General features: G+C 42.9%; 3 protein-coding genes across 12 annotated transcripts in view; 1 reads left to right on the forward strand and 2 right to left on the reverse strand.

Annotated features, from left to right (window-relative positions):
* Nucleotides 1-5,839: 5,839 nt before the first annotated feature.
* Gpam (glycerol-3-phosphate acyltransferase, mitochondrial) lies at nt 5,840-71,869 on the reverse strand. Of its 10 annotated transcripts, none has more exons than XM_005005972.4 (22): nt 71,552-71,869; nt 38,451-38,546; nt 37,448-37,578; nt 35,444-35,566; nt 32,598-32,671; nt 30,030-30,143; nt 27,484-27,630; nt 26,902-26,998; nt 26,165-26,301; nt 23,343-23,442; nt 22,817-23,029; nt 20,962-21,075; nt 19,857-19,942; nt 19,035-19,150; nt 17,068-17,138; nt 16,089-16,353; nt 15,391-15,533; nt 14,226-14,303; nt 13,468-13,608; nt 12,334-12,523; nt 11,162-11,220; nt 5,840-9,762 (listed from the first exon to the last, which is right to left on the reverse strand). In XM_005005972.4, the coding sequence occupies exons 3-22, from the start codon at nt 37,547-37,549 to the stop codon at nt 9,646-9,648; spliced, it is 2,487 nt and encodes an 828-aa protein (XP_005006029.1). In that variant the 5' UTR covers nt 37,550-37,578; nt 38,451-38,546; nt 71,552-71,869; the 3' UTR covers nt 5,840-9,645. The 10 variants fall into 10 exon arrangements, with proteins under 10 accessions (XP_005006029.1, XP_063100769.1, XP_013013773.1 ...); XM_063244699.1 differs by having other exon boundaries at nt 37,448-37,594; XM_013158319.3 differs by lacking the exon at nt 71,552-71,869 and adding an exon at nt 39,249-39,389.
* Nucleotides 71,870-94,523: 22,654 nt separating this feature from the next.
* Tectb (tectorin beta) lies at nt 94,524-127,733 on the forward strand. The gene is made up of 11 exons (XM_023567356.2): nt 94,524-94,784; nt 114,735-114,893; nt 115,695-115,885; nt 117,239-117,381; nt 117,486-117,558; nt 120,963-121,066; nt 121,202-121,285; nt 122,535-122,697; nt 123,736-123,808; nt 124,944-124,976; nt 126,081-127,733. Exons 2-11 carry the CDS (start codon nt 114,818-114,820, stop codon nt 126,128-126,130), a joined length of 990 nt encoding a protein of 329 aa, XP_023423124.2. The 5' UTR covers nt 94,524-94,784; nt 114,735-114,817; the 3' UTR covers nt 126,131-127,733.
* Nucleotides 127,734-130,266: 2,533 nt separating this feature from the next.
* Nucleotides 130,267-144,179, reverse strand: part of LOC100716565 (guanylate cyclase 2G-like) — a 30,910-nt gene continuing 16,997 nt past the window's right edge. Inside the window, 12 exon segments of the mRNA XM_063236051.1 lie at nt 130,267-130,301; nt 130,426-130,531; nt 131,694-131,776; nt 132,837-132,935; nt 133,710-133,885; nt 135,427-135,475; nt 135,478-135,572; nt 136,390-136,539; nt 140,397-140,426; nt 140,428-140,462; nt 141,082-141,186; nt 141,785-141,895. Coding sequence (XP_063092121.1) covers nt 130,267-130,301; nt 130,426-130,531; nt 131,694-131,776; nt 132,837-132,935; nt 133,710-133,885; nt 135,427-135,475; nt 135,478-135,572; nt 136,390-136,539; nt 140,397-140,426; nt 140,428-140,462; nt 141,082-141,186; nt 141,785-141,895 — 1,074 coding nt within the window.

Raw genomic sequence — 144,179 nt, forward strand, 5'->3', positions numbered from 1 at the left:
CTCCTGGGCTCCAGCACAAGGAAGGCTTTGGCTGATTTGTGTCTGGACAGAGCTCACAGCTGAATGTGCAAGTTAGTCTGCCGCCCTGGATCCTCCAGAGAACTTTTCGCTTTTCTCCGCACAGCTCCCCGCCCAAAGCAGCCTAAAGAAAAGGCTCTGGACATCAAAGCCAGGCCAGCTCCAGGGGCGGGTTTCTGGGGCCTGGAACACCAGGCCTGGGAGACTTCGGGAGTTCCAGGTGGGTGCTGGGCTGGGAGGATTCTGAGTGTGCTGAGAAAAGGACAGATATGCCAAAGGTATGCTGCTCCTTCCAAAGCTCACCCTCCTGGGAGGAGGTCAACTTGTCAGGTGGACTCCGGGCAGGCATTCGGGTTACACACGCAGGGCCAGCGGGGAGCCCCTCCAGCAAGCCCCACACAGCACCTTGAGCCTCCAGCACCTGCATGAGGCCCCCACCAAGGGTTCCGGCAGGCAATGGTTCAACCAGAGCCAGACTGTGGGATGCCTAAGGAAAGAGCAAGCAGTCCTGGCCTAGGGTATTTCAGAGGTCCCTGAGACCCCAAACCTCTCACCATCTGAATCCGATGCTTTCTACTCTCAGCCGCTCTGAAGGGTGCTGGCGCCCTCCAGTGGATAAAAAGGCCATCACCCGGCTCCACCTAGGCCTCGGTTTGGGGTCTCCCTCCTCTGGGCCTAGCACAGAACCGTGGGGTGCGAAGCACTCTGCTGCTTCACCCCACTCCCCTCCACTACCCCTCCTCCTTGGACTTCCGCCTCTAAACTCCGGATACAAAGTGACACGCGCTCCTCACTTCCCTCGCCAGCTTGCTCTGCTGATCCCACCTTAACAAGCAGGCGACATTTACCCTGTAAGCACCAAGGCCAGGAGGAAGTCGGATCCCCTCTGGCAAAGTCCTCCTTCCTTGGGAGTGAAGTCCCCATATAGTGATTGGCCTCGAGGAGGCATTTCGGGGTGTGACGGGAGGCACCCGCTCTCCCCTCCTGCTAGAAAGCAAGTCTGCACCCTACTTGACTACCTGAGGTCATTAGCACCTCTTTCTCAAAGGCCAGCAGCTATCTAGGTACCAGCGCCTAAAACAGCAGGTGGCACACAGCCTGTCCCCCTGGACCTCGGGCCGCCTAAAGCACTTTCTGTTGACCCCCACACCCAGCGCCCCTCATCCCCATTTCTGTCCCTTTCCTTCCCTTCTGTTCCCTGGAGGATCACCCTGAGGTCCAGTTAGGGGTTACATGCCACGCCAAATCTCAGGGGCGGGGTGGCAGAGTTCATAAACGCCTGGGTCTAGAAACTCTGGACAAAGTCCCAGCGCCACCTAGTGGAAAGATCTGGGAAATGCGATGCGACCACACCCTGCATTTTGGTACAGATGCTAAGATTCCAGCAAATCAGCATCTCAAAATTCATAGCCTTTTGGAAGGCTGCAGAGGTACAAGGAAACTAACCTTGTACTCAGATGTCCCGATTTATAGGGTGGCTGGACTAGCGTAGGGAAAACGCTGGGCAAGGAAAGACAGGACTCAGAAGTAGAAAATCTCCCATCCAAAGTTGGCCGGGCGGCCCACATAGAAGCAGAACCCTGAGCAGAGCTAACATCTGCGAGGCATTTACGATGTGCCAGGCTGGCGCCAAGTGCTCCATGCATATTCATGCCTTCATTTTGGCCCCTGTGAGGGGAACAGAAAAACAGATCCAAGGTTGCGTGGTGCAAGTCTCGAGCCAGCGCTTGATCCCAGGCTGCCTTTAGCCAGATCCTGGATACTGAATAGCAAAGCAATAAATGGATAGGTAGCAGTTCCACCCGGGCATGCCAAAGGCCACTTAGACAGGCTGCTGTCCCTAGATCTCTGAGCCAAACCCTACCAGTTCAGAACTCTGCGTGTTGGCAGAAGCAAGTATGAAAATGGACTCGCCCATGACTTTCTTTGCTTCATCCTGAGGTCCCATCCTGGGCCATCTATGTGCAACAGCAGGATGGGCTTCACCCCCTGCCACAGTCACAACCCCTTCATCTTGGTCAGGTGGGTTTAACTCCAGAGACTGGCGCCTGGGCCTGGGGCCTGGGTTTACATATTTTTGGTAATAAAGTCCTGTGTCCTCACAGTCCTCCCACCCCCACCTCCACATCGTGATGTGCAAACATCTGGAAAGAAGACCAAAGTCAAGGAACCAGGGTTCATGAGAAGAACTCAGGTTTGGGCACCCAGCTGCCTTCCTTGGAGACCTTGAAGAGTTCCTGCCTCCTGCTCTTGATCTGAAAAATGGGGAGCACTGCACCTGCTGCTAAAGCTGTAAGCTCTGTGCTGTGATTAGTTTGTGCACAGGAGTATTTTACTTCTTCATTGAAAACACCAATTGCCCATCTCCACACTCCAATGGCTTTCTTTTTCCCATCATAAGCAGACATGCATTTAGAGACGTTCCTCTCTACGTGAAAAGACAAAACATAACTGTGCAAGGCTGATGAACTCTGGCCCATGGCCTTTGTGCCAGGAGACAGTAGGTCAGGGGCAAGCACAGGAAATGGAAAAGACCCACTCCATCCAAAGGGTCTGCATTTGTTAGCAGCCCCTGAGTCCATGTAGAAATGCAGACCTGGTGCTGCCAGATCTGTTAGTGACTTTAACAAGAGCTAGACTTTCACAGAAAAATATACTGGCTGTGTGAGCACTGGCTGCATTTTTTTTGAAAATTCCAGTTACCAAGGCAGGCAGGAATGCCTGGTCACCAGTATGTGTGGCCACACACACATGAGACACCCAGGCTGGCGTGGGTAATTTTGTCAGACTGAATTAGTAATTTTGTCAGACTGAATTTTCAGAGGAGAGTTTGGAAGAATTCCTCTTCCCACTGTTTTTACCTTTCCTTCAAGACTCAGTCACAGACCACCTGCTATGAGGTCCCCTCTGTCCGAACCTGGTCTTCCACAGCTGGCTCTGCCTCAACTAACTGTAGTAGTGTGAAGGAACCTTCCCTGCATGTGGTCCTGTCCCCTGGAAGGAAGAACCTTGCTCCAGGGTGCGGCCCCTGCTTACCCTCTGATTCTTCTCTCCTGCCTAACACTAGACTGCCTATGCTGGGTATTGACAGTAATATTACTCCCTGTACATTGAGTACCTTGAATTCTAGTTCCTCTGGCCACAGAGTGGATCCCTCTCACCAGCAAAGGAGTTGGGGGAGAGTTTATTGATCATTCCTCATCCTCACCTTCTCACTGGGACCTCAAAGTGGTCATTAGAAAGGTAGAGATCTCTATTGATGTAGGTATAGATGTAGATGTACACGCATACATAAAAATATAGCCATACAGGTCTAATTGTTCTGCAACTTATGGGTCAGTGCATTGCACCACAGAGTCCAACTGAGTGTCTGGAAACTCTCTTAACCTAGTTTTGCAGTGTAGCTCAGCATCTAATCTAACACGTAGCTATGAAGACTATAAAAAAGCACCATAAAGGACTGGCAACGGGAGGCAGAGCAGGGGAACCCAGGAAGGATGAGGGGTAATGCGTGGGTCACTGCTGAGGACAACGGAAGCTTAGTCCTTCCAGACCCTACTAAAGCCCCACTCCCTCACTGCTTGTTAAGAACTGTTGGCTCCCTCAACTTCGGGCAGTCTGAGTCCATCGGCATCGGGGCCACACGTGGGGAGAAGGGGTACAGGGGCATCCAGGGCTGAGCTCAAGTGGACCGAGCAGAAGCTGACTGAGCCCTTCAGAATCCCTTGCAGGAAAACAGCACAGAAGCCCATCTTTACACTTAGAGAATAAATTACCGAAAGTTGACCCAGATGCCCGAGGCCTGGTGAAGTAGCCCCCAGGGCTCCTCACTGAAAGCTCAGCTCCTGGCTGCTTTGCTGCTCAGCTCAGATGACAGAAGTGAATTTCCTCTCCACTCCTTCCTTCCCTTCAGGTTCCGGGAAGTGTCTTTATAAGCCATGACCAAAGTACGGTGCAGAGCGCCATCCAACAGAAAAGCAGGCTCGTTAAAACTAGTGTCTTCACCTTATTCGCTGAATCGGCTCTCATTACACACAGCTGAGTCAAGTAGAAATTGATAGGCAGTTGGACGGGGCCAGACCCTCAAGAGAGTCCGTACAGAAGATGAAAACACACTGCAGCTGCGGCTGGAGGCCAGGCTTCAGGACGAAGACAGAATGACCAGGCCTGTGTGCCTCCCGGGGGATAGGTGGTAACACCTGGTCCAGTAAAGTCTAGCTATCAGTCACCTCGGTGGGGGACCACGGCCTCTGGAATCAACCTTTCCTGCAAGTTCCATTCTTTCCATGCACACGTGCTGCCTGACCTGCATCTCCACTGGATCAATGACAGCTAAGTGGCTTCACTGCTGTCTTATTAGCTGACCACGGCTTTAACCACATTATGCCACCCCATGATTTTGCTCTGAAACCCCTCCTGTGAAGGGGTCTTCTTGGCACCCGCTCAGGACCCCTGCTGCCTCTCAGGACCTGTATCTTTCCCTCTCAGTAACTGTTCCCTCCTCTTAACTCCCATTGTTCCTGAGAACTAATTCTTCCATCTGGGGAGATGAACTCGGCCTGTCTGACCTCTGACAGGCTGGGGGTTACAGTTCCCTTACATCACTTGGAGGTGCGTCATCATCCCTTATCAGTGTGACTTCTGGCTCCTCCCCGGAGTCAAAATGACCCTGCAAGGCAAACTAGTGACTCAGCCCGGGACAGAGGCACAGGCTCAGTGAGGACAGAGGAGAGCACTTCCGGACTGCTCCAGAAGTAGCCGAAACCGCGGGGCGCGAGTTTGAAGCAAGGGGAGGGGAGTATTGGAGGGTGACTCCCGGCAGTGTGTCTCTTACTGTCACAAACTGCTAATCCAAACATTTACCGCATTTCTTATCGCCCCTGATCTGATCCAGCCTGCTGAAACAGCATGTAAAACAGAGGTGCTTTTCTTCAAACACATTCCAGATAAAACTGAAACTATTTATTTAAAAACACCAGAGGATCTGGCGGCGGCAGCAGCACTGCCTGGAAGGGAGAGAAGGGGGAAGAGCTGGAAGAGGGGGAAGAGGGGCAGACAGAGGAGGAGATGAGGGTGCAGGCAGGGAAAGAGCAGCAGCGTCCCAGAAGAGGAGCGGCTGGTGGAGGAGACCGAGACGCTGCGTGGGGAGGGGTGAAGCGCCCTTGCTCAGGCAGAGCTTCCATAGCTGGGCATCAGAGGCCAACGGGATTAAAAAGGAGGATAAGGACTGAAATCAGTGGGGTGGCCGGACGTTCAGATGAGCCCTCAAAACCAAAGTCCACTGAAGAAATCAACTGGCTGGGAAGGTTAAAATCCCACTGTGGCAAAGGGACAGTAACGTCGGGCAGCAGGGCAGAGTTACAGATGCCAAGGAGAAAGTGAATGTGCCCAAGGGCCAGGGCCAGGGCCAGGGCCAGGGCCAGGGACAGGCTGGAGAGGAAGCACGCCAGGCAGCACCCAGGCAGGGCAGTGGACACTTTCAGAGGCTGCGTGCGGAAGGCAGGCTGCGTGGCCGGAGGAGCCACAAGATGCCTATGTGCTACCAAGCACATACTTCTCTTATTTAGCCAAAACTAACTATTCTTTAGTAACTCATAAGCTAGCAGGGAAACAGCGTGTTGGTGTACTTTTTATCAGCTTAAACATATAAAAGTGACAGAGAAACATCAAGTGTAAGGGAATCGTGACAGGAACCGAGAATCTCTCTAGGATGCTGACTGACTAAAAGAAATAGCTGAGGTGTACACATTTCTAATCCAAATGTTTGATCTGATTTGAGGCCGATGTGGGTCGATAAAATCACAAGCCACAGTCTCAGGAATTTAGGTCAGGTTGTATGTTAGCATTTTAATGAAGTCCTAAGTAAAAGTAAATAGGAACAACAGATGGAATGACGAATTACATGAGAAACTGTTAACTACAAATCCAAGACATACAAAATAGGTTACTTTTTCGGTTTATTAAAACAAAACTACATTTCTGTGCTTTTCACAATACAGTATCAGGCATAAAAATCAACCATTTCCAGGTAAATTTCACTCACAAAACTCAACACAGTATTATCTTACAATACTTTTGAAGTAATTCTTTTTACAACACTAACATTTCTTTGTACAACAAAACTTTTAACACCTTCCATCAAGACATTTAGCCCTTTAACTAGAAATAAGGTCAAGAGAGTCTTTCAAAGCAATCATCAGTTTATATTAAACTAAAATGCCAGGTGGTGACTCTCAGGTTCCTAAAAAGTGTTTTAAAAAACTGATTTGTGTACCGTAGTCTTAGAAACATCAATGATAAGTACTACCATTTCTAAACACCAGATCTAAGGATAAAAATCTCCATTCTATTATGCAATGTTTTCTTCTAGATCCGAAAGCAACATTATTTACCCCAATTCATCTTTATATTAATTCTACTATATTCAGTAAAAAAGCCAGGGTTAGTGACGGCTGATCTTTCCGCCAAAGGAAAGTGCTAGGACCACCTGTGTACAATTCTCTGTGCTGATTCTTTCCAGGGGAGAAAAAATACATCCACTGAATGTGACATTTCATTGTGCAAAATGCAAGCAAATTCTACATCAGTGCCACCTAGAGCTACCGTCTTGTCTCCTTAAAGAACTTACCTAGTATAATGTTCTCCAAAATTTCCCACAGGATCCTAGTGAGAGGTACAGAAGTGTCCCAAAAGGGAGAAAGGTCCTGAGGTCAAGGCAGTCCGGGCCATGCTGGCTCCGAAGCTTCTGGCCGCCAAGGCCAAGGCCGTGCAGACTGTAGGTGCTGCGGCAAGCCTCCGCTCCCAGCGGCTGGGACAAAGCCCCTCTCACAGAGCACTCACGCTGCCTGCAGCGCTACGGGAACTGCTTCCTCCTCGGGCTTCAGGGACTCTTCGCCGGAGCCTCCACGCAGGGCCACTCCGGACATTTTCTCTACTCAGCCTGGGGATTCCACAGGACTTGACAGATCTGAGAAGGAAGACGCAGCGCTTTCTCGGTTCCTGGTTCTCCACGCTTCACTCTGCCTTTGTTTTTCTTAGAATTTTAGAAGAGAAAAGTCCACCTTTTCTTCTGAATTACTTCAGACATTCTCGTTTTAAAAAACAGTACAGCTTCATATTGCTTCTTATTGGGTTTTGTTTTTTTTTTTCAAACTCGACTCACAGTTTTCCCCTAAAGGGCATGCATTTCGGCTGGACAGAAATGCAAGAGTAAACTGTAATAAATTATTTACAAGCACCTAGTTTGGTCAACATGGAAGCCATCCACTGTCATAAAACAAAGAAAATTTAACCTATGAGCGAAACAGTGCTACCTGGAAGCTTTACCGCGATGACTTTTCCCAGTAATGAGGCACTGAAGAATGAGTTGTGCTAAAATTAACTCAAGGTCAGCTTGTCTGGATGAGCATAACTTTGGTTGAGATTTTTCTTCCTTAAAAAAAGTTTCAAAGCACCAGTTAATTACCAAAAAGCATGCGTGTTTATCCTCACAGTGAGTTGAGTGGTGAGAGCTAGCAAATTGCAGTCCCCGAAGCATATGACTAAATTTTTTAAAAGAACCCAAAGGGAAAGTAAAGCAAGAGAAGCCACAGCTTCCCCTTTCAGGCTGGCACAGCAGCAGCTCTCTGCAGAAGTGACGGGCAGAGCAGATGCCCACTGGGAGTCAGTCCCGGCTTCGACTTCCCAGCTGAGAGTCTGGGCGATCCTGGATGTGCAATTTAGAGGACAGAAGAAGAGAGGGCAAGAAGGAAGGAGGGAAGGAGAGAAGAAAAGATGGAAGGAAAGAAGGACTAGAAGGAGGGAGGGAAGAAAAGAGCAGGCAGAGACAGACAAGCAGACAGGCAGGTAGACAGGCAGGTAGACAGGCAGACAGGTGAAACATTTGAGTCTCCTGTTAAACACCCAAGGGAGTAAACAAGGCTCCCGGGTAACCCCAAGAACAGCCAAAGGAAATGTCCCTCTACCCTGGTTTATAAGATGAAAAGTTCAAAGGTGATCAACCCACTCTACATCACAGTGGCTACGACTCACGGTGACTTAGGAGTTCCTACAAAGATGAAGAGAAAACGCATTTTACACACAGTTTGAGAAGAGCAGAAGGCGATCACATTACTGCTAGGAGTTTCAAACAAGACTACTTCATAGGAGTTAAAGCATCCATCAGTGCCCCTCTCTCCCCCAGCTACACATCAGTCACAAGGTATTATCACCGTTTAAAATGCAAACTTTGGAAAGTATAAACTGATTCTCAATACCTGTATACTAAATGCAACAGTCATCAGAAATTATTTCTAGTTCCATGATACTTTAGAGATAAGGGATTGTGAATTGTTAGAAAAAAATTTTAAGATTATACGATCATTATCACCATAATTACCACAATTACCTAACAATTCTGCTCCCTCCTCACAAAAAGACTCCTGTCCATTAAAAGCAGACAACTTCTATATTTGCCTCTACATGGCACTGGGTCTTACGCAGACAAATGACAAAATATTTCTTAAGAAACATGATTTCTTCTCCAAGCTAAAAATCCATCAATGCCTCCACCATTCACGAAGCAGTAGGCTCGCTGTACATGTCACACAGGCTGTTCACTGCACAATTCAAGTGCATTCTTGTCACCCAGCATCGAGTGCAGGGCGCGACCTGTGTGCAGGACATGACAGCCCAGGTACTGGACATGGTTAGAGTCCCACAGACTTAGCCAACCCCACTAGGGCACCTGCTGTTAGGTTGCAGGATTTCTAAGCAACAGCGGTCCCTGACAGAGGCAGTGGCTGCCCCCCAACCCCTGCCGAGGGGTGAGAAGGGTACTGACATGAAACAGGAAGGAGCATTTTTAAATACTTGCTGGTCATTTAAAACTCCATGGCACTTTTTTCAATAAGCAACAGTTTTCAGTGCCAATTTTTTGGATAACTTTATCTTGAATTCTGCCAGCCAAATTTATCTGCCAGTGTTGGCTATTTAATCACAATAGCTCGATTCCTGACCTAAACTCATAGTTTTTGTTTTCATGTAGCTCTTAAAAGACTTTCCAAATCTGACTGCGAAGTGCGGCACGGTGATACCTGGGTACGATGTCTCCCAGCCCACTCATCTGCAAAGCACTTGGAAGTGAGCAGGGCTCCCACTCAGAATTTAGTTACTACTGACCAAGATAAAATGGAAAGAGTGAATGGATGAGTTGATTACTTTTAAAGGCAATATTAACCATTAATCAGAAAATAAACCAATGAATTACCCCATGGCATTATGAATCCTATCCAAGATTCAGTTCTCACATACAACTTCTGTGTCCATCACAGCAATTCGTCCTTAAAAGTTGCACTTCAAATGTAAATCTTTAATAAACTTCAAAATAATTTATTGAGATTTCATCTAGGAACCTATTGATTATGGGCTGCAGACAGAGGCTGAAGGCCTCCCGAGTGTCATCCGCAGGTCGCTGCCTCTCGGGGCTGGGAAGAACACAGTCCAGAAGGAGAAGGCACTTGTCTTCCGGAGGTCACCTCGGGCCCGGGCAGGCCTGGTCATGCGGTGATGCCTGCCGCTCTGAGGCCAGAGGGTGAGCATGCGAGGGACTCGTCTCCAGCCTCCACTTGCCAGAGGTGCCACAGTCACCTACAGCACCACAAAACTCAGAATGTATTCTAGCAGTTTCTGCCGGTTGCATTGAGGTAGGAAGGTGCTGCTCAGTTCTAAAATAGGTACTCTCTTTTGCTTGGTCTCTTTGAAAACCTAGAGAGAAAACTTAGAGTAAATGAAAAGCAAAAAATAAATGGGGAGTACACTTTCCTGTGTCCAGTCCTGTCTGCCCTGTGTTCTAGACCCCTAAGGCAGTCCAGGTGCACAGAACTGAGAACTGTGCGGGGCCCATGGCCGGGGAGCTGTGCGAGCGTGAGGCAGGAGGCTGCCCCAAGTCCAGCCAGAGCACCGTGCTTCAGACTTTACCAGGATAAAGTCAGAAGCAGCCTCCTAAAGAGGCAGCTGAGACCTCTGCAGTGTCCATGCTCCTCACGGTACACAATAGTACAGGACACTTAGGACACTCCTAACAACACTAGTAAAAGTGTAGGGCTAGGGCTAACAACGGAAAATCATACAGAGTAAGCAAAAGCCAACAATAACAAACCTGGTGGCCTGTGGGGAAAAAGGATCCCTTCTCCACTGTGGGTGGGAGTGTAGACTGGTGCAACCACTGTGGAAATCAGTGTGGAGATTCCTCAGAAAACTAGGACAGAGATTCCATTTGACTGGGCTATTACCCTTTTGGGCACCTCCCCAGAATTAAACACCTTGCACCACAGCAATAAATGTGCACCCACATTTATTACCAGCACAGCTGGTAATAGCTTAATCTCAGAAACAGCCCAAATGCCCAGTAACTGGTGACTGGATAAAGGTGGGGTTTTCTTATACAGTGGAGTACTACTCTGCTATAAAGAAGGACACACTTGAGACACTTCTAGGAAAATAGACATACACTGAGTCCATACTCTGAAGTGAAATAAATCAGACACACATGTGTAAATACATTATTGTTTCTCTGATGTGAGAAACCGAAAGTGTAAATAAGAACTACAATGTACAACAGGCATTGTAAAACAGAAAGAAAATGTTCAAATGTGGAGGGGACCAAGGGAGAGGGGAAACGGAAAGAAGGGGAAAATTTTTTTAAAAAGTGAGAGAAAAGATGAAAGCAAAGCTTTTGTAAATGGGGAGGGGAGGAGGAGTTGAAGGGCGGGTAAGGAAATGGGAAAAAAAAACCAGGTACATCATGTACAGGTGCAGATTCTCTGTGATGAATGTGATTATTATGTATATCTAAAATGTACCAATTTAAAAAAAGAATTAAAACCAAACTTGCAGAAGCAACTTGAACATATCAATATCGATTATAAACACACAGTTGGGAATAAATGCAAAACCAGCAAAATGTTGGGATAGTCAAAGAGAGTCATGCTGAAGGGTGTCGGCTCCAACCCGTCCTCTGCACCCTAACCCCCAGAAACATGCTTCCACCTCAACTAGTAGACAGGGCTTCTCTGGGGTCCACCCCAGCACAGAGGCAGGCAGGCAGACCATCTCCAGAGAGCAAGAGTTAGCACACTTTTATCCATGAGCAGCGGACACCTACCCCGATATCCTTCAACATCTTCACAGCGTTCTTCACGAGACAGTACGTGGCACTCTCCGCTGCAGAGAAACAAGAGGGCCCGTCAGTGTGTAGGCCCAGCGCACGTGACAGCCCTAATGTCCCCACCGGCAAGCCGCACACGCTGCCAGGGAGAGGAGTACAGCAGGTCAGCAGGATGGGCAAGGTCGGTCTCAGCCACCAGAAACCACTGAGGTCTCTCCCACATGGTCACTGTTTCTTTGAACCTACTCTGTCATCTATTAAGGATTTGTTAAAAAAGACATAGACGTTAAAGAGAAGGAAGGAAGGAAGTGGAGCCAGCTAAAGCACCTGTCCTGCAGTTCTGTGAGAACAAGGAGTGAATGCTCTTTCAGCTTCACAGTGATACACAGATGATCCCCACACTCGTGAAGCCAGAACCAGCCCAAGTCCAGTGGTCAGGAAAGAACAGTTCTGAACCCCAGCTTGCCATTAGCTAGGTATGTGAACTTGGACGGTTTCCTCACCCCAAACGGAAAGTAGCTAAATTAAATGATCTCTAAATACCTCCTGCTCTAAAACTTGATTCAACATAACTTTAGTTCCAAACCATATCTAAAATGCTATTTCCACACACCAACCACCACTCTTAGAAAAAGATGATAAAACAGGCAACACTGTCAGAACTGACCAGGGTGCGGAGCTACTGAAACGCACCCTTTGTGGGAACGCATGCTGGCACAGACCCGCAGTGCCTACTGAAGCTAATATGCCACACAACGTGCCCGGCCCTTCCAGCCCTGTACCTGCACAGAGGCACATATGCGACCACAGACATTCTCCCAAAGACACACAGCAACACTACACAAAACAGCTCTAACCTACACCACCCATCCATCGACAGCAGAATGAATGCAATGTAGTAAACACTTACACACTGGAACACTGCACAGCAACAAGGACACGGAAAACTGCATGCAACATGGATGAATCTCACAGACATGGTAAGTGGAGAGAGCCAGACAGAAGCGTCTGGAACTGGTCAGTTAATTTATGACATATTAAAGCACATAAAGGTAATGATCTACAGAGAGGTCAGGATAAGTTTTTTCTAATTTACTATAATTGGATTTCTGTAACAAACTTTTTTTAACACAGTTTTAAAAAGAGGTCAAAATGGTGCCTTAACATACCATAAACTGCAACCTTTCTCTCTGTCCTGGTCAGCAGGTATTTGTGCAGCTTCTGCAGATACTCAGGCTCAGGAATGGGACCGCTGAAGTTGTGAGCAAAGATGGCAGCAGAGCTGTAGGCTTCCAGCAAGGGCCCGAGGAGCCGCTGCAGAAAGGCGATGAACTGCTGGTGCTCCTTGGACTGGCTCACCTGAGGATGCGATGGCAGGAGATGAAGTCACGAGGAAGGGACAAGAGAAGCGAAGCAAGCTGATGAGGATTTGCTCTGGAGAAAGCTCCTTTCTCGGGAGCGCAAAGATGGCCACTCACACAGGAGCAGCCACTGCTCCTCCTGCAGAGAATCTGCTGGAAGTAACTGCTGATACTGAAAACTGCAATTTTGCTGAAGAAAATTGCTGATACTGCTCTTTACTGCAATCACTCACTTTTATAATGTTTGAAGCTTGACTTCCTTGAACCATCATCTGGGAGAAATTTTCATAATTGAATGGCACCATGACACACCATCGTCACTGTGCATAGCAGCTGCTTAGGCGGAGCGCTGCAGTTGGAAGCCCGAGTTCAACAGCCACTCATACATGCGCAGGCACAGACAAACCACCAAGAACCCCTCGGCCCCTCCGCAGCTCCCACTTGCTGCCTCTCCCCAGACCCTACCATGTCTAGCCTGCGGAAGGGGAAGGCCACAGAGAAGGGGTGCCTCACACTGTCCTACTCAAAACACGCAGGCCCATGTAAGCCTCTGAGGAGTGTGGAAGCAAGATCACTGCCCAACCCTGAGACTGTTAATACTCAGACAGAAAGAGAGAATTTCTAAATGTCATTCAAAAATAAAAGTACTCCCCCCTATAGGGAGCACGAGCACGGGTAAGTAAGCAGGCACCTGTGCATTTCATGAGTGATGAAAGAGACCTCCTGCGGCCTCCTCTTCCTGACTTCTCAACTTCCGTTTCCTTTCCCACTTAGCAATCCCCACACTGCAGTGGTTTGATAGTCTCTACTTGCCAGAAGGTACCAGAGCTGGTGAGTGGGTGCATCAGATACAAATGAATGACCAGAATGCAAGTTCATCTCGCTGTGACATGACCCTTAACTCATCACTGTGAAGCACCCCGAAATTTTTCACCAAAGTACCTTCAGGTAGCAATCGCGCTGCTCCTCACCAAAATCACTGTCTTCATCTTCTTCGTCACTTCGCCAAGACAGTGGTTCAGGAAGCTTCTTGTCCCACTGCTGCTCTGCAAGACCAGGACTGATATCTTCCTGTTCTTCTTGCTATGCCAAGGAGATGGCCAACAGTAAAAGAGCATGCATGGACACAGAGGAGCTGCCACGCTGGATCCCAGACAAAGCAGTCTCCTCCCTTCTCAGCCTCCCACTCCCTCGTGTTTGGCCATCCCACCACCAATCACCTCCCTGTCCAGACCACAACCACCCAGCAGGCAGCAGGGAAGAAAGAAAAACAGGGCCTCAGGGAGACAGCTACAAGACAGATGGAATAAAAACACTCTCACATTGTCTAAACTAATGCCTGCCTACCTCCTGAGGCCCTCCTCTCTACACTAAATCTACCGAGGTTAAAAAGTCTTGGAAGAGAAATACGCATTTGTGCAAGCTATGAGCACAGCAATGTGTACATCTCATCTTAGGATGCAACTTCTGAAGCCTTCGAATCAGGCTGAGGTGATGCCACTCACACAAAAGAAAGCAAATAGTAATCCCAAAGAGCATTCACTACCCTCATTGTCATTTCTCTTCTCTCACTTGGGCATAGCTACAGAAAATATAATTATTAGCTAAAATAACTGGTAAAAATATGGTTTAAATATTGGTAGAAAAGATAAGAAAATGAAGAGCAAAAAGCTAAATGACAAAAGACAGTGTCCTCTTACCTCCGCCACTGTGAGAATGCCATACTGAATAAACCTTCCTACTGTTTCATGGCAAACTTGATAAAAAGTCTGGCAGGGCTGAAAAGAAAAAGCATTGCAATGTAAGTGTCACTGTTCTATATTCTTTCTTAAAGATAAAAAGTGTATAAAATGACTGCCAAATCTGGTCACTCAATCACCTTTCCCAGGCAAGTCCCATGACTGCCAGCCCTCACTTTTGATAAATGCCTGGCGGCTGAGGCCTCAAACAGGGAGACCTCTTCCCCTGACTGGTGCACCCTAACACAGCACTAACTGCAGGGGGCGCTCTCAAGCCCAGGTTCTCCCCTGAAGGAAGGAGCATGTTCTATGAAGGCAGCTTTGCAGGGCCCCACCACTGGTTCCCTTTTCTTTACAAAGCCCATCTTACAACAAAGATAGTTCACAAAAGTAGTGAAGAAGAAAACAGCATTCCAGCAACTAAAAAAGGACCCAACAAAGGACAAGGCCAATCACACCATCCTACTACCCACAGTTCATACAAAACAGGTTCCCCAGAAAGGTCCACCCACCAGCCACACCCAGCAGGATGCAAAGAAGGCTGTACCCAAACTCAGGTGCTCATGAGTGGCCCCAGACACAGTCATATAGGGAAAGAGAATGTTAGAATGCAAATAAAACATGGTTCTACTTGATGATTTTGAGGGGGAAAATATATTGCTTAAAATACGTGCCTTGTTTCAAATGTTTAAATGCGCACTTGTACTGCTGGGCCTCAGTTTCCCCATTCATAAACTGATGGGGGCTGAACAGCTAATTATTAAGATAGCTTCTGACTCTCATCACCTATGGTTTTATCAGCCAAAGGAGGGTGCGTTCATTATTGACAAACACTGACCCAGTGCGTCACGCACAATCAAGGCTGAGTGACTTTGGATCTGACCATCTGAGACGGCTGGGCAAGCTATCTTTTCACACCTCAGCCCCACGAAGGCCCCATGGGGCAGTGAGCCAGATACAATCAAGACAGTTGACCCAGTGCTGCTTTAGCAGGCACTGAAACCCAGGACTAGAATAAAAGCTCCAAGAGTGGGCTAGACGTTCTGTAAGCAACGAAGATGGTTTGTGGTTCCACGGAAATGCTCGAGTGAGAGAGAACAGGAGACTCGGAGGAGCCTTCACTCACAAGAGAAATGGTGCCTTCGTTGGAGAGCAGATAGCACAGGCCGGCAGCCTTCCGCACCAGCTGCTCCTGGCTCACCATGCCACCAGAGGCGCCAGCGGGACCTCCAGAGCCCCTCTTACTCACAACTGCGTACAGGCTGCAGGCTAAGGAAATACAAAGCAATAATAAAAAGTCACTGCCAAAGTGTCTCCTCAGAAACTTCAACTGCTGTGATAACTTGGGTTTACCCTGAAGAGAGTGCTATATATCAAAAGCAATGGCCTGCACTGGCTGGAGAATTTTACATAAAACCCCACAGGACTTCACTCTCATGTTTCCATGAGAGCTCAGCTCCATTGAAGAACTTCCTGAGGGCTCCGTTCCCTCAGCTCTGCTTCCTATGCGCGCTCTAATTGCTGAGTCTTCCTCTCTCTTCACCGCCCTGTGTGTCATCTCAATCAGATTTTCAGCTCCTGGCCAGCAGGCCATCCTACCTCACCTCCACAGTAATCAATGTGCTACTAGGCATTATGGTGATTGGTCACCACTGTCATTGTCATAAACAGTGACATGGCAGCAGATTACACTTTCATTGGAAACTAAAACTGCAGCAACGCAGTCCCCTAGACAAGGGGCCATCCCCCAGAGTACACACCACTGTGTTTTAGGCCTCTCCACTTCCCAAGAAAATAGCTGGCTCTGCTGCAGGCCTGACATACCTATGATGGCCTCCATGATAAAGACGTGAAGTACCCCATTGCTGTAGAAGTTGAGTTCAAAGACTGATGGGACAGTTGTGCTGGGAGTAATAAAAAACTCGTCATTCCTGCTGGTGTGTGTGATGGTGACACAATTTCCCAGCAGCTGTATAGCATGCATGACAACATCTTCTGAGTTTCCTGAGAACCCCAGATCAAAATCACGAGCCAAAACTTCTTCCTTCATCACAAAGAAGTCTTCTACCAATGTGGAGAGATCGATTCCCTAAAGAGACAGAAATGGTGTCATAACAGTGAAAAGACCCAGAAGTCAATATGCCAGGATTTCCTGCCTGAGCTTTCCCATGGCTTGTCACTCTGGCACCTATAGAAATAGGCCCAGATTACCAATGCAGAGCAAAGCAAAATCACTCACAAAGCTGCTCCCCCAAGATTTCATGATACCCCACCTGCCAGAGACCACTGTAGCCACATCACATGCTATGAGAATGGTAAGACCACAAAAAGAAGGGAACACTATCTAATAATGAGAAGTGCTTATTTTTTAGCAAGTATTCTCTACTTTTTAAACATTACTTGACAAATCTTTATTTGGTAAGCACATACTGGCCCTATCTGGTGCTGGGAATGTGACTGTAAGACAGACATCATTTATCCCATGTGCTTAGATGAGCACATTGTGGGCAGGCACCCTGTATCTAAAATACAAATCACGGCCTCTCCGCCCCTGGACACCTGGTATGCATCAGTGAAGTGCCCCTCATTTACTTTAATTATGTTAATACCTGTATTAATAATCTGATTTTCCCTTACCAAGTCTGCCAGCCCCTGTGGGCAGGGTCCTTGCCTTATTTCATTGCTTATCTCACTAGCACTAGCCAGGAGTAGTCCAGGTCTACCCTGAGTCAGTGTCTGAATGACTGACCTACACTGAGCTTTCCCACTGCATGCGGTGCTGCTAGTGACAGCACAGACCCACCTGCCTGTGTCGGTAGAGCAGCAGGCAGGCCACGAGGTGGGTGGACATGACGGCGCAGGACTTGCTCGCAGCTGGAAGCAAACATAGAGCTTAGTTGCATCATTTTCTAATGTAGCTGAGGCCCTTTTAAAGTGTCTTCATTATCATCGGGAACATTTAAAACTATAAAATCCCTCCAACATATTTCCTCCAAATGAAACTTGCCAAAAGGAAATTAGACCATGCCTCAGATGGAGCCTCATGAGACATCATGATTCAACATGCCAGTCCAGCAGGTCCACCATCAACGCAGGCTGGTGGAATTAGCAAAGTAAATGGCCATGGGACACCTTTACGGAAGCAGCAAGACCTCAGGTGTGAGCCTGTGCTGGAGCTCTACCTGACACCCCTCCTTCATGCTTCTTCACTTATTCTCGTCCGCCACATTAAAATGACAGTGTAGTAAAGAGAATAAAGGAGATCTGAAGTCAGAAAAATCTGGGCTCAAATCTCTATGCTAATTAGTTTCATAACTTGGAAAAAATTACATAAATTTCTGAGCCACAGTTTCAAAACATACTACATAGCTGACTGGGAGAGAAGGAAGTAAGAGCGAGGCAAGGCCTCACTGCCATGGGCGCTCAACACAGCTCCACGATCCTTCCACCAAGGCCCAGAGACGAGGAAGGGAACGAAATGCTTGCTACTGTCCACGGTGCAGGGCCAGACACTACACATTTGTAGACAATTATCATAAAGATGATTATGTGATATGGAATAATTAGAAATAAGGGTATTACTTATGAGTTTTCTGAACAATTACAGTGAATTCATGAATATTTTACTCATTATTGAAGTTTCTAGTGTTTAAAAAAAGCATTCAGTGCATATTTATAGCCATTAAAAGTTCTTTAAAACATTAACAAGTGTGTTATCAGTGAAAAATAGCACAACACACAACTGCTGAAACCTTTTTAGAGACCTGACAGTAACACCACTGGTTCCTGAGGTAGCAGATTTGCTACTTATTTCACCTCTACTTTCCAACATTTCAATAATCAGCAGTATTATTTTTGCATCCAGATCATCGGCAGGGCAGATGGACAATGAGACATCTCCAAGAATGAGGCAGAGAACATGGTGCGGAGGTAGAACACCCACCTAGCATCCCTTGTGGCTCTGGGTTCCATCCCAACCGCCTTCGAAAGAAAAAGAAAAAGTCCTCTGGTGGACTCAAGTCAGAAAAGGCACAGCCAGGGTATAGGGAGGGAGCTGAAGGAAAGAGGCCTCCGTCACAGCATCAGCAGCACCATGGAGTCTGGCACAGGCATGGCGAGGAGGAGATCCCGCAGGCTGAGCGCAACGGCACCAGAGCGCTGGGCCAGGCTTTAAAGCAGCCTCTCTAGCCGTGCACAGGCTGCAGCATGGATCCTACAGCTGGCTCAGAATGCCCTAACTCACGCCACACTCACATGTATGCTGCCGTGAAGGGTTGCTACACAGCTATTCCACCTAGGAAAGCAAAAGCTCTCCGAGTACAGATTCCTTAAGGATTCCATCTGTGTTTCCACAGACACAACAAAAGCTTAGCATAAGAGCTCCTTAATATCTCCTGAATAACAACACCCATGAGGTCAGAGGAGAAAGGGGAACACACATAAACCTGCAGGTTGTTCCTCAATTAATTCAAAAAGCACATGCATAAGCAAAAAAGGCCACAAATAATTTGGACAAACCGTTTTTGGAAAGGACAATAACTACCATCTGAACAAAGATTGCTTAGCAAATGCTGTATGAGACATTTCACTCATATTCCCTCAAATCCACCAACATCACCTTCCTTACAACACTTCATCTCATACCACTTACAGATTAAGTAACTGACCCAAAAGGGCAAACCAATATCAGCAGGTTCAGAAACCCTGAGATTTGCTTGGTACCATGTCAAAGCTGAATTGTGGAACTAAAGACTGTGGAATTGTACTTACTGAACAGAATGTGCTCAGCCAGATTTGCAATCAACCTTCTTCGGAAGGACTCATCGGCTGCATTTCGGGACTCGTTATTGGACATGTCTGTACCTTCAGCAGCAGCATCATTAGGTCTGAAAAGACTTTTAAAGTCAGTCTCCTACTGCCACACTCCTGTATAAGGCAAACTACATGGACTAATCTGTAAGTGTATCAGCTACTTCTGGTTACTATATATTTTAAACTAAAGCCACAAATGAATTACTATGATGGGCTGTTTTCTTCCATAATATATTTTATTATTTTAACATACTCTCTTAGGTAAAATATGTTATTTAGTTATTATGAGAGTCTATCATTATATTATTTTCAAAATTCACTGCAAAAAGAATGCAGAAAGCAAGATGGCATGTTTTAAGACATGTCTGAAAACTCAGTATTTTCACCTATTAAAGAAAGAGCTTCATATCAAAATTCTCTAAGTTATAGTTCAACCTGAAATCTGGAAAATTCAAATAGCAGAATAATGTTTTGTTTATACATAATATACATAACTGAAGCTACGACCAAGAATTCAATGCAAACATTCAAAAAGATAAATCAAATACCTTACACAATTTACAAAATCAAAGATTTTACATGCACATAATCAAAAACTTCCAAACTATTATTAAAACACACTTTAATATTCTTTATCACATCAAGAGAAAACACAGTGCAGTTAGGAAATGAATAAGAAGCAGCATACTCTTAATAAAGTTAATGTCCTTTTCCATGCAATATTAGAATAACAGTTATTCAACAGTTTAGTTAATACAAAAAAATCTCTGCAAATCTTACCTTGAAGGAAGTATAGCTGGCAACAATGCTTGCTCCAGAGTAAGGGGAGCAGACACGGGTTTCTGACTTTGACTTTCTAAATATTCCTGCAAGTGGGAGTGAGGAGATCATGATCACTAATGTTACTATCTTGCCTTCATATCAACACAGAAAATATACTTTGATCTTCAAAGGTTAAAATAAAATTGTTTATAAATAATCCATGCAATAGAGCATGGGCAAAACCTTCTCTATCCTAAAACTGTCTACAGAAACAAAGTAACATTCACAAAACATTATTAAGCATGAAATTTAAGAAATGACACAAAGAACAGAAAGATGCGTAAGTAAAACTGTTTTTTTTTAAGAAGAAATTTACCTTTCTCACATCTTCATGAAAATTACTTGACATCACCAACATTAGTAATAGTGATAATAGTGACAATCTTACTCTGAAGTCAGAGTAGCAATCCAAGAGTCATGTAATATTAAAAGAAGTCCAACCCAAGAGCAAATCATATTAAAATAGAGAAGTTGTGCAACTGTTTAAAAATTAAAAATAAAGAACAAGTGGCAAAAAATGCTCAAGTTCTCCTAAGCTGAAAACATTTAAGACTAGAAAATACCTAGCATAGCAGTTAGAATCTTTTAAAGTTAAGCCAAACAGTAGAACCAAAGTAAGGTGAGACCTCTGCTCCTTATCCTTGGGCCTCTTGCTCATCCTTTTCTTTCTCCCTGTCCTGTTTGAAACACTTAGAATTTAAAGTGGCAAGGACCGAGGGCTGGGAATTTAGCTCAGTAGCCCAAATGCCTGCCGGGCAAGAGCGAGGTTGTGAGTTCAATCCTCGGTACCAAAACATAAATAAATAAACACACAAAGTGGCAAGGACCTCAGCAAACTGAAGTCCCAGACTTTACTGAGGACACTCTCAGGACATCTGGGCACTGGATATCTACTCAGTAGGACACAGCATCATTCTAAACTATCGGTTTTATCACAGTCCTCATTTATAGAAGAGGAAACAGAGACCACAGTCACACAGTACACAGGACAGAGCCAGAACAGAGCCCAGGTTTCTGGCTCCAGGTCAGGGTTTTAGCACAATTTTTTCCAACAGACTCTCACCTTTAAGGAAAATGGTTGTGCAAAATCCACCCTGACGTAGCCATAGTTTTTCCGTAACATTCGAATAACACCTCTTGCTACACTCCAAAGACTCTCATTCTTCTTAGGTTTGCCCTAAGTTTCAACAGCAAAAACAAAAAGAAAAATGAAACTGTGAGAAATAAAGCTAACATATGGATATTCTTTTTCTAAGGAATAATTTGTTTATAGAAACCATAGGTTCATCTTGAAGAAAGCAGATGAACAAAGAAGAAAAATCAAGTTTTCATTAACGTATCTGTCAGAAAATGTTTAGCACTCAAAGATGCTAAAGGATGCAGCAGTGTCATTAGGTGAGCTTAATTCAGTCAATGAAAAACATTTAACACTAGTTCATTTACTACCACGTTCATATAACTCACAAAAACAGCCCTAAGCCAGTGGAGGGCAAAATGACCTTATACCCTGAAAAACTCCTTTAAGTTCTCAGATAAAAATAAGATGCCAAATGAGTCACTTATATAAGGTCTGCTGATCACTGGAGCATAAATACCTAACTTTAAACACGGCCAAAGTCAGCTTTGTAATGTTTTTTGAGCTGATTATTTATTCAGAAAGATTTGCTGGGTATCTATGTAAGGTACAAGAGACAAAGAACAAGCAGGGCAACTATCAGGCACACAGTGACAACACATGAGAAGGATGCCGTCCAGGTAATCACCCAGGTTTGTCGCTTAATATTTTAAGTTGCTGGTTGTCAGGTATCCTTGGATTTCTTGTATGTTTGAAGCCATAATTTTGAAACAAGTATTTTGTCCAAGACTTCCATACTAAATCAGAACAAAACTAAATTCCTGGAATATTCTTACACTGCTGGTAGAAGACGTAAATTGATAAAACAAACTGCTCAAGTGTTTACAGCAGTTACTAAAGTCAGACATACACACATCATCATCATCATCCTCATCTATCTATATATATATATAATTTCTATCAATCTGTTTCTATCAGTTTCTATCAATTCTGTTCTGGAAACCTGATGAGCAAAATGCATGGATTCCAAAGGAAATATATAAGAATGATTATAGTCAAACTTTTTTTAAATAGTACAATAGAAAAAATGTGATTTACCAATATATTAAAATACTACACAGCTGTAAGAACAAAGGAACTATATACAGCAACGTGGACGAATCTCACAAACATCTCAGCTTGAGCAATGGAAACCAGATGCAAAAAAGAGAACCCATTATCCAACTTAGTAAAGCTCAGCATGGACAAAACCGATCGACCCTGTAAGAACACAGTCAAGAAGTTATCTATGAGGGGCTGAGAGCAGGAAGGGTGCCAGGGAAGTGTCGCGGTCCTGATAAAACAATTCCTTCGTTCAGTAGCTGGCTACCTAGGCCCTGTTCACTTTGTCATAACTGAATCTGCACACTTATGATTTGTGCACTCTTTGGTCACTACTAGATTTGGACAAAACAAATGCACCGAAAAAATCACTTCTCAATTTGATATACAATGGCTTTGCTGATACAACCCCACCGGTTCTTCGGGTTTCATTAAAATCATCATAAGTAGTAGGCTGCAGGAAGTAAACCACAAGAGAGAGATGACAACTCAGTGGCAAGTGTTCTTCCAGTTCCCTGTCCCGTGCTGCAGCCAGCACTGACCACTTCCTCTATACACAGAACCTTCCAGAGCTTGTGATGGAGATGAAGGCTGCTCACCATGCCCTCCCACCCACCTGCACTCATTGCTCTAAAATGAGTGCACACCAAGGAAATATTGGTACCTGACTCTGAAAGCGAATCTAAATGCCAACATCAAATCTGAAAAGCAAAGACAACTCTCATGTAGGCAGTCCTCTTACCAGCTGTTCACCATTGTAGTGACCTTCGATTATCCGATCATAGGAGATTCCAACAGGGATTATCAAGATGTCCGGGATAGTATTGGTAGACAGCGTATCCACCACCACTGACAAAAGTCCTGCACGAGCACAGGAGGTCTTCCCACTCCTGGAGCGAGTGCCTTCCAGGAAAATCTCCAAGAACTGCTGTTGCCGAAGTAGTTCAACTATGTGCTAGGATATGGAGAGAGAGGAGAGCATAGATTTAAAATCACCTAGCTTAGAATGAGCTCAGAAAAATTAAATACTAAGAAAAAACTAACTTCGCTACTAATAAAATAGTTCACCAACACCACATATGCCAAACAGCTCTGCCAACCTTATATTTTAGCGAGTAAAAAAAAAAAAAAATTCATACTTAAGCAATAATCACTCAAATTACTCTGAGAACAGGTTTTTTTTTAAAAGTTTCAAGTCAACCAAATCTTTCTCCCTCCACCATGATAATTAATACAATGACTTAAGGGTATTTAGAGATCATACACACCCCATGGAGCAAAGCTCTATAGAGAGTATCTTTCCGCCCATCTGGTGTTTCGTCTAGTCTCCGTCGTATGAAGAAACCCCCAAGCTTATGAATCAAGGTACTGTAAATTCAAGAATACATGGATTATTTTTAAGAAAAATGTAAAAAGAATACTTAATTCCAGGTTACTTCAAAGCATTTGCCGTTTGGATATAAACTCACATGCACTGTTTGAGTGCAGACTCTGGAAATGCAGACCTCCTGTAGTTTCCCGTGTTACTCACGTCTGGCTTATTTACATTACTGAGCAGCCAGGGGAAGACTGCTCTGTAGCGTGAGGGTTACTACACCAGGGCCAAACCAAAAGGAGTTTGCATGCTATACCGCCCCACAAAGGTGACAGCACAGATTTTAAGAGGACCATGGAGCACCTCTAAATTTTAAATTTTAAATCATGTCCAGTCTCATGACAGACCTTTCAGCACGCTAGCATCTGTCCATGGCACATTTACCACCAAATGAACAAAAGCTCCTTTGAAAAAATGTTCTCAACTAACTGCTGCTTAAAGAGGTTCCCTATGAGATAAGAACAATTTTATCAAACTAAAACTGAGCCTAATCATATAATCATCTTTACAAAACATGCAACAAATCTGCTTTGTTTACACATCCATAGAATCACAAGTATGTTCACAACCCTATTTCTCTCTCTGTAACACTAATGAATTCTGACATGAAGTCGAAACTTTGTAAGTCAATATTCCCAAACTCAGTGCCTCTTCCTATTCTACTCAAATAGAATAATGTTAATATAAATAAATATTAAAAGTGATACTATATTAAATATTAATATATATTTTGGCGGCCTCTACAGTCAGGATAAGGAGGCCACAGCATGACACTACCAAAGCTTAATATCACTCCTTGAAATTAAAATTGTGAAAAACAAATTCATTATGAATGAGATGAGCTATTTATAAAAATAATGCTGTGTTTGTGACTTTATAGGCCAAATGACACAAAAGAAAGCTCCATTAAACAAGCTCTTATCTGCAGTCTTAAGTCTGAAGGAATCTACTGTCTGAAGGAAGATAAACTAAGTGTAGATTTAAAAAGATCATGAAAAGGAATTTACCTGTAAGAAATTATGACCTATGGAGGACTTTCAAAAGACCCCAGCTGAGAGCAAACATAAAGGGAGGAGTAAGTGAGTGATGACAGTTGCTGCAGTCAAGGCTTCTCTGCAGGCCGAGGAATGGCCCTTTTCCCTCTGAGACACACTGCTGGCAATGTTCTAGTGACTTTCTAATTTGGCTGCTTGGGTTCCCTGATACTGACAGAGGTGCTCGGGAGCATGTACAGGTATTCTAGGCCCTGGAAAGGCATGCTGCCCTTTAGAGTTCTAGCACAGTACACTACAGCTAGTGTCTATTTCCTGTATTCCCTCCAGGACTATAGAAAATTCGATAGCAAAGACTGCGTGTCTTTTTCACTCTTGCCCACAGCACAGCTGGGTAAGTATCACTGACTGTAAGAATGAATGGGTTCTGTTCTGTGGATCACGTGAGTCTGACTGGCTACAGAACTCTCAAAGCCCAGAGAATACCAAGCCAAGGGACTGAGGAGGAGCTTCCTGGGTTCTAAGGCTGAAGTCCACACTTAACAGCACACAGAGATGATAACACCACTTCATGCAACTCTACCTGCACAACCTGCCAGCCCACTTCCCTTCTAGTCTTTCTGCAAATTTATCCTCTTATTTCTGTTCTCAAAGCTCACCTTAGAGATGTTTCGTGCTTTGAAGTTGAACAGTTCAGTTTACCGGCTTAACCCCCTCCTCACCAACGCTTCACTGATGATCAGGCCCACTAGCTACTCAGCTTCCCAGATGGAAAACACCCAGCAGTCTCATCCGCCACCTCCTTCCCTTCTAACGAGCCCCAAATCTGGACCAGCATTGAGTCTTATTAACTCAACTTACTAAATATATTTCGGGTCTACACAGTCCTCCCAACACTGCCACACTTCTGATTTAACCTTCATCTTTTGTCTAAACTAGGGGTGGCAAACCTTTCAGAGCTTTCAACAATACAAACAGCCCACTGCTGCAGGCACCTAAACTATGTTAAAGGATCAGAATTAATTTAACTCCTCCTAATCCAGGATGACCTTTCAAAATGCAAATATGAACATGTCATAACTCAACTATAGGACAGACCTTAACTCTTGGCTTGGCACTTGCTTTGGTCTAGCTCTCACTACCTACCCAGCTACCAAATGCAGTCTCTACCCAGTCCTCCCACATACTTACTACATTCTAACGTCACCTAAGTATCCACCACTTATCAATCACATCAGGCTTTCAACTCTTTGCCTTTGCAAACACAGTTCCTCTAAATAGAATACACTGCATTATCCAAAAACCAGTATAAATCTCCTTTAAGGTTACATGTACTCCATGCTAGTGTGCTAAGCTGTAAGGTTAAAGCAGCAGTGATGGTTATTCTTATTTACCTTTCTGCTAACACCAACATGTCACTTCCTGCTGACGAGCCTGGTCATTTGCCATCTTGCCCTTCTAATTATCCTTTATTCACTTGATAAATATTGCCCATCAGTTTTAGATTTTCTTAGTTTACCAAATATCCCAAATGAAGTACATAAATAATAATAAAAACCTTAATGTTGTTTTGTGTTATCTAAATTTTACACAATAGATATTACTTTTGTAATGAAAAAGAAAAGACAAATGTCATCTTTAAATAACATGTATCAAAAAGAACAACAAAAATTCAAAACATCATCTTTTCAATATGGTAGATTTGAAAATAAACTAATCTCACCTGAAGATTGGGATGTTGAGATTATTGCCTGAAGCGATGTATGGCGCTTTGATGTTATGGCAGAAGAGAATGAAAGTGAGCAGCAGGTAGTCAATATGAGATCTATGGACTGGTAGAAATATAAGGGGCAAATTCGTCTAGGAGAGAGAAAAATACCAAATGTTAGTTTCAAATATAAAATGGTCACATTTTGAATGCATTTTGGTTGCAGTCATTCAAACAATGGCAAATCAGTACTCACGCTTTTAAAACATTTTCCAACAATACATTCTTTCAATTTAATACTTACTTAGCTAAATGCAAGAACAACTACAAAAGAAATGACTTAAAGAAGAATAATCAAAATTTCAAGATGACTTTGTATTTCTGAGAGGCAGCTCTAATCAGGTAAAAAGAAGATAGAATTTTAAAGCCAGACTTGGCTTTAAAATTGAAATCCTGGACGCATCATTGCCTAGGCCTTGGGATAATTTCTTAATTTATGTGTGCCTCTCTTACCGTAAGGAGGGGCTGTCCACCTGATTTTTAGGGTTTCTGGTAGATACGTTACAAAAGAATTCTACAGATTGGTCCTCCGTCATCCTACTTCTCCCCAAATACAGATATTGCATTTATCACAAAAGTGCAATAGTTTCAAAACAGGTTGAAATATGTAAGACAAGACACCCTTTTTAAAAGCTCTAACATCATTCTACAAACACGGGAAAATAGAGGGGCAGAGCCCCTGAAATTCTTGCCTCAGTTGCAGCTTTAACCATCTCAAGTTGACCTTTGTGAATCTGAATGTTCCAGAAGAAGCTGTTGAACAGTTTTAGCAGCACCCATCCAGTCAGTCTGAAAGGAAAAACATTTCAGTCCATACACATTCATATTTCTGTAGGTGAATATGGGTACAGTTGACTTTTATCTATACCTAAGAGTACTTCTAAGTACTTGGCAGGTATAGTGGAAGTCTGTACATCTAACTTGCAGAATTAGAGAGCTAACATTCAATGCTTGCTCCTTATGGAAGTATCCACTTAGTGTGGACTAAAATCACATTTCACTCTTCAAAGGCAATCACATTTGTACTTCAAAGGCAAATGTCCAAGCTAATATATACTGGGCAGATGATCCCTCTAACCCACACAAACTATGCCCTTTAAGACATGAATGTGTGAGCCCTGACTCACCAGCAGGACAGCAGATGTCAGCAATAAAATAAACAGCTGCTACCAATTAGCAGCATCCAAGGCATCGTGAAGCCTACCACAGTGTTCAGTGCTCTCTGCCCAGATGCATTGGCTCTGGTTGGAAATACCTCCCTTGACTTTTAATACCTGATCATCCCCGGAGAGACAGTGGCAACCATTTCTTGAAGAATCTTTTTGGCTTTCTTTTTCACTTTTTGGACAGCTTTGGACTGCTGCTGGGCAGAACCATCGGGGTTCAATTCGGCAGCCACTTCAGCAATTGCCTCTTGTACTCTGATTTGAAAATGGAAAGACAACGTAACTGGTTATGTTACTTTCTGTTTTTAGTATTTTCTAAATTGCAACTATCAGTCAGTAGACAAAATCTCCCTTTCCTTCATAGGTGGTGACATAAAAGAATAAGCTCTTTACAAATGATCTTCCTGATAGCCTATTAAAAATAAAGGCTATAACATTTGTAAATCAATGAATTCCTGAGGAATCTGAAAAAAGAATTTAATTCTAGCTGGCTGTGGTGGTGCACATCTATAATCTCAGCATTCAGGCTGCTATGCTAAGGCAGGAGGATCGTCACAAGCTCAAGACCAGCCTGGGCTACTTAGACAGTTCGAGGCCAGCCTAAACTACATAGCAAAACCCTCTCTCAAAAATCAAAACAAAAAATTTAATTCTAATTCAGTGGGTGACAACTACATTAATTTGAATGTCCTAGTTATATGTGAAGATAAAGTCTCACCAGCAAAAAACAAAAAAGAGATTACCAAATAATTCAAAGTCACACAAAACCCCCTGCCAAAGTAATGTATGATTCTTCCTTTGAAATCCTAATGTATTCCTGACTTATCCTGTCACTTCATTAGAACTATGTGTGAAAATCTCTGAGAAGTATCAAAGAGGAACATAAATATTTATAAATGTTTTCAAATCAAACTAGAATTTTAAAAAGGTATAGCTAAAGAACAAAACTGCACTGAGCAATAAGAAGTGAGGTAAAAGGAAAAGTTTAATACAGTTTTGTAAATCTTACACTTGACACAGAGACAAAAAGATTAAACCTCCTTAAACCACTGTAACATTCCAGTTACTAGTGAAAAACACATCAATGGAATGAAATATACTTGAAGTTTTCAACTAGATAACAGAACATTAATAATCCAAGAGAATTTCAAGTAGTTGTTTTCTACCACCATTGCTACTGATTTTAATTAATGACGTATAGTGAAATGCCACACAATCCCATAACCATTAACATTAAAGGACCAATTCCAAAGACCATGTGCCCAGTCTTGAATATTATTTACTGTATTTGGCAGGGAATGTTTCACAAGTATTCAGCGTGACTGTTACACCTCCATGATCAGTTAGACACTGGTTCATTCAGGAAATACGCTGCAGCTCTAACAACAGTGCCACAGGGTCTACAGATGGCCCTCGTGAATTCAAAGCAGTTTTTCATCACTGGGTCACATTCCCAAACCCAGCTAGATCGCTACAACATGGCCACACCAAGGAGCCAAACAGAGCCACCTTCACTCAGACTCCTGCATTTATGTATCACAGCCCCGCCCGCCTGCCATGGGGCCCAGCACCTTGTAATTAGATGTACCTGGGTGACCCTGGAGGCTGCCTCAGACTTCAAGACTTTCTAGCCTTCTGCTGTTTCTCTTTTCAAAAGTACAGGAAGGGGCTCTGCAATTCTCTTAGTGGGCTAAGGAAACTCTTCCAAGAGAAACGCAATTATCATAACTTTCCCTCTCTAGAATCACATTCAGACCCAGGAAAAGTTTCCCCCACCAGAGAAGAGGCGACAAAAAGCCATCGCCTCATTTAGAAAGAGGTTTCAGCCTTTCCTCTGAGGGCAGCTGTCATAGATTACATGGACCCCTTTATCTGCACAGGCACTCTGCTCCCAGAACTGTTCTGTCCCTCATCCAACTCTGCCACAGCTCGGGAAGTTTGCTGCAATCTGAGGCCTGTTCTCCTGACTCCTAGTCCCCTAAACACACTACTCTAACACTGCCTCCATTCCCCATCTCTCCCTCCCCTATGAGGAAGGGTATGTAAACTTCTGAATCTCACTGGGTCAGTGGGTAATCACTCTACTGTGACTCTCAGTGCCTGCTGGTAAGTTCCAATGCCTTTTGGGGAAACCTTTGGAGGAGAGAAGAATCTCCTCCTGCCCTCCCACTTCATTCCATGGTGTTCAAGCAGCCTGCTAATTGTAATCAAGCTCCTCTAAGAGAAAACACAGTCTCTTTCTCTCCTACATTTTGTGACACCTTCCTACTGTGGGAATTTGACCTAGGTACTCAATAACTGTTTGACAAAAACATGAAACTCATTTCTTTTTTGGTTATAAAACAGGAAACACTATGACCCCAGTATTCATTTTATAGAGAACTATGTGCCTATCTGAATTCTGACTCACAACTTGTCTTTCATGTTCTAGAAGCTTATTCAGTTATTTATCCATAAACCAGAACTATTCTTCCTACATGGCCCATTCACCAAAACCATCCATCCTCCCCCCCCCCGCCCTCAGTCTCCTTAGGAGCTTAACATTTAATGTTCAAAAATGCAAACACATCTCAAGATGGAGTTCAGGCAAACCCAAGGCTAATGAAAAGACGCACTTCCCCTGCCCACCTTGGCAACAGCATCCTCACCCTCACCTGCTGCTGTTCAGCACGTTTTCCGCCACATTGGTGGCAAACATGCCCTTATGGACATCCCGCTCTTGAATAAAAAGTACATAAGAAAGACGTCTTGCAAGCCATCCTCGGTGCCTGCGAAGCAAAAACAGTTTACCAGATAAGTACTGAAGGTACACCTACAACAAGGTGCTTGAACAAGGCAGCAGCTCCTCCCATAAAATAAAGCCAACTCCCTACACTCAAGGCTCCCTGTCAGCAATTTTCCTGACTGGGCAGAATGCTAAGAAGCCGGTTTTACTCCTAATTGCTAAAACTGATACTCAAAATTTGTGTACTAATACTTAAATAGTTTTATTCTGCTGAATAGTAACCCTAATATAAATACAAAAATAAAAAATCGAATTTATTAATATCACAAAAAAGGCAAATATTTTCAATGCTACACATGTGTAGACATTGACAGATAAACTATGTAACTTACAGCTAGATCTATGGGCTAAGGAAAAAGTGAAACTTGGAAGTCTTTTCCTAGAATGAAATTTATTATTATAGAATTTCAGCTAATACAATCACTGACTCTCAAACTAAATTAGAGCTGACCAGACCAAAGTCAAGCAGAACTGGCCTATGATCCAAAGATCTCAACTCTGGGTTCAGGAATCAGCAGTTCTTTTTTCTTTCAAACACATACTCAACATACATAAGGGTTAGAACACAGTCTTGTCAGTGACAGGAACTGTTCAATCTTTAGTCTGGGGGAATAAGAATACAGACTGCAGAATAAAACACTACAAGTCTTCTCTGTGTCTTGGTTTAACATCAGTTGTAATGATTACATAATACTGTATCCTCATCTCCCTCCATAGTGATACAGAGAGTGGGAGACTCCAAATATAAATTCACTGACTCTGAAAAGATCCAAAAGTAATTTGATAGAGAACAGTGTATGGATCACTGTTTCTTCATCTCTTTATTCGCACTTTTCTTTCTGTTTTCCTGTCTCAATATTCCAAAACGTTAGCCCAAGTTGGGTATGGTGGCATCTGCCCATAATCCCAATGCTCAGGAGGCTGAGACAGAACTATCATTGTGAGTTCGGGGCCAGCTTGGGCCACACAGTGCATTTAAGACCTGCCTGAACTGCACAGGAATAACAAATAACAAACAATAACAAAAAACTTTAAAAATAAAACATATAAAAAATTTAGTACAGTATGTTATGTGTTCATTCTAACTGCTTCCATCAGTGAACACTTCTGTAATTGTTACTAGACTACACGAAGGCCAAGATCTCCATGAAATCTCTTTGGAACTGACTAAAGGTGTGTGAGTGTACATGAGTGCATGAATAGGAGTGTGTAAAATCATGTAAAATCATGCATAAGTGTACGTGATGGAGACTACAAGAAAAAAAGTGCATGCACTAGTGTGTGTAAAAATAATTATGCTTTGCTTTATATCACACGTAAACTAAATAGCTCTATAGGGAGCTTATTTCACTGAACATTTTCACATTCCCAAGTCAATTTGGCCAATGCTATTTTTTTTAACAGCTTCCAATTGTGGACCGCAGGCAACCCTTGGTTTCATATGGAAAAGGTCTATTTACAAAGTATGTAAATACTCTATTCTTTGTGTGAGGATCTTAATCATATCAACTAAGAAAAACAAAAATATTTCAATGTAAGTCCCTCCTCTCTTTTTTTAAGTTTAAAGGGGAAAGAGAGTGAAAAGTGGCCTGAAAGCAAGACAAAAATATGTCTTGACTTCAACTTTAGTTCTATTTTTTAAAAAACCTCAATATATATACAAATATTATCATTCTAATATGTGATCTGATCATCTAATTTTTAATAGTAATTCTGAAGGTCTCAAATCTAAAAATATGATTTCTTGAACCAATCTTTCATAGAATTTCAAGGATGTCTGATCACTTGAACCTACTTCTTATCTGTCTCAGGGATCTACTTCTAGAATTATAAGGACTAGAAATATTTTGGGCTACTATTTCTCTTGCCATATAGACATTCATAGAACTATTCAATTCTTCCTTGTCCTGTAACCTGGATTCATATAAAACAAAAGCCCTTTTCTCTGTCTCTGGCACTTGCAAATTCATCCCTAAGTACCTTGAATTTGAAGAAGTCTTAGATAAGTAACAAATCAAAGAACATTTGTTCTTATCTAAGAATATTTCCTACTACCTTGTAAATGATGTAGATTTTAAACATTCATACATTTTTAAAAATAGCTGCAATAGATCTTAAGACATACTAATCTACACCTCACCTCTGACAAATATTTCCCACATTTTAGCATACATCGTATGCAAAACTCAGTATTTAATGCTCTAAGTAGCAGTGAAAGTAACAGGCTCGTTTCCATGGATGTTTGTAAGCACGGCAGCAATTAGCAGTGACAGGTCTCTCTGTTGGTTGTTCTGCTTCTAATTTTTCGATAAAGCCTCTGTGTCAAAAGCTCGTATTCTAGACATGCTCAAAAACAGATTCACTTTAAAGTATGTTCATTAATACTATGGAGTTTTTCTTTTGAGACTCATGAGAAGCACCAGAAATTTCTTTTTACCTTGTGTGAGTTTCATTGATATAAATAACATTCCGCAAACCCAAAGATGGGATACTGGGGTTGAAAAATTTTTCCTAAATAAAACAAAATAAATGTAGACATAAATACACAATTGGATGAGTGAAAGACTCACATTAATAGTTCCTGACAACTTTTAAAATTCAAGCATAAGATTAGGCATTGCTTCAAAAATCTAGCTGATAAAGAAAAAATGTTTTATTGTGAAAGGTACTCTTTGGCCTACAAAGGTCACAAACTCAAAATAAATTTTTAAAGCCTTAAAACCAAAGGAAATAGTGCCTTTTCCCTTCCAGCTCTACTCCTCACCTCCATTCCAAAACAATGAGTCATTTAAGGAAAGTCAAAATACAAAACACTCTGGAAAGCATCATGCAGTTATTGTTAAATTACTAATTCTCCTAACATATGAGACACATAATAATTATTATCCCCACTGTATAGGTACAGAAACTGAGGCTGGTAGTGTAGGATTCAACCTTGCATCCTGTCCCAAAAAGTATGGTCTTTTTAGTCCCCTAAAATGACTGTCTACTTAATGATAAAATGTCCACCTGCAGATCACTGTCTTTACAAGTGATCTTAAAAGATAACCCAAAGATGGCTCTGTTGAAAAAAGAAAATCTATGATTTTACTAATGTGGACAAATAAATGCTTTTTAAGAAAGCATAACATATCCCCAACGAAAGAAATAAAAATATGTGACATCTCTTTAGAGAAAAAGAAAATTGGATTTCAACAGAAAGACAAGTATCGGAGAGTTACTAAAAAATTTTTAAAGAGAAAAAAATAAAAATAAAACAAGGCTCAAAACAGGCTAATAGGAGAGTAACATAATTAATACATTGCATATGTTATTCAGAGTACCAGATTTAGGCATGAGGGCCAGGCATCCAGCTCTGCAGCACAGTGCCTGCCTGGCAAGTACAAGGTTCTACATTCGAGTCCCCATACCAAAAAAAAAAAGATGTAGGCATGAAATATTGGCCAAACAATATTAGCACAAACCTTTTTCTTCAATGAACTAAGAGAAACTAGCTATATAACTGTCTTAACTATCTTGTGTGTGTTTGTACTCCAAACTGTAACTACCAACAAATAATTTCTTATATTTGTACTCCCTCGTGATTTAAGAATATACTGTAACATTATACATAAGGTAATGTATTGGTCTAATATTAAAGCTCAGGCATTGTTTTGGGGGGTCAGGGGGGGATGAAACGGTACCAGGAATTGAACTCAGGACCTTGCCGCTTGCCAGGCAGGCATTTGTGCCACTGAGCTATATGCCTGGCCCTATGGCATTGTTTTGAATAAACATTCAAAATTAGAATTGAATATGATGCCAAATCTAAAAGAAAAGCCACACGACCTTCTAGTTAAACCTTTATTTCCACTGTCCTAAGAATCTGACTTGATCTCACTCCTAGACTAGAAATTCTCAGGATCCTTTGATCCTACCAATTCTTGCAATGAGGCATCTATGATTTAAAAGAAGCAACACTGTAGTAGATGTGAACTGTTATAGTGAACTGGTTGGCTCTACACAAATTTCCTAGTGTTCGTAAATCCCTTAATACCACACTCACACTCAGAATTCTGCTTCCTGCCAAGTCATCCCTCAGTAGAAAACCCACGCAGCGCAGCGGCTATTAAGCAACCTCTAACATAGCAGGCATTTAAATGGCAGAATTCCTACATCCTAATAATGGGATTATCCCAGGAAAAGCTTCACATTCCAATATATGTTATCTTTTCTTTGTTTCTTTAAATAGAGGTAGCTGAACTCAGGCCCTTCACGATGAACTGGATCCTTAGTCCTTTTTGTTTTTTATTCTGATACAGTCTTGTGACATCACTAAATTACTTACCCTGAACTCAAACTTGTAATCGGCCTGCTTTAGCCCTCTACTAGAGTGCTGGTATTACAGGAATGAGCTATCGTGCCCAGCCAGATACACCTTTTACATGGTACCTCCACTACCTTAGAACAGTTACATGAAATTCTACACTTCCATGCTAAGTTGTCCCTCTCACCAACTGCCAGCAGAAGGACACCCATCACCCGATCTACTCGTTTCAAACATGATACGGATACACAGCTGTGTGTTTTCACCAAAATACAAACAACAGACATTAATACAGTGATGCCTCAGCTTGCAAACTTCACTGGCTCCAACGACTCTGAGCAAGATGGCTATGGCTGTGTTCACCCCCCCAATGCAGAGTTCACCAACAGAAGTGAAATTTTGCCAAACATGACTGTTCACAAACTGAATCATTGATGAACAGAAGCATTCCTAAACTGAGGTCTTAGTGAATACTCTTCCTTAAATCTTCATCTGAACATTTTAGTGACCATATTTCACTATCATAAAACCTACAGACATCCTCCAGGAATGCAGCCAGAGTCAAAAGCAAAGCCACACTTTTAACTTTATTCTGCCCCACTCTCTCTCATTCTCATTTTGCTAGGATTTAATGTTAAGTTCTTAAAGGTCAGCACCTAGAAAGTACATCAAGGTTCCTACCAATTCTCTGCAAGAGGTAATTCAAAGTAAGCTCTAGTCTTCCCTTAAAATCATACTAAAACCATGAAAGAACCAGAATACTACCAGGGTAGATTATGAAACCAATATTTATTGAATAAATGAATGGAAAGAAAAGCCAACCTGTCTACTTAAAATAGTTGGTTTATAAACAAGAGTCTTGGTTCTAAACATGAATTAATTTTATTAAGACCAAATAAAAATTTACACACTGCTGGAAACCCAGCCCACATCTCTCCCTCTGTCTATGAAAAGCCTGCAGGCGGGCACATCCTTACCCAGCTCTGGGGGGTGCAGGAGGAACAACATCGTCCAACAAACGGCCTCTTCCGGCTCATGAGGCTTTCTTTCCATTTTAATGTTGCAGACCTGAAGAAGGTAGGTCTAAAGCCACACTCAACCTAAGAAGCGTGTATGGAAAAAGTGTGTAAGTGGCAAGAGAATTATATCTGTCCACTTGATCTCTAAAATTATATTTCATACCGAAAATTACGGCATGCTTTTCTTTTGGTCATATAATCACATGTGTTACATTGTAGTTTCACTTAAGATAATTCCTTCTACAATCAACACTTAGAAAATAGCTTAATATATAATCAGAACTGATTACAACATAATCAGTAACGATCACTGCACACTTGATGTTGCATTCAGAGGATTGAAAAACTAAGCTGAGCTGCCTGGTGATGCATGGATGAATAAAGACATGCTATATATAAAACATGGAATATTATTTGGCTCTAAAAAAAGAATGAAATCCTTACAGCAACATGGGCGAGGCAAGACATTATGACAAGTACAATAAACTAGGCAGAAAAATGGAAGCTTTCATATAAGGAAGCTAAAAAAGCTGATCGCAAGCCAGGCATGGTGATTCATGTCTGTAATCCCAGCATTCTAGAAGGATGTAAGGGGGATCACAAGTTCAAGTCCTGGACAATTTAGTAGTTTAGGAGGACCTGTTCTCACCATTAAAAAAAAAAGAGTTCAGAATATAATTCAGTAAAAAAGCCCTGAGTTCCAGCCCTAGTATCAGGGAGAAAAAAAAAACCTCTCACTCATAGAAGTAGAGCAGAACAGTGACTCAGGTAGGGAAAATTACAGGATCAGTAAAGAAAGGTTGATTAATACATACAAAATTATAATAAAATGGGAGGATTAAGTTCTAGCATTCTGTTGCACAGTAGGGTGACAACAGTTAACAGTTATGATCTATTCCAATGTAGATAGAAAGAGGATTTTTAACATTTCCAACAAAAACAAATGACAAATGTTTGAGTTAACGGATGTGCTAATTATCTGAAATGATCACTGCGCATTGTATACAAGTGCTGAAATACACAATGTATCCCACAAAGATGTATAACTATTATGCCTGTTAAAATCTAAAAATAAATATAACTGACATCCCTAACAAAAATAAGATCTTCACTTAAAAAAAAAAACAGCCATAGAGAGCAAATTGGACTTCTGACAGAGCGGGATTAATAAAGCAAACTTCTTCATCCATCCAAATGCTAATGGTTAACCTTTAACCCTCAAATCCCACACTCCCACGAATTCTAAGGCCTTACACAGCAAGCAAGCTGCTCTACCACAACATAAAACGTCTTATTTTAAATGGTAACTTAACAACTTTCCTTCGCCTTATCAAGTGTTACAAAGGCAAGAATTTATATAGATATATTGCTCACTTAGGGTCAACCCCTCTTGCTCTAATAATTTTCTTTTAACTTGGAGTTAATTTCTCAAATCTCATTGATATGTCTTTCAGAATTTTTATATAAAGCAGACAGCATTTGAGATATTTAAAGCATGACAAATTATTTGAAATAGATAAAGCAATACAAAAAATGTACAATGTTGGATTGGATGGACATTAAAAGTCTAATTTTTTGATTTTTTAAAATATCCATTACAAAATCCATGCTTATTAAATGTAACTTATAGAAAGTAGATGTTAAAAGGAAGAAAAAAAAATCTCTTTATAATTATACTACCCAAAACAAGTACTAGGGTGTTTTTCCCTAGGCAAAAGTGTTGTGGTTTTTAACTCAATCACTTTACTTACATTTTCTACCCAATTTTTCTTCCTGTTAACATACTATTAAAAATATTAAATATTATTAGACTTCATAAGAATAATTTCTAAAGTCAGAGGCAGCTTCTATACCTGTTAACCTGGTATTACTGTATATAGCTACCAACATCTCTGCCATCATAACAATATTAATATGAACATTTTTTAGGGTGAATGCTTTCAACTTTTCTTTTAAACTTACCCATTCTTCACTTGTGTGTTTACATCGACCAAGACTGTATTCTGATGAATTTGGCAGACAAGAAACATCTATTGTGCTAACCGTCAATCCAGATTCATCCATGTCACAAGATGGAACTCCCAAATCATGTGCTACAAAAAATTCCACCTAAGTTAATGAGGAATCCAGAGAGTAAATACCAGAAATCTGATTTCCACATTATTTTGTTCCATACTAGCATATCAAATGAACTGGCGGGCTTGTATTAAAATTAGTCCCTGACATGTTCCCATGAGCTCAGGCTGCCCTGATTATATAAAGGAACAATATTCTTTGACTTCTTGAGCACGAGTAGTTGTTTAAAATTGTGAATAATCGCTTATTTCAGGTAGTAAAGAATTATTCCGTTTTGGTTAAAAAAATGAATAGCTTCTGGGAAAATGAAGGCATGAGTTTGTTTCATTAAACACATGTGACATGCATGCACATAAGAATTTTTTCTAAACTATGAACTGGAATTTTCACTCATATTTGTATAATGTAAAGTAGATAAAACCAACGACAGTATCTCGTTTTCTATTTAAACTGAAAGGAATTTCTTAATATTTTTATGATGCCCTAAAAGAAATGATACTTGCACTTTTAACACAGCTACAAAGCTCTAAAGGAAAAACACCATTGGGGAATGTCTGATTTGTAAGTTTCACCCTTTTGGATAAGCTTTCTCCTACCCTACAGGAAAATGTTCATGGAGAATGAACCCCTAAAGTTGATATGTATTAATGTAAAATACAAAAAGTTTCTTAACACCAGTCTCATTATTTTAGTTTTGGTTACTTCTCTCCCGTCATCACCTCGAAGCAATAATATTCCTTGAAAGATACATTCTGACTTCTTTGCATTCTCCTATGGATATGCGGCAGCCAGTAACTGTTATCCTCAAAATAACATTTGTCTTTAACAATTTACATAACTAACAATCATACCCATTAGGACTGGGGAAGAGAACAGTAAGGCCATGCACCTGTGATAAGAGTTCTTCTGTACTACTAAATAAAAATTCAGCACTCAGGTATTAGCTTCGGCGCAGAACGTCCACACAACAGGAGTACGCTGCTGCCTGAGAACAAGAAGTGGCGAGATGAGGGGAGGAAAAAAGAGATGTACCAATAAGAGTCCCACGCTTTGCTCCTCCTCCCTCTCAAGGTCAAGGATTAAAAAAAAAAAAAAACAAAGCGTTGAGAGGCGCCAGGCAGCTGGGTTGACCGATACAAACAGTGCAAGCCGAAGAAAAGACAGCGACAGAGGGGTCAACTCTGCGGCTTAAATGCCCCAATGCATACCATCCGTGTCAATCTGAACGCCCTTGTCAACTATGCCCTGCTTTCCTTTTCTGGAAAATGGATTCAATACCATAGACCTTACTCGGGCTGCCAGATACACACACACAGCTCCTAGTACAGTGACATGTTGTGAGGGTTCAGTCTGATTCGTGGTGGCTGCTGTCATGGGATCACCCAAGTTCCAGCCGCTCTCAGAGCACCCCTCTTGCCTCGGTGGCTTCCAGGGATGGGGCAGGCTGGTGGCACCACCTTCAGAAGGTCCTTGGGTACTGGGTCCATAAAGACTCTCCTCCTCCTTTGCGCTGCAGCCTGGTCTCCCAGGGAAAAGAACCACGTGGACCCCTACCGTTGCATGAGCCGGGCCCATTCCCCGGAGGAACCTCGGAGCTCGGGAGAGGGCAACTCCGACCGCACTGGAAACTTTGAGGTGCTGAGCCAGGGCCGATGGAGAAGAGCAAGAAAGAAGAGCGGCCACGCACCTGTCCCCCGTGATCCCGGCCCAAACTGCCTCTTCCAGCCCGCACCCGCCCCGGAGGCTCCACCGACAGTTTCAGCTCCAGCGCTCCGGAGACTGCAGCTGCCCGCACTTCACGCCTGGGTCAGTGCCCGCTGCAGCATCGTCTCACCCTGATGACGTAGGCGGGGGCGCGCAGAAGTGAGGTGGCAGGGCGGGGCCAAACGTGGAGCGCCTTCGTGGCTCAGTGCGCCCGCAGGTCCCCAAGTATAGACTATGCCACGCAGGAGGGGTGTGTGCTGAGCATGGCATGTTAGTGCCTGAACAAGGGGTTACCCTCCCAGGCTTGTGAGTGTGTGACCTGTGTCTCAGTTTCATTGCATGAGCTCAGATGATCTGTGAGCTTCTGTCACCCTCAGGCTGAGGCGGGGTGTTAGTGTGTGTATATGAACTTTTATGAGATTTGGAACACTACAGAGACAGGGGAGGCATTGGTTGCAAAAGACATTGGGTACAAAAGGTCGTATAATTTCAATAAGAATAGCTGAGACTCCTAGGAGGAAAATGAATGAAAAAATAAGCCTTGAAAGGTACAAAGCCTCCATTAGATAGGATTTTTTTCTTTCTTTTGAACTGTATTTTATGGCATCATGAATATTGTTAATAAAAGGGATTTCGAAGTGTACATTTCAACTATTCTCACCAAAAAATGGTGTATGAGGTGATGGTATGTTAATTAGCTTGATTTAATTACTTGTATTTATAAATCATACTATAGACAAGTTAGGTATAAATATTATAAACTGTCAGGGCTAGGGCCTCAAGGGAATCAATACAAACAAACAGCGAAAACACATTGCAACCATGGCTCTAGGCGTATCTATCAAAGGCCAAGTCTCAAGATAAAAGACAAAATGACTAGGCCAACATGATTTGCCAATAAATAAATATTATACTATGACTGATATCACCTGGTCCAATAAAGTCTCAATAGATTTCTGTCACCAAGATGAGTATCAGGACCTCCTGATTCATCTCTTCCTAAAAAGGGCCTTGTTCTTCCTATGTACCCTTGCTGTATGATTTGCTTCCCCATTGGATCCGTATTACCTAAGTGACTTTATTGTGCTCTTACTGGTTGATCATAGTTTTGACCTACATAATACTTGCCTCATGATTTTGTATCCATCTCATGATTTTACTCTATAAAGCTTCCTCTGCAAAGTGAGGTTCATGGCAACTCACTTTTGGGTCCCCTCCTGTCTCTCAGGTGCCCTTATTAAATTTTTCCTATTCTCAACCTCTCATGTTCCTTAGATTTCACTCTTCAGTTTTGGAGAACACAAACTCAGCATATTTGACATCTAGAAAATTGGGAGTTGCATTTATTTTGCCTATGTCAATAACATTTTGTACTGTATACATATAATTTGTCAATTTATGATTTAAAATAATGTTTGAAAAGACTTGAAGACTGAGTGGAATTTGCCACACCCTAGCCATCTGAACAAAACAGGACTGGGTAGAAAGACACTCTTTCACAATATTTGTCATGCCTTGACAAGGCCAGTGGTTATCGTGAGTGTTAGCAGTATAGAAGGAAAATGATAACCTCTTGCATGCACTCAAGCAAGTATTAAGTATGAACTACGACATGAAAGTACAAAGATAATTAAGATCAGCTTCTAGCATTTGCCACAATTGGTCTTTGTTCATCTTGCAAACACTGGCTATAATTTCTGTTCAAAATAAATCATTGTGTACTTCTATCTGGATTATAAACCAACCACAACTTCCTAGTCCAAATGCCTAAGCTTGGTTCATAAGGTTGGCACTTATGGGCCTCTCCTTATCCACTTCTCCAGCAGGAGTTTCTACCTCTGTCCCTAGACAAGCTAAGGGCACACATACTCCTAATTCTGTTCATGCCGCTCTTCCTAATTCTTTACTTCCTGAACTGGTCCTCCTAGCCTTTGCTCATCTCTCCAGCCCTCAACAGTCTCGCTTTCCTGAGAAATTCCACAGATTTACTATGGCAGCATGGCTTGAGTCTTTGTTAGTTGGTGTCACACTTCCATAAAGATACAAACATCACAGCAGTGACTTGTCTCAGTCTCTTTAGTGATAACACAATGCCTTGTTATAGTAACTTTTCAATTCTTGTTGAACCTGAGAAAGAAGAAGAAGATTTCCTTCTCTGAACTTTCTACTTCTGCATGAAAATCAATCCCCAAATACAAATATTCTCTTTTAAAACAACCCAAAAACAGTCAGCATGGATATTCATAGTTTTAGAAAGATCTTGGTCTTCTGTGGTCAAGAGCCCTGTATCTTTATTCAGTATCACATATACCTTGGCAGCATGCTCCAGTCTCAGTACTTGAGGATTACATGTTGACTAGATGAATTCTAATCCCAAAGGGTTATGAAATTTTGTAAGCAAATTACCAGTCTATGACAAAGGAGAAAGGGGGAGGTAGAAATGGAGAAAATTGCCTTAGGGTTTGAATCACTACTAAAGTAAAAGGAGATGAACTAAAGAGGTTACCACAGGAATTTATAAATGTAAGCCAGAGAGAAAAACTGCCTTACTTAAAAATCATTTGTAGACAACTCTTCTGTAACTCCCTATTGCACAAGGGTGACTATACTTGTAAAGGCAGATTCTATGCCAGAGGTTTCAGGTTACTTAATGAAAATTGATTTTGGAAACAGGGACACCCTTAGCAATTTACGGTATCAACAGAACAATAATTTATACTTACACCATCTAATCAGCCAAGATAGAACAACAGAACTGAATTTACTATCTAGTCTAAAACAATCAGAAATAAACAAATAAACCACTGGCGACAGGAACAAGTCAGTCACCTTGGTTGTCAAGCTGCAGTACAGAGCTGGGGACCTCAGGAGACCAAGGCAGACTCTGAGTTTAAGAACTAAAATTCAAGACTAGAAAGGTCAAAGAAACTAGAGCTGGAAGCAGAGTACCAGAGTGAAGAAAACTGCATAAACAAAGAAAGCACCATGGTAAGCTGCAGAAGAGCTTCCTTGAGTCAGCTGGTTAGCATATACTGTGAGGAAATACCCAAGACTAGGGGAAAACAACAGATAAGGAGAAATCACTGAAGCTTGTACAGAGCAGGGATTATGAGTCAGTGATCATACAGGCCCAGAAATAGTCCTTGATCCTACCTAACCCTGCACTGAAAAACCTCACACAAAATCAGGAAGTATCTAGTACCCGATAAGGTAAAATTCAAAATGGCATTGGAGTGAAATTTTTAGGCATGCAAAAAGAAGCACAAAAGAATGGTCCATAGTGCCAGGTGTGGTGGCATAGAACCTGTAATTCCAGCACTCAGGAGAATGAGGCAGAAAGATTGCTGTAAATTCAAGGCCAATCTGGGATACAGAAGTGGATCCAAGGGCAGCCTGACCTGCATAGTGGAAACCCAGTCTCAAAAAATAGGTCCATAGTAAACACAGGGAAAAAAATCAATCAATTATGAGAGTCCTACAAATGACACAGATGATCAGTTAGTAGACACAGAGACTTTGAAAGTAATGTATCTACAGTGACCATGTTCAAGTAAAAGAGAAAGGAGGTTAAACTTGAGACATCAAAAATCTTTTTAGAGGATTCAAGGCAAACACCTAGAGATTGTAAAATCACTATCTGAGGTTTTCTCGCCACACATGAACACACACACACACACACGCCCTTGTATTAACAGCAGATTAGACATCACTAAAAAAAAAAGAGTAAAGAATTTGAAAATATTTTGATAGAAACTATCCAAAGTGAAATACTGAGGGAAAGAAAAGACTGAAAATACAAATGAAGAAAATATACTCCATGAACTTAGTATACATGCAGTTGGTGACCCAGACAGAAATAATTGAATAATGGATCAAAACTTCCGAAATGCACTAAGAGCTCTAAATTCACAAAAGTAAGAAACTCAACAATGTAAGTAGAAACAAAGAAAACTATACCTAGGGATACCAGCATCAAATTGCCAAAGCCAGTAATGAGAGATCCAGTCTAACCAGTCAAGATGGAAAAATAAAGCTATTACTTAAAAGCAATTAGAATAAAAGAGACATTACTGCACAGAGAAACAAATAACAGCAGACTTCTCGTCAGAAATACACAGATCAGAAAATAGAGTTGCATCTTGCAGTACTAGATTTAAAAAGTGTCTATCTAGAATTATTTCATAATGATTCAAGACAAAGGTATGTCTGAACACTGAAAGTATTTATTACTAAGACTCATGCTATAAGAAATGTTAAGCCACATGAAATGTATGCCTGTAAACCTATCACTTTGAAAGGCTGAAGCAGGAAGGTGTCAAATTTAAGCAACTTAGTGACTATTGCAAAATAGTTTAAAAGTGGCTGAGTATGTATGAAGGCCCTTAGTTCATTCCTTAATAGTGTAAAAAGAAGAAGGAGAAGAAAAAGCAGAGAAAAAAAAGAGGAGGAGAGAAGGAGTGAGGAAGGGAGGGGGAAAGGAAGGAGGGCAGTAGGGAAGAGGGGAGAGAGGGGAAGAAGGTCCTCTAGGTAAAAAGAAAGTGTTTCTAGGTAGAAATCAAATCTCTAAAAAGGAATTAAGAAAACACAAATATGAAGGGAAATAATTTTTTATTTTAAAAATCCATTTGAAAGAGTTCAATGCCAAACAATATTTGGTAGTAGTATTTATTGCATAAATATAAATATAACGTATGACAAGAAGACAGAGTTCTAAGGAGCAGAGATCAAAGGTAACAGAGAAGAGATTCGAACCTTGGCCTTTCTCAAACTGAACTCCACACTTTTGCCAATAATAACCCACGGTGCCTTCCTAGAGAGCCCCTTCCATGGACTGCACTCCAGCCTAACCCAGCCTCACTGATCAAAATTTATCCAACTACATTTGTTCAAACTGCTACAGACCTGCTTATAGAAGGTAGAGTTTCTCTACAAAAAATACAGTAAAAATAGGAACTGACTTGCTATAATCCAATCGTTATATCTATCACACTCCTTCACCTAAAATATAACAAGGATTTTTTCAAACACTGTTATCTGAAATAATTCATATGATTTATTCTCACTGTATCTCTGCTATTCTCATTATCCCTTTCTCCGCTCTCTTTGTGTTTGTTTTTAGTCAATAAACGTATAGAAAACACCTACTTTGTGCCAAGTACAGTATACAGTATTGAACTAGACAGCACAAACTCTTCGGTCTTAATACTTATATTCTATGGTACTTACTCTGTTCCTGTTTAACAATTGTTTCCAACAAGATCCAAAAGTTACCAATAAGATCTTTGGCCTGAGGCTTTGAGAATTCACTCAGTTGACTTTGGAGTAGCCACAGAGACTTGCCTGGCCAACATTCATTCTCTCCCTCTGATTTCCTTTAGGATGATCTCTTGCCCAGTGAGAAGGAATCAGTTATGTAAATCTTGTTCTCCACTATTGCAGTGTACCAGCAGCTAGCATAGTCAAATGACCCAGTTCTTGGCACTGGGACATAAGAGAAAGATAATCTGAGGATTTCTGGAGCATTTCTTCTGTAGTAAAAGGGAACAGACACACAGCAGCCACTGACGCATCCTGACTGCCCTTCTACTTGCTATGTAATAATGTTCACACCTAACACCACCAATCACACGCCTCTGGATCTTGGCTAAACTGTATCTATTTAACCAACTGTAATCTTGACTTATGTTATTCTCAGGCAACTGCATTTCTGATTCATAAATCGGAGTGCAGACTTGCTGCTAGAATGACTCAAACTTATAAAAATAAATAAAACAGGAAGAGCTTAGTAATAGTCCTGCAAGTATATCACACTAAGAGGGGCAGTGGAAAGGACCTGCGACTCTATTTGTCTTTTAGACAGGACCTTAGGCCAGAAAAGGATGGGACTTCTATGATTCATTTTTACCACTGAAAGTTGTTGCATCAATAAGTTCATCAGAAGGTTAATCTTCAAATATGTTACATCAAAGGATGACTTGGAATATTAATTATGCTGCTGATAGAAATTGTCTATAATTGTACCTTATACCTGGTTTGCAAATTGCATTACCCACCCAATATATGTTGGTTTATACAAAAATAATACAAATTTGAACAGTTCAGAAAAACAGAATCTCCCAAATGCTGTACCACAAAAAACGTGCCTGGACTGTGGGTCCCAAAACACAGTTACTGTGCCCTAGCTATGGCTCTTAAACTAAAATATCTGTGATACAGTAACATATGTGCACCCATGTTTATAGCAACATAATTTGTAATAGCCAAATCATGGAAATACCCCAATTGCCCAAGAGTGGATAAAAGAAGTGATTTTTTTATATAATGAAGCTATAAAGAAAGATTGCATTGTGACTTTTATAAGTAAATGGACACGACTTGAGACTATACTCAAAAGTGAAATAAATCAAACTCACATGTGAGATACTGTATTGCCTCCCTAGTGTAAGAAACTGAAAAAGTATATATGATCCAAAATTTATAATAAATACTATGAAAGGGTAAGAAACTGCTCAAAGAGGAAAAGTAACTGGGATAGGAGAAAGGAGGAAAGAAGGAAGGAAAAAGGAAAAGACATAAATTCATGTGTATATAAGATATCTAAATGACCATACTGCTAATTGTATTATCTATTAAAAAAGAATAGTTAATACTCACATGATTAGATCAATTTTACATGTCTATATCTGTTATTCTAAGTAACCCTTTTGAAGGTAACAATATGCAATATTATAACCATTGTTAATCAAGATGTTATATCACCTTGTTTTGTAAACCTATACTGTTATTATATTGGGTTTGTTATTGTTGTTTGTCTCTTTTGCTTTTCATTTTTCTTTTCTGTTAAATAAATAAATAATATAATATAATATCTGTGATATGTTCTCTTACATACAGCTTGTTTCCTAGTCTTAAAGACAGAATTGTGGCTTGTAATGGTGTAAGCTTCCTAGGCCGAGGCACAAGGTCTAACAGGAGTTCAGCTGAGGGAAAAGAAAGAAGGACAGAGACAGAAAGGGAGAGGAAGAAATCTGCCTGGATACTGAAGGCAGTTATAGAGAGAGATAATGTCACAAGAATGCACCAAGCCTAGATTCTCCTCGCACACATGCCCAGATGGGAGGGCCCATGTGACCAGGCAGGTTTAGAGCAATAGGCTCCCCAGATGGTTATCATGCCTGAGCCAAACAGCAGGCTTCGCGCTCGTGGGAGACCCAGCCTAGCAGTGCCAACGAGGTAGGGCAGAACTACAGGCTCAGTCCCCAGAAACAAGCAGAGGAGGAATTAGAGGAAATCCAGCATTTGAGCCCTGAACTATGTCTTTGGGCAGAGTGTCAGTTTAGAGGAGACCTGGGCCCTGGAAGACCAGACAAGGGTATAATTAACAATTTAGTTCACACATCTCTAAAAGAAAAGCATTACCAGCTCATTATTAAGGAAAGAAGGATATTTTCTCTTGTGAGTGTAGCCAGCTCCATGGTTTATGTCCTAAGGTTTTCTAACCTTCTGAAAGACTTTTTGTTATAGCCGAAAATGCTTGCATTTGTGGCCAAGAAAAGGAAACTCAAACGGGCTTTTGTTTCTCCCTCAGTGTCAAACTGAATTGAGTGAGGAGAGACTGTGTCCAAAAGGGGTAAGAGGACAAGGTTGAGGGGCCCACTTGCGGTTCAGAGGTGCTATTCCTCATGTCTTGTACCGGGCACTAGAAGCGGCATGTCTTCAAAGGACAGGAAGGTGGGGCGACTGTCACGGGTGAGAGGGAAGGTTTGAGTGGCAGAGTATGTCACAGACAGAAGGAAGCTTTTCATACCACCAGGGCCCAGGCGAGAAGCAAGGATGGAGATCACCTGAGCCAAGTCAGGGCCCCTGCTTGGCTTCCAGGCAAGACACACACCAGGGTACAGAGCAGGGAGCAGCCTCCAGAAAATTATCACTACCAGATGTCAAGGGAAAGTAGACATGAGCTATTTAAAGACAAACTAATTCAACATCCATTCACTCACGACTGAGAGCTTACTTTGTGTGGGCATCTTGATAAGTGCGGAAGATGTCACCCATGCGTCCTGCCTTTGTGGCATTGACAGTTGAGTGGCCTATGCCATGTACAAATGAACAATGGGCAGAAAGGCAATAAACAGGTAAATAAAATAAGAATAGTGCAGTAAGAAATCCCAGCAGCATCTGTCCCAGAGAATAACAGAGGGGACTGGCTTAAGTGGCCTGGAAAGGCAGCTACTCCGAGGCCAGGGGTGGGAAAAGCTTTGGGTAAAAGGTACTGAGAGGAAATGGTGAGAGACCAGAGGAAGATTAAGGCCTAATTAGCCTCCTCTGTCAGCACAAAGGAGAAAGGCAACACACAGGGTGATAGCATATTGCAGGTTCTACAGAAAAGTTTATACCGCTGATTAAAATGTTTACCTGGGTATGTACTAAATGGATATGGAAGGCAGCTGAGACTTACGTTACTTTAATTACTTGTACCTAAGTTTGAGTGACTGAAAGGGGAACGAACCAGACACTTGGGGCTCCTCTGCCCTAGAGGTAAGAGTCCTCTGGTTGCTCGTAAGTTAAATCTTACTCTGTGTCTCCTTGTTATTTATTCTTGTTTGCCCTTGGGTCAGGGACTAGGTACAAGTTGTTCTTGGGCAAGGGAAGCCTGGAAGAGTAGGAGGCCTCCCTACAATGGCACTCAGGCTGGCAGGGACCTGGGACCTGCAGAACAAGCTGATCTCCAACAGGAGACTCTCCAAATGGCAGCCTGATGTGCCAAAGCACCAGAGATAGAGTGACACAGTGAGAGCTGAGGAAAGGCCAGCGAAGCTGGAGAGGACCAAGTAGAAAAATAGCAGAGGGGACCAGACAAAGCAAGGGGTTGCTTTGGGATTTGAGTTTGTTGTTTCATTGCTGTTGTTGTTGTTGTTGTTGCTTATTTTAGTGGCTATTGAGTTTGCAAAACTAGAGATTGAATCCAGGAGCATTTCACTGAGCTGTGTACCCAATCCATTATTTTGTGTCAATACATGGTCTCACTAAGTCATCAAGTTACCAAGACAGGGCTCAAACTTAGGATCCTCCTGCCTCAGCCTCCAGAGCACTGGGATTATTTGTGAGCACCCACCATGCCTGGCTAAGCAGGGCTGTTAAAGCCACAGTAAGAAGCCTAGAATACAAAAAATAAAACTCGAATTGTGTCATACATATCATGAAGGAACTCATGAATTCTCCAGGCCTGGGGACTTAATCAATCTGGAAGAGGGATAGCAGGCTATGTGATTCAGAAGCTATGATGTTCCAGCGGCCTGACTGGAGCACAGGACCTAGGTAGAAACTTATGACTCTTTCTCTAGCAAGGCTCTGGATAAGCAAAAGAGCGGGCAGGACAAGACAGCCCAGAATAGACAGCACAGAAGCACAATATTAAGACAGAGGGCTATTTAGAAAGGTCAGTCTACAAACTGTGATAGTGAATAACTCAGAAATTAGGAAAATAAAAAACAAGACCACTGTGCTCCCTGGCTGGAGGGGCAAAGCCAAGTGGGACAGAGAGGGAGCTGACTGGGAAGCGCCAGGTCACAGCTGCCCTCCAATCCAGGGGGATATGTCACACCTACCAGCTTCCTGCCTTCCCGCTTCCTGCCAGCACTTTTTATTGTATGACACAAGGGAGCCTAAGGTACCAGTTTGCAGATCAGTCCCACCCCAGTATATAGAGTAGAGCAGGAAAGGAAGGGAAATGGCTCTAAAGTCAAAGAACCAAATGGAAAACCTATCCGTCCCACAGTCCCATTGGCCAGGAACTATTAGTATTCCCAATTTTCTGGAGGAGAAACTGAGACAACAGGAAAGGTCCAGTGATTCAAGCAAATGCCAAAACCCCAGTCTGAATGAGGTCTACCTGATTCTAGAGCACAAGCAGCTAAGTGATGTGTCATTCAGAGCCTGGGTGGGACACTGGTTACTTAGGGCTGAGTCCCCAGATCCTAAACCTAGGAAAAACATCTTGCTGTAAAGCCCCAACTCTGGGAAGCCCCAAGGATACAAATGCTCAGACAACGTTGGCAGAAGGCCTGAGGTGGGGGACATCAGAGGACTGATCCTTCCAGCACAATGTCTGAGAGCTCTACAAGACCTATGGTGCCAGGTAACCAGCTGTGGGTTGCTCTCTTGCTACCTGTTTAGGAAGCTACTAAACTTTTCTGTGCTCTATTTTTCTCATTTTCAAAATATATAGAACAATACATAGTAGCAGAGTGCCCTGCCTCGTGATAAGATTAACCAAATGGTAGTTATTTCTACAACTACCGTTGGGATTTGCTCACCTTAGTTCTTTGACAGTCCTTAGCCAGGGCTAGGTAGCTTGTGCTTTAAAAATGAAATTCTTGCAGACACTTTGGGTGAAGGCCTTATTTTTTTCTTAGTATTTGCAGAACATAATGTTTCTATTTCTTGTGTGGAGTTGGTCCATGTGCATAACATATCTTAATTTCTTTCGTTATCCTCTTTCCCTCTTCTCCCTCCATCTTTGGATCCCTTTCCCATTTAAGAAAGATCTCTCCCTATTTCCTATTGTCTGATTTTATTTGACTCTTTATTTATAATGGGTTTCTCATATGAGAACCTATGATTTTTAAGCATGTGTGTTTGATTTATTTCGCTTAACCTTACGGTTTCCAGGTGCATCCCATTTTTCTACAACCCAAATTTATCTTTCTTTAGGACAAACTATTATGGCATTGTTGGGAGATCCACAATCTCTTTACCATTCATTTGTTGATGATATCTAGCCTGCTTCCAAGATTTAGCTACTATGAATTGTGCTGTTATAAACATGGGTATGCATGTATCCTTATAATACGCTGTCTTTAACTCTTTGGGGAAGATAGCTAAAAGGGGAATTGCTAAGTCAAATGAAATTTCTTGTTTTAGTTTTGTGAAGAATCTCCGTTATTGACTTCCACAGTGGTTTCACTAATTTACACTCTATCCAAAAAATGTAGAAATATTCCTATGTCCTTGAAGTTTCACCAGTACTTGTTTGATTTCTTGATGATTGTCATTCTTTCTGGGGTAAATAGAAGTTTTGTGTTGTTTTAATTTGCATTTCTCCGTTGAAAACATACTTAATAGTGAAATAAATATGTCATGCGTGCATAATCATCATATCATTTCATTAGTATGATAAGGAAAAAACATGTATTTTGTCCCAGAGAGAATGACTTCAGCCAAGCAATGACTCAGACCACACTTGCCTTCCCTTTAACCCACTCTGAGCTATTCTGAGTTGACCTTTGGATGTTTTAAGAAATTTTTTGATGTGCTATAAGGCTTGGTGTTTTTGCATGTAGGTATCCAGCTGTTCTAGTGTATTTATGAGGGTATAATCCTTTCTCCACTTAGTGGCTTTTGCATCTTTGCCAGAAATCAAATATCTGTTGTGTGGGCATCTATTTTGGGATTTTATATTGGTAATGGTGTTTTGCCTATCATGGTATATACCATTATATATCAGTACCATTGTATTATGATTGGTGTAACTTTATGGTAAGTCATGGGCTTAAGGAGGATTGGAGCTCTAATTTTGTTCCTTTATCAAAGTTGTTTAGACTATTCTGAGTCTTTTCTATTTTTACAGAAATGTAAGAATAAAAATGTTAATCTGTATGAAAAATGAGGCTGAAAGTTTGTCTGATCTTTATTATTTTCTTCTATTTGTTTTTTGTTCCATTTTGTCTTTTATTTTTAATAAAAAAATTTTAAAAATTTGTATTTCTCTCATGGTCAACAATGTTGAGGATTTCTTCATATATCTATTGGCTACTTGTACTTCAATGAAGTATCTATTCATTTTGGCTGCCTATTTTTTAATTGGGTCTTTTATTTTGGGAAATCTAATTTTATTAGTTTGTATAATCTAAATATTAGTCCTCTGTCTGAGGAAAACCTGGCCAAAAATACTTTCCATTCTATAGGTTTTCTTTTTACTACATTTTTGTTTTTTGTTGGTGACAGAGTCTTGCTATATAGCTCGGACTGGGCTTGAACTCACTATTCAGCCTGGGGTGGCCTCAGCTTGGCAGCAATCCTCCTGCCTTGGTCTCCTGAGAGCTGGGAAACAGGCCTATGCCGCCATGCCTGGCATCTGTGGTTGTTTCCTTTACTGCATGGAAGCCTTTTCACTTAACATGATCCCATTTGTTGATTCTTGGCAGCATTCAGGGTTCTGTTGAGAAAGTCTCTGCCTACCCCGATGACTTCAACAGTTTTAACTATTTTATTTTCTAGCCAGTTAAATAGCGTTTTAACTTTTAATCCTTTGATACATTCTGATTTTAGTTTAGTGCATGATTAAAAATGGATCTACATTCAATTTTCTACATGTGAATGATTATGCTAGTATCACTTATCAAAGTTATTATGTCTTCCCTCTGGTGTATATTTTTAGACCTTTGTCAGAATCAAATAGTTGGATGTGCTTAGGGTTGTTTCTACATCTTCCCTTCTGGTCCACTATTATTTGTATTTGTTTTTGTGTTAGCACCATGTTATTTTTTATTTTATCAATCACTGTAGCTTTGTGATATAATTCAAGTCCAGAACTGTGATACCCTACCCCTTTTGCTCTTGTTACCTGAGATTGTATTTATAATCTATTGTAAAATCTATTCTGGATCTCTTCTGGCTCCAAATGAGTTTTAAGATTGTTTTCTCCAGTTCTGTGAAAAATACTATTAACTCTGTAATACCAGTTTGGGAATTAAGGCCATTTTGACTATACTCATTCTGCTTATGAGGTTCAGGATGTCTTAATTATTTCCTCTTTCCTAATTCGTTTCTGGGTTCGCTATTAGGGTACAGAAATATTATTAATTTTTATGTGTTAATTTTGTATCCTGCTACATTAATGAGTTTGTGAATTCTAAAAGTCTTTCCCTGAAAATAAGATCTGCCCAGAAAATAAGTTTTAACATGATTTTAGAGGAGATACCCCTGAAAATGAATCCTACTTCCCCTTTGGAGAAAAATACAGTAGGGCTTATTTTTCAGAAGACATTTCTTCTAAATTCACACTAGAACTCATTTTCTGGGTAGGTCTTATTCTCAGGAAATCATAATATGTAAAGGATTGTGTCATCTGTGAATAATGATAATCTGACATCTTCCTTTCCTATACCTATCTGTTTTGTTTCCTTTTCTGGCCTAGTTGTTCTTGCTAATGTTTCAGTTACTGTGTTGAACAGAAGTGGTGATAATGGATATCCATATCTTTTTTCTTATTTTAGAGAAAAAACTTTCCATTTTTACCCATTTTATGTGATGTAGGCAGAAGATTTGTCATAAATGGTTTTTATCAGAGTGAGATAAGACTCCTGAAAGATGTTGGATTTTGTCAAAAGCTTTTTATGCACCTATTGATATGATCATTGATTTTTGTCCTTACTTCTATTAATTATTATTTTGCATACGCTGAAATATCCTTGCATATGTGCTGAGAAGGATGTGTATCCTATTATTGGGTGGAATACTCTATAATTTATCCATTAAGCCCATTCGTTTGAAGAATTTTTTTCAACTATGATGCTTCTTTGTTGATTTTTTTTGCCTAGCTTGTCTCTTAGCGACAGTGGGGTATTGAGTTCCCCTACTATAATTGCACTTAGGTTTATCTTGTGTTTTGTGTCCGGTAGTACTTGTTTCATGAAGCTGGTTATGTCAGTGTGGTACACATATGTTTTCTGCTTTTGTTTTTGTTTTATTTTCCTGGTTCTAGAAATTGAATTTGGGGCTTTATACCTGCCAGACAGGCACTTGTGCCACTGAGATATATCCAGAGACCTAAGTGGTGCATATATGTTAATAATGTCTATCTCTTGCCATTGAATTTTTGCCCTTAGCAATATGCAGGTAATTCTTTGCCTCTCTTTATCAGTTTTAGCTTGAAGTCCACTTGGCCTCATATTTCTGTTACTGAGACCCTATCTTTTCCTCCAAGTTTACTGCTCACTCTTTCTGGTATATTCATTCCATTAGCCCTCTTGTACACATTAGCTCTGTTGTCTCTAGGATATATGTGGGAATTTTTTGGAATGCTAGTTTGGTGGTTATGAATTTCTTTAGATGCACTTTATCGTGAAAACATCTCATTTCCCCTTCAGTTTGCAAACACTTTTGCAGGATCTATCAGCCTAGGTTGGAAAATGCTTTCTTTAGGACTTGAAAGACTTCACCCCAAGCTCTCCTGACCTTTAAAGTTTGAGTTAAGAAATCTGATGTAATTATAATGGGTTTATCTTTATTAGGGATTTGTTGCTTTTCTTTCAATACTTTTAAGCTTTTGTTCTTGTGTTGAACTTCCAGAATTTTGACTATGCCATATCATGGACAGGTTATTCACTGATTGGGGATGTTTGGGGTTCTGTGTGCCGCACTTATCTCTTTGTTATGTTGTTTTCTCTTATTTGGAAAGTTTTCTGCAATTACCTCAGTATGCAGTTTTTTAATGTCATTTGTGCTGTCTTCTGATTTTTTTCATTAATTCTAGTTAATCTTAGATAAGTCTTGTGTTATCTAGAAACTGTTACACCCATTTTTTTTTAACATTCTGTTATTTTTTCATTTTCATTTCAGTATCTCCTATTTACTGATCACTTAAAAGGATCCTGTCTTTTAGTTCAGATACTCATATTGGTCACTTCTGTGCCGATAATTTTGATAGTATTTTTCATCTATATTTCTTTTTGAAGCCTTTTTACAAACTTTAATTCTTTCATATCCTGGTCTTCATGTTTTGCATGGTAGCTCCGATAGATTTTTATTAGTGTTTTCTCTCTTCTGCTGATCATTTTGTTTATTTGGCCCATTATCAGTTTACTTGTATCTTACTGTGAGCTGCCAAATACTTCATTGATTCATTTTGTTATCTCCCCTGGTATCACTTCAAACAATATGGGCACGTGGCTTTGGTTTCCTCCAATCTGATGACCCTTGGATCCATTTTGAGGAAGTTTGGAGCTTGTGGAAACATTTTGTAGGCTTGTCTGCTCATGTTTTGTTTGCTTGTTTTTTGCGGCTTGAGCATTGGTTGTAGTGAATGGATTGTTTGCACTGTGGAGACCTCTTTATTTGACATCCACTTGTCAGTGTTTTCCTCTAGGCATGGCTAACTATTGGCCTTTGCCTCTGTCCCAGGGTCCAGCCATCTCCATTTACTCGAGATGGGAGATTGCAGCATAGTTGACCCTATACCCATTTCTCCAGGAATAGACCACAATACTGTTTATGACTCCAAGGAATTCAGATACTGGCACTCAAGGAGAACAAATTCACAGCCACAGTCATGTCACCTTGGCCACAGCAATAAATTCAGCATCAGTTATAATATCAAAGACAAAGCATTAATAAACTCTAAGTACCACCCTTAAAATAGCTCAAAAGGGAAAAAACTAAAAGAAAATAAGAGAGTAAGTCAAAAGTGGGAGAAATAATCAAAACCTACAATTATTGTATGAACAACACTGAGGCAAAGTAAATATTGACCTACACTAAATATCTACTAAATGGAACAATTTTACTGCTACTAACAACAGAAGAGAAATAGCATAAAGTCAAATAGCTATCTAGAGATTCATAAAGGTTAGTAGTTATACTAGTGAAGGTAGAATAGGTGGGGTACTGGAAAAAGAAAATAATTGAGAAATTAATGGGATAGAAGGATGAGGATGGGGAATTGAAATAAAGGTCCTACTGAAGAATAAAAGAAAATTAATAGTGTTAGATAACAGTTGCAGGAAAGAATGAACAGGAAAAAGAAAAAATATATATACAGAGAGTAGAACATAAAAAGTTAAAGAAAGATAAAAGGAAGGGGAAAACAGCTGAAAGGTGAAGAGAGGGAAAAAACTAAAAGACAAAATAAGAGAATAAGTCAAAAGTGGGGAAATAACCAAACCCCCAAAACACCAATGAAAGAAAGATAAAAATAATTTTAAAATAGAAAAAGATTTTTAATTGACATAAAGAAATAATTCTTGTGTTCTTCAATAAGTAATTTATTTCCAAGATGTATAATCTTGGGAACTAGCTAAACACAGTTCTACCTATCTTTAGGTGCATGAGTTTTGAGGTACCTTTCCTATACCACAAGCCCCTCTGTCTGTTCATATCCATACTGCAATTACCCTCCAAACCTAGGGTTGTCACTGTTTCACTTGGTAAATGGGAAACATAACTGGCCCTCTGGTCTCTGCTGAATGTAGACCATGGGGCAGGGGTTCAACAGGACTGTTGGGTAACAGTTTCAAGATCTGGAAGCTCCCGTCTCTCCCCAGGTATTGTCATCACCCAGGATCAGGATTTTTGCTAGTGCTATCCCATGTGAAGGGGCAATAAATTTAGGGTTAGCAAGTAGGCTTGCTCTTGTCCATGGATGGAGGAGTGCCAGCTCCTGGCATGGCCCTGGTTGCCTGTGTTGGGTGAAGGGTGCCACAGATCTGGTGTGGGCCTGCCTGAGCCTGTCCTTGCTTACATGGTGGGAGGGCACCACTGACCTGTCATGGGCCTGCCTTCTCATGTCAAGTGAGGGGCATCACAGGTCTTGTGTAGGCCGCTTGCTTGTGTCAGGAGAGGAGCCAAGAATCATATCTTTTTTGAGTTTGAATTCTGACAAGATTTTGTCCTACAATATTAAGAACTCACATGAACACCCAACAATAGTTTTCTGGGAAGAATTTCTCTGGATTGATCAGAATGGGCTACATTGAGATACAGCAGCAAATGTCTTAGTCTTAAAAGAATACACTTACTTCTTGCAGATACTACAAGTTAATGGTAGATTATTATAAGAGCTTTCCTCATAAAGGTCACTGAGCAACCCAAAATGAAGGAAGAAACACATTGACATGTGCCTCTGTGATTGCCATGACTAGGAGAAGAGTGGTAAACAGTGCATTGGCTTTTAATCCACTTCTATCTCATCTCACTAGCTAAAGTAATCAGGTAAAGCAAGTGGATAAAGAAGTGTAATTCTACCATATGCTCCAAACTGATTTATCAACAGCCCTACTTACAATTAGAGCAACATCAGTGACACTTCAGATGGGACTAAGATCAAGAAAAAGCGCTAATCTGGAACGAATAGAGTTAGGAGTTTCTAATAAACCTATCCACTGTGGACAACATAATGAAAGTTTATTTTCATTATTCTTAGCATTGCATCTCTAAAGATGTCATTTTGGAGAATTGTTAATCTTGTTTTCCTTGAAAAACCTTATGGGGAGATGTTAACTAATGATTAAGGGAGCTAAGATAGAGGCAGGAATAACATGAAAACCAAGTGTCTTGCCTTCTGGAACAGGAATCCTAACATGGGTTAGAGGTTCTAGCCAGACAGATTCCTCCAGAACTTGTCTGCTGTTATATAACCCAGTGTGAGGTTACTGGATGATGCCTAGTTGAACAGGTTCAATCTTTGAGTCAAATGAGTGAAACCTTTCCTTGACTTTCACAGCCCAACCCTCCTGCATTTCCTTCCACCCATCTTGATAGTTTTTCTTGGCAACTTTTTCTGGCTTAAGGTCTTCTTTGCTTTTAGCTTACATGCTCTCCTTAGCTGACAGGAACCCAGAAGTCTTTTGGGGCTTCCTTCAATATCCAATGAGGCATTGAACTCTAGAAATTTCACCTTCAAATTGTCCAAGCCCATCATCCACTTATCTGCCTCTTTACCTCCACTCTCCCAATCCAACTCACCCCATCTTACCTGAAAAGCAAGAGGTCACTGGACTGTTCATGTCTAGGTTTCCACCACCCGCTGCACCTCCAGACCTCCCCTACCAAAGATCAGCTGGAAAGAACACTTGAAAATCCAACACAGACCCTGCCAAACACCCAGTCTTTCCTCCTCATTGACTCTTCAGCTGATTTAGATCCTTTCAATCATTCCTTTAGCTTTTAGGACAAACACTAAAGTAAGCAAGGCCTCTTGGCCATCTCGTCTCCTGCATCTCCTGCTCCTCACCCTCCACCTTTGAGTTAAACCATCCTAGATTTCTTTCAGTTCCTTAAAAATCAGTTCTTCTCTTGCACATGCTGATTCCTCTACTTACAATGGTCTCATCACACCTCTCTTTTTGCCTCCAATTTATACTTCCTAATACACTCAGTTGTTACATCAAGAAAATTTTTATTGACCCTTCAGATTAAGTTGGCTTCTTGTCCTGTGCCTCTCTCAAATTGGACCAATTATAATTATAATATTTAATTGAATAATTCATCATTTACTATCTGTCTTTCCCTCTTACATGTCCTTCTTGCCTTCTGCCACTCCCATCACCAGCATTTCAAGCATGAAACAATGTCTTGCACAGACCTGATGCTTAGCGTCTATTTGTCAAATGTCTAACATGATTAACTGCATAATACAGGAGCATATCGGTAGCTGTCAACATAGCTGGACAAAGACATATTTAAGGATAGAAATACTCAAGGGGTGACTCATGAACCATAGATCTTGGAGGAAGTGTTCCACTGTGAAGCAGAAACCCACAAATGGGAACAAAACCAAGGAGTGGCACACATATCCCAATAGAGTTGAAGGAGAGAACTTGGAAATATCTGAAAAGGAAAGCTAGATATGCTGGAGATAGCCTTATTTTTATCTTTTTCCCCCCGGAATCAAATGCTATGAAGAGGAGGAAGAAACTACTTTGTATTTAAATTATTCTTTTTCTAATGAGTTCAAAGTAAACTACTACCTTACTCATTAAATTTAATTGGGAGAAAGATCAATCTAAACCCACCTAAGGCTCACTTTTGGAATACTTCTAAAGAAACTCATTTTATTATGTTTGAAGGACATGCAAAAGCTCAAATATTTTCTTTTGGAACATATATTCCCTTGGACAATCTTAACGTACTCTGTGTAGTTGTCTTTGGTTTTTAACTCTGAAATTTCACAAAAGAAAAGATTTCCAAAGTAAAGAAAAAAATGTCAACCCAGTTTCCAATTATTTAAATTATCTTATGTAAGCCAAAAACTGAATATAATGTCAAAATACAGTTGACTATGGCTAGCCAAATCTATTCTAGTTGGTAGTCAACATCAGATTACAAAGAAACCTAGAGTAAAAATAAAGAACAAAATAAAATATAGATAACAGGAAGTAAGGAAATAGTTCATTCTCAACAAGGAAGGAGATCAAGAGATGGAGAGAAGTGGGAGGGACAGAAGATATAAGAGATACAGAAAAGGAATTAGTGCTATGTATACATACTAACTCCACACAAGGAATGTAAACATTATAAACAGCAAATGTACTAAAGGGGAGGGATCAAGGCTTGGGGGGAGGGGGAGGGGGGTAGTTAAGATGTGTTATACACATGTACCAACTTCCCACCACAAATGTAAATAGTATTATGTACTACACACAAGTACTAACAAACTCAAAAAGAAGAGTCTACAACATGAAAATAGTGCACATTAGAGAAGTTTTCTATAACTCAGAATGCAGGTGCAGTTTCCTCTTCATCTTGCTGGTGGGATGGATCGTGGATCCCAGGCCTTCACTCAGTATGGGCAAGTAATACTTTAACTCTTCTTCCTGGACTTCCTCCAGCTTATGAAATCACAAGACTGTAAATAACAGTAGCAAAGATACTTTGTCCCGAAGCTCTCAACTCTGGGCCAGTGTACCTACGTCACCTCCAAGGGTCACTGAATATATATAATTTACACTTAAATTGTCCTTGAAGTGGGAGAGAGACCACAGATGAACACACACATGTCCATTACTCTTGCCAAGCAATACCCCGTGCCACCTCAGGACTCTGCCAGCAAGAAGACCTTCACCACATGACTTTCTGCATTTCCAGAATTGTGACCTAAGTACAAACATTTTTTCTTTATAAAGTTAGCCTGCCTTAAGTGTTCATTAGAGTGATGAAAAGCTGACTGATACATACTTCCAATCAAGAGTTCTGAAGGCAGGTATAGTGGCACATACCTGTAATCTCAAAGTTTGAGAGGCTGAAGAAGAAACATAGAGAGTCCAAGGCCAGCCTGGGCAACATAGTCTAAGGTTGGTCCTCACTACAGAATTCAAGATTCTCTCTTTAAAAGGGGGTGGGGTGGGGTGGGGTTAAGTGGAAGGAGGATGATCGAGGGGGAGGATGTGGAAGACAAAAACAAAAAGAACTCATCCAAAATGGATAAAGGTGCGTAAACCCAAGATCCACTTACCTCTAAGTGAACACAGGCATACTACTGGCCATGATTAGCAATTCTGGAGAACATTTGAGTAACTGATATCTACTGTACTCTTTCAAACCTCAGAAAGGTAAAATATCATCACTAAGGCTCTTCACGCCTGTTCAATGGTTCAAACATAAAAGAAATGTTAATTATGGGAACTGAGCTATGAATTCTGAATAACCCAAGGGAAAAAATGCTTATCTGGTGGTCTTATGTTGCTGGAAATTTATTAGTGGTTTTAAGATTACCTTAACTGATTTTTACCTTAAGTGCTCTACCTGGAGAAGCACTAAAAGCCCCTGATAAGGAATGATTTCAAAGAGGTACTGGCCCTGGCCAGAAGACCTGCTGGGTGAATTAGGGGTACTGTAAGGAGAACAGCCCCAGTGAAGTGGCTGAGTCCAGCATGCAGTGTGCTGGGCTTGTCAGAACCAAACCTGCCACTTTGACCAGGGCTCACGAAGGCCTCTGCTCATTCCTGTTGCCAAGGGTGACCAAGGTGAGAAGAACAGTACTACTTCCAACAAAGGTCTTAGAATAAAGCCAAGGACTCAGTTTCGTTCTCCCCTATCAGTGTCTCCAGTTGTCCTGCAATTCTGAGTTGCACAATTTTGTGAGGATCACAAATTCTGACCTCGTTTAACCCTTGCCTACCTTTTTTCTGTCCCTCCTCTACGTTTCTCCCTGCCCTCACTGTCCTCATCCCCAAGGCCATCTTACGCATACTAACTCAAGGACCATCCCAAGCTCATACCAGCTCAAGGTTTCCACATTTATGCTCCCTCCTGCCAGGAACATTCCTTCTCTAGATATCTGCATGGCTGATTCATCCTTATTTTTAGCTCTTGGCTCTATTTACAACTTTCTGTCCACTACCCTGTCACTTTCTTCTATATCATTCTGTTTTATTTATAGTGCTTAGTACTGTGTGAAAAAATCTGTGGATTGCCCTTCCTGAGCATTGTCTATTCTCCCCATTAGAATGCGAGCTCCAGAAGAACAGGAACTTTCTGTCTATCCATGCTACAGAACCCCAGGCCAAACACAGAGAACACCCCAGCCACACAGGTGCAGGAGAAAGGAATGAATAATTGGCATCACACCCACCATTTCTTATTCACTTCGTGTCACACACAGGACTGTGAGTTCTCATGAGTACCAGAGCGCTGAATCCTCATGGTAACCCTCCAAGGTAGGCTTTGCTCTCTGTCTCCCTGCTACGGATTAGGTTTCACAGAGAGGTTTTCCTACCATACCAACTCACAGCTAACAAAGATCTAAGACCTTGCTTGCTCCCAGGCCTGTTTTGACCACAGCACTCCTACTCTAAGTCAGGAGTAGGCATACTTCCTCTGTGAATAGCGAGGTAGTAAGGATTTGGGCTTTGCAGGCCGTTTGGTGTCTGTCACACCTACTTAGCCTTCTTGTGTTGTGAGAGAAGCCATTTTCAATACACAAATTGAAGGGACTTCCCAATAAAATTCACCAAACAGGGAGATGGAGATGACAGCTGTCCAGCCCTTCCTTAGGCCCGCTTCCTGTACACGATGTACTAGGAAAAGGTTCCAATTGTAGGCGAGTTAAGTTAAAGAAAGCATTGAATACGTGCTGTGCATGGTGGGCCTCCTTTGAATAGGGAGATAACACATAGCTGTATAAACTGCTAAGTTAAAAAGGCGAAATGAAAGATAGCACTCTGGTGGAAATCAGCACTATTTACTCAGCACCTCTTGACTAGATTACAGCTAACTTACCACAGTGAAAGTCAAATCATATAACTTATTCTGTTTTTACCAAGATTCCAGTTATATGATCCTCACACACATTTTCACATGCTGACGCACTAGTAAGCTGGCATAAATGTCTATTCCAAGCAGGCCCCAGTTAGTCACTATGGAAAAAAGAAGTTCAGAGTCACTTTATTAAAACTCGACCTCTTTTGATCAGAGGAGCCTGAACACTTCTGTCTTTCCGTCTCCAGAAAACTCGTGAGTTGCAGGCTGGAGGGACAGATGGACACAGGTTACTGGTCCAAGCCAGCCTAGAAAGGCCTCTTGCAATCTCATTGTTTAATTATTCAGAGTGGCTTTTGAGACCAAATATCAGCTTTAAAGTGAAAGATCTCCTCTCAGGTCCCTCAGGTCTGGGTTGGGAGGCAGAATGGAACCTGAGGGACACCAGGGGGGAGCCTAGAGGGATTGTGTGTTGCGTTGGGCTGTGCATAAACAATGGGTGTGTGTGCAAATAGGAACCTTAAAAGACTGGGCCTCCTCTGGGCACTCTGGTCTGAGCAACAGAGAGTGTGAGTGTGTGTGTTTGTGTGTGTGTGTGAAGTGTGTGTTTGTGGTATGTGACAAAGGAGTACAGTTGTGGGAGTTTGCTGGGGGTGGTCATGGTAAGGCGGGGGAAGCAATATGCATGTGGTGTGTTTGTGTGTGTTGTGTGCACATGTGCTGTAAAGTGTGTGGTGTGTGGCATGTGTGTATGGTGGGGGCTGTGAGGAGTGTGTAAGGTATATGTGTGTGGTATGTATGCATGTACATGTGTGTATGATATGTATAGAGCCATGGTGTGTTCATGGTACACATTACCCTCAGTTTCCTCTTCCCAGAAAATCAGAAACTCCCTTCTCTGGAGGAGGTCATAGTTAGAAACAGATCAGAGAAAAATCTCCATTTCTCTCTTACTCTGAGGAAAGAGTCCCACTAGAAGCAGCCCCAAGCAGCATCCCTTCTGCAAACTGCACACCATTCTTAAGCCTTGCTGCTTCAACTCTTGTGCAATTTTTTAAACATGGGCTTTCAGTGTTTAAGGAATCAGTCCCAGCAGAGCAGAACCAGAATCTGGTGGTGACTCTAAAGATGCAGCTCCCATCCCTGCTTAACACTAGCCAACCCTGAGGCCTTGGGGACCCCTCTGCACTTTCCCCTGCCAAGCCTGTTCCTGATCAGTAAAGGAATGAGTCCACTTCATACATTTTCACCCATCAGACTCTCACTCTTGTTATCTGCTTGGCATGTTATACTTCTTATTGTTGATATTTACTGTTTAAGATGATGCATATTACTACCGAGCACTTAGTATCTACCAGGCTGTGGTATCCATTATGTGCTTTCCATGTGTTCTGTTATTTCATTTTCACAAGTGCCCAGTTGGGCAAGGAGCCTCATGACCACAGACTTCTCAGACATGAGAGACGGCTGAGGCTCAGGGAGGAAATGTGAATTTCTTCAGGTCACCCAGTGTGTAGTTGATGGAGCTGGGATCTGAGTTAGAGCCTGTTTCTTCAAGAACTCCATTCTTCAGGCCCCCTGGCCAGACTCTGACCAGAGAGAAAAAAGCAGTTCCAACACTCTCAGCCTGAATTCCTTATCCCTTCTCAGGATGCCTTCCTCATGCCAGACTGCAAAATTCCAAGGTGTCTTCCACAAAGGAGCAGCTGAAGCAGCAGCTGCTCAGCATCCAAGACATGGACACTTGGAACCCAGAGAGCTGATAGGGTTTCTGATCAGGAAGAAGCCTGCTGCTAACGCACAGAGCAGGCGGTCCCTTGCTCTTAGTCACGTTTGTCACGTGATGCTCCCTCAGACAGATGACACAAGCATTCTTATAAAACTCTGGTTCTTGAAGACCCTTTTTCTTTGATAAAGACAGGCAGCCCTTTCAAAGATGGACCAAATCAACCATCTGGTGATATAAGCTACCTGGGAGCTCTCCCCAAAACAAATGGCAGGGCAGCCTTAAGAAGATACACCAGCACTGGCCTGGGGGTTAGGGGAAAGGCAGTTTGGTAGAGATAGCAGAGCATGGCTAGAAAATTCAGATTTTTATGCCCTTTGTCTCCTCTTAGGAGGGGGAGAAAAAAGTATTACAGGATCTCTAGCAATTATCGATCTTGTTGCTCTTCTGTATACCAAGTACCAGGCCTTATCAGGGATGTACAAAGCTGATATTTTACAGATGAAAAGACTGAAGTTCTATGGATGATTAGGACTCCGAAAAGAATCTTCTTATTTTATATCCAACTTCATGACTGTTCAGATAGCACCTTCAGTCTAACTTAGATTTGCATCAGATGCTTGGTACTTTCTCAATAAAAATATATAGATCTGTGGCAAAGTCTAAGACAGTACACAGTACATAACAGAAGCTCAATAAAATGGAACAGGTTTATAGTTCTTAATGTGGTTTCTCAGATTGAGGCAGATATCAGATTGTATAATTCTTGACTAAGGAATAAGGTTGATTCTAGTCTTGGAGACATTTGGAACTGTCTAGAGATATCTTTGGTTGTTACAAATGAGGGGAGGCATTCTACTGGCATCCATCTGATTGTTACACGTCCTATCACACACAAGACAGCCATACAATAAAGAATTAAGGTCCATAGCAGCAGAAGCTAAGAGATTCCGACCCAATCCAACATGTTCTGCAGATAAGGAAATGAGACATGAGATGTGCAGAGGGGCTTTCTCAGGGCTGCACAGCTTGCTGATGGCAAAGCCATGGTGAGAAGTGTGGCCTGAAGCTTGCTATAACATCTTGACATGACCTCAAGGCAGCCTAAGAGCTTCCTGCTATAAGACAGATGCATTCAGCAGAAACGATTGCTGCAACAGAAGCCCAGGCCAAGCCACCACCATTCTGTAAGCAAAAGTGCACCATACCTGCTTGCTGTTGAGTCCAGAGTAGCCCCTGAATAAGCTGCCTGCACAGGTTCGAGAGGACAAAGACACAAAACTCAGAATAGAGAACACCCCTAGAGGCTGCCGCCGCCTCACTTTCCCACCCTGGCCTCTTCTCACAGTTGGTTACAAATCAAACACAATAATCAAGTCAAAAAAAGTTTTAATAACTAATCAAGTTAACAATATAAACAATTACAAGTCATATTAGATCAAAGTACAAACTGATTGGCTAAGATGTACAGTTGTTTGCTTTATCATTGTCACCAACAACCAGTTGTTGGTCTAGTCTGCCCCAGGAGATATGCTGGGTCTCAAGGAAGGAAAGGGCAGAGAGAGAAGACAGGGTCTTCCAGGGTCACACACAAGTCCCATCTTTGACTGCAAGAAGCCCTGGATCTAAGCATGAGTTTTTCCTCTGCAGTTGTCATGGGGCAAAGTTGACCCTGCAGACCTGGGGAAAACAAACACTTCTTGACAGATAAATACCTAAACTTAGCAAGGCTTAACTTATTTTAAACAATTTCAAACAGAGAATTATCCAACTTGGACTTTACCACTTTGACTATCGGGATTTGGCTTGTCTAGTAGATGTGTTTCTCTTGCCCATCAAGTATTTCAAGGGACTTCCAATACTCTGGGCACTATCTAACTTGTCAGGATTGCCACGAGTGTTTTAAGATTTCACATAACCACAGCTGATCCTGTGATTCTGAGGTTCCCTACTGTAAGCATCTGAGTAAAGAGCGCTGTATTTCGACTACCCAAAGATAATCAGTATACAGAGTACATGTATCTTTTTAAGCAGTCTCTAAGCTGTAGCTAATTGGAAGCTGGTGACCTGGGTTAACACAACTCTGAAGATCAACTTTTATCTTGAAATATCAATGAAAAATTAAACATCCTGATAACACTGAGTCCTAATGGCTCTTATTTCCATTGCAATTACTTTCTGAGATGGTTAATTCCCTTTTAGATTTTCATGAGTTTGGCCCAGAAAATGGATACTTGAAGCATTAAACATACAGGAGCCTGAGACACCAAGAAAGCAGTAGATTCTATTTAAGAATTTGGCTGCCAAAACTAGTGAAGCATCCTAGAGAAATGAGTGGAACTTAGATATATCACCCTTGCCACTCTGCTACAGACTGCAAAATCAGAAATGATGGAAGACATCGCGGGCCTCTACTTGGGTTTGGACATGGATGTTAGCGTCAGTGACAAGCAGGTTTCTGAACACAATTTCCCAGACACAGCTGTAGTCAACAAAGGGAGATGAACTTTCTAACTCTGTTCAAGGATTAAACAAAACAAATCTTCAATTGACAAACACCATATTTAATAAAAGAAAGAACACTTTATCATCCAAACAAGTAGGAAGGATAGTCTCTTAGAACAAAAAAGGCAGTCCCTCAAGTTGAACATGTAGAGCTGTATTAAATACTTGCAACTTTATCTTTTGTTCTGATGTCACCCTAGCCTGTAAAAGGTACCCCCACCTTCAGTCTAGACCACGCTAGCATGAGTGTTAAAGAACCACCAGAGCTGGCTGGAATGAGGAGGTATTCCAGGACCAGGGTGTGGTACAGAACTGGGGGGATGATTGGGCTGCCCTGTGGATACAGCATCCTGCTCTGGTCACACTTTCCACTCTGTAATCTTACACTCACTGGTCTGTTTAATTATCCATCCCTTCTCCTGAGCTCTAAGTTCCTTGAGAGCTTCAAATGAGCTTCATTGTCCAGTCACTGGACTATTCAGAAGTGAGTAGGGACAGTAGTGTAGCAAAGTGTAGCAAATTCAAGGAGGATCCCAAGCACAAGGACATAGTGCTGCTTCATAGACCAATGGGATCTGAGTGCATAACTCCTGTCACCTAAGAAAGTATGCTGTTCTCCTGGTGGGGCGGTACCCCGCTTACCCAGCAGGCTCACTCTGAGCAGTATGCACCAGATAATTAACCATACCCCAGGGGCAGCTCACTGGGGTCAGGACTGCCAGCACCCCAGACATGTGCCTGACAAAGTGGGAAACCTCAGCTCCTCTTCTGTGGTCCCTGCAGAGGCCCTGCCAAGGCAGTGTGGGAGGAGGAGCCACCCTCTTGCTGCTCTGCCTGGTCTCTTTGTTTTCCACTGCCTATCTTAGCAGAGCTCTCAGTAGCAAGGTTTTCCATTTTCCCAGGCTCTTGCTCTCCATAGTCACTTTTTGGAATTGATTCAATAAACAAACAAAGCCAAACAGTGTTCCCAGCAGCCCTCAGGGTTAAGTTCCACAGCAACAAGCTCTTCTGTGCAGAGAAAGACCAACCCACAGAGAAATGGGATGGCCTTGCTTTTCAAGACTGTTTCTTTGGCCAACCTGGTTTCTAGCAAGATGTTGAAGCCCAATGCATAGTCACACTTCCCCCAGCCCCACAGGAGGCCAAATGCAAACCTTCCTAGGCACAGGCACTGAGGGGAGGAGGAGGAGGCTGGGTAGGGAGAGCAGCCTGGCAGCTGCTGCTACTGCTGCTGGAGAGACGCAGGAGTGGTGATGGAATGTTTTCATTAGGGCACCTCACATCTCCAATGCTGCAAGCACTTGGAGAACTGGATCTCATCTTTGTGGGATTAGCAAGGCTGCAGGCTCTCGGAATTGAATGGTGATAATGCACTTTCCACAGCAACTACACTGTCATTTCCCTATTCTGAGGTGGCTGAGGGGATTGCCTTGGGATACCATTTGCTATTCAAAGTCTCTGTGGAAATGCTCTTGTGCTGGTGCTTTGTGGCATAACGTCTCCATTCTTTCCACAACACTCAGCCCTTTCCAAGTCCCCCATCCAAAAGAGAGTTTTCAAATCCAAAATTCAAGTGGAGAAGAGTTGTGTGCCCTGAAATCTCCATCCAAGTCCCACATCCCATGATTTGTGCTCCCCTGGAGCATCACATGCTGAAACATGGGGGGGGGGGGTCACTACAGCTGCACTCAGAAAGCAGCAGGAAGACACCAACTAAAAGACAGGTGAAGAGTGGGGACCCAGGTACACAAAGAATTGATTTATCTTTGGAGATTAAGGGCACAGTGACTCCCACAGGCAAGGTGGGACACACAGATGCAGACATCACCATTCTTTCAGGGACCCAAGACTAAATGTTTCCTTTCATCACTATCTGCAGTCTTAGTCTTCCCACAAATACCCAGAGCTGTTGTCTTTGTCTGAAAAAAAAATTGCTAACCAGCTCTAAAGCAGCTGTCATTAATGCCCGACCTCGGCACTTTCAAAAACACTGTGCCCAGCTCCAGGGAACACAGTGCTCCTGGTAGCAGGCCTAGAGGGCAGCCCTGGGAACATACTTGGGCAGCTGGGGATCCCTGGGCCCTCCTCCAGCTCCCCAGATCCCTGTTTATCCCAGCCATCCTCCACTCTGGGCTGCCCCAAATAGGTCAGTCACCAGGCTGCCATCCAGGATTTGAGGAGGAAAGACACAGAGAGCTGCACCAGGAGAAAAGAGTGCTTGCAAAGGGGACTTCTGAGAAGAGTTAGCCCAGGGAAGCAGGGGTCGCTCTCCAGTGGGGGGCTCTCCAGTGGGGGAGGCAGGAAGGAAGTGCGGAGAGCAAAAGGCATCCTGGAGACAGAGTAGGCCAGCACTTCCTCCTGCACCCCCCTCTCCATCTGTGGAGGTGGGAATGGGGGAGTGCCCTGGACAGTGGGGGAGTCTCATGTGCAACCTTTTGCTCTGCTCTTCACTGTGAATCAAGAGGCTCACATGACAATGGGCTTGAAGAATCATTCACTGGACTGTCTGATTTTTTTCTCACAGATTCTGACCCCAGAGAAGGGAGAGAGCCTTGGCCATGTTGGGGGGGTGGGGGGGCGGGGAGTGGGGGGGCTTAGACCTGCTGTATTCTGGGCCATGGCCCAGAGGTACAGGACGCTCAGTGCTATCGGTTCTCCAAAGAACATTTACTGTGCTGGCTCCTGTCCCATCTGAATCAGCTTTTGTGCTTTTTCTCATCACAGAAGGGGGTGGTCTATGTATTCATGTGAGCTGTTTAATGCCTTCTGCGCCGTTTCAGCAGTAACTTCCACCGGGGCAGGTGGTTTCTCTGCCTTCCTCTCCACTCTGTCCCCAGTGCCTGTCACTCACAGTAGGTACAGAATCTCCATTCTCAAAGGCAGCCTAGGAGAAAAGTATTTGGCCCATTTTATAGAAGATTTGTTGCAAGATTCAGCTTCATACTCCACTATATTTCTAACAAAAGATCAAGACATTGATGAAAGTCCCTTATGCTGAGGGTTTTAGTTTAGGCTCTTGTAAATGTGGTGTTCTAGAACTAAGTTCCCTAAGATCATCCCCTGAGAGAGGAGGAGAGGGAAATGGCCTCCTTGGGGACTGAAGACAGCACAGAGAAGAATTCCAGGCAGGTATACAGCCTGAACAAGCCGGGCGCAAGCATGGGCCCACGGGCCCCACCAAGCACAGCAAGTGCCAGCTCTGAGATATAGACTAGAAAAAGATGCCAGAGGCCACTGAGAGCAGGGAATCCCTAGTCAGTGACTAGGGAGGCAGAAGAAGGAGCTGGATATCTTCCAACAGGAACCTTCGAGGGAGCTAGTCACTGGTATACAGTAAGCCCAAAACTAAAGACTAGAGAGAAAACTCATGGCACCTATGTTGTTTATTTTTCTTTTAAGACAAAAGGTGTTAATGTATGAGTTGTTTTTTCCTCAACTAAAACCTCAGTATTCAGATTTAATTTGCAGGGTCGGTGCTTTGTGATAAGTAAGTGGGTTTTAGGTTGCGATTTGACCACTCATCTCTAAAAATTTTGCCACCACTAGTCTAGGAAATATCCTCATCATATGAAAAAGGCCCTGGCTTTGAGACCTGGCCGTGTGACACTCAGTTTCAGCTCTAGCAGTTAGCAGCTTGGGCAAGTGACTTCTGCTCTGTACTCTTTGTATATCTAAAGCAGGAGTGGCAAACCTATGGCACCCTACTGCAGCCAGCTGTTGGTTATAATTTAGAGGTTCGCCACCACTGATCTATAAGGTGGTGCCAACCCCTCTACATCTGAAGGAGGATAAAGGAGATTTGGCAGCACAGCACCCAAGACAATGAGCATCTGGGTACGTTACATGAAGTGGATCCTTTAAGGCCACAGCTGAAGGCCCTCTCAGTCTTCAGGAGAGATTATGAGTGGTGAAACTTGGCTATAAGGGCAAATGGAAGGGGATGAGGAAACCAGAACAGATGGAGAAGAAAATTCAAAACCAAAAGCATGTCAGTTCTGCATCTGTACCCACTTTGCATCACATCCGAGCTCACAGCCGGGTACATGGCTGGTGCTGATGGGCTCAGCTGTATAAACAGGTCAGACAGAGCACACGGGCATGTTACCATGATCCTATCACTAGCCTGCTACCATTCACTCAAGTTTATATTAATTCATTCACCCCAAGCTGCCCCATGGAGCAAAAGCATGGGCTTCATTTACTGTTCTAATATATATATTTTTCTTAACTTGCAGTTTGTTCATACATTACATGGCTGGCACCTGCCTCCCCGGCTAGTTTTGGGGATTACATTGGTTAGTGTAAAGCACTTAGAAAAGTGCTAGCACATAGCAGGCCCTCCATCAGCATTAGCTCATATGATCGGTACAAGCCTACTGCACACCAGACACTGTGGGATCTGGCTAACATGTTGGCTCCACACTTCCCCAGAATTCCCCGTCTAGCACAGGCAGTGAAGCAGAAACTACCAGTCATAAGACAACATGGCAGAGGTCCAGTCAAGGGAGTCTGCTATAAGGTTCTTAACCTTATAGCAAAATGAGATTTACCTGGCCCGACCTAGGTGCTGAGGGCAGGGAAAAGGCGAATACACTAAGAAAAAAGGATAAAATAGATTAGTATTTGATGACAGCGGATACAAAGAACCAGAAGACTATCCATATGGTGAGACAGATGGAGAAAGGTGATGGAAAAGGTCAGAGAGGCCAGCAGGATCCAGGCCATCCAAAGAACGGCAAAGGGAAGCACTGCTTTCAAAAGGGCAGAGAAAACTCAGCTTTCTATCGTGAGAAAACTCAGCAGAGATTTCCCAATGCCCTCTGCATTGCAACGTGTCCCATAAATTATGAAGGGGAGTAGTATTCACTCTGATGAACTTCTCACACCAGGGACTCTGAGCATTCCCAAGAAAGCCAGTGGCTCCGTAGAGAAGCTCCCTGGGAATCTGCAGAGTAGAGAGTAGAGAGAAGAATCTTCTATCTGTGGACAGCCACATAGAATCAAGCTACAGCCCCTGCCACCAGAGCTAACAGAGTAGAGATGACCTGTATCCACATGCCTGAGAACTAAGAAGTTGTGACGGGAGCACTTGGGAGTAAAGGCTGGGGAAGGAAAATGCTGTGGCCTGGTTCTTTACTGACCTATAATGTACAGGAAGAAATACAGTTTAAGATTATGAAAGTAGGAGCTGGGGGTTTAGCTCAGCGGCATAAGCGCCTGCCTTGCAAGTAGGCAGTCATGAGTTCGATCCCTGGTACCGATAAAAACAAAAAAGACAAAAAAAAAAAAGATTATGAAAGTATCCCAAAAGCACTTTTCCCAATGACACAAAATAAAATTGTTTCTCATTTTTATATTGCAACCTTTCTTTCTCAGCCACATCCAGCTGAACTCAACACAAAGTGACTTCTTTTATCTGTCTTTCATCTTTATTCCAGCTGGTTACATACCTGGAGCCCAGCTTGAATCTGTAGGAGGAAGTCCTTGGACACGAAGCTCCCTTCCCAACCCAAATTCAGAAAGCACAACTGAACAGGGGATAGACAGGGAGAAAGCAACCCCTGCACAACGCAGACCTCAGGCACAGTGGAGACCACATTCAGAGGTGCTTGGCTTGACTCTTCCATTGTCTGTAGCCAGCATCACGAGGGCAAGTGCAAGGACTTGTGCGTACCACTCAGCAGAGCTTTTGAAAACCATGTTCCATCGACCAATCATATGTAATGGCATTTCAAGCTAAAGTAATCAGATTTTTAATAAGCACTCTAAACCTTCTCGGGGGTTTAGAGTTGTGAGCCAGGATAAGGGATTATAGGGAGGCCAAAAAAGTAGCTAGATCTCAAGAGGAACTTTATGGGGAGCAAATACAAACAGATGTGAGAACTATATCACAAACATCCTCAGAGATTTCCCAAGCTGCAAACACTTCATGTTAGAGACCCTGGCCCACCTGTGTCTCCCTCTCCCATGTTACATTTGCCTCCAGCCCACCATCCCACCTCCACATCTGATGTCCCATCTATATCAGAGAATATATTCTGAGAAATTGGCTCCTCACCACCCCCTGGTTTTTTAAATACCTGTATCCTTGACTGGCTGGCGTTGGGGGAATTATTCCCAATCAGTGGATTAGCATAGCTGATCAAGATTCTGGAGAAGACAGTGCCAGGCTGTGGCTGAGTAAGAAGCTCTTCTGTGTGCTTGTTTGTAGGCCAGGAGATATAGGACTCGAGGTGCTCTGCAGGAACCTCAGAGACAGCACACCGACAACCACAAAGACTCTCAGCACGGTTTTGAAACACCAAGGCAGGAGGAAGGCTCTTTCATCAAATAATAACCAGCTGGCGATAAGGCCTGCTAGGCTGAGCCTGGTCAGCCAATCGCATGCTTCCTGCCAACTGTGAGGACAGGCAGGCAGGGCTCCTGGAGTGAGTTCCAGGGCTTGTTACAATTTAATGATGCAGGGGGTGGCGTCTTCTTGGCACTGGCTGATGGGGATTTTCTAACTGGAAGGGAACCTCATTGTCTGAGAGGCGTCTGCCTCGGGACTGCAGCGCAGCATCCTGAGTGGTCACGGGTGGCTGCAGGCTCCCAGCTTGGCTTCCTCTAAAGGGGTCAAGAGAGCTTTCTCTCTCTCGGGGCTGCCGGGAAGCAAGGCTTTGGTGCAGCAGACTGGTGCTAGAGTCACCAGGAACGAGCATGTTTGACACCAGAGGTGCGGCTCAGAGTGTGACTCTGAGGGGACCCCAGGGACTTGCCCTCCTGTGGTGGAAACGTTTTCCATTCTGTTTCTTCTTTGTGGAGATCACTGTAGTAACTCTGCACTTTTCTATCTCTCTATCCTTTCTAGCCATCCTTCCTTTCTGAAGTTTTCATTCCTCCTTGATGCCAGAAGAGGTATTGCAAAGAGGGCGGGTTCTGGGACCTGCAGGTGGATAACGGTCCTGCATTTGCTAGCCCCATGACCTGGCTGAGTTGCTCAAAGGGTAAATACAGAAGAACTGCCCCTGCTTTTGAGCAGGCTCATACCGGCCCTGAGAAAATGTCAGAAAACCCTTACATGATCTCACTATATTACAACTCAATATTTAAAGAAACTTAAGGGGGTCCTTTCTATCATGGACTACATAATTCCTTTAACACACACTTTTGTCACATCTCCTACATTACAGAATATGTTCTAGAGGCACGAAAGTGTTCCAAACTTGATACAGCTCCCTGCCCTCATGAAAGATATCACAGTGTGGTAGAGGGGAGTTAATTAAAGAGGTCCTCAGAACCAACAGCAGGGCCATGGAGGGGGCTTGCCCCGAAGGGAGTGAATCTGTCCAAAGAAAATAAGAAAAAGCTCCATAGCAGTGGACAGACAGCGGACCAAGTCAGAGCCCTTCCCTGTTCCAGGGAACGCTCCACAGGGCTAATACTGAGCATAAAAGGGGGTAAAAAATCAATGTGGCTCCATCTTAAAGATTATAATAGCCCCATTGGGATATAACTTTCATACTGGAAAATTCAGTGATTCCTGGTATACTTACAGAGTTGTGTAGCTGTTAGCAGAGTCAATTTTAGAGTACTTCTAGAAAATATTAAGAAAAGTATTCTCCCTACCCACCCCTCAGAAAAGCCTGGTCCAGCCCTAGGCAACCGCCAAGCTATTTGTGTCTCTATTGATTTATCTATTCTGAACATTTAATGCCAGTGACTGGCTTCTTTCACTTAGCATAATATTCTCAAGGTCTATTTCTTCCCTTTTATTGCTGAATAATATTCCATTGTGTGGAGGCACCACAATTGGATTACCCACCCACCAACTGGCAAATATTTGAGTAAGTTAGGCTCTTTTGCTACTGTCAATAATGATGCTAGGACATCCGTGTACAAATCTTTTCTTTCTTTTACAAATCCACAAACCCAGGGCAGGAAAATAAGGAAACAAAATGAGTGAGAAAATTCACCATCACGGGGCTCTTCTAATATCAATGTACAGTAACAGCTGAGCCTGACAGCGGCTAAGAGGGGGTGCTGGCGACTGGAGACAAATGGAGCATCTACCACCTCCAGCCAAAGATTGCCCTGATAGAGCCCTAAAGTGGTAAGATCATTTTAACTTCAAGGGAGGCTGGAACTACGGATTAGTTGTAAAACCATCATTTTGTTTAAATTTGGCAGCTGTTCAAAGAAATTATTGTCAAGTCAAAAACCCCACATGGATTTGCAAGATAAATTCAGCCCACGAGCTATAGTTCATGCCCTCTAATGTGAACAAAATACACATACCCAGATAGGTGCTTACTAACTCACACAGTACAAAGGTTCTGCATGTACTACAAGAGCCAGCCTTCCGTCCAGGGGACTTATTGGTTTGTCCCTCTTGCTCTCCCAGTCTAGAATCATCAGAGCATAATCATAGGGCTCCTGCAACAGAAGTCTCTAAGTGTTTCATAAACACAGGCTCCCAGGGACTCCCCCACAAAAGCCTTAGGGACAGAAACCAGGAACCCACATTTCAGCAGGAGCTTCCCACGCCCCAAGGAATTCAGATGGACATTAAAATTTAAAATCATTTTGACTTTAAGACTTGAAGAGCCCAGGGTGTTAAAACATTAGAGCGTTTCCTCAAATAATTACAGGCCCTAGAACAGATTCTCGGCATGTGATCCAGGCCCTACCTGTATTGGAATCGTTTCAACATCCTGCTGAATTTCAGATTTCCAGGCCCTTCTGATTTAGTTTCTTTCATGTGTTACATCCATAATAGGGAATACACCTACGGCTAGGTACTCATTTTACATAAAATGTAGCTAAGAACCCTAAAGAATACACACCATTGTGAGAATTTTATAGGTAAGAAAATGAGGCTCGGGAAGGAGAAATATGTGAGCATCAGATAGAGAATATCTTAAAAGAAATAGTATCTATTCTTCAAAAACACAATATTCACCGGTGAAATTATATGTCTGAAGATTTGCTTTGACATAATATAAGAGGAGAGACATGGGTGAAGGTAAAGACGAAACAAAATTTGTCATGAAATAATTATTAAAGCTGGAAGATGGACATATTGAGAGTCCATTATATGACTCATTATTCTATATTTTAGTATGGTTTCTACCTGTTTTTTCTATTTTTCCCATAATGAACAGGCATAAAAGCATTCATGCATTGCAGAGCTTAATGGTGGTTGTTTAATGAATGGCTTTATCCATTGTTTGTGCCTCACCTGGATATTAGCAGAATTCTAGTCATTAAGAGTCCTATAAAACCACACACGAATCTCTACAGATTTGTCTTCCTAAAATGAGTCATCAGTGTCTACAAGCCAGGAACTCACTAATACAATCACCTCACTTGGCATGGAGACTTACACTAGGGAGGTAATTAATGAATGACAAATTGGATGGAGCAACTCGTGGGCACTTGAACTACCAAAATGAGGCAGAACACTGCGCACACACACCTACCTGAATGCCAGATGGGAACATCCTAAGCTTTCCCCTCGGAGTCCCTCGTTAAGCCCCCAGCATACAGTGTTCCCAACAATCTCAGACTGCTCTGTCAGCCTCCCCTTCTTTATGGCCCGTGCCATCTGTGAGCACATATTTGTTTATTCAAGTGTGCATATCCAGTCTTCCCAGCTGGACCATGAGTTCCTTGGAGACTGGAACAAGTCCTAAGATCTCTGTAGCCTCCGATCCTATCCACATAGGGGGATCAGAGCCCAAGACCCCTTCAAGAGTGAATGCTGCACAGCAGAGCTGATGACCATCCCTCAGTGCTGGCACTTCAGTCCCACCATGGCACTCCTGCCACTGCCACACTTTGCCACACTGCTCCTGGTCAATGGCTGAGCACAGTGACAGCACGTGGCATCCTCCTCTCAGCCTTGTGGATGTTTTCCGGGAGCTGTCCTGCAGTCTGAATGTCCTCCGACCCAATCCTCCTTTCACTCTGTCTCTTTCCGGGAACCAGACCGCCACCATCGTCCAAGGCCTGCCTCCTTCTGCTCCCTCCCCCAATCCTGCACAAGCATCTTCCCATGAGATCGTTTCTTTATTTTATAAAATATTCATAACAAAATAATAAGACAATATCAACAGTTAAGGCATTGTGTTGTTATCTTCAAAGTAGTTACTCAGCGTACAAGACATACTCCTCCATTCGCATCTGCTTTGCTGCAGACTGAAACCATTGTTCACTTGTTGGACCTGAATGTCACTAAGAACCAGCATCTTCCAAACTCCCCATCCCGGATATAAAAGCTCGCTTTCTTTGATAGCTCCCTAAATTGCATATAGAACAAATTCTGTCAACCTCCCAGTTTACAATCTTAGTGCAAAACTTGGTGCAAAAGTTTTGTCATAAATTAAATAAATTCTTCTGCAGCAAACTTGAATGTTCTATTTGAAGTTATTCATTCAGGGGAGTAAATCAGGGGACTCTGAGTGCCCTGTACAGTTATATCACAAACATTGTGGCCATAAGCCAAGCACCTTTATCGTCTCTCTCTCTCTCTCTCTCTTTCTCTCTCTCTCTCTCTCTGTACCTCTACCTCTATCTTTCTGTGTATATATTTTTAAATATATTTTCTTCATATATATATATATATATATATTTTTTTTAAGTGCCCTAACTTACCCTACAACAGAGTCAACAAACCTACCTACAAAGGGCAAGATAGCAAAAAGTTTAGGCCTTGTGGACTGTATGATCTCTATCACAATTACTCAACTCTACTGTGCAGTTAAAAAAAAAAAAAAAAACTGCCAAAAAGAGTGCAGAAAGGAGTTTCGTATTTCAACAAAACTTAAATAAAAACTTGTTGGAGGGCTACATTTTGCTGACTTTGCCCTAGAGTCAAGGAATCTTGTGGTTAAAAAAGATGATGGACATCATGAGGTTTCAGGTAGGAAGACTGTCCTGCCCACAGCAGCTGTGAGAAACCCATCAGAAAGCACCGCGCTGAGGACTCAGAGGCAGCCTCAAGTCCTCCACACAGGGCTGGGAGCAAAGGCAGCTGACATGTGGGGGGTGCCTATCACTTCCTTAATCTTGAGTTCTCATAATTTCCAACTGAGAATGCTATTCTAAAGCTAAAAAAAAAAAAAAAAAAAAAAAAAAAAAAAAAAAACCAGCCATCTTAAAAATTAAATAATGAGAAAAAATGAAATCCTTTTATACAAAGCAATTATGTATAAAAGGATTTTTAAACATAATTTCTGCAGCAAGACCAGTCAGACCCAAATAATCCTTTTCCCCCTTCTCCTAGAAAATAGGGATTCTTCCCTTTGGTATCTAAACATAAACGTTCGCTCTGTCTGTCCACCGGCAGAAAGCGATCTGGGCTCTGTGGTCGGGCCAGAGTCCAGGAGGCCCTGTCCTTGTTTCCTCCTCCGCAGAACAGCGCAAGCTGTCTTCAGGGCTCTCCAAGCCCACGTGACTGGGACACAATGAGCCTGCATCCTCTCTTCCTTTGGAATGTTCCTCACTGCTTTGTAGAAAGGCAATCTTGGCATGTGCTCTCTCTTCTCAACTTCTTTATCAGAAAGATCAAAGCTTTCTGTAAAATACAAAAACGCTCGCGACTAAAGCATACCCTTCAACTGCCTGGAAGCTAAGTTCCTTACAAATATAAAATAGGAAAATCTGTGCCATTTGGAGATCAACCATCCTTTGTGGATTCTAATGATAACCATGGAGCTTGCCCATGAGAAAAGGATGCATCTCCATCTCCCCAAGTGTTCTAAGCTTCCAGGTCACCGCCATGTTTACAGCTAAATGACAAGTTGGTAGGATAATCATTTCTGCAGAACCAAATATCCTTTCTAGTTATTAAGTAGACTACTTAGCATCTCAGAAGCACCTGTCTTAAGTTTGCCTTAGGCTGGCGATTTAGCTCAGCGGTACAAGCACCTGCTGGGCAAGCGAGAGGCCATGAATTCGATCCCTGGTACCAAAAAAATGGTAAGTTTACCTTGTTACAGAGCAGATCAGGTCATTATCCCGTCCCATAAGTGAATCCTTCCTTGACCTCTGCATGTAAAATGCCGACTCACCCCACACCTCTCATCTTCTACCAGGGCTCTATGTGGTTTCTCTTACCTTTCTTTCATTGGGAGGCAGAGGACTGCAAGGGGTTGAACCATCGCCTCCTGCAGTGGGCAAAGCTCTGTGCCTGAGCCCCTCTCTGGGTCACCTATGCTTGCCCACCACAGGAATCACTGAGTCTCACTTTGTACCATATTGGCGAGTTCATTGTTTGCTATACTGCGCAGAATCTCAGCTTCTTAACCATGATCTTAATTTTTTCTCTCAGCAGTGTTCCTATCATCTTGAAGAATGAATGTCACAGAAAATATTTCTTAAATCCATTTAAAGAATAAGCAAAGAAATCAAGAGCCCATTTTGGAGCATGGCTGAGGCTCCATTTCCTCTGGGGACCTCCTCTGACAGCTCTCAAGACCACACCACTGTCCTGCTGGACTGCACATGCATTTTATTTTAAAAAAACCTGTTTTGAGCCCCTGCTTTGTGCCAGATCCCAAACTGGGCCCTGAGATTACCCAAGGGGCAAAGCAAAGTTCTTGCCCCTAAACCTCAAAATGAAAACATCTGATTTGGGTTTCCAGTTGCTCCCTGGAAAGCAAAGATATGCTGAAGAAGTGATAAGGCTGACACTCCCTGAGCACTTACATGTTCCCAGCACATGACAGGTGTTTTTCTGGAAGCCAGGAGTCCTCCATAGGCAGAGGATAGGGACAGAGCACAGAGAGGCTTACAGAGCACAGAGAGGCTTACAGAGCACAGGACTCAGAGGCTAAAAGGAACTGAGAGCTGTTTTCCACAGGAGCTAGAAAAGGGGTCTTGGAAGGGGTGGGGCAGGACTCTCCAGATCTGACATAAAGAAACCAAGATGTTCCTTGGACGCTATGACCCTGGACATCCTACTGTACCTCTCATGGTGTCTCTGTACCCATAGCAGGCAACTGGCCTAAATGACTTTTCATACAAACATCTGTGACCCTTGTTCACCAATATTTTACTCCCTGATAGCTCCATGGAGAAAATCACTGTGGTGTTTAAAGGAGTCTTTCCTGAAAGAAAGGTCAATCAAAGTTGGACTTTGACTTCTGAGGCAAAGTGGTCTTAGAGGCATAAAAGAGTTCAGTGGTTTCTGTTCTAATTTTTCCCACTAACTCTAGAGACTTCTTTCTGCTCTGCCAATCCCTGCTGGGACCACCTGATCCTGTAGCTTATCAAATCACTGTCCTAACTCTTCTCTTGCTCAAGTGACTTATCTGATTGGTTGTGAGGTCCAAACTCCATTAGTCTTTTCTAGTTACAAAAAGTCCTTGACTTCTGCCCTTTTGCCCACCTATTAGCAGAAGCCACTAAGACTGGCATATCTCTCTTGTGCTGGTCCCCATTACTGAAGCTGGATTGGTCCAGAAAAATCTTGGACATGAGCTTAAGACACACACTGAGCATTTGCTCTGATCTCATAACAGCAACAAGCTTCCCTGCCCCCACCCCCACCATTGCATAACTGCACACAAGGAGAAATGCCTGTTGAGTACCTGGTGGCTTTTGGAACCACAAATAGTCTGGATCAATGTGTTTTAAAGCCTCATTGGGCAACCACACTGCCCTCTTCCTTCTTTGTTGGTCTGCTGAGCTACCACTTACCCCACCAGCCTAAACAAAAACACCGGCACCTTAGTTACAAGGCTCTGGATGCAAAAAGCACAGTTCAACCAACTGACTACATCCCCCTTGAAATTCTAACAAGACAACATGACCTGAACTGTCACCTCCATATTAATCATGTTCAGGTCTTTCTAAATGCAACCTTTCTTTTTAAAATGCCATCTTAGCACCAAACTGAGATATAATGACATGGTGGATAATAGGAAGGTGAAGCTGTTCTGTGCATCAGGGAATGTACCAGCATCATTTTTGCATCTCCGCCTATTTTCAGAAACAAACAACATGCTATGTCTGTGGTTCCATAAAGATATCTAAATCCATAGACTCAGAAATCCTAACACATTGTGCAACCAAGAAATGAGAACATTAAAACCAAACTACTACTGTTTATTGAACATCTGTTATTCACCAGACTGCTGTGAGTTGATACACAGAGGCATCCAGCTCAGTCTTTGATTTGGAGGGGGGGGGGGCGCGTCACTGTTAACAGAGTCCGTCTTCTGTTATTATACCAACATCCTTGATCTGGGTATGGTATGATGATGAGAAGTTTATTTAATTCATAGTTTTGGAGGCTAAAGGGCTAAGATCAGGTGCCTTATCTGTCTGGCCTCTGCTCAGAGCTCCTGGATGCATCACAACATGGCGGAGAAGCAGGTGAGGAATCAAAAGCTTGCAGGAGGGGCGCTGTGCATGGGGTGGCATCACTGTATAACAACAAACTCTCGGCAACTCCTCAAAACCAGCATTAACCCCTTCAGAGCGGGTAATAACAATCACTTCATCACATTACATTACTCTTAAAGGTTTTGTCACCTCAGCACCACCACACAAAGGACCAAGGCTCCAGCACATATATTTGGGGACAAACCATAGCAGTCACTAACAGAAGTTTTGCAGTCTGCATACTAACAGATGAGTCCAGATGCTGTCAGATATTGTAAACTCACACTGAAATGAGTATCTGAAACAGATACCTGCTGGATTGGGCGTACTATTGCAAACACGACTGAAAATGTTCTGATACAGGAGTTGATACAATAATTTAGCATGGAGAAATAAATGACCCAAATGAATCATGCCAGATTTGAAAAAATGTCACGTATCCAGAATTAGTTTAAGAATATTAACTGTAAGTAACAGAAAATCCATAATTAGTGGCTTAGGAAAATATGGGACAGATTTTCATCACTCATCAAGAATTCCTGAGGTAGGTAGGTCCCAACTGGTGAAGCTGCTGTGAGAACCATCAGTAGTTTCTCCTGCCTTTCTTCTATATTCTGCTGGTGGTCTTTTCTAATTGTGTTTTCAAAATGGCTGCAACCATTGTGAATATCATGTCCGCATTCCAAGAAGGAAAAAGTGAGAAAAACGTACTATAAATGGCAAAGGTGTCTTCTTTTTCAGTTTCTGTATTTTACTTAAGAAGAGAGAGCTTTGACTTGCATCTACTTTCATCTTTTTGCCAGCACAAACAACCTGCCTATCCACACCTGCAAGGTACAGACCCCACAGTAAAGGGAAGCAAAGAAAGTGATTAAATAGATTAAATAGACCAATAGCGTCTGCCATGCACTCATCACATAGTTATTAAATTTACTTGATTTTACATGGATATAAGAGGCAATTTCTCTGGCTTCAATGAATATACAATAACCCTGTTTTTATCATTTTAACAGTAAGTTTTTAAGTATAACTGTGTTTTGAGAATTTATTTTTAAGAAATAATTGTATACATACTTTGTAGCAATTATTTCTCAGTGGTAAAATTATAGTTTTCATTTCTCTGTACCAACTGATTTTTTCTTCTGTTTTGGTTTTTGTTTTCTACAACAGGAGTGCATTCTTTTATAATAAAGCATAAACATCTTCTAAGGATGTTCATGATTGTCCATGGTATATAATCAAAGGGCACAGCAATATTTGCAATGTATTCTGAGTTTCCACCCATAGATACATGAGGGAAGCTAAGCCTGCAGAGTTGCTCCCAAGTGCTGTGAATATAGATTGTTTTCATTTCTTCCTCTGATTTTTAGTGCTTTCTAAATTTGATCCCAATAACAACAAAAATATTAGAAACAAATAGTATTTGTAGGTGAAGCAACTCTCTACCCAGACATTGAGGAATCAGTCTTTTAACCCTAACCTGAAAAGTAGGGGGAAAGAAAGAAAGAGGCGAGAAGAGAGGCACTGGGAAGGGAGAGGGAAAGGGAGAAGACTTACAAGAAAAGGCCTTGTTTGTTAAGACCAAAAGGATACAGTAAAACGTTGCTGCCCCCTCCTCGCCCCCATTTCCCTTCTCCAAAGGCAGTTTCTGCTGAGAAACATTAAACCCCCTTAACATTCTTCAGGGGATTCTCAAGTCCAAGACTCAGAGTCCAGAGATAGAGGGCTGTTTGTTCCTCTCTGGTGAGTCAGCTGTGAAACGTGGATCATTGTTGTAGCAAATATGGCCACCACCGGAAGAGGCCCTTTCCCAGCCTCCTTTCTTTCCAGAGGATGTGACACTAGTAAGATAGTGGCTCCCTCACTTTTTAGGTGGGCCAGTCCACACACAAATCCAGCAAACATTTCCTTATTTCTCCTCCTTCTCGTCCTCCTCCTCCTTTTTCTTTTTCCTTTCCAGTAAACATTCTGCTTTCTCCAAGAAAGCAAGGGGCCATCTACAATTCTCCTAAATTTATGGAAGAAAGCCTGTACTCTCAAAGACCTGGGGAATTAATGCTTGGCAAAAAAGGGTCCTCCCTTGGATCAGTCTCAAAAGGAAGCGGTCTGTTTCTGAGGCATTTATTCATTCATCTGTTCATTCACTCACCTAGCAACCCATCCGTCTGACTGTCCACTCAGCAACAGCTCCTGATCTAGAAACACCATGATAACAAGGCAGAGATTAAAGCTGGCCTTCAGAGAACTCATATTCAGGGGCCATGAGGATAAGGAAGGCAGAGAATAAGACAAAGGAAAATATATCAATTAATAATTTCAGACTATGAAAAAATATGCTACAAAAATATGAAGTAAGTTTCAGAGTCATGAAGGAGTAGGGGAGTGATCAGGACAGGGTCTTTGAGGGGGTGACATCTGAATTGAGACTTGAGGTATGGAGGAGGAAGCCGCGAGTTAAGGCAGGCAAAGGCAGAGTATTGAAGGGGGCAAGTTTCAGAGGCAGCCCAGAGAGGGGACACAGGGATTTAGAAGCCGTAACCCAGAGTTTGGTTTTAAGAGCAAGTGATCATCAGCTGGCTACCAGGGAGCTAAAGCAGAAGATTGCGAGCAGCCACGTACCCGTGCACAAATACATCACCGATTCATGTCCATCCTTGCAGGAGCACATAGAAGATTAGGATAGAAGGTTACTGTTTGCTCTGAGCTGTCAGTCTAGGCAAGAGGCAAAAATAATGCCCAACGCAATTATAGGACAATGTGGTGCTAAGTTATACGGCTCTAATTCTACACAAAGGCATTTGGAGAATGGAAAGTCAATGTGAGAAGAAGCAATCAGAGGACTTCATGGGGGAGAAGCAGGTTAGATCTTGGAGGGGATAAGCTCCCTTCAGCCACCAGCCACCTTTCCTTGCAAGCACCTGTCACTATTCATAGCTTTCCCTCCCATTCACCTTGAGCTCAACAACCTTCCCAAATGAGCATTCCAGGTATGGAGTTGGCAACAGAGGAGAAATCTCAGCCTAGGCTAGACACCTGGTGTCAGGGGAGACTCAGGAAGAGAAGGAGAGAGGCCTGAAGTTGGAATGGGAGTCCCAAGGGAAGATGCTCAAGACAATGGCTCCTTCAGGACAACACATGCCAAGGGCTGGGGGTAGGAAAGGAGGGAGGAAATGAGGTGGTTGGGGTTATAAGAGCAGAGGGGAAAAGAGCTGGAGAGATGTCCCAGAAGGCACTGGGCACCATGGAAGTGTTTGGGCTTCATGCAACAGCCATGGGGAAGCTCTGAAGGGGTGAAGCAAAGCCAAAGAGGGTTCTCGGTCTAGTGCCAAACATTACCCCATCTTCTCCGCAAACCAGGGGACATACAGATGTACCTTCAGATCTGAAGCACACACAGCAGCACCTGATGCTCCACTAAGTGATGTCACATCTCTACTGAGCATTTGGCATACAGGACACGCAACCATTTCCCACTTATGCATTAAATGTCAGGTTATCTGTATTGAAACCCAGGACATTTTATTTTATGGCACCAAGCAGCAGGTCACCCTTTAAAAACAACACAACATTGTGATTTGTTGAAGTTCTATCTTTTTAGAAGCCAATCCAAAGGTTTAGAGAGGCTGGGGACATTTATCAAGGTCACACAGGAATTGGAAATGAAAGGGAGTAACAATGAAATGTGCCCAGTTTATTAGACTACTGACTGCTCAGGACCTGAGCAAACTGAGCAAATAAACTTACACTGCTGCCACATTAGCAACCAGAGGTATTAAGAACTGGAGAAAATGGGAGAAAACGTACCCTCCATGCATTGTGTTAGCATCTCAGATCAACTCCTTCCTCCTTATGACAAACCTTAGGGCCTGACCCTAGAAAGACAGGCAGGAGGGCAGGGACACACCACATCCATGTACATCCCAATTCTGCCCTGACTTTACTTTTCCCTTCCTGAGCAAGCTTTAAATAATTCAAAAAGTATGGAGTGGAGCTAACTCAAATTCTGACATTAGAGGGCTCATCCCTCCTGGGAGTGATCTGTGAGATGAGGTGGTCCCTCATGCCTCTCCTTTCGCTTCAGCCCCCCTAAGATCACACCTGAGCTCGTAATGTACACCAAGTCCTGCAGTCAGCACAGTGGCCAGCTTTCCCCTCCTGTAACTGTCCACTTTCTTCTCCCTAGAGTGGGAGGAGCAGATGTTCAATGCATCCACTGCAGGACTGAGTCCAGCTTCTGCCACCCTAACTGTGTGGCCTTGGATGAGACCTTTGTCCCTCCTGAGCCTCACTTGCCTTATCTGTGGTGTCCTTCCAAAGTCCATTGTCTGCCTTGTCACTCTTGGCCAAACCCTGTTCCAACTCCTGCACAAAAACTAACCACTGGTCACTTGCGTTTTGAATGGCTGCCACTGTGCCTCAACTTGTTCTCCACTGGTCCCCTCCTAACTCACCTCTGGCCCCACGGACTTGATGCTTCTCTCACACATTAAACACATTCCCGTCTTGGAGCCTTGCATTTTACGTCTCTGACAGAATGTTCTGCTGCAGGCCAGCTTGCTCAGCTCTCAACACTTTAAGGAGCCTCCCGTGGACTCCAAAACTTCCTCCCTTCCTCCTTCTGAGAGCTCATACCACAGGCTTCCTCTCTGGACTGTGCATCTTGCCTTCACACATCCCTGCCTGTTGCGGGATCCTTGCTAAGCATCCATCTCCCCACAGCAATAACAGCTGCAGGAGAACAGATTTGGTTCTGTGGAGCTTGCTGTTACTGTTCCAGGACCCAGAACTCTTTAAAGGTATTAATAGCTACTGTTCATTAACTACTGGTGAATAAATGAAGAAGTGCAATGGTCCCATACTGTACAGCTTATGCTACTCACTGTCTGGTTCTGGCTGTATTTCGTCTCACATCCTGTCAGCCTCTGAGGCTGCAGCTTCCCTTCCCATGCTGATGTCCTGCTGAGTGTTCTCTAGAGGTCTCCTCAGGCACTTGTCACAGCAAACTCCACACAAGGTCAGCCCAGAAGGGCCAGAAAATCAGGAGAAGGCAAACATGTTCATACTCTCTTTCTTACTGTTCTATAAAGTGCTTAACAGAGGCCCACACCCAAGAACATACAGACAGCAGCTGCGCAGTGCTGAACTCGGGGCCTGCACACACAGGTGCTCAGGTACCCTCCAGGCCACCAAGATAAAAGCTGAGATTTTACCTCGCCTCACAGCTCCTTTCCAGGAGGGAGCCATCTCCCTGTTTGAACATTCCTCAGAATGTTTCAGAATCTAGACACACTCCTCTCCACTTGTTCTGAGTTATTCAAAGCTGGTCCAGGAAGGAAGGAACTCTGCAAACTCCCCATGCCGGGTTCCCTCACAGGGTGCAGCCCCCTCAGTCAGAGAGCTGCCTGGTTCAGGTGATTCCTACGAACTTGCAAGGTTGAGAAATGCTGCTCACTGCCACCAACGCCACCACCGGTGACCTTCCTAGATGACAGCTCACTCACCCTCTGCCCTTTGAACAAAATAGATCTCTCCATTCCTCTTTCACTCTGAAGCAATCAGTATTAGGAAGATCAATGCACCATGATGTTTCCAGACCCCTTGCAAAATAAATTCACTGCTCCTCATATGTTAGCATTTCTCTGTTTGCAGAGTTTGTGGACTAACAAATAACTACTATGAATTCAGCAATACTTACATGAATGGCATCACTTAGTCATCACTCAGAATCTCCATATGCTTGGAAAGCAGCCCAGACTGAGAACTGCCATGTGATTTGCCTGTACATAGATGCATTCATTTAGGAGAACCTCATAGCCAACACAAAACACCGGAGGGAGGTCAAGGTGAAGATTTGCTGAGAGCAAGTTGAGGCTGTAGAAAGAGTAGATGGATTTTCCAGGACCACATGACTAAACGAAGAACAGAGAACTGAGCCCCGGGTTTTTGATGCCTACTTCAGTGTTTTTTTTTTTTTCCTGAAAAATATATTCAAAATTCCCTCAGTCTATCTTGACACAGATCATCTGACTTATGTTCACTGCCTTCCCACAATGGCCAATATGTCTAGTAAGAGAAATTGCTCAAAACCCCTGAAGAAAATAGGTGAAGAAAAACATTATCTCAATCTGATAAAAGCTATCTATGACAAACTTGCTACCAACATCATATTAATGAAGAAAAACTGAGAGCTTTCCCTCTAAAATCAGAAACAAAACAAGGTGGTCCATTATTAAAACTCCTGTTCAACATAGTACTTGGAATATTAGCCAGAGCAATCAGGCAAGAGAAAGAAATAGAAGGAATATGTATAAGAAAGGAAGAAATATCATTATTTCACACACAGCCTGATCCTCTACATGGAACACCCAAAAAAATTTCACCAAAAGACTACTATAAGCCCTTGCTATATAAGAATAGTGACTCTCAAAAGTGCCCATCCTCAGCACATGTAAATATTTTACTTGGTATGGCAAAAAGGTCTTTACAGATATGATTAAGCTAAGGATCTGAAGATAGGGAGATTGCTCCAGGCCAATGTATTCATGAGTCCTTGTAAGTGTGAGTTAGAGAGGGACATATGACACAGGACACAGAAGTCAAAGGGATGCAGGCTGTGAGCCAGGAACTGGGCAGCCTCTGGACTCTGGAAAAAACCAGGCAGAGATAAAGCAAGAATCCCAGAAGGGACAAAGCCTTGCTGACACCTAAACTTTAACCACCAGTATGACTTTAGACATTTGACCTCCAGAACTATAATATGATACATTTGTGTTGTTTTGGATTTCTGAGTTTGTGATTACTTGTTATAGCAGCAATTAAGAAATGAAGATACACTGCATATTCCATCTATTTCTACCTCTGTGTTTTAAAATGTGCTCAGCCTCTTCTCAAGGGCTCCTCAACCAACCCTTCAGTCGTTTAAAATGGTACTCACCTTCCATAGTGAAGATGAAAAATTTAAAAAAGAGAAAATATTCAGATGCCCAATATATGTCTAAAAATATTCTAACAGCATACATAGTTCCCCAAGTGCATGTCAAATCCAAAAAGGAGTACAGTAACCAGTAACACAGAGATCTCTAAAATCAGATTTGCATTTCAATTCCATGCTCTGCTACTTTTGTGACGTGTGATTTGGGGTAAGTTACTTGATCTCCCTTGTTCTTATGTGATAGCCTTTTCTCTCTCTCTCTCTTTTCTTTTCTTTCTTTGTTTTTCTTTTCTTTTCTTACTTTTTATTTGTGCTAAGCCTTGAAGTCACGGCATCACACATGCTAAGCACATGCTCTACCACTGAGCTGCATCCCCAGTCCTTCCTGAGATAGTCCTTAGATGTGGTAATTGGATTGGGCTGTGGTCTCCAATATTCCATCAAGCGCTAATCTAAATATTGCTATGAAGGCATTTGGCAGATTAAATTTAAGTTCATAATTACTAGACTTTTCCCCAAAATTTTTATTAGTGCTTGTTGGCTATACAGATTAGTGAGTTTCAATCTGGTCCATTTGTACATGCATATAACATAGTTTATTTTACCCTATATAATCTGAGTGGGGCTGATTCAATCAGGGGGAAGGCCTAAAAACCAAAGCTGCTCAGAAAACAGAAGAATTTCCACCTGTAGACTGTGTCTTCAGTCTGTGCCTGAGTTTGTCCTGCCTAACAGAGTTCAGACTCGCCCACCAGCCTTTACAATTTCATACAGCTCGTTCCTTGCAATAGATATCTCAGCATACATCTCATACTGGCTCCTAGCACAGTGGGAAGAGTTTGTCTGACACCATCCCTGTGCTCTGAAATGAAGACAGCAGTACCTAATTCCCCAGTAGTTGCGAGGGTTCAACAAGACAAGGAAAAGGTTTGAGTACAATTAATTGCTGAAAAGAAGTGTTTGGTCTTATTCTATTTTGTTTTTAACTATTGTGATGGTTACACACAACCATTGCTTCCATGCTGACACAGCTCAGGCTTGTGACTCACTCCAAATATGATGCAGGGACAGAAAACATATTTATGTGCTTAGTTTGTCTGCACCAGCCATGCTCAGAACCCTTCCCCTCCATGTGAAAAAGCCCAGCCTAACTTGATGGACAATGAGAGGCATATTATGCATGTGCAGACATCCCTGCCCTAGCTGCCCATAAGCAGCCCAATTGTTTTTTGAAGGAGAAGTAACTTGTTACGCAGCACAGGAATAAAACAGACTTGTGAAACCATTCAAACTGTACTTCTTTGTACAATAATGGTCTCTTGTAATAGTGACCATTATTAATTTGGATATAGTGAAGCAGATCTCCTAGGTTTCTTTTGCTCATATAAATTGCTATGTCTTATGAAAGGCAGTTAATTCATAGGTACAATATGTTTAAGAGCTTTATATACATAACCTTTGATCTAATAATTCTAGCTCATTAATTTATTATGAGGAAATAACTAGAAATGTGCATAAAGATTTGTAAATAAAATCTTCAATGATCTAAGCATTTTTTATTTTAAAAAGCAAAACAGAATGTGTACTGAGTGGGCAATCAGTAGATCGCTCTCCACGGCAGAGTGAACTAGGCTGTTACAGGTCACATCTGACCTACCAGGACCCAGCTGCCCTTCTAAGTTTACCTTGGCTCTGACACTAGGCAGCACCTCTCAAAACTAATAACATTCAAGTGACAAAGTTCAGTTGCAGAAGAACATTCTTTGTTCATAAAAACATCACCTTTTGCATAATCTACCTGACCCTGCTTCTCCAAGACCCAGAAGGTAAGTCCTGGTCATTAAAGCAACCCATCCAATGCTACTGATGATCACTGAAGAGGAACTGGAAAGTGTAATGTGTCTCCAGTGACCCCCAAACCCTTCAAATTTCATTTTTCTAATCAGATATAGGGGCACTCCAGAAACTTGAAACTGAGGTAGTGTAACACACTGAGAGATTAAGAGCTTAATCAGATAAATCCTAATCTAGCTCCTTCCATTTCAGATCCAGTTTGAGTGACATCCTTCCTCTCTAAGTTTCAATTTCTTCATTTGAAAAAAGGAAGCTTTATTTATTTATTTACTTTTAAATTTTGTGGTACCAGGAATCACACTTGCGACCTCATGCTTGCTAGGCAAGTGCTGTGCCACTGGCTATATCCCCAGCCCAAAGAATAAAAGGAAAATTTCATCTAGATGATTTCCATACACATTTTTCTCTCCTTGAAGGGTGAATGTTTGGTGACACACTGAGCTTCTGTAAAGAGGATGCTGGAGCAGTTCAGGGTTGCATTTCCTCTCTTCCTCCGCTTGGCTCCTGTCTTCTGCTTCACCTGCCCAAAGCCTCCTCGTGTCATATCCCATGCAGTCCTGATTCTGAAGCCCTGGGAGGACCTGCTGGCTTCATTTTGATGGCCTCTGAACTGGAATACCCAGACAGGCCTCTTGGGCTGCTGGCTGCATGTGAAATGGGCAGGGCTCGTTTTCTGTCTTTCACACCCTCCAGGCGCTATTCCAATGAGTCCAGGGAAAGCCACAATGCATAATTATTAGTCCCCACTCCCGTCTGCTCTCCTGTGCTTTCTCTGTCTTCAGAAATGGCAGCCCAGGCTGACCAGACTTGGTCTACACAGTCCCACCTGAGCTTGGTCAGAGCATCCTGATGTCAGCAGGTGTTTGGTGGCTCATGAACAACAGTTTTTATTCTTTGCTATGCAGCCCCTCACTGAACACTTGATCTCCCTAGCTGGTCTGTGGGTGAGCTGTCACATCCGGGTTTTGTAGCTACACCTGACTGAGGATCCCAAGGATGCTCAAGGATACACACTAGCTGCTGAGGGTCAGCTCAAGTTCAGGTTCGTGGCTGGGCTACTGTTTCCTCTTCCCCAAAGCCACCTAGAGAAATGAATTTGAAGGAGTGATTCATTGCCCCAAAGAGCTGGTCAGACATAGGCCAGGTCACAGTAGCTCGCATTGGCAGGCCCTCTGAATATTTTTTCCCTGACGGTGATAACTAAAGAACTTTCACCTATTCAACGCGCACATGAACACTGTATTACATTTCATTTCTGACTTTCCAAACACTCCGTGAGGAAAGGGGACTCAGAGGATTTAAGCAACTGACCTGAGGATACCCAGGAAGGGCTGAGAGAGCAAACGTCTCTCCCTTCCTTGCCCTGACTGTCTGTTTGTCTCCCATGCTCTTTAGTTCCTCCTGGTAACGGCAGTCATTGGGCCCTAGGGGTGAAATGTGATTGCCCACATTAGCTGAGCACCTCTTCTTCCCAGAGTCCTGCTTCCCCCACTGGAGTCTCTATCTCAAGAGCCAACAGTAGGTGTTCAGGCTCCGCTCTGCCTCCCCTACCCTGAGTACCATCTGCGCCCACTCTGTGCCCTCCCTGCTCCGAACACCTGTGCTTCTCATCAGGCATCTCCCACACAGCCTTAGAATTGGTAGATTTGTGTGTCACTGTCCATTCCTAGTGGACAAAAAGTACCCCGAGGAAAAGGCTAGATAGTGTGGCACTTGGCAAAAAGCCGTTCTCATGAAAGCCGGGCCGTGGGCAGACTGTCTGGCTGTGTGTGGGAAGTGTAAGAGGCACACTGCGCTTCATCAGCATCTTGATCAGCTGTGAAAGGTAATGAGTTGTGAAAATTCAGGGTTGCACAGCAAGCACCCTGTTGAACTGGACAACAGGAACTGTGTCTGCTTCAAGGTCTAGTGCCTGGGCAGTGGGCCCTTCTTCTGGGTCCTGACCTCAGTGGACAGACTTCAGCAGGCCAAACAATCCCCTCGAAGTGTGTTTCACTGTTCTTGAGGTTTGTGCTTTTGATACTATAAGGATTCGTACCTTTGGCCAGAGTCTCAAAGTGTGTAAGGCCCACACTCAAAGTGCAGAGCAGATGCTCACTGATCGTGTGAGGCAGGCTGACGGGCACCTCGTCAACTGCCATCTCCTCCATGGATCAAGAAAGGAAGGTAAAAGATGCACCAAGGTGCAGACTGCTAAGGCAGATCAACTTATGTCCTTGGTCTAAAAAGAGCTCAAATTCTTTCCAGGTAAAACGTTCCTCAAATCAACATTCAAAAGTCCAAATTTCAAAAGTGGCAGCATTACAGTTTTTGACAAGAAATCGTCCAGTGGTCTGCACTGTGATCCTAGAGCTGGCACTCACAGTCAAAGCAACCTTGGACCAGTGCCTGAAAGCCATTCTTAGCCTATGTTCTGCCACAATGAAATCACAAATGATTTTCTCATGAGAATGCATTAGAAAGTAAAATATGGCCTAAATGCTGTACTAGTGACATTTTCTAGATCATTTCCACAGAACCACGCCTTCCAGTCTTTTATGCTCTCTGTACCCCTCACTTTCCCCATATCTGTCTTTCATTTCCACCCAGGAAACTAGTTAAACTGGTGACCAGTCGCAATTCCTCCTAACTTAAGAGCTAACTCTTTCTGGGTATGAGCACTCTGATGATTGTGGACTCAAACTCCTAGACTCACCTCTCAGCAGATCCTGATCATGAGAACCACAGTGTGGGTAGAGAAACTCCTGGCTTACAATCACAGCTTTGAGACAAAGGGAAAGGAAAGGAAGGGAAAGGATAAAAAAAAACGAAAGGGAAAATATGGAAACAAACTTTTGTAAGTGAGGAGGAGATGAAGGTTCAAAGGAGGGGAGGGAATAGGGGAAAAAAGAAGAATCAAAATATGTACAGGTCCACAATCCCTATGATGAAGGGGATCAATGTGTATATCACAAGTGTGTCAATAAAATGTCAGCCCTGCTCTCTGGCCATGTGACTTTGAGAGGTTTGATGACTTCCCTAAGCCTCCACTTCTTTTTTTTTTTTTTTTTTTTAATTTAAGGAGAAAAAGGGGGAAAAAAGCAGAACAAGGATACAAGTTATACAGAATTTCAGGAAAAAAAATAAACAGTAGGAAATCACTAGTTAATGGATTACATATTGTCATCTTAGAAATATTTGTTCAAGTTACAAGATTAAAGCATATAAAGTGCACATTCAAACAGCGAGACTGCAAACAGTTCCGTTCAACGATCCAACAAAACTCAGTAATATCATTGTCTATCTTATACACTTAAATTTACATGCAGTTATACCATTTAGAGCACTTTCTTTTTCTCTCTTTTGTATAATGACTATTACACATTTTGGGTTTTATTGCTCCCACAGTTCTTATTGCTTTTTTTGGAAGAAAGTAAAACCAAATGTGACTTAACAGAACAGAATCGGTTAAATCAAAAGGGTGGACATAATAGATAATGTAAAAATATAATACAAGATGATCAACAATGGTTACCATAATGCCTCCCGCTATCTCAAATAGAATTGCCTATATCATCAGTTATAATAAAATTGAACAAAACAGTAAAGAACAAAACCAACAAAACCAAAACATTGGAGACATTACAGGTCTTCAAAAGTAGATAATAGTCAACCAGTATGGGCGTCATAATGAATCCCACTATCTTCACAGCTGTTGCCTAAACTTTCGAACCTGGTACTATCAAGCAAAGCAGAATAGAGGAACATCAGTCAAAACATGGTGAGAGCAATACAGGGCTTCAAATCAAGTTAACAGAATATCAAAGTGGGTTACTATACTATATCCTGCTTTTTTAAAATTTATTTTTCCTTTAATTAAAAGGATAAAAATAAAAAAGTAAATAGTAAAATGGAGATTGAGATAAAAGAGGGCATAACAACTAAACAGTGCAGATCAATACATAACCATTTAAGCAAATTAGTGTTTCACCACAAGATAATCCCAACATAAAAGTAGTTACCACATTGTCTCTTTCCTGGAGATCTTTGAGTATAACTTCGTATACTGTAGCATCAAATATATCAACACAATGTATAACCATTCAAGAGAATGACAGAATTACAGGATATTTAGAATCAACTAACAGATAATGAACTATGGTTTCTGTATAATCTCGTTGTCTATAAAAGTTTTTGTTTATACTATCACATATAATAAAATCCAATAAGATACAACATGTTAAGACCTATGGAGACAGAAGAACAAAAGCTTGATGGGTCTTCAAAATAAGATGATACCAAATCAGCACTACCTAATATGATATCGTTTTCTCCAAGATAGCTGTTCCTATCATCCAATCTTCTCTGCCTCATTTCTCTTGAGCTCTTTTTCTGTCATTAGTGGTCAGTTTGTCTTCTTCATTTTGTTTTCTGCTCCATTCATTGTGGCCTCTCTGCCACTATTTCTGGATTCTTCGTATTTTTCTTTTTTAGAATATCCTGCAATATTCTCTGTAGAGTTGAATTGGTGGTGGCATATTCCCCTAGTTCCTCTTTATCCTGAAAGCACCTTGTTTTTCCAACTTATGAAAAATAGAGATAATACCTGCTACCTCACAGAGATTAAGGATTAAAAGATAGAAAGATATAAGGCATGGGTAGAAAGAGGAAACTAGCACCATGCTAGGCTATGGTAATGAATCTCAGCGTCCTTCTCCACCTACTTACTCTCTCTTGACCACAAATTTCAGGCCATTGGCATGAGAAGGTCATATTACATTCATTTTGGCAGGACCTGAATTGGGCCCAGCACGGCTCTCAGCTACCCTAGGGGAGAGTCTTTAGCAAGACGGGGACAAAGGACAGGAAAAACAGTAAGTCCCTGACTTAAGAACTTGCAAGTTGCAAACTTTTACAGGTGTACTGTATAAGACTTACTTGGTCAACATAACAAACTGATAGAATTTTCAGCACAGAAGGGAACCATCTGATAGAATTTTCAGCGTAGCTAAAAAGATAAGAAATATGAAATAAAAGTGGCCTTTATTTTAAGAATGTGGGGAGAGACTCCATGACCTCCGGGGTCTGGCATTCTCTCCACCAGATACGTGGTGTGGGGGCATACTTGTAGCTTAGGTTTGGGGTGGTGCCTAAGGGGCATTAATGATGCACAGGTAGCCCATTGGTATTCATTTGGCACCATAAGTAAATTGCCTAAGGGCAGGAAAGGTGACCTCAAGATAGAGCCCCTTGGTTCCACCTCCCAGGCTCCCACCGGCTACAGTGTCCCATCTGGGGCAAAATACTTTCACAAACAAACCCAACATAGTAACAATTCGCCTGAAACAGAACTCATTCATAAATTGAGAACTTACTATATCAGAAAAATTGTGCTTGCATTAATTAGCTCATTAATACTGATTAATGTTAATTATTATTGATATTAGTTATTAATTACTAACTAACATGGCAGGAACTTGCTATATAAGAAACAAGAGAATGGAAGGAGGAAGGAAAGGAAGGAGGAAGGGAAAAGGATAAAAAATAAGAGGGAAAATATGGAAACAAAGCTTTTGTAAGTAAGGAGGAGACAAAGGATTGAAGGAGGGGAGGGAATAGTGTAAAAAAAAGAACCAAGATATATTATATACAGGTCCATGACCCCTAGGATGAATGAGATGAGTGTGTGAATCACAAGTCTATCAATGAAATCCATTGTTTTAAAACTTGCTGTGTAAGAATCTGTCTGTGTCATCAAAAGAAACTTTTAAAAGGCAATATAAAACCTAATTACTTTACTTTTAATAAAACAAACAGAAATATAATAGTGGTGTGTGGGTTTTAAAGACCAGAGTGATAAAGAAGCATAATCTATTTACACACTATTGTGAGCTAGTAAAGCTTCAAAAACAGGGGCAAGAGAGCCTCCCTAAAACCTCGGGATCGGTGTCAGCGCCAGACAGTCAGAGCTATCAGAAACAAGCAACAGAATTAAGATAAAACCTGAGAAGATTCAAGTTCACCTTGAAAAGAATCAGCTTGAAAACAAGCAAGCCAGAGAGATCCTGCAATAGTGTTCCAGGGTGACAGGCTGCAGAGTCCAGACGTTTCCATTCTGGGCCAGGATGAAAGGTGCGTGGGGGTGTCCCTCGGGAGCAGGCGGCGCTTGTGATGTGCAGGTGGGTAGGGACTGGCCGGTCATTCCCGTGGTGGGTGGGAGAAAATGCAGAAGCTGAGTGCTACCAGGGAAAGAAAGGTCATAACTCAGCTACATATCAAGGATAACAAGGTTCTTGTTTGTGAGGGCTGCTCACATGTTGAAAGCCACTCATTTTACTGCATAAAATTGGGAAATTTTTGGAAAATATAACCAGAGGTAAAAATCACCCATAATTTCTTCTCCAGAAGATAATAACTCAATACTTACTGCATTTGGGGATAGATGATAAATAGACAGATGTGTGGATGTGCATGTATGTGTAATTTAAATTTTGAATCATACTATATGCAATGTTGTATATGCAATGTTGTATAACCTATTTTTTCACTAAACATGAAATCAGGGGCATTTTCTGATGTACTTTGATTTTAATTACGATTTTAGTAATTTGCTGTATTTAGTGCATAGTATTATATGTGCAATAATTTATAAATTTTATATATATTTCAATTATTATAGTTAAAGTTTCAGCATGTATATGTGTTTGTATATATAATTTATTTAATCAACATTATTGGGAATTTATTTCCAAGTTTTCACTATTACAAGCAAAAGCAGTCAAAATAGCTAATGTTCATTGTGTTAAGCACTTTATAAGTATTATTTTACTTAAGTTTCACAATAATGCTGTGGGGTAGATATTGTTAAGTCTCAGTCTTATCATCTGAAAAATGGGAAGCATAAAAATGCCCCGCTCACTAGACTGCCCTGAGAAATGAATGAACAGGTGCTTCCTGACTGCCTCAGACACCTACGACTCACTACAAGTAGCAGTGACTTTTAATGGAAGAAATAAAATGCTAATTTAACCCTTTGATTCCCCCTCATAACCCGAGCAACACCCCCATCACACCTCCGCCTCTCTGCTGCTTGCACAAATCTGATGTTAAAAATGCCCTCTGCCCCCATCCCATGTCTCACCCTTTCTTCTAACCCCGGCAGCTGGCCCAGAGGCTGGGAAAGGGCCACTCTCGCGAACCTTTCCTGGCCTCGCACCCTTCCCTGAAAAGAAGGTTTTCTGTTTTTTTGGGTTTTTCCTCTTGACATGAACATAGCACTTTCTCTGATTTTGGCCTTGAGAGAAGAGAGGCACCAGGTGATGGAGCCAGCCTATGTTGACCACCCTCTGGTCAATCAGAGGGGGAGTTTTTCGGAAGGCAGAAGGAAGCAACAACCAGCTTTAAGAACAAAGCGTTCTCTGTTACCAGGAGCCAGAGGACAGCAGAATGGAATGTCCCCTACGTTCTCACACATTTTCCCTTGACAGTGTATCTATCTGCCGGAAACAATCACCCAAGTGTATTACGGTTCCCAGCTCCAGGCCACACTTCCCAGTCCTCAGTCCTCCTAGCCCGGGTAGATTGGACGGACGTGCAGATGGCCGCACTGTTTCTCAGGAGAAACACCAGGCTTTTTTGGATTGTATTTGATGGTCTCTTCAATAAGCAATCGCACAGACTGCTAGATAAATGGACCTTTAAACACAAACCACCTGGTGGGGAGGGGGGATGTGTGTAAACTCAGCACTTGGGAAGCTGAGGCAAGAGGAGTCCCATGAGTTTGAGGCCAGCCTGGGCTATATAGTGAGTTCAAGACCAGGCTAAAGTATATAACAAGATCTTGACTCAAACAAAGCAAAACAAAACAAAGCAAAGCAAAAGAACCCTCAAAAGTAATAATAATAAAAAACCACAAAGCACCAACTCAATTCACAAAGTGCTGTCAGCTCTACAAACAGCCGTTAGAAACCCTTTACTCCAAACTCCCCTCTTGTAAATGAAACCTCTGCAATTCAGAGAGAGGTGACTAACCTCCGGGTCAGACACGGAGGTGACCAGGAGAGAACGGTGGTTCCAATGACTAAGGAAAGATTTCCCTCCTCAACTAGTGAGGCGGGCAGAGCTGCGAAAACAATCCCAGCCAAGCAGGTAACCCCACCAAGCCCAATCCCCCAAAGCGAGAGAGTTTGAGAAGGAAATGCTATTTTATACTTCCAAAAGAGTAACTAAAATTCAGAACAGTGTTGGCTTCCTGATATCTATTTTGTCACTTAGTATTTATGTTTTAAATAATAAATAGAAGAAGGGGGGCCGGGGAATTAGGTCAGCAGCATAAGTGCCTGCCTGGCAAACGCAAGGTCACGAGTTCGATCCCTAGTACCTAAATAAGTAAATAAATAAATAGAAGAAAGATAATGTGGCTTCTTAGGGACCCTGTAGCCTTGCTCCCTACCACCCCACACCACCCATCTGTCCCCAGACACTTTCAGGTCCACTCAAGTGGCGTGTTGATTTCCCTGTAACAGTTTCTCCTTTCTATGGGCTGCCCTAGACACTCTTCAGGCATGCATGGAAAGGCCCAGAAGCTGGAGGGCAATGGGAGAAGACGGTGCCAGAGCACTTCCCTGCAGGGAGCAGGACAGAACAGACAGAAAAAGAAAAGGCAGTGTGGAGGTCTCTCAGGGCCCTCCTCACTCACACAGATGAGGGAACTGGAACTCAAGGCATGATGCCTGCGGCCTGTGGACAGAGGCGGGGCTCAGCTCAAGACTTTCCAACCCTGGATCAACCATGTCTACCTTAGTCCTGGCACTGGAAGACAACACCAATGCTCCATGAACCCCCATATCTTTCTAAGGTTAAGGGCGGAGTTACTGCTAAGGAATGACTCTGGGGTAGAACTTTTAGACTCCAACAAGGAGAGAGAGAGTAAGAGAGAAAACAAGAGAGAGAATAATAGAGAAAAATGAGAGAGAATAAGAGAGAGGTCTCAGCCTGTCTGCTGCTGTTAAAAAGCTTGCCTTCTGTGGCTAGCTAGCATGGTCAGGGAAAAACAACCAGACCTGCCTCTGCACGCCCACCACCATTCAGAGGCTTGCTTCCCTCAGGCAACCAGTGTGGGCAGGACAAAACAGCCAGATGCACCCCATGCACCCGCAGGCTACCATTGGAGATGCTTGCTTTCTTTAAGCTGCCAGTGTGGGCCAAGAAAATCAGATAAACATACCTTTGTATACTTCCACCATCAGGGGAGTCCTGATGGTGTAGCCACACAGGCTGACAGAAGAAGTAGATCCCCCACGACACTCCCTTGGCCATCGGGGAACCTCAGTGTAGCTGTACAGGTCTGGAGAAGCCCACATCACCCCCACGGCCTCCCTGGGAACCTGGACTCAGAGAAACCAGGTACTCACACCATTCCTCTGCACTGCAGAGGGACAGCCCATGTGGAAAGTTCCTGGGACCCCAAAACTCCTGGGAACCCAGGAGAATGTCAAGACAAAGGAGCAAAAGGCAGTCTCAGACCTCCAGCCCTCACAGAACAAGTCTGGAAGATACAGACATGGGAAAAAAAGGAAGTCACATACCTTAAATCTCTGAAAGAATAGCAACTGAAGTAAAGAAAAAACTTTATGAGACTGTAAAAGTAATCATATCAGAAATAATATCTCAGGTAAAAGAAGAAATCACAAATATAATGGAAGAATTGCGGAGCATATGTAAAGAAGACATAGATTAAAAAGAGGAGCACAGGAAAATGATGGAAACCCTGAATGAACAATAGAGGAAGGAATCACAATGCATGAAACAGATTCAAAGAGAGATCCAGGAAATTAAAAACTCCATCAAAATCTGGGGAAACCACTTCAAAGAGACTGAAGATAGATTTTTAGACCTTGAAGACAGGATTACAGCTAGCGATTGTGAAAGAAAAGATCTCTTTAAAAATAGAAACAGGAAATAACAATTCAACAGTTGCATGGCAACACAAATAAAAATACTTTATGACAGAATTTTGGTGCAGCTGAAAAGATAAGAAGTATGAAATATAAATGATCTTTATTTTAAGAAGGCGGGAGAGACCCCCGACCCTCTGGGGTCTGACATTGTCTCCCTGGGTCGGCGATCTCTCCATCTGACATGTGGAGTGGGGCATACATGTAGCTTAGGTTGAGGTGGTGCCTGAGAAGCATTAGGGATGCGCAGGTATCTCATTGGTATTATTTTGCGCCAGAGCAAGTTCCTAGGGGTGGAGAAGATAGAGCTCCTTGGTTCTGCCTGAGGCTTTACTGGCTACAGTGTCCCATCTGGGCCATAATTCTTTCAATTTAAAAGTGATAGACGTCAGCAAAAAAGCAGGGGCCAACAGAAATGACATGAAAAGACTATTTACAGAAGTAATAGCAGAAAACTTCCCAAACATGGGGAAAGAACCTGGCATACAGGTAAGTGAGACATAAAAGACTCCAACTAACCATGATTAAAATAAATCTACACCAAGACATGTAATAATCAAGATCCCAGAAATTCAGCACAAGAAGAGAATATTAAAGAAAAGAAACAGTTCACGTATAAAGGAAAACTGGTCAGAATCGTGGCAGACTTCTCAACACAAACCATCAAGTCAAGAAGAGCTTGGAGTGAAGTACTTCAGATCCTGAAAGAAAACCAATTCCAACCCAGATTTATGGAAAAATATGATATTTCCATGATAAAGAACAACTGAAGGAATTCATGGCCACCAAATCAACTCTACAAAGAGCACTAAAGGACATTCTAGAGAGAGATAAAGATGACCTCCTCCCGTTATTGCTGTTCAATAGGTGAGGTTTAACCTATCCACTAGTGACCCTGACAGTCCAAGAGGTGTTGTTTATCTTTCACATGAATTTAAATTTCAAGTAATATGGACCTGGAATGCAGGATCCAGTTCCACAGTTAGTGACAGAGCCCAGTCAATGGGCCACGGTGCAATGCCACTATTATAACACATGTCCTAATTCACAGAAAGTAGTGGAAAGTAACCCTGAACAGAGGATCAACTACCAAAGAAAAGGCAGGAAAATAATATGAGGAAAAAAAGTTTTAATAGGAAATTTGGACTCTAAACAACTGTTAGCTAATAAGAGGATTCAGAAAGGCCTGAAATCCATCCCCAGAGATCATCAAGGGTCTACAATGCTGCAAACAGATGTGAAAGTGGCAGGACACCAAAATTTCATAAGCAGTAAGCTCTGGGTGATGCAGTTAAAAATAGTAACAATAGCAACACTGGAAAGGAAATAGGTCAAAGTTTGAACAGAGGTTGCTTCAAGGGGATAGAATTATGTATTTTCTTTGCTTCTTTATAAATATCTCTGCAAAGATTAAGTGTTATTTCTGCAATAAGGGCAAAAAAATGCTCAAAAAGGGAGGGAGGCTGCGGGCAAGAATCAGAAAAGGAGGACTGACAATGTACGAGCTAAGAAAATGTGTCTGCCTAATCCATCGGAGAACTACTCCGGGCCCTGAGAGTTGGAGCAGTTCTAAGCTGGAGGTAGGCAGTCCCATTAAGTTGTCAAATCATCCAGGCTAGGCTCACACCTGCAATTCTCTTGCCCCTGCATTTCTTCCAAAATGCTGGAATTACAGGTGTGTGCCCCCACGTCCAACTGAAACTTCTAATTTTCCAAAATGTTTTTGACATTTCTCTTCTGAATTTCACCACAGCCTTATAAAGCACCCTATGGAAATGAATGACCAAAGAAGGTCATTTTCCCAAGGTCATACAGTGAAGTAAGGGCATAAGCAAAACCAGGGGAGAATCTAGCTGCTCCCAACCAGGTCCCTTTGCAAAGGCTCCTCAGCTCTCTGAAAGAGGACTATGCTGCGTTTTTGTTACCTTGGAAGTACACACACACACCACACCACATGGATTTCCTACCCCTTTTACCCATCTTCTAAACTTACGAGGCAGGATCAACTTCCATTGCTTTTAATGCCACTTCAGAAAACAGTTGCTTTCAAACCAGCAGCCAAAGTAATGTGAAAGGTCGGAGGTAACCAGCAGAGGTCACAGAGTGCAAAGGTCAGGCCTGGAAAGTGCAGGACCGCCTGGCATTTGCAATACTCGGGAAAACTTACAGACTTGATGGTGGGGCTTCCAAATTGCTCAAATTCAACTTACTGTTTTGTTCTTTCTTTCAAAAGAAAACAAGTCATTGTACTATGTCGTCTCCCAAAAGATCTGCAGCTGTGCATACATGAGCCCAATTCTGCATAACAATGAACGATGTCACTGTTTGGACCAAATGATTGGCTCACCAGGTCAGATAAAGCCCTCCAGATATGAACTGTGAATAAAGTGGAGGAATACTCAGTGACTACTAAAAGCACGAAGTCAATTTTCTCTGTAGTGACAGAATTTCTCTGTAATGTCCACACAAGAGCAATGTATTGCCGTTACCTTGCCCACGTCCCAGTACTGCAGATGATGGACTTAATTTCTCCGCAAGCTGGGATCCTGCTTGTCCTCCTACTTCTCCTGATTTCCCAACACCTAAGAAGGCATAGGCCGATCAGATGGAGCGGATAGAGGATTTGGGTTGTGATTTTAAAACAAAGGGGTGTCAAAAAAGAGTGAGCTGTAGGATCTTCTTCTGGCACCCAGATCTTTTTTCCTTTTAAATTTATTTTTTCATACAATTGCTTTATAAATTGTATATATTTGTTTTATTAGCACGTGTTTGTAATACACGAAGCCTGGTACAGTCTGTTTCCTTTTGAAACCCCTCTCCATTTCCCTCCTTCCCCGCCTTTCTGTTTTCACTCATGTTTTCGGCTCATGTTTGCGACATGGAATATTTACATTCCTGCTGGCTGTTTGGTTCCTGTACGTGGCATATCTGAAATCTGCTTGACTTTCCTCTCCCTGCTCCCTTCATTCTCTATCTTCCAGCCCCCTTTCCATTTGCAAAAGCTCAACCCCCTTGTTTTCTTCTACCATTCTTTATTTTGTTCTTTGTATTGTTGCTGAAGTCAAATGAGAGATTCCATATGGCGTTTAAGCTTATATATCTGATTTATTTCACATTATATTTTCCAGGTGCACCCCCTTTCCTACATTATCCTCCTCTGTGTTAGCCGAGGAGTGTTCCCCTACCTCAGGTAACATGTTATCTGTTCACCTGTTAACAGGCAGAGAGGCTGCTTCTAGAATTTTGCTACCATGATTGTGCTGCTACTAACATGGCGTGCTTGTATTACTGTAATATGATGTCTCTAGCTCTTTGGAGAAGATACCTAGAAGGGGAAGAGCTGGCTGGGTCCAATAGAATTGCTAGTTTTAGTTATTTGCGGAACCTCCATACTGATTTCCATAATGGTTTACAAGTTTACATTCCCACCAAAATGTAAGAGGGTTCCTTTCTCACCACAGCCCTGCCAGAACTTGTTATTCTTTGTCTTCTTTTTGACTGCTATTTTTCTAAGAAGTGTCTATTTATTTCACTTGCTCATTCCTTTATAGAGCCTTTTATACTGAAAGCACCCAGATTCTTTTTTTTTCTAAATCCCTTTTATTTCAAGGATAAAAATTTTTTTAAAAAAAGAAGAAAACTATAACAAAATTTCAAAACACATCAATCAGGGGGCAGTAATGGTACATACATTGTGGGTTGTCATCTCCAAATTATTCATCCAGAACACAAGACATCTCCATTCAATTGTCCAAATAATACCAGCACCAATCTGTCTCTTCACTGAACTCAGAGAAATCAGTAGTATAACTATATTAACTATTTTTATATATATACACATATATGTTTTTTCTTTCAGCTTCTCATACTAATGAAATAGTACAATGTTTACATGTGTGTCTTATTTATTTCACTAATGATTATGCTCTCAAGTTGCATACATGTACCTATAAAAGTCTCCAGTTTATTCTTCTTTATGGCTGAGTAGTACTCTATTGTATAAAAATACATCTTTCCTATCCACTCCTCAGTCAGTGGGCATTTAGGTTGATTCCAGGATCTGGTGATTACATCCTGTGTCGCTATAAACATGCGTACACACCTATCACTGGGATATGATGTTCTTAATTCTTTTTGGAAAATACCTAGAAGGGGAATAGCTGAGTTAAGTGGGACCTCTAATCCTAATTTTTTGAGGAATCTCTACACTGATTTCCACAGAAAATGCACAAGACTGCATTCCTATCAACAGTAGAGAAGGGTTCCTTTTTCCCCACAACCCCTCCAGCATTTGTTATGGCCTGATTTTTTGATGGTAGCTGTTCTTTGAGGTGGCAATCTGTTTTGTTTTAATTTGCATCTCTCAAATGACCAGTGATGTTGAACATTTTTCATATTTATTTGCTGTTGTGTTTCTTCATCTAAGAAGTGTATATTCATCTCAGATGCCCATTTTTGGATTGGGTCTTTGAATCTGGGAGGACTGATTTTTTTTAGTTTTTTTATATGTTCTCAATAGTAATCCTTTGTCTGAGAAATAGCTGCCAAACATTTTCTCTCACATTGGGGGTTTTCTCTTCACTATGTTGGTGGTTGATCTTGCTGTACAAAAGCTTTTCAGTAGGGTGAGATCCCAGTTATTGATTCTTTGTGATAATTCCAGTGCAATTGTGGTTTTGTTCATAAAGTCTTTGCCTACACCAGTGTTTTCAAGAGCTTTACCTACTCTATCTTGCAGCAGATTTAATATCTCTGTTTTAATATTTAGATCTTTGATCCATTCTGATTTTAACTTAGTACATGGTGAAAGATATGGGTCCAGTTTTAATCTTTGGCATATGTAGAGCCAGTTTTTCCAGCATCATTTATTAAAGAGGCTATCTTTCTTCCAGTGAATGTGTTTGGCACCTTTGTTAAAAACAAGGTAGCTTAATGTGTCTGGAGTTGTTTCTGCATCTTTGAATCTGTTTCATTAACCTTCAGGTCTGTTTTGTTGCCAGTACCATACTGTTTTATCACAATAGCTTTGTAGTATAATTTCAAGTCAGGGATTGGGATACCCTCAGTCTTGTCTTAGTTGCTCAGACTAAGCACCCAGATTCCTAACAGCTGGCAATATAAAAAGATGGGACCCAAGCTCCTAACGTATAGTGAGTCTCTAAGCACCTACCCAGCAGAAGCCTAGGGGGACTGAAGCCTACCGTCTAAAAGGTTTAAATGTCATATAACAGATAATTGCCTTATCCACTTTGCTGTGTGCATTTCACCTTCCAGCTCTGGCTTCTAACTACCATCTTTCATCTCTGTTCCCCCACCCATCATTCCTTAAACAATTACACAATGTTTGTGTACATGGCTGTGATGCTTTCTCCTGTTTAGCAAGAGACCCAGACAGCAATCATTTTTTTCAGTGTCGTCACCTAATGAAGAGTGTTAAATACTGGGTACCAGGCTGGACAATGGGATTCAGCTATGGATATGCTATAGACAGCTCTCTACCCTTGTAGCATAATGGAAGAGATAAACATCTGACAAGAGATAAGGGTAATCTGACCATTAGCACAAACTGAATCGCCTCAAAATACATAGAAACTGATGATGCCAGAGGTTTTTAGTAATAACCTCAAACCCAAAGTTCTCCAAGTATGGTCTGTGGGTCTCTGAGTCCCAGAATCCTTTCAGAGAGTTAACAAATTTAAACCCATATTTAGAATAATACTAAGACATTATTTACCCTTTTTCACTGGATTGACATTTGTGTTAATACCGCAAAAGAACTGGTAGATAAAACTGCTGTCACCTAAAGAATGAAAACAGTCATTCAAACTAGAATAGCACGCATATTTGTCAATAAAACATACTGACAGTTTTTAAATAGCCATTTCCACTCATGAATAGCCTAAAAAAAGCAGCAAAGATATTAATTTAAATAGATTCCTACTTGAGTACATAGCTTTTAATATTGATATAACACGGTGGAAATGGCGTACAAAAAGAGAAACTACATATCACAATATGATGGGGTTCTGGTGGAAAAGCACTTATAAGATTGAATATCCAGAGGTGAACTAAACACTTATTTGTGGAACAACAGTTTTAGGTGAAGGAATAAATGACCAACAAGCTGTGGTTATTCTGATTTGGATTTCTAGCTTCCTCTAAAATGAAAGAAGTGAGCTTGTCATTACGAAGTAACAACCAACAATATTTGCTGCCAATGATAAAAGCGCAAGTTCCATTCAAAAAGTAGAATTTTTAAAATCAGGCGTCTACCATCATTACCTTAACTTCTCGATACTAATTGAATTTTCTGATTAGATTTTGGTAATAAGAAATGTGACTTCAGTATTTACAATGAAATGTGTTAATCCTTGGAAAATTTGCATTACTGAGCAAATCACTGTTTTCCAAAAGACCAACATATGATGCTATATTATAATCATTCATGAGCAAAACCTCCATTACAGTCCAAGATAAATACAATGGATTTAAATGTTACATGTAGTTTCAGAGTTCACATTACTAACTGTGAAGTTATCTTTTCTTTATATGCCTCAATCAAAGCAATGTATCATAAAAGATTGAATGCAAAAGCAGTTTTAAGATTCTAGTTGTCTTCTATTAAATAGCATATTAACAATATTTGTAATAATCTAGCTAGGTATGCTGGGGCATGCTTGTAATCCCAGCACATTGGGAGACTGAGGCAGGAGAACCACAAATTTGATTTCAACCTATACAAACTAGGCACTGAGAAGACTCCATCTCAAAATAAATGAATAAATAATAAATTGTAAAATATATTAGCAAGGAGATAAGTGCATAGGCTCTGAGTTCAATTCCCTGGAGTCACACCTACCCACACAAGATATTTGTAACAATCTAAAATATTACTATTATTATTTTTTAAAATGTACCTTTTCATTAAAAATATTTATGTTATCAGTTATTGGGTTTGATGTTATTGTATCTAAGTAAATCAAACTGTTTCTCATTAATTTCTAGTGTAGTTAAATATCAGTAAATCACATAAACCAAACTTGCTCAACAATTTTTAAGAGAAAAAAAGAATCCTAACATTGAAATCTTTAATAAGTACTGCTTACTTAAATACCTAATTATTAGCAAGATAAACAACCTCCTCAGTACTTATGCATTGCCATTCTGGGGTTTCCGTATGTTTTGTTCATTTTTCTTATTTCACTCATTTAGCAAGTATTTATTAGCTAGCACCAAACACCATACCAATATAATTACTTACCGGTTTTCCTGTAATAAGGCATTCAGAACTTTTCCAATGTCCTTTTCATTTTACAAAATTGAATTAATAACCATGTGAATTAATGTAGACCCAAAACAATGTGACTTAGGGTCACAGTCAGATTTCCACTCATTAGCTATATGTTACAGTCAAAGATTCTGAGTCTCTCTGAATCTCAATCAAATATTGAAGACTCCATGTATCTACCACATAAGGTTGTTGCAAAGAGTAATTGTGGTCCTGCATGTTCAGTCTAACTCAGGAAAGGTTGCTGTCCTCTGGAATTTTTATATTGCAGAACAGTTTACCAGCCATCATTCCATTTTAGTTTTTAAAAGTATAATAACATGTTTACTTTGCTGACAAAAAACAAGCCCAAAATAAAGGCCTATCTAAATGTCCTGAGCTTACCACTCTAAAATTCTCCTGTACGTATAGCCCTTCTCTGAAGGAAAAGAAAACCAAATTCTTTTACTCCTGATCACATTTTATCCAGTTTGAACTTAACTTTCTGGCTTCAACTAACTAGCCCAGCATTTGAGTCATCTACAATGTCGTCCATAGCCATTGGGGTAGCTGGCTTGGCAAAAGATCTCTGGCAATAGGGTACTATCTGACCACTTAGATCTCCTCTTGGGGTTAGACAGAAGGAATCAGCAGGCAGCAGAGTGAGAAGGGTATCTGCCCTGGGGAAGAAGAGGAAACACACAGACTCAGGATAAGAGTTAACTGTCTTTGGTCAGATATCACTAATGTCCCTCCTGCCAGTTCTGACCATCGCTGACACACTGAGCCTAGAAACACGAATTCTATTGTATCCCCCTTCCCACCAATCCTGGAGCCCAGAGCTCGAGGCTTGTCTGTTTTGGGTCAGAGGGCCTGGCCACCCTGAAATGTGGCAGATCTCTCCACTCACCCCTGCTCTCACGTTTTCTATCAAGCCTACTCTTTACAATTCAGCACTGGAGGATGGAAAGGGACAGTGGACCCCTTGGGTGATATGCTTGATGTTTTCTCCCACAGTCAGCTGTCATTGATGTCAACAGTTCTGCTGGGCCAGGGCCCAGGAGGTGGCTGCTGGTGGACCCTTCTAATGCAGTTTAGGGTAGCAGGCTGGGCCTTACCACATTTCCAGAGGGAGCAGAGGTGGAGGCTTTGGATAACGAAGAAGAAAGGGCAGAGAATATCAGCACTGATCTCCTGCGGGGAGAGCTGGGAAACCCTCTGCTTTCTACAATCCCTCTGAATCACTTCAATCTTCAATGTGAACAGTGGTGTTTATTGTGGATCTTGTATATGGCGGCCCTTAATCACTCAAATGCCCCCTTGCTCAGCTAGATTGCTGCCTGAAAGCTCTTCCTACTGAAAATCTGCTGCCGCTGATGTACATAAACAAATTTTCTGGCTAAATCTCTGGATTAATTAATCAGAGCCCCCACACAGACTCAGAAGTCCTCTGGACGCTTTCCTTGTCATGGCCAGTGCAGAGGTTGGCATGGATGAGAGAGATTCAACAGCCTTGTGGTGCATACCAAGGTCTTCTTCTCTGATAAGAACTACACTAAATATTTTTCAGGGAGTAAGACATGACATGATTTCTAGAATGAGATCGAGAAAGGAGTCATTCTTGAACAGGGCAGAAGCAAGATTTTTGAGTAGTCTTCTTCAAGCTTTGCCATTGGAACATTTTGGGACCCAGGGAATCGCATTATTTCCAGATAATTCTCTGGTTTGGACTCTGAATCTGGGCTAAGTCCTTTACTTTTTATTCATTAGGAGTCAGTTGACAAATCTTCAGTAAGCATTTATTGAAGGTTTTCAGGCTGTGGTTTGATAAGGCAAGAGTCATCCTAAGAGAATTGGTCTCTCAATAAAATTACCTGGTCAACTGACAAAGAATAGACTTAAAAGTGTCACACATTGTTCCACCTGTTCATTAGACAGACAAAACCATATATACAGGGTCAGGGAGAACAGGGAAATGGGACCAGTCAGAATCAGGTACATTTAAAACACATTTAAGGGGCTGGAGGTTTAGCTCAGCGGCATAAGCGCCTGCCTCGGAAGCAGGCAGTCGTGAGTTCAATCCCTGGTACCGATAAAAAGGAAAAAGACAAAAAAAAAAAAAAAGGAAATTTAAAACACATTTAACTATCAAGCATGCATTTTTTCAGGGAAAATGCTAATAGAGCTGCAGGATTTTGAAACTCCTCTCCCGCCAACCTCAAGATGCAACTTGGTTCTTAGAACAAAAACTATGTGCACTAGAAATCCCTTTGCTACAATGTGGAAATGGCCTTTGCTTCATAAGCCCTTACATGGTGGTGCTGGAATGATCAATACTAGCATTAATAATTAGTGTTGCCTGCAAAAAGTTTGGCTGAAGAAAAATGAGAGAGGGTACCAGGAGTCCATCTGCATCTCCATATGCCAACTGGCCAAAATTAATTAAGTTCATAAGACAATGGAGAATAATAAACACCTTTCACTGGGATTGGGATAATTGTATTACAGTTTGAAAAGAGCTTTGACTTATTTCAAAGAGAGACGTGTCATTTATTCAAGCAACGCACCATTTCTTAAATCAATTCTGTACTGGGTACAGAGGTTGGGAAGTAAGGATTTAATGCTGAGCAGAATCCAGATATAATGCTTGTCCTGATGAAACTTTCAGTCTAGTAGGAAATCTCATCCAAAAAAGTCACAACTGTCACAGCTATGATAGAATTACAGAGGAAAAATGCACGGTGCTATAGGGCGTAGCTTTCAGCCCTAAAAGAAATACAGTTGTTTACCCTAGGAATAACAAATGGGTTTCAATTCATATGCTAATTTCAGCTCATCAGTACTGTCTGTTTAGAGTGCAGTGCTGAGAATACTGCTGACATCCTCTTAAGAAATCAGTTAGGCAGCCTTGATTACTGATATTCAGCGTGGGCGCAGAAGGGACAAGTGGCAGGGCGTGCGATTTGTACGTATTTTCTGTGCCTGGCATCCGAACAGAGCTGTAGGCAGCTAAGAACAAAGCAAGGAAAACTGACTACAACTTCATAGCCCCTGAATGGGAGGGCACCAGCAAGAAGAAACACACTGCAGTTCACACGAGGAAAATTCTCTGGAAAATCGAGTGCTGAAAAAACCTTTTTAAAAAGTGCACATAAGGATTAATGAAATGCATACACACCTGTTGTACATCAGAGACTTATTAAGTACCGCACCATTTGCCTGTGCTCTTCCCTTACACATGCATGCATACGTGTGAACATTTGGGTACACATCCACCGTTGCTCACGCCAACTCCTCATCTCATCCTAAATATCTCTTCCAAGAGATTGTCTTCACCGGGTATCTAAAGTAACTGCTTCTCTTCTATCTCACTATCCTTTATGCCAGTTCTCATTTAGGTCCTTGAAAATCTTTTACATTTACACTAAGTTAAGGATATAAAAGATATGTGTAGATATTTATATATATTTTTACAGATTCATAATGAATTATAAGTTTGGTGGTTTTTTCAATTTTATTTTATTAGTATATGTGTGTGGAACATAAAGTTTACATTCTTCGTGGGAAGTTGGTACATGTGCATATGACATCTTAATCCCTTTTTTATCCCCCTTCCAGCTCCTCCTTTCCCCATCCACCCATCTCTTGATCTCCTTGCTTTTGTTTTGCTCTGTTTTGGTCTGGTTTTGTAGATGTTTGAGGAGATAATGTTTGTATTCCTTGCGCGGGTGCATAATACGTCCCCGTTACTCTTCTCATCCCCTACCCCTTCCCTCCCTCCATCCTCCCTCCATCTCTTAATCCTCTTCCCATTGGAAAAAAATCTGTCTCCTTACTTCCCATTATCTATCTTATTCTGCTCTTTATTTTCACTCTGGGTTTCTCATGTAAGAGAAACCACATGAGATTTAAGTCTGTGTCTCTTTCGCTTAACACTATGGTCTCATTTTCCTACAAATGACTCAAGTTTTTCTTCATACCAGAGTAATGCTCCACAGTATGCAAATACCGCATTTGCTTTACCCATTTATCTGTTGATAGAAAGAGGCTGCTTCCAAAACTTAGCTATTGTGAATCGTGCTGCTATAAGCATGAATATGCATGTATCACTGCAATGTGATGTTTTTAACTCTTTTGAGAAGACACCTAGAAGAGGAATAGCTGGGTTATATGGAATTGAATTAATGAATTACTGAATGAAATATACATGAATGGTTTTCTGGGAAGTTTCAAGAACAGAATTCTTTTCCCTCAATGTTTTACACGGACAGTGAGATTTGTCTTGGTTACTTTTCTCAACAACACCAAGTTATAGGAAGAAAGGTTTATTTTAATCCACAAGCTGTAGGGTTGCAGTACACATTTTATGGGCTTCAAGGTGGGGTGGCATGGCAGAGGAGAAACAGTCCACAGCATGGCAGACAGAAAGCACAAAATCTTCTCTCTTCTTTCCCTTGTTATTCTACCCAGGCTACAAGCCTGTTTGTTGTTTGTTGATGCCGCCCACACCCAGTGTGGATCTTTCCTCTTCAGTAAGTATCTCCATACCCAGAACTATGCTAACCCCATCAGCGGTCTATTCCAGTATCACAACCCATGATCAGGCACCTCTCCAAGCCCCATTTACGAGAGCATGAGACTTTGAGTAGATATCCAGATATCCAGATATAAGCCACGACGAAGGTCCTTACTCGATCTGAGGAGAAGCTACTTTTTCATTCTTGGCACTATGTCTGACTGTGGAGGAGAGATAGCTAAGACAGGGGCTAATGGGGTGCTAATAGACAGGACTGCAGGTTCTACTCTTCAGATGGAGAGATTGTTCCTGATTGGAGATTGGCTAGAGAAGACTCCAATTTGTGTGTCTGAGATGATGTAGTTCTTTGCAGCCCATGCTGTGGGGTCAGGGCTCCTGGCTCTGAATTCCTGCTGTACCATCTATCAGTAGAGGAGCTCGTCTCAGTTCTCAGCTGTTGTTTATGAAGCATACTTTCCCTGGAAAATAATTAATGCCTGGTCATACTATGAGGTTTGAACCTTGGCAGCTGGGATGGGAACCCATACTCACTTGTAAATTGGCAAACAGAGCCTCCTTCCAGTGGAAAAGGCTTCACTCAGAGCTTAAAGGAAATAATCAAGTCTATTTAATAAGTTCAGCATTCAATGAACTCAATGAGCTTTAAAAGTAAGTTAGTATAGCAGCTTTTTAAACTTTAATGAACGTTTAATGGCTTTCTTTTCTTTTCTTTTTTTTTTTTTTTTTTTTATCAGTACCAGGGATTAAACTCACGACCGCCTGCTTGCAAGGCAGGTGCTTACGCCGCTGAGCTAAATCCCCAGCCCCCAATGGCTTTATTTTCAAATTTCCTCTCTTACCTTGATAAAAGTTCACTAGTATTCTTTATCACAACTTACACCTATTGATGATTTCTGAACTACAACTGAAAATATTGATTGGAATTTTGCAAATGGCAATGCTTTTGGTTTTGGACCAGCTTTCACAAATCATTCAGGACTTTCAAATAGAACAAGTACTCTCTTTTCTCTGGCAAGTCATAAAAGAGATGAGTGACAGACAAGGTGGAACCTTTGATGAGTCCCATAAAACCCTCTTTACTGGCCTCTTTCAGAACCCTGGGACTGATAAGATCTTCCGATCGGTTTTAAAGGAAAAGTGTGCTTTTTGATGGATTCTACCTCTCAAGGGTGCCCCTCATTCTATCTTCATCTCAACAAGGAAGAAAAGTGTTGGAAAACAGAGAGGGGATCGGAGTGGGGCTTCAGAATGGTAATTACCAGAAAAAAAAAAATAGAAACCTCTTGCTTTTTATCAGAGCAAGTATCAAATACTGTTTGGTCCAAGTACATTGTGTCCCATTCTATTTCTTATGCAAATTAAACATCTAGAGACTTGCCTGCCACAAAAGTTGAATCTACTTCCCAACTCCATTCAGCTTGTCCTGGAAAGGAGTATCATGTACCTGATTGTTCGCTGGATGTCCGCTCCAAGTAATTGTAGGAGAGATCTCTTTCTCTGTCTCAGAATCTTATCGCCATCGGGCTTCTCTAAAAATCAAAAGCACCTACTCTTTTGTTAAGATGAACTTCTAAAAGGAGAACGGTTACCATTAAAACACACTCAAGAGTTCATACGGGAACACGATCAACACGTCCTTCCAGCCCAAAGATACCAACCTCTGAAGTCAGGTTGAATGGCTCACTGTGTGCCCGCCCCAGGGCTAAGCAATTTACAGGGATTATTTCATGTCCTTGCAATGAGCACGGGAGGGGTGAAGCCCCAAGTCATAGAGGTGAAAGCTAAAGACTCGGAAGGGTCCAGCTAACTTGTCCAAGATCACACAATTTAAAATGTGACAGAAGTATGACCTCTAATTCCAGTGTGATGGCATCTAGCATTGATTTCAATAACCTGTGCCTATAGTAGTGATACACGCCTAGTAGGCTCTGAGTTTTTGATTTCTCATGTACAGCTTAGCATAGAAATAAAAGGCTTTCTAGGTGCCTAGTTCTAATGAGAGGAAATAAGACATATCTATGAAGACATAAACGTATCACTTTTCATATTCTGAGTAATACTATGTCATAGACGTTATCAGGTCCTTCCAAAAGAGAAGGAAATTTAGGCTCACAAAAGCTAAGCAACTACCCAAGAATACAGTCAGTATGTGACCGAGATGGGATTTAAATCCCAGGCACACTACAGAGTCTGAAGGCTCAGCCTCACGCCAGAGCAATTTTCAGCCTCTTTCCAGATCCCTCAGGCAATCCCACTGAGGACGGAGGGGCATTAACCTCCACTGCAGCCCTCTCTCTTCATGAGTTAATCCACCTTTCTGGGTGAGCAGTAATAAGACACTGTTGACTTGTGTGGGCCCAAGGTGGCTGATAAGAAGTACATATTTGAAAGATACATGAAAAGAATCTTCTCAGAATGGGAATAAGTATCCCATCCCAACCCACATGCAAGAGCCATGCTGTATTGTCAGTGATGAGTTATAATTTATGCCCACTCAGAAGCACTGTCTTAATGCAACTGGCTTGATTTAAGCTTCCAAGACCTGGCATGGCCTACTTGTCGCTGCCTCCATCAAGCATCCGGCCTCTTTCCCTCTGATTCCACAATTTCAGTCCAGACTTCCATCTTTCTCCACATTACCTTCCCCAGTTCTTCAGGAAAGGAATGATTTCTAAGATGCCTGTGTCTTGCACGTTCAACACCTAGTATACTACAGGGGCTCGAGAAATGTTTAATGAAAAGGAGAGAAGAAACACAGAGGGTTAGAGCTGACTCTTAGGGAAGAGAAACTCAGCATCTACACATGTGAGATTCCCATGTCTTTTTTCAATTCAGGAATGAACTATGAAGAACACAGTAGAAATTATGGCCGATGTCTCCAAGCTAAACTAAAACCAATCCTGGTGTCAAAATATTTCTTAAAAATATATTCCCTTGTCCTCTTTCCTTCAGCCCATTTGTTTTTGCTCCATAAAATACACTGTATACACATCATGCAATGAAGATATGCCTCATGTTACAAGAATCCTGCGTCTACAGTGAGATACTTCCTGATGTTTCTAAGGGGAATAAAAACTCAGAACACATACGTGTTTCTAGGAACTGTTAACTATGTTTTCTTATGTATCTGTGTATTTACTTAACTACTACTTCACAGTTTACAAGAGGCTTGGCATCCCTACTTTGCTTCCTTATCCTGTGAGGTCAGACCAGGATTACAGCCTCTATTTTACGAAGAAGAAAACTGGATCGTGAGGATGTTGTAAGGGCTTGCCATAAAGGAATTTCCTAGTTCTTCAATGCTATCGTTGTAAAACATACCATCAATGTAACAATAGGTTTTGAGGTAATAACCAACTCTGCCATAGTGTGTAGGCATACTGCTTATGAGAGACACCCAGCATTTCTTACACAGGAAATTATATGTGCTCCCAATGATCTATCTGGACCCTTTATGGGCAGAGCACATTCTCTGCTGTCTTCAGAGGGGTCCAGCTGGGTGGCTAAGGACTGACTTACAGGAAAGTCTAAGTCCCTTTCTCTACTGTCACTGCTCCGGAAGAGTAACCCAGCTTAGAGCGCTAGTAGGGAGCAGTTTAAAACTGTGTTCCAGGGTGAAGTTGTACACATCAGGGTTTATTTTTTAAATATTAACAACAAATAACCTTTACAATGCTTCCATTAATAAAACCTTTTTTTCTATTGGGTATAATAATGCTGGATATGAGTCTTCTTAAATTCAAAATTTAGTTCACTTAAATATAAAAATAAGAAATCAGAAGTAAAGCAAAGAAAGTGAAATATAAAACCAAACAAAACTGACACTTGGACCCGTGCAGAAATAGTTTGCCTCCAGTTAGAAAAAAAATTTTTTTGTACAAGGAGTAAAAATTCAACTTTTTTATTTCAGTCCTTGTTTAATCAGTTAAAAAAAAGTTTTCCAATTCTGTAAAGTAAAAGAAATTAGATTCAGGTGGTAACTGAGCTTCTTGGCTGCTTTTTGTGCAAGCTCCTCTTTTATTCCCCCCACAGGGGATAATGCACACTCATTGTGACTTATCTGGAAGCGGTTTCTTTTACACACCAGGCTATATAAAGTCGAGGTAGCACTGGGCTGGGAGATTTGGGGAGCATCTGGGAGGCAGCGCCACCGTCCAGAGAAAATGAACCAGCTGGGAACAGGAGCACCCGCCTGTGTTAGCCACGCTCCCAGTGGTATGAACCCCACTTTGTACCCATACATCCTGACAAGGAGCAAGCCCCAAGGGGGACCCCATCACTAATCTCCCTTGGAACTATCCCCCAAGACCCTATGTGCTGCTTTGTTCTGACCCTGGACTTTAACTTTTCACTTGTATTTCTGACCTAGAATGATTGAGAACTGGGCCCTGGAAAGAACGTATTTGGCCGGTTTGGTTTGGCCACCTGGCAAAGACCTGGTTCGAAGAAGCAATGGTGGTGAGGGCCTTTGTCCTGCTGGCCATCTTTGCTGAAGCCTCAGCGAGATCATGCACTCCAAACAAAGCAGGTATGCCCAGTGCCGGGCCTCTCTCCTGGCAAAGAACCTTTCCTAAAGCTTCCCTTCGCAAGGAGTGCAGTTCGGTGTTCCTGCGGTCTTTGTTGTAAAAACACATAACATCACCAAGTAAAAGCAATTAAAGACCACAACACCAATGGGCTTTTCTCACAGGAAGCAAAAATACTGGATAAACTCTGTTAAAACTAAAGAATTCTCATTCCCCCTCCTCCCTCTCTTGTATGTAAAACATCTACACTTTGTTTTCTGTTTGACCATTGAATTTCTGCCCTATGTCATAAGCCAATGTTTTACAATATTGTGTATAAAATGGACATTTTTAATTTTATGTGCTCATTTTCTTAGGGAGATATAATCCAATCTGTGATTGCATGAGTGCAATCCCAAAAAATAAGTGAAAGTTAAAATGGGCCATTTTAAATATATATGCAATGTATATTCAGTTATTAAACAGCTGTAGCATAAGCTATTAAAGTAGAACTTAGGCAGCTGAAATTTGGGAGAATTCTTTTTTTCTTTTATCTTATCTTTTTGAGACAGTGTCTCACTGTGCAGTTCAGGCTGGCCTTGAGCTCACTTTGTAGCCAGGCTGGTCTCGAACTCACAACAATCCTTCTGTCTCAGCCTCCCGAGTACTAGGATTACAAGGAGGGTGGCACCTTGCCCAGCTCTTTATAGCTGGGGAAGAAGAGCAGGGAAGTGATTTTTCCAGGCACAGGTGGGACTTGCAACTCTGCACATAGGCTGATGTGAGGAGTCTATTGGATTTAAACCATGTGTGTGCACTTCCAGATGTCATTCTCGTGTTTTGTTATCCCAAAACTATCATCACCAAAATCCCGGAGTGTCCCTACGGATGGGAAGTGCACCAGCTGGCCCTCGGGGGGCTGTGCTACAATGGGATCCATGAAGGCGGTTACTACCAATTTGTCATCCCAGACTTATCACCTAAAAACAAGTCCTACTGTGGAACCCAGTCCGAGGTAAGGCGGAGCCACAGAATGCTGAGCTGCTTAAGGTAAGGCGACTGGGCCCAAGAGGGCCATGTTTGCTCTCTGTCCTTAGGAGGATTCAGGATTTCCTCATTAAAATCTACCTAGTTTAGTGACTCCTCTGGCTTGATTTTTATGCTTCTAATTTGCTGCCAGAGCCAACAAGGTCCCCTTCTGTGAACAGAGCCAACAAGGTCACCTCTAAGTCATTTTTAATTCAGAGCTTATTCTCCTAAACCATCATTTTTCCTGGATTGCTCTGTTCCCAGAACCTAGAAACAATATTAAGTGCATTTGGAAGAGTATTTTAAAGGAGTGACCAGAATCTAACACAATCCTTAACTAGGTCATATGCAGAATCCAGGACAAAGAATCATGGAACCCTAAGGAAACCCAGTTATCCTCTTGCCAAGTATCCAGACCTCCCATGAAGTCATTAGCTGAGGCCCACAAAACCAGAAGCGACACAGTGAGATAAGGAGGCCAGGTCCTCTGACCCTCTCACTGTGCCTCGACACCAGAAGATGTGAGCAAGAACTTCTAGGGCCCACTTTTCTGAGGGAGGGGAGGAGGAGGTAGGGTTAGAGGACATAAAAAGCAACAAGAGATTCAGAGATCTCATGGACAGCCCCACGTGTGTGATTAGCCAAGTATCATGTCCTTGAATGCATCCCAGCAAAGTGCACTAGAAGTCATCTCCCTTCCAATCTGTGATTGGAATCCCAGATCCCTTCCAGTCTGTGATTTCAAAGTCTCAAATGCCAGTGGAGAGAATTTTAGAAATGGTAGTTATAGTAGAAAGAGGAAAAAGTAAAGAACCGTACAGTAATGCTTTAGATTCGGGAGGTGGGTGAAGTCATTCATCTAGGGTCCTCAGACGGGGGAAATGCATAAAAGGTTGATGCTGGGAAAGAGAAATTTTAAGTTAGTTATTTTTGGTTGAAGCCCAATGAGTTTATGATTTTAAAATTGTATTGTGATTAGTGCATTAAGTATTTGTGTTATGCTTGCGTACATAATGATTAACCCATGATGGGAAGTTGGGTACATGACAGACCTTATTTCTTTTTATGTCCCGTAACCCTATTCTCCTCCGCCCTCCCTCAATCTCTTTGATATCCACCTCCATTATTTTAAATCATTGTAGTTAAAGGGACTCAAGAACTCCTTAAAACAAAATCAGCTCACCCACAGACAAAAGGAGTGAACTGTACTGTCAGTGGCAAACATTCTTGTCTTCCCACTGGGCTTTTTTCCAAGCCATCTTCACTGCTTCCCCAGAATTCAGATTCCTCTCCTAGGAGCACAAGGCCAGCTAAATACCTTTGTGCTTCCTCCCCCCAGTACAAGCCCCCCATCTACCACTTCTACAGCCACATCGTTTCCAACGACAGCACAGTGATCGTGAAGAACCAGCCTGTGAACTACTCCTTCTCCTGCACCTACCACTCCACCTACCTGGTGAACCAGGCTGCCTTCGACCAGAGGTAGCTGCCCCGCGGAGTGGAGGGCCGGCTGCCTGCGGGTGAGCTGCAGTCCCTATCAAACGGACGTGTTTCAGTCCTTATGCAAAATTCTCTCCCCTTTTCAGAGTGGCCACGGTGCATGTGAAGAACGGGAGCATGGGCACGTTTGAAAGCCAGTTGTCTCTCAATTTCTACACTGTAAGTCCGCCTTCACCTTCTGTCCTGTGATCTTTCCAGAAGGTGACAGGATGCTTCCTCTGAATCCACTCCTGCCCAAGCTCCATGCAGAGCCTGATTCTAAGTTCAAATGGAGACAGAAGCTTTGCTTAGTTTTAACCTCTTTAAGGTCTAGAGGCAGCTGAAAGCCAGATTCATAGGCTGCATAAAAGAGTTGAATGGGGCCACAAAGCTATAAAGCCAACCTTCCCATTTCACAGATGAGAAAGTTGAGACATGGCCAACTCTTAAATGAGGTTAGTTTGCACTGCAACTCATTTCAAAACTGTGCTTATTCTTAGGCTCCAGCTCTTCAGACATTTGGCAGAAAGTTTTGAACTTCCGGACTGGGACAGAGCTAAGGGGAAGAGGCATGATTGGCCTCTACTTCCTGGTTCTTGAGTCCCTGACACCTTTCCATCAGTGGGTTCCTTGTTGTCTAACTTGGGCTGCTGCCTATATTGACATAGGATTTAAAGGCACACTTGGGTGTTTGCTGAAATAGCGTTCCAGAGAAACTAAACACACAAGGCTGTCAGCCCAGTGTCCCCCCATGCAGAAAAGCTGCTTTGTGTTTGAAACCCACAGCTTCCAGGGAGGGCACATGCATGCAGAGAGGACATTGGCCCAGAAGGCAGAGAAAGATGCAGGCAGAAACACAAACCTTTACATACGTTAGAACCGGAAGACCATCTCAGAGGGCAACTCACTCAACCCATGCATTTCACCAAGGAAAATCCTGTCCTACCTTGAACTTCACTAAACTTGAACTCTTTCAATTTGCTTTGCTGCTCACTAGAAGCCATTAAATGGGTTAAATTCAGCATCAAGAGCTGGGAGGATCAGGAATAACCCAGACCCTGTTACAGATGAGTATCTGAAGTCTAGAAAGAAGAAATGATTTGTCAAAAAACTACAGAGGTACTTAGGCGGAGTGCTGCACCGTAGGGCACAGATCTAACTGTGGTCTCCAGTACAGTGACCATGCAGGTTGGGAAGCTTAAGCCTGGAGGCCTTTCACTACACGGACCCCTTTAGAGGCCCTGCATCCAGTCTTGAATTCAAAGTTCTTGTTTTGTTTTTTTAATTAAAGAGGACTCTCCAAATTTTATAAACTTCAAGGTCCCCTAAAACCTAGATCTTCCCTTAGCCACAGTCCAGTTAGGTCCTGAGAACTGGAACCCCAACATCCCCGACCCATCATCAGATCAATACAGAGTAGGCTGCCAGTGCATTAAAAGGGGGACAAACCACAGCAGTCCCTGTCGAAGCCGTCAGCAGGGCTAGGTGAGCATGCATGGGCAGGCCTCAGCAGGTCTCCTGTCCACACTGAGTCCCTGTCCCGAAGTCAGTAACTGTTACTTTAACCAGATGCAATTATAAATACAAGCCTATGAGGGTTTTCTACCAGTTGTCAACAGACACCAGGATTTTCAAAAATCATCAGCTGCCATCCTCCTTTCTGGGCTAGGTTTCAGATCTAAACACCAAATCTTACAGTTAGAAAGAGCAGATTCTCCTTTTATAAAAATACCAGTAATTAAGAGGCATGTCAGCATCACTGAGCCCACCCCTGGAGACACAGTCGCAGGACATTCCCTGAACTGCCATGGAAATGAAGCCAAAGTCTCCACAGGACCCACCAGAGCCCTTTCAGGTAAACAGACCTCAGGGAAGCGGGCTCTGTGCAGTCCCAAGACTCGGGCACTGATTAATATTCCCCCAGGGCCCTGCTTTACTGTGCCTGATCCCTGTGGCTGATTTTTTTTTCCTCCTTTATTTTCCACTTTGAAGGAATTCTTGTGTGTTTCTGGAGTAACAAGCACTCTCTGCATATATTTCCACCAAATTACCAGAAAGAGAGCCGTGGCCTAGATAGCACAATGGCATCAGTGCACTGCTAATTGCTTAGAATTCTGAGAACCCCAAAGGCTGGGCTCCAAAAGCGCTGGCTTTGCTCAGCGTGCTTCCTCTCTTTCCTCCCCAGATCTCTCCCACTTACATTTGCTGAACACCCATGATTGGAATTTCCAGCAAAAAGTTATTTTAACTCCTGTTGCAAAATACAGGAGAGAGGGCAGCTTAGATGAGCATGGTAGCACGACAGTTAAGAGGACCCTATTTGCCACCAGACCACTGGCTTGAAGACTAGTTGAAGCACTTACTAGTTGCATGATCTCCAACAAGTTTATTAACTTCTCTGTGCCACTCTCTCTGTATTTAAAGTAGGGGTATAGTTGCACTTAGAATTGTTATCAAGACTAAATAAAATATTTTTAGGACACTTAGTATACAAGTGCTCTGGAAAATAGCCAGTCCCCTGAATGTAGACTTTGACCCCATTTGACCTGAGAGCTCAGGGCTGCTGGTACTGTCACCTTCATGGAGCTGAACATCAATGTCAGTGTGGGATTGGGTTGACTTTCATTCAATCAAAGTGGTCCTAACCATTCCTCACAGATAAAAAGAAATGGAAAAGCTTGCAATTAAAAAAAAATGTAAGTGATAGAATCTAAAATCAGAGTCCTAGAGTTGGGACAAACCTAGGGCGGACACTGGAGCAGAACAAAACCTAAAGGACAGGTTCTTCCCTCGATGGCTGCGTGGCCCCTGCCGTACTTGCCTCGGTTCCTGCTCAGATGCTCCTTCCTCAGTGAGGACCTCCAGCTGCTGTGTTTCAAATGGCCCCCTGCCCTTTCTCAGCACTCCATCTGCCTTACCCTGCTCTGTCATTTTTATTGCTTCCCTGTGTAACGTACTGTGTTCTGTGCTAACACACTGTATAATTCACTATTGTCTGTCTCTCCTGCTGGAATATCGGATCACTGGAGAAAAATCTTTCTTTGTTCACTAATATACCTCAACATATGGAGTGCCCTAAGATAGAAATTATCCAAATATATAGAACAGTGCATGGTGCATACCAGGCAATTAATAAGTCATTAATGAAAATGTTATTAATTGTACTGGAAATCAAATTATAAACTTTCCAAGCTAGTGTGAAATCTGCTCAGATGAGAAACAGAAGAGAACAGGGGTAGAGAGAGTATGTGTTCGGTACTTCTTGTCCTTGGCTTCCTAAAACATAATACCTCAGCATCCCTGGATTGCACTTTTTTTCCCATCAGTCAAATTTTGTTGGTATAAATGAGATGGACATACATGTATGTATGGGACTCACCATGACCAGCAAATCTGAAACATGGGACCATTGTACACCTTCCAGGGTGACACCAATATCCTACAAGGTACAACTGCTCTGGTCCTAGAAGTCACTCTGTGATCTCACATGCTTGTTTGATTCCCATCCCAATGCATCTGCTCCCGTTGAAGCCACCTGCTCAGCCTGAGAAGTCATAATGTCTAGTGTTCATTTCTTTCCAAAGAATGCCAAGTTTTCCACCAAGAAAGAAGCCCCCTTTGTCCTGGAGGCATCTGAAATTGGTTCAGATCTATTCGCAGGAGTAGAAGCCAAAGGTTTAAGCATTAGGTGAGTATATTTCTGCTGCATTTATATTTTTAAATAAAAAGAAATAGAGACTATCAGAGAGGTGTTTTAATCACCAGATATCTCCAGGCATAAGAATCTGTGGCTCACAGTGGTGCCGCTTCCTTCTGTTTCCAGGTTTAAAGTGGTCTTGAACAGCTGTTGGGCCACACCGTCAGCGGACTTCATGTATCCCTTGCAGTGGCAGCTGATCAACAAGGGGTGGGTACCGGTCTCTAGAACCAAGGCCAACCGGAGGGGTATCCTCCCTGATTTCCTTGGCTTGGAATAGCTTGGGAGGATGCTTCTTATTCATATCAGGTGCTTTTTTAGCAAATCCCAGTGTTCAAGGATTCTTGGGGAGATTATCATGGTAGTATAGCCAAGGTCTTCCTGTGTGAGGAGGATACGTGGGGAACATACCCATCTCAGAGTGATTGGACGTGGGAAGGAGACTTGCACCGCAATGGCATGAAACCCTGCCAAGGGGACTTCTTCCCTGCAGAAACAGCTGTCACTGAAGGGCAGGTGCCACAGCCTGTGTCAAGAGCGCCACTGCCAAGACACCAAAGCCTGTTCACTATGTCCATCCTCCACCCTCCACCAATGCTCTGTTTGCATTATTTCCACCGCCTGTCACCACGCTGAGGGCACTCAGGCGGCAAAGAGCTATTTTTAAGATCTCACATCTTGAGTTCACACAAGGATCTCAGGCTTGTTGACCAGAGGATCCCAGAAGTGTCTTGTTTTATAACCTGGAAAATGCCCACAGCTCTATTGCTGCTCAGAAGGCACCACAAACAGAGCCAACTCTGGCCTTCGGCCTACGTATAAAAGCACAACCTTTACCCCTAATATCACTCATGAACTCTCAGACATGCTATGCCTTAGATCCTGCCTCAGTGTCAGTGCAAGATACACTATGAGGCTGTCTTTCCACTCATTTTCTTTTTCTGTGCTTAGAATGTGACCCCAATTTTATAAAGATATAAACATATGTATATTTAAATAATGGAGCATACATTCAAGTCTCTAGTGGCAAAATTTTAAGATACACAGAAAGAAGGGATCTACAGAGGCACTAGGAAATGCTGTTTCTAGCGCTGTGCCTTTTGTCTTTTATCACCTTGAGGATCTGCAAGTTCCCAAGCCACAGGAAGACTTCCTTTCCCAAGGGTTTCGTTTCCTTACAATAGAACAGTGACTCAACGGCTGTATGGCTTCTCCTAAGTTACTCCTTTCTTGTTGTACCTTGTCTGTAGACTGGGAACAATCATACCCATCTCATAGACCCTCACCTTGACCTCATCATTGTAAAAACTAAGGGAGATAACACCTGCCACAGTGCTCCAGAAAGGCAAGGAAGCCCACAGATCTAGAGGAGTGTTGCTGTGTGCACATGAACCACAGAGCTCTTGCTACAGTTCACCAGAGTGACATTTCACTGTCTCCCTTCCCTTCTGTGCACCAGCTGCCCCACAGATGAAACAGTCCTCGTGCATGAGAACGGGAAGGACCACAGGGCGACCTTCCAATTTAATGCCTTCCGGTTCCAGAACATCCCCAAACTCTCCAAGGTTTGGTTACACTGTGAGACGTTCATCTGCGACAGTGAGAAGCTCTCCTGCCCTGTGGTGAGCCACCTTTCTCTGAAGGAAAATATCACCCAAGGGGGCTGGAAGTGGAGGAGCTGGGCTGGAGCTGGGAGAGAGCAACCTGGCCGCTGGGGTGGCCAGTGTGTGTGTGCAGCTTCCTGGGGGAAAGGACCCAGGAGCAGGGAGAGAAGCTTGAGCCCTGTCCCCGGCCACCCACAACCTATGCAGAGTGGCACATGTCACGTAACCCCCTGGACCTGGTTTCCTCTTCTTCAGCACTGATAAGAAGTGACTGTGTTTCCCTTTTCAGGGCATGCACTGTAAAGGTAAGGTGGTAACAAACATGGGAATGCTCTGAGAAGGTTAAAAGTGCAAGGGAATTCAAGGCATAGACAAAACTCAAGAGGTGGGCATTTAGAGCTTGGAGTGGACAGGCTGGAGCGAGATGCTGCGGAAATTCTGGACCAAGGCTTATTGGCCAGTGAGAAGGGCTGGCGATCTGTGCTTGCTGAGTTTTAGGACCAAATCACCTTAAAGACTTTCAAGGGCTGAGTCTCAAATTGTTTGTTGTTCTTTCTGGGGTATGTACTTGGATGCAAAGCCACAGAGTTCCCAAAAGACTGCCCACCTGCACACCCCGTAAGTACTGGCATCATCTCGATGTCTGTGGATACACTTGGCCAGAAAAAAGTCACAGATGAGCACAGACAGAAAAAAGGAGCCAGGAAAGGATGGGAAAAACACATCACAGTTGATCAATAGATGAGTAGTGACGGCATATTTTTTTTAAAGGAAATGAAGCAGAGAGCATTTTTGCAAGCATCCACTTCTTAAATTACGGTGGTGCGCAGAGCCTAAGTAAAAGTGGATTTCTTTTTTCTGCACATAATGGTAATGGAAATTCCAGCAGAATTTCTTCCAGCTTGAAGTTAACGAAGTATTTCTCCTGAATTCTCTGCATGGCAAATATAAGGCTAATCGTGTGTATTAATTCGGAAAGTTTTACCCACTTCAGTTGGTTGCTGCTGCTGTTTTTACATCGGTCTCTCTCTGTCTTCCTTCTCCACTGGCTCTCAGACCTGTGACAAAAGGAAGCGCCTGCTGAGGGACCAGACGGGTGGCGTCCTGGTGGTGGAGCTGTCCCTGCGGAGTAAGCCCCGCCTCGTTTCCGTGGTTGCCTGCACTGGGCTGTGTTCACAGGCACGGCCGGTTTGAGCATTTTCACTGAATTGCCAAACCAGGCGTGCCTGTGGCCACAACTCTCACCTGCGCCCGCCGAGTCTTCCGGTGAGAGGAGGCTTGTGTGCGTGGAGGAGCGGAGGTTTGTGGAGTTCCGTAACCTGCAAAGCTTTATTCGCAGCCCTGAGCCAAACGCCCCTAGGAATTAGGAAGTCCTGCACTTCACACCAAGCATGCAGTGAACCAAAGTAAGAGAAAATGAAATGTTCCAAGAAAATCAAGTACAAATCAACAAACCTTTATAAAGCATTCGGCCCTGCCTAGCCTGGGCTGGGCACTGGAGTTTGGGTCAAACAAGACCTACCCTCAAGGAACTTGCCATCTAGCAAGGGTAGAGATTACTGTAAAAAAAAAAAAAGTGTGTGTGTGGGGGGGGGGTGCTTCCAAAGTATAAGGCAAGAAGGGATTCAGCTCCAGGGTATGGAAGAGCCCTGTAGAAAACAAAGTGACCGGAAGGCTGATATAACCTGAGGGTAAGATCCATGAGGAAGCTGAGGCTTTAGCCTGGATACCAGGGAGTGTAGTTAAGACCAAGGCCCAAGGCCCAGGCTACCTGCTGATTTTGTGTGACCTACAAGTTAAATAAAAGAAAAAAATTTTTTCCATTTTTATCTAAAAAAAGTTTTTTGCAACACATGAAATTATATGAAATATGAATTTCGGGCCTTTGAAGTTTTATGAAAACTCACACTTCCTCATTGAGGTGGTACAGTATCGCCTACAGCTGTTCACACTATAATAAAAGTGTGGATGAGTGGTAATAGAGACTGTGGGCTCAAAAAAAGGGAAATATTTAGTCCCTGGTTCTTGGCTTGAAGTTTACCAATCCCTGTCTTTAGAGAGTCCAGGAGAAGACAGGTTCACTGACACCTTTGCAAACTTTGGTACAGTCCTAAGGCAACAGGGTGCCCGTGGTTTCATGTGGGAAGTTGGGGGCTGGTGGGACATAATTGGGTTTATGTTTCAGAAATGTAACTGTGAGATGTCGTCCATGATTGTCCCTTAGACTCTCTCTCTCTCTCTCTCTCCCTCCCTCATCACTCCAGGCAGGGGATTTCCAAGTCTCTATAGTTCCTCAGGTAAGGAAAAGAGATACATCGGGGAAACATCATGGGCATGGGCATGGGCATTGCTTTTGTAAAGCAGATACTCATTTCTAAAGACGGCCCCAGCAAAACTGTAAAAAAACAAAAATTATGCTTTACATCTCACCTGTGTGGGACAGAGATAAGGTGCTCTCCATGCAGCCCCTGGGCCCCAAAGGGAGGAGCTGGGAGTCAACCGGATGAAAAGAAGAGCCAGACCTCAGTCCCCTCAGCCTGGACCAGGCCATCATCAGGTGGCTACCTCAGACTCCTACATTTGGAGAGCATGAGTCTCAGTGACCTGGTTATTCAACAAATACTCCATCCCATGTTATGGTTCTGCTCTTTATTAACTAAGTAACCTTGAGCAGTGACCTTACCTCTTCTCTCTGATGCTGGGCTCACGATGGCCTGTATCATACGTGGTGCTACATGGCTTGTTCCAACACAGCTAAAGGCACCAAACACACAGCAAACATCCAGTGAGGGGCAACTATAGATATGAGTACCAGGCGCTGTTTTAGGCAATGTGGTTTCTGCAGGGAATAAGACAGACAAGGCATCTGGGCTTCCCAATATGGATGACGCACAGGGGCAGGACAGAAGGGGGGCCGTTAAGCAAGCAGACAGGGAAGCCTCCCAGAGCTAAGCCTGAAGCCTCACCAGGCTGCTTCGAAGGAAACGACTATGCCAGAAGTTGGAGTAAGACCGCCCCATTTATATGCAGACGTTGCTGGCACACTAAAGGGAAATCACATGCAACAACTTTTAAAGTCTAATTCTAGATATTCGTGTCTAAAGGAAGTCCTACTGCAAGAGTCCTCCAGGGAGGTGCACCATGTCTGATGACCCAAATTTGGCTGTCCACTTGCCAGAGGTCCCCAAACCAGATTTATTGGTTAGGTTCTTTGTGTGGATAGAAGTGGGCCACAGAATCCTCAGGGCATGATCCAAAATGACTTTGCATAAAATGCACAAAGTTTTATGACGAGCCGCTGAAGTCCCACGCGTTGACAGGTTGTGTTGAGTCTGGGGTTGGGTGGTCCTGGCCTCTTCCCCACTGTTTTCAGTGCTATGTCTCACCCTTCTGCTCCCCAGATGTTCTCTATCACCTCGTCCTGCTGCTGGGGCTGTGTACTGCACTGTAGGAGTTAAGCCGGGCAGCGCAGCTCCTGCCCCAAGGTCGTCCTCAGAGATGACAAACGTGTTCATTGTGCTGCCGAGAAGAACAAACAGAAGACCACACTGTCTGGGTAGCAGAGGTTAGCGCTTTGCCAGCTATGTGTTCCGGTGATTTTTGTGAATTCAGTGATCCTTATCCTTTGGTGTCCCCCTTCTTCTGGCTACTTCCTGAGGCCCTCGCTCCTGACAGCACCTCCCTAGTAGCTGGGGGAGGAGTCTTCTTTCTCAGATTCAAACCAGGGTGAGAGCAGACTCCTTTGGAAGCTATTCTAACCTTAAAAGACCCCCCCCCCCAGCAAGGTGCATAAGTACAGTCAGTGCTAAATACAGGGCACACAGGAAGAGCCAACTTTGCCCACCAAGGCTTTGTCTTGAGACTGTGATTCTACCTAAGGATCAGAGCTGAGCCCTGAGCAAGGGCTTTCAGTCTTTCATTGGTGTGGGAGTCAGAGGAGAACGGGATACTTTTGCTCAAAGCTGGATAAGACAAATGAATGGATTCTCAAGAGACCCTAGTACTAACCTAATTTGTTTTAACATTTCTTAACTATATATGCATAAAAGGGAGAGGTAAACCCTCTATTCTCTTAGTTGATATATACTTTTAAAAATCAAAAGACAATTACTAGTTACAGAGAAAGCTACAAAAGGAACAAAACTCACATTCATTTACTGTATCATGGCATTGCCTACAGGAAATGCTGCCTGTGACATAGATTGCTACCCAGGCAACCTGAGCCTCGTGACATGATCCTTCATGTGTCGGTGACACTTAAAAAACTCTCACAGTTTCCTACTCTGTGCTCCACTAAGAGATCTTCTTTGGACTGAGGGATCTGATCTCAGCCTTTACTTAAAATATTCAGTCCAATATCTATGTCGGTCTCATTAACTTATGCTCCTTACAGTGAACCAACAAAGAGCATCAGAAACATGCCAATATGGCCAATGATATCACTTGGTAGCATCTCCTTAAAACGGGCCACCTTGGCTATCCAGGTAACATCAGTAATTTATATTTGTTAACCAAATAAAAACTGAATGAACTAACCGTGGTGGGGAACTGGATACAGTGTGATGAGACTTTTATTCTGAGGCATGTAAAGACTCATGTGGGCTCATCACTTGAAATTAAATGTTAGTTTATCTCTCTGTATTTAATGTATGTGAGAAGTTTTGAAATATCCAGTTTGATAGTTCTTTCCAACTTGTGCTAGTGAACTCAGAGATTAAACCAGTTATCAAATCTCCAGAGACACGCGGTGTATGGACGTTACCACACACTACAGTAACATGGCTCGATGCACCTACCCTTGACCTACTGTAAGTTGCTACTCCACCTGTTTGAGGACTCTCAGTTCTGAAAACTCAGATTTTTTTTTTTGTAGTCAAGAAAGATGACATTTTAGTGGTTCTCATTTAAAACTCTTAAATAGCTTACTTATAGCCAAATTTGTAAGTCTTTAGTTATTAGACAAAAACAATGTCATGTTAGTTGTTTTTTTTATCATTATGTTTTATGATCATGGATCTCCACCTGGTACAATGGGATAAATAAAATGTTTTAAAATAAACAACCTGTCACTATAGTCTACAGCATTAATATATCACATTGAAAGCCAATTCTTCAACCCTTTCAGGCGCTTCTACAAGTCGTGTTCTTAGACTCACAAGCATACGGAAGACTTTGAGTTGTTTTGACCCCTGTTTCCACTCCAAATACTCTACATAAGAGTGTGACTATGATCTGGGGGGAGGTCTCTTGTCTACACGATGCTAATGTCTCTTGCCAGCAAATGGATGTGTTTTGGCTTAAGGCAGACTATGTTTGGTTGCCTTTTCTGTCTCATAACTTTTTATGGAGGGATTAAGAGAAAGCACCTTCAGAATAATCTCTTGTAAATCTTCTTAGAGCTAAAAATAAAGCAGACATTAAGGGGAGGAGGAAGAAACATATGCATACATTCTCCCTTAAGGGTCCTTGGTTGATGTAGATAAAACACTGCATATAGATTTTAGGAAACTAAGCTTACCAAAGTTCCTGGTCTCTATCTCTCATGCTCTGCCTCTCTGGCTCTGCAGTCCTACTCCCTGTGTTCACTGTTTGATGTACATACATATAAGTATATGCGTAAGAGTGTCTGTGTATACATATGTGTGTAAGTTTTGTATGTGCCTTTGTGTCATAATGTTCAATGAAGAAGACACGATTAACAAAATATTATATGAACAGAACTTTGTAAACATGCAGTTTAGGGCTGAAGAGAAAAAAACACACATCTTTAATGCAAATACAAAGAAGAGATGATAATAGACGGTTGACTATCCAACCTCATCCCTGTATCTGAATATTATTTTCAAACGTGCTTTTCATGTAACACTGCCAGATTGCTTGATTACTTCACTTTTGTTCATAGATCTGTTTGTCCCTGACACTGCATTGCTGCTGTACCCTTCCCTGACTAAACTGTGAGATAAAGATCAAAGAAAGTTTCATATCCTCTTGTGCCTCCAGTGTAGTAGCTGGCACAGAATAAATCCCTAATAAATGCCTCTTGATTTAATGAAATGTTCAGACACATGGATGGATGGATGCAGATGGGCCTGTCTTTACAAAAGCCCTCACAGCAGTAGACTTGTGTTCTTACATAGTTGACCAAAGTATTTGAGATCCAGAAGCCAGGATTCCAAAGAAAGAAGGTATGGAAAGTGAAAAGATAAACTCTAGGCCATCCATGCCATAGTAGGAGGAAGAAAGCTCCATGTACCCCTCATAAATGCCTCCTGCCTTCCTCCAGCTGTCAGTCCGCTGTGCCGAGGGCCTTTGGGGAGGAGCAGAACCTATCACAATAAAAACAGAATTGTATGAGAGAAACCAAGTTGTGGGCTGTAGAATTCACTGGAAGACAAACACTGCTGATGAGAATGTTAGAAGCTCAATAAAGATGGACTTATCTGGGAAAACACTTTACTTGGCCTACTCCCTAGAGAAAAGCAAGAATCCACTACATCTTTCCTTAAAATGTGGTATCGAAGTCCCTTGATAAACCAAAAAGTAGTTTATTTCCTAATACAGAACTCAAAAATATCCACAAAAGTCGGTCAGAGGTCCAGAAAGGAAAAAAAATCCTTAATGGTCACATTGGATCTCACTTGAAGAAGTGAGATCTTCATCGCGGGAGGTTCAACCACAAAGACCTCATTCCAACTGCCTCGCTGTATTCAGGAGCAACCGCAGGGAAGCTATTTGGCTGCAAGGTGTTGCAAGGGAAGAAGAAAGAAGTGTTGTCAATTCATCAGTGGGTGAGTAAATCTATTAAAAGAACTGTTGAATAAAACAACATGGAACCACGTTGGGGATATAATTCAGCGGCCCAAGCACCTACCTGGCAAACCTGAGGTTGGGGTTTGATCTCTGGTACCAAAAAAAGAAAAAAAACACACACACAATATGGAACGCTATTCTTTGTATAGAGGGGAAAATATCAGAGGAATGGATGGGCTCTTCTGTGTCCATTGGGAATTTTTTAAATCAAATGCTTCATAAAGGAATGAAAAATTCTTCTTAAAATTCAAGCCGTGATTGCATGAGTTTTTATTCAGTGTACAGGAAGGAAATTGGGCAGTGTCGGAGACCAGGACATTATCTGTTTGAAGTTGTTCACAGGAAGTCAGGGCCAGGGCCAGGGCCAGGCCTTCCAGCCACACAGCAGGCCTCTCTTCCTGCAGTGTCCTCTCCCTGCTGGGCCTGCTCACACCTTAGACCTTCTATCCTGGGCACTTTCTGAGGTGCCTTGCAATTTGGGTTCCTGGTCCCTTGCAAGCAGATTTGCTCATAAGGAAAATAAGTCCTCAGGTCAGGGAGCAGTGTCTTACACAGAAAACCAGGGCATTCTGTGGCTTCTCCTGCTGTCCCTCTGCCCAGGTGATGCGGGTTCACCATAAATTCACAAGTTAAATGACTGGAAATTTCCAGCAGCTAGGACAGACTCACCGAGCGGACTCCAGGAAAAGAGTTTACAGCACACACATCACACCCACTCACCCCTGGCCCTCACCACCATCTGAGGACAGGCTGCTGGAGGCAAACACTACAGAATAGCTAGGTGGACGCGGTGGCCAGCCGGATGGCATCCTCTAGTGAGAGACTGACTCAACCTCAGAATTGCACCTCTTCAGTAGGACCTTGGATGTATCCCCACGGGGAGAAGCCCGCAGGCTCCCCTGTGACATCATAAACCTCTGGAAAGAAAATGCTCACCTCCCAAGACTTCTGGAACTCCCACTTCTTCCTCAGGAAACTCAGGGAGTGGAATCATGAAGCCCAGTTTGCCTTTCAGCCAAAAAGTTGTTTGTTCTTCTTTGCCCTGTGGGAGGCAAAGGAGCCGCTGGTGAGTACACAGGGCTGAAGCTGCCCTGGAGGTCCGGCTGGTCAACTTTGTTGACCAGGAGAGCAGAGCTGCTCCCGTAAGGGGAAGGCCACCTTCCCAACGGGATCTCAGTGACTTTCTTGGGCTTTGCTGACAAATCTAGATGAGCAGTCAGCCATGCCCTGGGAAGAAGGACCAGTGGACACTAAAACCAGGGAGTTGCAAAAAAAAATTTTTAAATAATAATAAAATCTATTGAATTGTAGTATGAGCTGAGCAGCACTTCCCATATCTACTGACATCGAATCCTTACTTCCAGGATTATCATTATTTCCATTTTATGGACTACAAAACCAGGTTTCACAGTCAGACGTCTACAAAGGAGTGGGGCGGGCTAGGTCTACACTGCTGTCCTCTGCACAGTCTTCCCCCCTCCAGAGGTCAGGAGATGGGCTCCAGCGAGCTGAAGAAGCCCTGCTCTTAGGGGCTGGGGATTTAGCTCAGCGGCATTCGGCATTCACCTCTTCTTCCTCTCCTCACTCGGCAAAGCCCCCAGCACCACAGTGACCACCCACTGTGCCCATGTGCATACTCCAAGGCATCCCCGAGGGCCTCTGGAGAGGGGCAGGTGCTCCCTCCTGGAAACAACCACCCAAGGGAATGGCCAGAGCGCATCCTGGTGCTTCCCAGGGACACAGTGAGGCCAGGCTGAGGGAGGAGGCAGGAGAATCGGGGTGCAGAGAGGTGAGATACTCCAAGTATCCCAAGGCCAAGCCAGTGGACTTCTCTTCCTTCTGCTGGGCACTTTGCTCCCAGGTGAAGGGACACAGAAGAAGGGTGAGCACTCTAATCTCAGTGCTCTATGTGACAGACAAGAGTTCGAGTGGAAGCTATGGGACCACTGGTGGCAGTGACAAGCCACCATATAAGACCCCATAAGGAGTCTGTATAGGTGCTTCCTGTGGGCCAGTCCATGTGGGAGCCTCCGACGGGGCTGCGTAGACTTCTCGGAAGCAAAAAGCCCTGACAGCCAGAACTTACAGACACCTAACGGGTCTCCATGTACCACTGCACGGACATTCATCTATCCAGACACATTCTTCTCCATGTCCACAAGGCACACAAGGGAGGCAGGTGAGGCACAATGGCCTGGCCTTACCTTGACCAGAGTGGCGCCTCTCTTTTGCAGATGGTACCCTCCCATGGCCAACGGGGTGCCTGCAGTGCTTTGGATCCAAAAAGCTGCGTAAACCAACCAGTGCCTTGTTAACCCATTGTCATGGAGCTGTCAGTACAGGAGGACTTTTTTGGAAGGGTTAGCTATGTATTCCTTTTTTTTTCCTCTCCAAAACCTCTCACTAAGCATTGCTTAATGAGCTGGCAGTCCTCATGGACTGGGGTTCTCTGGGCTCCCCTATGCTTCCTGGTTGAGCTGGGACACATTACCGAAGATGTTCTTTGCAATAAGAAATACCACGAGAACCAGGTTCGGAGCCTACATAAGCAGCCACCTTTCAAATACGTTGTGAGAAATTTTTCTTATAAGTGAAAGTTTAAGTTTGAGACTTGGTTGATTAACTCAGAGAAAAAAGGAATTAGAGAGGGAATTATGCGTATGTTTTTATATCTTGTGGAAAAACTATAAATTCATGCAAGGTTAACCTAAACTCTTTCCAGTTTAATTCCTGAGCGGTTCTTTTCTGCCGTGTCAGCATGGATAAGTATGTGTCTCTCAATTATCAAGGCAATAAAATTACAAAGCAAAAGTCGTGATGCTCATTGGAATCACTGGTCATAGAGGTCCTTTTACAAAAGGACCCAAAAGGACCCCCAGACAGACCACACAGCAGGGTTGGGGACAGCAGTGCAGACCACTATCTGTGTTTGCGAATACGGCTTCACTGGAATATGCCCATGTTGTTTTTGAGCTACGATAGTAGAATTAAGTAACGGCAATAGGCACTGTGGCCTGTGAAGACAAAAGTGTCTGCTGTCTGTCTCTGTTCAGGGAAGTCCTCCCACTGCTCCTGAGGGTTTAAATTGCTCTGTGATGAGTGTGTCTGTGTGCAGTGAAAAGCCTTGGGGGCAGCCTGTGCGTTCCCAGGACCCCAGGGAGAGCAGAGCACAAAGCCTTGCCGTATACTGTGTCATCCGTGCTACCTGAAGTGAATGGAGATCTTATCTCCCAGGTGGAGAACAAGAGAAAAAGCAAATGAGTCTTCTAAAAATACCATCTGGTTAAAGATAAGGGCCGGGAGGGACAGCAAGGTTGAGCTCACAGAGGTCCGCTATTAATACCCACGCAAACTGCTGCTCTCCATTCTAGATGCCACGTTCACGGTGACGCCAAACAGACGGTATCTGGGCATGGTGATTCCCACCACGCCGGCCACCACAGGACCTGAAGACACAAGAACCAGGGGGCTCAGCCTGGCTCCAGGAAGTCCATCCAGTCAGCCAGGGCAAGTCAACAAGCATTTCTTAAATTCTTTCTTGGGGCAGAGTTAGCCTATCCATCTTCGTTTGTGCAAAGAGGTAACCCGCAGACCCACGGATGCCTGGCGGGAAGCAGCATGAGCAAGTAAAGACCATGTCTACCAGGAACTAGAGATGCACAAAACCTACAGTGGTACAAACACGAAAATAATTTATTCCGACTGGAGGTCAGGTTGTATTTCAGTGAGACTTGAAAGATCAATTTGAGTAAGACTCTGGCTACGTAAATTTCAGGGCCTGGTGCAAAATGCAAATATGAGACTCTGAGACTCTGTTCAGAAAATACGAGAAATTTCAAAACAGTGACAGAAAAGTATTAAACCAAGTAGGGGTGACTTCTCCACAGGTCATGAGTTTTGTCATGAATTTGACAAAAATAGAAAACATTAAAGGGCATTTGATACAGACATGGAGGAAAAGTAGTCCACTGCTGTCCTGATTTTTCGTTCTTCCATTTATTTTTGGTTCAACATCTGGGAACCACTGTGTGTCCTTATTCTTACCAAGCAGTCTACCCAACCGGAAGGTAGAGTCATAAAAAGATGATTCAATCTTTTGGTCGCCCTGACATTCTTACCACGAGGTGACTGTTCTAAAAGCCTTAGACCAGGCTCTCAAACCCACAACTACCTGTCACTAAACCTGGGCCACAAGGTCACCCACCATCAGCTCTGGCTACCCCTGTGGAGGCCAGTCCGGAGCTTAAGCTTCTCCTCAGGCATGTGCCCAATCTGGAAATGGATGGTGGCACTGAGGACGTGCAGGGACATGGTGGCAATCTGGTCAACATGCTGGGTCCCATTGAGGATGGGAAGTCAACTAGCCACCATGTAGGCATCTCCGATGGTCTCAACCAGAAAGTGAAGCAAGAAAAATTTGTATTCCATGAGGGCAGTGGCAGGTAGAGGGTGAGGATAGGGTCATAGGTCAAAGCTCCTTGCTTACCTCTGCCTTGAGGTAATTTGAGGGAATCTTGGAAGATTCCCACTTGCAGATGGCCACCCCAACCAAGTCCCAGAATTTCTTCAAGTCCATATTTCCATTCTGCTTCCTTCCCTGAGCCCTGCTCCTCACAGCCACAGTTTCACTTCCTAAAGCCAACCGTATTTCCCCAGCAAAGATCAGAACCAGGTAGGTAGCAGTGGAAGTCAAGTGGATCCATCAAGGGGTTGTGTCCTACCCAACCCGAGGTGTCTTCCATCCATGCCAGGGCTCTTAAGCACATTTATAGACACGCACACGTGATACACTGCACAAAACATTTGCATTTAGGTGAACAGAAACACGTGTGTCTCCTTTGTCATCTTCTCTCTCAATCCTTCTAATAATAAAATCAGTTTTCAGGTCCTTCGTTCACAGCAGAGAAACAAATGACCATTAGAAACTTAAAGTGTCAGCCCTTTCCAGATACACTGATACTCAGCAGAACCCAAGGTGGATCTTCAGGGGTCAGCCAGGTAGTCAGAACTCTCCCATCTATCCTGCTTACCCGCAAATTACAAAACAGCCCAACCTGCTTCTAGGCCACCTCTCCCCAGCATGATGGCACTCTTTCGAAACACTAACCAGTTCCAATGTTAGCACTGCTGAGAAAATAACTCAGGAAAATCCCAGGTGATGGTCTTCCAAGCAGGAGATGCTTGGTGCTGGTTTGGGCAGGGAGGAGATCTGCTCTTAAAAAGCATTTATGTGTCGTTTCTCCCACCTATGAACACAGGCATCAATTGTGGGGAACATCAGGGGATACACTGAGGACCTGTCACTCGATGTTATGGCCACATTGCCCCCCAAATCTCGCTGGTCTCAGGATGACCGGCAGACAGAGTCCTGGCTTCATGGTCAGGCAGGTGCAGCAGTAGCTGCCACCAGAAGTGTATGAGTACAGACATGTGGCACTTTCCCTGAGACCATGATTCAACCCCATTTGAATTGTCAGAAAACTCACAAAACAGTCATCAACACTAACACTGGAACAAAACCTGTTTTTCTAAATATTTTACTAGTACATATTTGCAGTATGTAATTTCGGAGATTTGGAGAGAAGGGGAAGGATTAGCTGACAGAAGGTCAATGTTTCTTTTAAAATGTGTTTACTAGCTGGACATGGTCATGCAGGCCTGTAATCCCAGCACTCTAGGAGGCTGAGACAGGAGGATCAAAATTTAAGCCCAATCTACACCATTTAGCAATTTAGCGAGATCCTGTTTCAAAAGTAAAAATAAAAATGGCTGGGGATGTACCTCAGGGTAAAGGCTCTAGGCTCAACCCCCAAGTGCTTCCCACCTCCCCCAAAAAAGCTATTTACAGTGAGATTTAAATGACAGAAGGGAAAAGAAGGCCGCCCCGCAGGGCACAGCCAGCAGGAGCAGGGCTCCCGGCAGAGCCAGGGTCTCACTTTGTACCCATCATAGGTCTCAAGGATGTGACTGAATAAACTGCACCGACATTGAGGAGTTTCACCACTGTTAGAGAAAAGATTGTCACGGACTCAAAATGTTCTGGTTCCACAGACTTCCCAGCAATGAGTTGTTCTCCAATGAAACTGAAACCAGAGAAATGATCACTTTGGGTTTTGTTTTTGTTTTTTTGAGAAAGATCATTTGTAATAGGATTTCATTTGTGTCATGCACCAACACCCGGGTGCCACCCCGCCAAGTTGTAATTGGTGGCTGCAAACTGACAGACAGCAGGTCACATAAATGCCTTTGGGAAAGAGGTTTCCTTGCTGAAGGCATCTCATTTTCGTCCATCAAGTATAGCGTTTGATTATAAAGTCATAGTCTGCAGCTGGGAATGTGAGTGCAAGCATTCTCCAACCCAGAAATCAGTATTTTTTCACTTCCTTCAAGCAACCTCACATTACTAACCAATTCAAAGGCCTGCCTCCATTTCTTTGGTCAAGACACAGTATGTACAGAAATTTTAATACCAAGAGCTTCTGCCAAGTGTTGAGCGAATGAACGAGTGGAAACAACCAAAACTGAAGCAATTTTAAAATGAGGTCAGGGAACCTAATGTACTGTGCTTTGCAAAGGTTTCACCACCGCGCTCCGCATTAGCCCGAGGCATGAAACTAGCGCGCCCTCTGGTGGCCCTCTTCTGTTGCTTCACCCACATCGTCCACACTGAAGACCCACTACTGTCTGCATTCCTGCCGGTTTGGGGGAGGTGGGTGTCAGAGAGGGGCCCTCTATCTCCCTTAAAAAGTGTGCCAATTACATGCCCCAAATTGCCTCACCTCTTTTAGGAGAACCTGACATTTTCTTAGAAAAAGAACAATGAAATAATCCCTCTACAGGCGGCTTCATGAAACTCTTGCTCCCTGAGTTACTTTGGATCCATCCCAAGATCCCCAGTGCCTGGGCTTCCTGGGCAGCATGGTGGGCAGAAGCTTCTCCACCTTTCTCTTCTCTGCCGTCAGCTGGCTGACCCTCTCTTCTACCACTTCCTCCAGGTGACTGGCGTACACTTCCAGCTTGCTCATCAGACTGTCTAGGATATTCACCTGGCTTTAAAAGAAACCAGACATTAATGCCTTCCTCCAGGAACAAGAGCTGCAGTAGAGCACAGCTTCCAGCTGCACAGAGAATGTAGGGGGTTAATGTGTATAAAGTGCATAGCACCAGGTCTGGCATGCAGAGAGCATCAGCGAATGGTAGCCTTCAGGGATGCTTCCCCACTCCCCAGCATGGTCCACACCAAATACAGAGGTCAGGTGGATCCTTCATTTTAGATTGCTCCACATAAGGGTCCGTGTTGGGAGCCACTGAAACTGGAAATTGAACACACCTGCAGGGCTGTGGCATGGCCAGGGCGTGGCTGACCTGAGAACAGAGATCCTCAAAAAGCAGGTAAGGTCACAGCTGGGGACACCTGGCCCCAACTCCAGCTAACTAAATAAAGAATGTAGCTGCAGGCATTTCACTGCTGTAGTGAAATGCAACATGGAGATCTTCTCCTAAGATACTTCTCATAAATTAACAGAACACTGTTCTCCTAAATTAAACATAACCTGCCACTTGGAAAAATCCTTGAACCACTCACTCCCAAGGTCTGTTCAGTTTCCTGCATTTTCTACTCTAGCCCCTTTCCTGTTTGAAACATAAATAAATACGGGCCACCCAGAGACATTCTTTGTCTTGACCCCCAGAGTCTCAAACTCTCCAGAGGGTTTTGATCCTCCTGGAGCTGTAAAATCATACCACTTGTCTCATTTAAGCCTTCACCATACACCCATTTGGGAGACTGGGGATGTAGGCTAGGTCCCTGATAGGCCAGTGCCTGAGGATCGCGTGGGAATTGGTCAGAGATGCATATTTTCAGGTCCCACTCCAGACCTGGCTCTCTGAAAATGTGGACGTGGGTCCAGAATTCTGTTCTCTATTGGTACACGCCCCACCTGCATCCCACGAATCCATCACCACAAAAAAAGAACAATTACACCAAAGATACATACAATCCTCCTACTGAGCCTACACCACGAGTATTATCTTTTTAGGAGGCAACATAGACATTAATTTCCCCAGGTCCCTGTGCGGCTGGGAATGATGGAACTGGACTGAGAATCATCTTTTCTGATTCTCAACCCAACTCTTAGCTACCCATTTGCTGAAGAAAGAGGTCGACGAAGGACAGAGAATGAGAAGAACCGGAGTACTTCATTTTAGCTACACATTTCCACATGGGAATATTGATTGGTGATCACCAGATAAGTAACAGTGAATCTGTTTTCAGCACTTCGCTCCATGCACTGTGCCCTGTAACTATTGTCACACTTAGTCTCTGCTGAGACAGTTTAATAGTCTCATTCTCAGTTCCACAATGAGCAATTTTCAGGATTTTAAATGGTTCCCAAGAAGTCAGGACCAGAGCTGGGTGTAAATCCAGGATGGATACCCTTCAAAGCCAGTCACTTGTAAGTCACTGTGCCCTGGGTGACTCTGGAGGAGGGGAAAGGAGAGAACAAAGGAAGGATTGGGTCAAAGCACATTACCCCAGGATACCATTTCACAAGCACAGCCAGGTCACAGTGCAGTTCACAGCCAGTAGGGAAGGCAGAGAGAAGTGGCACAGGGGTCTGACCTCTGGATGCCCAGGGTAGTGCAGCAACGTTTGAATTTGCGAGGATGTTCTCAACAAACCATTGCACCTGGGTGCCAGTTCAAGCACTGCTGTCAGGCTGAGTCTCCAGGTTCCCGTTTAACCCAGAACCCTGAGGCCAGTATTGCACTGGAAATATGGGCTAATCCACACATAAGGCTGTAAGGAAATACCCAGGAGAGTGTTAGGCCACCCACTCCCCACCCCAGAATCAGGAGACTGTGTGTGGTCCACTATCCTCATGGCTTGTTTTTGACATGGTAAAGTGGAATCACATTTTGAAATGCAAACCCAGTGTGTTGCTTACTTTTCTCTCACTGCTGGGACAAAATTCCTGAGTTAAAGGAAGTTAAAGGAAGAAAGGTTTATTTAGCTCACAGTTTGTGTAGATTCAGTCCACAACCTGCTGGACCCAAGGCAGGGGGCTCATGGCAGAGGGCAACAGTTCATGGCAGCCAGAATACAGCAAAAGCAACAAGAGCAAAAGGCTATCCCTTATATTTGTATGTAGGCCACCCCACCTCAGATAATAATCCCAGCACTGGAATGTGAATTGTCCACAAACTCTAGAAGCCTGTCCCCATGACTGCATGAGGCTTTGGGGGAGACATCCAGACACAAACCAAAACACCACTCAGCCTGACCCAGAGCAGGGCTGCCTCTGGAGTATCTCAGTCAGATTCCAACAGATTGAGGGCCAATTTGCTTGTTTGTTTGAAAATCCCTCAGGAGCTCAGAATCTCTCTAGCACCCAATATAAAGGGGATGCAGGTCAAATAGACATAGAAGTTTGTTTTGTTTGATACTGGGAGTCAAACCCAAATGCACTTTACCGCTAAGCTACCTCCAGAGTCCTTATTTATTTATTTATTTATTTATTTTTGAGATAGAGTCTCACTAAGTTGCCCAGGCTGACCTAAAACAGGTGCCTCCACCTCCCCTTGATGCTGGGATTACAGGCATGTGGCACTCTGCCTGAGAAGACTTGTTTTCATGGCTGGTAGGTGATAGCCAAAGGCCTGGTCTTCCTGGAAAAGGACCCTGTAGTAGAAAAAAACTTTAACAAATGCTCATGACAGTTTTAATGCAGTAACAGTGGTAGTGCAGAGTTGTTCTTGGATTCCAAATCAGAGATGTTTCTATTTGTCTACCTCACCTGCCAACAAGATGCCAGCTTTCCACCGTGGCCTAGAAAATTAACTCACACTGGGCCGTAAAATTCAGCTTCTTAGAAACAAAAGTCAGTAAGATCTCTGAGGAAGAAAAACTCTTTGATGCCAACCAGGCCAACCTCACTCATTATGCCTACATTAAAGTCAAGATGCAAACAAGGGATGTAGCCTGGCAAGGTCACTCAACGAGTCAGTGACCCAAGTCTCCAGGAGGGTGGAGCCCACGTCTCTCCCTGGTACCCTTCACAGCACTCCAGCAGACTCCTCCACAGGGCTCTGTTGACCGGTGCAGGACTGTTCACTGATGTGGAGGACCAGCCTTGGCCCTGTGGAGCGTGTGTCAGGCTGAGGGACTTCTTCATTCACATCCACCCCAGGCTTTGGCTTGGGCCCTTCTAATGGTAGAAGTGTGTGCTTGGAGCAGCTAGCTGGATGTTAGCTCAGGTGGAGAAGAGCAGCCTCAGGTTGCTCCATACAGTGTGGCCCACTGCTCAGCTAATCTCTTTCACTCCACTTCTGCCCTCCATTTCTTATCACTGGCCATGTGCCTATCCTGAGCCATCTCCCTACTGTGCCTCTGCCCATGCACATGCATGTACACTCTCATGGCAGCAAGAAGAAATGGCCCTCTCTCCACCTCCCACTGAATTGTCCCTAAACTACTACTCATGGGTCATCTAGATGTGGATTTACTGGTCCCCACTGCAAAACACAAAACAGTTCTCTGGTTTTACTTATAGTCATTGAATATAAGACTCACCAATACTTAAGTTTGAATCCTATTTCCACTACTTAGTATTTATGAGACTTAGAGTAAATTACATAAACTTTCTGTAATTCTTTTCCCCATCTGTGAAATGGGAGTAACAGTAGATTTATCTTACAGCTTCTTGTGAGAATTAAATAAGTTAATAAAACAAAGTACTAGAAATTTTGTGTCCCAAAATAGGATATAGGCAGATACAGATAGATAGATATAGATAGGTATCCCCATATTTGCCTACAAATGAAAACCTAGTTCGAAAACAATCAGCCTTGCAAACTACAGAGGTTGAAAATGCTATATCTAGTCTTTAAGTGTATTGTATACTCACATTATATCATATGCCAATGAGATTTTGAATCCAATCCATTTCATGATCTGAGTTTCTCAAAACATCCTAGAGAACATAATTCAAAATGTCACTAGTGATTCAAACCAAAGCACAGTGAGCATCATACAGTTAACGAGTTGACTCTAGTATCTCTGATACTGTTGACCAGAGCTAGTATAATGTGAAAGAGAACACATTAAACTGAACTCAATTGGAATCTTTCCATGACATATCCCAGCCTAACTCAGTATTGAAAAGCATGTCTATAGCCATTCAGATCACACTGTATCTCATCTGCCCCGGAAGCTAAGGAGGGTCAGGCCGGTTAGTACTTGGGTGGAAGAAGGTACACAGTCAAGTTCTACAAACACTTTTTTGTGCCTGATACAGACTGATAATCACATACGGGGGGAAGGATGGGCCCAAGGACACAATTTGTGAACAGCCATGACATCTTAGAAGAAGAAACCAAGCCCCCAGAGCTTCCATTCAGACAGAGCAAAGGGAATTAGATTCTTGGCAACTCCACTGCTGATTTGATTCCCAGCAGAAAGCTCAACAAGATAATTCAGGTCTTGCAATTGGACTCAAGGGAGCTGTCTTTGGATGAGCAGGAGAAAGCACTGATAAGGTTCTTTTAGCTACCACTCATCAAACCTGAGTTAAGTTTGCCTAGTTTGCTTACCTTAAGGCTTGCTTTTTTGCAGTATTGGGTGACAACACAGATGTTAGGTGGTTCTGTGCAAATACCAAAGAAGGAAACAATATTTTCATGCTTTAATTCACACGTCTGTAAAAGAACAATACTAAGAGCACAGGTAGAGTGTCTCTTTGACCCAAAGGCTGTGCTACGGGTGTACCTACTTTTGGTTAGTTTTTTGAAAGACTGTAAGATGAGAACTATTACTGTTCCTGTCTTATAGATGAGGGAACTAACACCTCCAGATGACAGAACTTATTGATGATCATTTAACCTAAAAGTGGCCAAGTTGGAAGGCACTTGGACAGTCTGCCTCCAACAAATAAACCAGAAGAATGAACAAAGTCTAACCTTAGCTATGAGCTAAATTAAAGCACATCACAGTAACAGTATGCAGCCATGGGTACGGTTCTCAGTGCCAGCGTATGGATCACAGCAGGTCACAAATACTGAACAAGAAGTCCCACTCATTCCAGAGCACAAGCTCAAGGGTCATAAGCAGCCGTCACAGAGAGAGGGAGCAGGAACCCAGAATTAAGGCCAGAAGGAAGAGAGGAAAAAGCAGAGGTAGGAGTGATCAGGGCTCTAGATATTTATAGGTTGGATCAAGGGTCTGAGGCCCCAAAACTGGGCTGTTGGGGGCAAAGGTATTGGGCAGTTATGGAAGAAACCTCCTACCACTATGCACCCAGGGACTAGTGGAAAGGGATCTCATTAGCCGGACTTCCTGCAGCACAGTGGGCTTCCTCATCCAGGCGTCTGCGTGGTCACCAACATAGCAGATGGCTATGTGGTTCCCCTGGAATCAGACGCAGTGGAACATTCTTAACCGTAGATGATCCAGAAACAACTCGGTTCAGAGAGGGCGGGGAAGATGAGCAGGAGACTGGCTACAAGAAGTCCATCCTCCAGCGAGTGGAGGAGAGGTCATCTGACTCCTCACTATCAGCTAAGCCCCATGCACTATGTCCAGTCACTGAGCAAGGTACTCAGCAGAAAGTCCTCATTTCACTGGCATCAAAGCCCTGTGAGGTGGGTTTCATTAACCCATTTCCAGATGGGGTCACTGAGGTTGGGTAACGTGTCTGGGGTTGCAATATGTGGGCAACACAGCCAAAACGTGAGGGTCTAACACTAAGGCCATATGCTTTCTATCATGCAGTATTTGTCCCAGTATTCAGAGGAAACAGTTATTCAGGCCATACACATAAGTTTGAAATCAAATGCCTGGTTCCAAGCCTTGTGGCATCACTGAACTTAATTTCTCCCAGCCTCCATTTCCCAATCTCCAAAATGGAGCTTAAAATTACATCAATCTCTTAAGGCTATTTGATCTGGCCACGGATCAATCCATGGAGTGTACCTGGAGGGGGAACGGGGATTAAATAAAAACATGGGGGAGACAGAGAGAGAGACCGAGGCAAGTTGAGAGAGTCCAATCAAGCCCCATTTATTCTGGAAGTGATTACATCTTTTATAGGCCAAGGGCGGGCTGGTGGGACAGGAAGAAGCTATGGGAATGAATACAACAGGGTCATCGTCACATCCGGGTATGTACTGTAAGCAGGAGAGGATTATGGTTAATGTAGGCAGACGCATTGTGCCCATAGGAGAGAGAGAGAGAGGCAGGGAGGCAGCAATGGGGCTGTCGCATGGCTCCCTACATCTCCTCCCTTTCTATATTATTTAATCAGGAGTATGGCAGGCCCTGTGAGGACAGCATCTGTCTTAGGTCAAGGACCTCATTATATGAACCCAACCAGGCCTTACCCGTCATGGGCTTGCAGGACAGCAGTTGGTCCTGTGCCTGTCTTAGGTGGCCAATGGAGTTAACATGCATGTCCTAGTTGCCCGTCTCTGACTGCCTGTCCATTGCCCCAGGGCAGTTAGGCCGCATCATCATCTGGGCCATTTGTGGGAATTCCTTCCCGGTAGGTTTGTTGATCTGCCATCTCCAGCTGATGATAGTGTACCTGAATGGGCTTTGCCATAAACGCGTCTATCCGGTTATTAATGAGCATCATAATACGCCAAAAAATACAAGGACTCACAGAAAGGAGAAGCAATAGGACAGCTAGAGGACCCAAAAGGGGCACTAGGTAAAGGAAAAGCTCCCCCCACACACACACATCGAGGAGAAGGGGTTGGCAGCCATTTGTTGTTGTCGCTGTTGAAGTCGTTCTTCTATTTCTTGGAGCTTGCCTCGCATAACACCGGACGCAGTCTATTTGGCTGGTTTATGTTCCTCCAGACTGAGAAGAGCCTCCTCCACAGTCACAGGGAGTTGTGTGCATGGCTGTCAGCAGTTGTAGTCTGTTTGTCAGGGGTCTAAATCCACCATGGGTGTGGTACAGCTCAAGGAGAAGGCTGAGTAGGTAGCATAGGGCTCCGGGGAGTTGTGTCACCTGTAAGAGAACATGAGGGATTGTGCCTCAGAAAATGACATTGTTCTTGGGCGTTGCATGGGGTCTTTGAAGAAATGTCTACTTGTTTTACAAGGTGCTCAGGTAGCCATCTAGCCTCTCTGTCTTGTTGAGAGTGAACACATACTGAGCCGCGTCCACAGATAAGGACTGGGTCGGGGCCATTCCACATATTGGTTAGTGGGTCTCTCCAGAAAACAGACACAAACCGTGTTTGAGTTTGAGTATGCCAAAATCGAGATGCCGCGGAGCAGCCTGAAGCATCCAGGGTCAGAAATTTTAAAATAAAAAGAGCATGTGAAAGGACATTTCTAGGGGACCCCTGGGTTGGGTGCCATGTCTCCTTTTTTATTTTATCTATGGTAAATTTAAGGGAACGAAGCGCACGTTCAACAATGCCTTGTCCCTGAGGATTATAAGGTATACCTGTGGTGTGGAGGATATTAAGGCACTTGCAAAATTGGGCGAAGGAAGTACTGGTATAGCCAGGGCCATTATCGGTCTTGAGCTGTTGAGGACATCTCAGAACTCAGAAGGCTGACAGCATATGGGCTATAATGTGTCTGGCGGCTTCTCCAGTCTGGAGAGTGGCGAAAATGAAGCCACTGTATGTATCAACAATTAGATGTATATATTTTAGGTTGCCAAACTCATTGAAAT

Source organism: Cavia porcellus, unplaced genomic scaffold (assembly GCF_034190915.1).
Source record: "Cavia porcellus strain 051 isolate PalLab524CR breed Dunkin Hartley unplaced genomic scaffold, mCavPor4.1 scaffold_2, whole genome shotgun sequence".
In the NCBI taxonomy this organism is placed as follows: Eukaryota; Metazoa; Chordata; class Mammalia; order Rodentia; family Caviidae; genus Cavia; species Cavia porcellus.

Coding starts and splice junctions, on each gene's coding strand:
- Tectb (XM_023567356.2), top strand. CDS start 114,818: ATGGTGGTGAGGGCCTTTGTCCTGCTGGCCATCTTTGCTGAAGCCTCA. Junction 117,382..117,485: donor CAGGCTGCCTTCGACCAGAG/GTAGCTGCCCCG, acceptor TCCCCTTTTCAG/AGTGGCCACGGTGCATGTGA. Junction 124,977..126,080: donor AAGTCTCTATAGTTCCTCAG/GTAAGGAAAAGA, acceptor TCTGCTCCCCAG/ATGTTCTCTATCACCTCGTC.
- Gpam (XM_003475128.5), bottom strand. CDS start 37,549: ATGGATGAATCTGGATTGACGGTTAGCACAATAGATGTTTCTTGTCTG. Junction 16,354..17,067: donor TGCTCTACCGACACAGGCAG/GTGGGTCTGTGC, acceptor CTGTCTCTTTAG/GGAATCGATCTCTCCACATT. Junction 13,609..14,225: donor GCATTCTCACAGTGGCGGAG/GTAAGAGGACAC, acceptor TCCTTGGCATAG/CAAGAAGAACAGGAAGATAT.